Source organism: Lissotriton vulgaris, chromosome 4_1 (genome assembly GCF_964263255.1).
Source record: "Lissotriton vulgaris chromosome 4_1, aLisVul1.2, whole genome shotgun sequence".
Classification (NCBI taxonomy): Eukaryota; Metazoa; Chordata; class Amphibia; order Caudata; family Salamandridae; genus Lissotriton; species Lissotriton vulgaris.
In genome coordinates, this window is record NC_141691.1 from 699435996 (window position 1) to 699580174 (window position 144179).

Sequence of the window (144179 nt, forward strand, 5' to 3'; positions counted from 1 at the left end):
CTGTCTGCGGGCGCTTTCCGGTCAGTTCTGCTTGCTGTAGGGTCCTCTTGATCGTGGCCATGAAACGTTCAACCATTCCGTTGGCCTGGGGCCATAGCGGCGTGATCTTGCGATGTGTGAAGTTGAGGTGTTGGGCGAACTCAGCAAAGTCGTGGCTATTGAAAGGTGGTCCATTGTCCGACTTTACCACTAGGGGAATTCCCCAGGCGGCAAAAACCTCTTCCAGGATGGGTATGGCACTTGATGCTTTTGTGGAGGTGCACAGCTGGGCGAAGGGGAATCTGGAGTATTCGTCCATGATGACCAGGACATATTGGCCCGATTTGATCGGCCCGAAGAAATCAATGGCAATGTGTTGCCAGACGCCCTCCGGTAGTGGGGACATTTGTAGGGGTGCAGGGGGGGTCTGGACGACTTACGAGTTGACATTGCAGACAGTCCTTCAATGTCGCTTCCACCATCTGATCTAGTGTTGGGAACCAGACCCTTTTGCGGAGTGCTATTTTTGTAGCTACAACGCCCCGGTGTCCCTCATGCGCTAAGTTGACAACCCCTTGTCTGAGTTGTTGTGGTATTACTATTCTGGTGTCTCGTAAAATGAGTCCATTGGCGGCTATCGACAGTTCTTCGTGGACATGTTTGAATGCCGCCATGTCAGTGTTGTTTTGTCCATTGCTTGACTTGCGTCTCCAGCCGTTGGTTTGGATCATGTGTTCCACTTCTTGCAGGGTGGTATCCGTTTGTGTTGCTTCACAGATTGCATCCAGTGGTACAGCCGGAGGCCTCGCTTGATTCACTATGAAGTGAATGTATTCATCCGCTATTGATTGTTCCCGTTTGTTGTCTTTGATGGGGTGTCGTGACATGTAGTCTGCTGGGTTTGCATCCTTGCCTGGCTTGTGGATGATGGTGTATGTGTACTCTTGCAGCCTTAGGCCCCACCGCTCTATTCTTGGTGGCATTTTTGCTTTCGGGTTCCCGAAGATTGTGATTAGGGCTTCGTGGTCCGTTATGAGTGTGAAATGTTTTCCAAAAATGAAGATGTGAAAGTGTTCACATGCCCAGACAACCGCCAGGCTTTCCTTTTCTGGTTGCGAGTAGGCCCTCTCTGTGTCCGTCAGGCTTCTGCTAGCATACGCTACTATGTGCCTTTGGTCTTCGTCCCTGTCATACTGTGCCAGGATGGCACCTAATCCTACGGGACTGGCGTCCACCGTTATCTCCGTCTTCATTGCTGGGTTGAAGTATGCTAGGTTCTTTGCTGATTCAACAGTTCTCTTAATTTCCCGAAATGCTCCTTCACACTGGGTGGACCACTGGAAAGATTTCCCTTGTTTAGTGAGCTTCCTTAATGGGTAGCTTAGTGTAGCATAGTCGGGAATATATCTGGAGCAGTAGCTGGCCATACCTAGGAACGATCGTATATCGCCAACGTCCTTCGGGCTTGGTGTGTCATTCAGCGCTGCTACCTTTTCTGGGTCTGGTTTCATTCCGTTTCCAGAGAACAGGTGTCCGAAAAATTTTAGTGTTGGTTTGTGCAGTTCACATTTAAGTTCGTTAAGTGTGAGGTTTGCGTCCTGCAGCGCTTGACAGACCTCATTCAGCGCCTTGTTGTGTTCAGCCGCCGTTGCTCCGTATACGAGGATGTCGTCACTGTAGTTCAGGACCTGTGGGATGTGGTGTATTGTTCTCCTGATGGCCTCTTGAAATATCTCTGCCACTGATGACACTCCGAAACTTAGCCTCTTATATCTGAATAGTCCAAGATGTGTCGAGAGTGTTGTGATGTATCTTGACCTTTCGTGCAACTCTAGCTGATGGTATCCTTTGTTGAGGTCCAGTTTTGAAAATATCTTTGCTCCGTTGAGGGACGTGATCATGTCACTGATGTGTGGGCCAGGATGTCTCTCTCTTTCAATGGCTGTGTTGGGCGCTCTCATGTCTACACACAGACGAACTCGGCCAGTTTCTCCTTTCTTTGGGACCACTACGACCGGGGAGACCCACGGGGTCGGCCCTTCCGTTCTCTCGATGATGTCTGCCTCTAGCAGGTCTCCGAGTTCCTTCTCCACAGCTTCTTGAAGGTGAAATTGAATTTTTCGGTGGTGTTGTGCCACCGGCGTGACTTGTTCATCTATATGTAATTTTATTTGACAGTTCTTCAGTTTTCCTAGGCCTTGGAACAGCTTTGGGAATTTTTGGATGAGTGCTGGTTTGTCAGTGACTCTGAATAGGAAATCCACCAGTTTCAGCCGTTCGGCAGTTGCCAGGCTCAGGAGGCAGTCTGCTTCGGGCCCTTCAATGACGTGGATGTATGCTGGTATTGTCCGGTCTTCATAGGATAGGTCAGTTTCGAACTTCCCGAGGCACGTCAGTGGCTTTTCAGCCATCCACGTATACACTTGCACATGGGCCTCCATTAGTTCTGGTTGTGGATTCATCCGGTGGTATTCAGTGGCTGGTAAATAGTTGAGCGTTGCCCCACTGTCGAGCACAAACTGGGTAGGGTGAGAGCCAACGTTGATGTCCAGACGCGGGTATTCTTTCAGTTGGTCTAGGTCTGCTACCCGATAGAGGTATTCTTTTCGAGGAGCAGGTGGTGGAGATCGAGATTCTCTGGAGGATGATCGCCGAGACTGACATGTCCTGCAGGAGCGGTCACTTGATTGTGAAGACCCGGAGGACGAGTCACGTTTGTCTTCGACAGCCCTGACATGATGGCGACTGCTTGAGTTCGGGTATCGTCGGTGGCTTTTCTTGTGGTCACTCTTTGATATGGCCCTGCACATGCTTTCAAAGTGGTTGTCTCTCCCACATTTCCGGCATTGCTCTCCCAGCGCTGGGCATGCGTCTGCATGTGGGAAGTCGTAGCTGCATCGGTAACATTTGGTGTGCTTGTCCGAACGTCCTTTCGTGTATCTCGTGTCTTTGTGCCCCCGGTGAGATTGGTGGTGGTGTTTCTTGGACCTGGATGAATGATCACTTGGCGGAGACCGCCTAGGTTCGCGCCAAGACTGCGTCCTGAAGGCTCGCTCCGGTCGCTCACTTTTCCCGCTTTCCACGCTCTTTGCATGCTCGTCAGCTTGTTCCTCTATTCTCGTCATGTCCACGATTTCCGTTAGTGCATAGCTTTTCTTCAGTAGCTTGCGTCTCAATGGTTCGGAGAGGCATCCTTCTATGACTCTTAGTCGCATGGCGTCTTCCTTCGAAAATTTATCAAACTCGCAATGCTCTGCTAGGCGATCCAGACGAGTCACGAACGCCTCCATTCGTTCATCTCTCTCTTGCACAGCCCGGTTGAAAGTGTACCGCTCATAGTCAACATTCTTCTTGTGCAGGAATTTACCGTTCAGGGCTTCCCGTGCTTTAGTGTAGGACACTAGCGATTCTGTTGGCAGTTCTTTTATGATCCGTCCACCGTCCCTGCCAATCAGGTTCCTGAGGAAGAGTAGTTGGTCTTCCTCGGTCGTTATCTTGGACGCCTTTATGAAGTTGTCAAAGTCTTCTATCCATTCTTGCCACCGCAGGCTCATACTCCTGCCAGACTCGACAATAAGGGGCTCGGGGCGCCGCAGGAGAGATGCTCGCGACATGCTTTCCGGGGCGGGGTCGGCCATGGTTTGCTCGTAGGTCTTGACGCCTTTTGCAGTCTGTGTTCACTCTTTTGTCCGTTCTTGTTGCACTCGCCAGTGCTGATTTGTTATCTCCGTTGCACTCGCCAGTGCTTGTTTGCAAGTTTCGTTGCACACGCAAGTGCTTATTTGATACCTTTGTTGCACTCGCCAGTGCTTGTTCGTTATCTCCGTTGCACTCGCCAGTGCTTGTTTGTATACTCTGTTGCACTCGCCTGTGCTTGTTTCTCTGCACTCGCCAGTGCTTTTTTTTCTTTTTAGTACCTCAAGACTCTTGCCTGACTTCAAAATGGCCGCCGGCAATCCCTCGCAGGGGATTGGTCGAGGCTGCCTGACTCCAAGATGGCCGCTGGGAATCTCGTTTCTGGCGGGATTTCGGCCGATTTGATTCTGATTTTGACCGGGAGCCTGGCTGGGTCGGCGTTTTCACTCACCCAGACCGGGATCCGCCGCTGGAGGCACAGGGGTAAGGCAGTCTTTATTTTTCACCGCCGAGGTGGGCACTCGGTGGGTGGTTGTCTTGCTACGCCGTCGCCGCCGAGGTGGGCACTCGGTGGGCGCTCCTCAGGTCTGCGTCTCGCCACGCTGTCGCCGCCGAGGTGGGCACTCGGTGGGAGTTCTTTCTGGCTGCACGCCGCCGAGGTGAGCACTCGGTGGGCGTTGTTCTTCACTGCACGCCGCCGAGGTGGGCACTCGGTGGGCGTTCTTTCTGGCTGCACGCCGCCGAGGTGGGCACTCGGTGGGCGTTCTTTCTGGCTGCACGCCGCCGAGGTGGGCACTCGATGGGCGATCTTCTTGGCCGCACGCCGCCGAGGTAGGCACTCGGTGGGCGTTCTCCTTCCTTTCCGTTCGCAGCGCGCTCAAGCCTCCATACGTGGGGCGAGCCCGGGTCAGTCGGTCGCCAGTCGCTGCATGCGCTAGTCACACGCACAGGGTGTCTTTTAACCCTCGTCGCCAGTTGTAGTGTCCTAGCTGACCTATGAACCACGCGGACAACTTCTTACTTAGGGAGCTTCTTTATTCAGGTCTTACTGCCATGGTGGTCAGCAGTGAACTGCCCTCTCGTCCCCCAGCTCCTCCCTTTCCTCCCGCCCTCGGCCTTCCCTCTGGCTGGTCCTAGTGCCTGGTCAGTGTGGTCACTGGGCACTGTCTATTGACTACATTACACCCGGGGGGCCCCGCCCTCTCTGTTGCTGCAGCCTTGGATCGCTCCCACGCCTTATTTTGCCTGCTGGGAGCTGCGCAGAGAGTGGGCTTTCCTTCATGGTATTTTGCCTTGGTATGCCGTCCTGTGCTTGTGGTAAATGCCCACCCCCCACCCACTCCTTACCATTTGCTGCCTCATTGCCCCTGGCTTCTCCACTCGGCACGCATCTCCTCCATCTACTTATTCCATGCAATTACTTCCTCAAGCACGACGACCCACCCTTCTTGAGCCGCCCTTCTGAACTCACGGCCCCAGCAAGCCCCCGCCGACTGGCTGCTCCCGAAACCCACTCACTCGCCCTCTCCTTTATCGACCGCACTGCAAGACCACCCACGCCCCCTCATCCACCTCACCTCACACTTTGTCGCCGCAGCACCTCTTCTCATGACAAAATTCCCTGGTGTGTGTGGGTCTGTGTGTGTGGGTCTGTGTGTGTGTGGGGGGGCTGTGTGTGTGTGTGGGGGTAAGTGTGTGTGTGGGGGTAAGTGTGTGTGTTGGGGTCTGTGTGTGTGTGGGGGGGTCTGTGTCTCTGTGGGGGGTCTGTGTCTGTGTGTGGGGGTCTGTGTGTGTGTGGGCCTGTGTGGGTCTGTGGGTCTGTGTGTGTGGGTGGGGTCTCTGTGTGTTTGAAGAAATAAAATGAAGGTGCACTTTTGTGTAAAGGTTTTTCAAAAGAACAATTGAACTAGAACAGGATTACATAACTTTGGCCCCTGGGGGCAGATCCATAGCAGATTTTCAAGATAACTACTGACTGTGCGCTCCTATCTGAGAACTCTGTGTGTGTGGGTGGCTCTGTGTGTTTGTGTGGCGCTGTGTGTGTGTGGCTCTGTGTGTGTGGCTCTGTGTGTGGCTGTGTGTGTGTGTGTGTGGCTCTCTGTGGCTTTGTGTGTGTGGCTCTGTGTGTGTGTGTGTGTGTGGCTCAGTGTGTGTGTGTGTGACTCTCTGTGTGTGTGTGTGTGGCTATGTGTGTGTGGGTGCAAATGCAATAGGTCTCGTATTTGCGAGAGATTAAGCTATTGGAATTGTAAATGACAATGCCATTTATTTATCTATTTTCAAAACCAACACATAAATAAAAAGTTTGTCATTTACAATGCCAATAGCTCTAACTTTTCCGAAGGCGAGACCATTGCATTGTAAATGCTTCATAAAACATGAAAGAAGGGCTACAATTAAGAACTCCAGTGATGTCCCTCTTCTATATCGCCAGCTTTATCCTGTTCTCTTTCTATGTCTACTTACATTCCGCTCCTCTCTTCAAGTCCTTCCTCTTTGTCTATGAAGTTTGATGTCTCAGTTTGAGCAATGGCGGTGGAGGAGTTGGTGCAGCCTTCACTTCTGGAGCCTGTGCCTACACTCGCGCCCCTTCCGCTTCCAGTCGAGCCTGTGCCTACTCCCGCTCCCCTTCCGCTTCCAGTTGCTAAGCCGCCGCTGCCAGATGGCGCCGAGCGGAGGGAACAGCTACGGAAGGAACTCAGCGACTTTGCAGACTCCTGCGACCGGGAGCTGGCAGGTGTAGTGGCTGCTTTTGGATGGAGCCCGGAAGCCACCGGACGGAAGGTACTGCAGCATAGGTGGTCCAGGCCATGCTTATATCCGCACCATACTCATTCTTGATGACTTCAGCCGTCTCTGCACTGCACCAACCCCCCTTCGGCTTACCTGACGCCAACTCTCACTCCCTTTTCTGACCTTGGCGCCCTCTTGTCTCTTCGGGCCCCTGGTTCTCCCCTCCCATGTGGTGTTTTGCAGTTGGAAAGGAGAAGGGAGGCGTTGGTGGAAGACCCTCGACAGGGGGGCACGGTGGACTATCGGGAGTGGGTACTTAGAGCGCATGTGGGTGGCGACAGTGTATGAGTGTTATCTATTTCCCATAATCGCTTCACGCTCAGGCGCGCATTCACTGACTCGCTTTACTTACATAAGCGTAAATGTACGGAGGGGGGGGGTGTACTGCCGTAGGCGTGCAAGGGGACAGTACTCAGCCAGTGAGCGCCAAATGGATCCCTTCATGTGTAACTTAAGGTGCTGCTGGCTGTCTTCTATCACAGTAGCCAGGTAGAGCTGTCTATCGCCAAGACTAGTAATAGCAGGTCAGTGCTTCTCTCCTCACTAACACCCGTGCAGTTTCCGTTCCTTTTCCAGTGATCTTGCTCATTTTCCCCACCCTGCACATAACTTTTTTTATGTGACCCTTGCCCTCCCCAAATCTCCTCTGCTTACATTCAGCGACATGTGTGGCAGCACCCATGTGGTGCATGAAGATCTGATCTTGCTGGTAATCTTAATTACTAAGAGTGTAGTCTTCCTCACCACATGAGTCACTACATCATTTCTTTGGCAAGGAAGACTTACGAGGAGATAATTGTTGTAATGGAAGGACGTCCAGGTAGCCATAGGGTAGAGTGTAGAATTAGTTTTATTAATACTTGTTTACAGGATTATTAACTCCTTTTCTGCAGCGCAAATTCTGCAGCGGTGCAGGAGTTCTGTTAGGTGGGTGGGGCCGCGTCGAGGCAGTGCTTGCGACGGCCGTTGGCCGAGGCGCGCAAGCAAGGGGTTAAAATGGTAAGTAACAGCCCCACCAGGAGCAGCCTCTTTGATGCTCGGCCCACACACTCCAACTGACAATCTCTCAACCCCACCAGGCACTCCAGCATTGCATTACATAACCAAGCACTCCAGCATTTCACTACATCACATCCATACTGGCTGATCAGCAGGGAACTGAGGGAAATAATGCATAGTAACAATTAAAGTCACAACAGTAAAGCTCTGGTTACTTACCAATAATCTTCATTACTCAGTGTAGTCTTCCTCACCACAAATGACGTAAAAGCCTATGTGGCGAGGAAGTAACTACACCATGATTTTTCTGGTGTATTAGGATGCAGTTTAATAGAAGTGCGGCTGGCTTGTTCCTTACATAGGTAGTTTGGATAGGTGAGACAAAAGTGTGTTGACAAGTACATGAGAAAAACCCATCAGACTTTGGATGACATGTGGTTGGTAGATGCTCCTGCAAAGCATTTAAGAGGAGTATTGATGGAGGCAACATTAAAAAAGGAATGGGCGGTCCACTTGTTAAAGAGGGAGTTACCCTAATTTTGGTAAAAATGTTGTGCTTGATTTTGTAAGGGTTGTAGTCCAATGACTTTAGAAAAATGTCACTTACATTGACAAAGCAAACACAAGGAGATGATGGACTGAGCGATGAAACCTTTCAGACATTCACCCCTAGTCACAGATCTGGGTTTAATCCATCATCATTCTTCAGCTCACTTCGCCACTCCAGCTCATACCCAGCCATATGCAAATCAGTCTTGACTCTGTTCCGAACTGCCACGACGCATTTTCCCTGGATCGGAAACAAGCATCGTTGGGTCGGTTTCAGGGTAAAACCCCTCCTCAGCCTGGCTAGCTTGAATCCAGTAACAAAATAGCAAGGGACCGACTTCTGGGCATACCCTGTCAACGTATTGCAAACCGCAAATATCTGTCCTCTTTGTCACAGGGAAGTGAACCCCGAGCAAACAAGTAAAATGTTCCTTTTTTTTCTTTACAATCACCAAGGTTTCATCCTCTGGTAAGTATGGGCATGGGTGAATAGAGAGAACATTAAGTGTCCCTAACAAAAAACATCTCTGGATGCTTTCTTTGGGGCTGCTGACAAAAGCTGAATGTCGCGACATGACTTCCCTCAGGCCTCAAGAAGACACTGTATTCATAACAGCCATGTATGGTCCAGAATTTAAGGTGATAATACTCGTGGAGTGTTTTTCGAAACAAATTAATTTTTCTTCCCAACTAACTTCCAATAAGTCTTGTGCTTAATCAGGACTGGAAAACCTAAGTCTTTCCTTCCACAATCTTGTAGTTGAGTGGGAAACCAAAGGGAGTCCTCGCAGGCTGGAACATTTTGAGAATCGTTAGGTCAATTTTTCGTACTAGGGTTGCCAGGCTCAGAGCTGCAAATATGCATTTTTTTCTGACTTTTTCTCTTAGATCCTTTTTCGCAGGATTCTGGTAACACGCTCCCTCTATGCAGTGTTCTACTTGCTGTGACTGTGCTGGTTCCCATACCTCCCTCAGCAGAGCGGGAAGTAGGTCTATGGCCTTGATCGCTTTTTTTGTTCTGAGGTTTCAGCTTTTTATTCCATAAGGACTTTGACACTGCACAGTGTATGAATTGTTGGGCTGTCATTGTTTTCTTGCAATTGCACCTCCATCAGCTTGAGCTTGTGGTCTATACTCTCCATCTCGCACTCAGTGTCTGTTATGCAGCCCTTTATTGCATTAAGGGCTACCTCCATAGGGGCCGTTGCTGCCTCAATGAGCTTTCTAGATCTCTTCACTAGTCTCAAAATAGACAGCAATCCCTATTGCTGCAGCTCTTCCACCTCTGTTTCTTCCGATCCCCTTGACTAAATCCCCCTGTTGACCCAAAAAGCATTTTAGACATGTTACAGCCTTATTTTAGTTTTCTTAGGTTACATCCTCCGAATTTGGTAAGTACTCCTCACTGCATTTCAAGATACAATCTCGTTGCGAAGGTCAGAGGGCAGGTACCACCTTGCCGTGGCCCTTTACTGGTGCCCCGTTGCCATTACCCACCTACATCTCCTACCACATTTGGTCAAAAGATCTATTCATCTCTAGCTTCCCTTTTGCCTTCTCAATTAGTTAATGTGTTCTGGTTTGAGGGGCGTTATTATCATAAATGTGATTTATTTGAATTGGAAGCGTCCTAACTTGTGAACCTTCCTGATTTCATAGTAGTTTACAGCTTTTGATTGCTTTCTCTAGTTGCTGTAATTGGATTATCACTGAAAGTACGTTATCAAATGTGTTGCACTGGTATACTCCCATCTTGTTGGCGGAATGAATATGGTGGTGCTTTCTCCAGCCATGACCATCTATTGCACACAGTATACAAGAAAGTGCTACGGGCTGGATTGTAGAATTGCTTTGTAGTTTACCAAGAGCGAGGGATATGCAAGCATCGTGTTTCAGGAGTCATCTTTACTTCTTTTACTTGTGGATTCCCTGCCTCTTAGTTTAACTATTGGATAGTTGCTACTTGTAGAAATATCGGATGTGTTCAGAGCGCATTTTCTTTGACACAATTTTTTAACATAATTGCCTTGCTCCGTGTATGCTGGACACCGTGTTCTTAATCCTCAATTTGTAGACTTCATTTACGTTAGTTGACCAAAGCAGTTGATAACACTTGTTTTTAAAATGAGTTGTAAGGGGAAAGTGTAGAACTGGGTGGATGTTTCTGTGAAAAAAGCTTACTATTGCGATTGGGCATTCCGATGAGGGAATGCAGAGCATGTTTGTGAATACCCAAAAACATACATGTTTCTGGGTATTCACATTGTCACTCTGCGAAATCTCAGTTACTGAAGTCAGTGCAAAAATGCAGCTTTTTCCATGGCGTTATGAAAAAGGGCATCCCCCAATAAGTTATGGATGTTTTGCAGGGGTTTCTCGAGTGTAGTTCTTTCCTCGTTGCTTAAAAACAATAAAAACTATATATAATATTTGAACAGGTAGCCAGCCAGTGCATTTGCTCTTGTGCTGTGCATTTTCTCAACAAAAAATATACAGTTGTTTGATTTTGGCATGAGAAAATGGGACTCCCCTGCATTTTTTAGGAGCATACATTGAAATAATTGACTTATTTCTCATGTCATAATGGCATCAGTCTGCATTCATCCAAGGCTGCGATTCTACCGGTGCATATTTTATCACTGACCGACGAATATCTGTCCCACAGTGTTTGAGGTACTTGGAAGTACTGAATTCTAGAGGGTATTATGGCAAAGAGGCAAATGATGTATCTGATAGACATCTAGCCTCAGATTCTTTACCGGAGAATTATCCCCAGGTATCAGCCTGGATCTGGAAATGTTTTTATGAGCAGTACCCCTGTGTATCGGTAGGTAGCACCCTACGTCTCTGTGTGGCTTCGTGTGAGGCGGAAGTGACATGCACAGTGCCTATACTGTCGCCACCCCAGCACACTGATGTCAGTTCTTTTTCTGGCAGTCAGTGCAGATTCGGAGAGAGCTACACCCAGTAATTTTCTGACTGGCCTTTTTTGACTCGGTCTTTCTCATGGTGTGGCGGGGATGTCCACTAGGAAGCTGTCTTCAAGCCACTTGGTGCCTGTCACTGACAGATGTTGGCGGCCGACCCACATCTTGTTAGCTTGGTACCGTGAGCGCGACCACGAAGATAAGACCTGTGTTGACTTCTGCGCCATGCATCCCAAGGCCTTGAGAGCAGTACCCTAAGCTACTTGCTGCACGCCCTGCAATGCGGCAACAGTCTCAATCCCGTTTGAGAGAAGGTAGCGGGAACGGTCACAGAGTCCTTGATCTTAGTTGATGGATCGGCGCCGGTCATACCACATCGACCATCCCCAGGTATCAGCACCCTCTGGCTGTGCCATCCACATTCTCATATTCTTGACTGTGACACTGAGCCAGAGGCCGTAACACGAGACCGACTGGAGTCTTGCCCCCCCTCGACCGGAGTCTGAGCCCTATTTCTGCGGGCTTGGCCTTGGGAAGGCAGGACAGAAAGGAAGGCCAAGAGTAGTATGGCAGAACACGAGTCAAATTTTCAAGAATCTGGATTCACCTTTGGCCACTCATTGGAACGACAAGCGGCATACTATTTCCCAACTGGGGTTCACTAGTCTAGAGAGCATCATCTAGAAGCCAGACGGAGACCTGGCTAAATTACTGGCACAAAGAGAAATTTACTGGATCAGATACCTGGACACCCTTACTCCCAAGTTTCTAAATAAACAGTATGCAGTTTGTTAGGTAGAGCTTTAAGTTTTGATCAACCGTTTGAGTCTTTGATCCATCGAATATGTGCACACAACACAAGTCGCCACAGTACAGTCGACCCACACACTCTGGAGGGGGGTACAAGTAATCTGATTGTTTATCCAAGACTCATCTCTGGCATATGGCACTGTATATGGATTATGTTCTGTAACCTCTGGCACAAAGCACTCGTACATACCAATTTGCAACAAAAAAGATCATTATGTGCAATCGCAACGTTGACATTCCATGCAAATTGAATAGAAATGGGTCAGGAATTCTTTGACACATCATGTAATTTATTTTTATACTCCTTGAATTGTGAAACTTTATTTACAGTGATTATTTTTCATTTCTGGCATACGTTGCGGCATATAGATTAAGCTGTGTAATTTCTGGTGTTAAGCAGTTATAGATGTCAATCCGCAACAAGAACGAAGACAAGTGTACATAATTACAATGTTTGTATTTCATGCAAATCTGATAGAAACGGGCAAGTAACTATTTTAACACATTTTGTAATCTGTTTCTATTACGTGAATTTCAAAACTATATCACTTGAGCAGGCACCAAACACAACCAACATGGGGGGTGCACCCCCCACCCCCTTAGTTTTTCTTCGTTCTCTCTTTTTTTTAATGCGTGTGGATGCACAATGAGCACGTATAATTCCACGTCACTTACAGGCAGTTTCAGGTGCTAGCGGCACGGCACATGCTTATCACGGAGGACATCATTCATCAGGCACTTACTTCCAGGTAAGCTGAACAGATGCAGTTGCTAATTTCTAATCTAGTGCATTATTTTTTTTACACGAGGTTCAGCGATTTAACTACAGACTGAATGCTGATATGGTTAAGTCCGGGATATGTTGGAGAATGCCTTTGAAGAGGTCAGAGTTTACAACTTTAGCATAGACCTTGGTTGAGGGCCGCGCACGCGCATGTTTGCACAATGCCTGTAACAGTCTTCACTTCCTTTCATAGTTGCATTAGTTCGGTTATTTCCACTGTCCATTACTTTTCTAATCATTGCTACCTCCTGCAGCATGTTGGGAGATTGAGTTCTTCAGCACACTTGGCACATGGCCAATTCTCCAGAAATACCGTTTGAGTTATGTGATGTCGCGTCATTAACACATTTTTGAGCATTTTGGGAGCATGAGTTCTTTCTCATATTTGACAAACTCACTTACACTCTGGCAGTAAAGTTGATCACCACATCCTCTACAGTTTTCCATACATTGTATCTCAACCTATATAACTATTTTAACCTGTCAAATGTCACTCTCCTTATGAGGAATTTGTAATATAGGTGATTTCCTGTGTTTAGTTTAGACCTTAAATGCATTGGGTTGGATTGAATTATCATTCACAAGAGAATATTGTGACCTTCATTTTTTTGGGAAGATTTACGTCAATTCACTACTAAAAAAGAAATCCTTGGATTAAAGAATGGATTCATCCAGTTACTTTGTGTTACATTTTGTCTGTTAAATTGTATTTGGTAAGGTTTATATATGTTTGATAAGACAGGACTTGCCGTCAGCCCACACGGGCACAAGAGTGCATGCAGTATCTAGAACATAGTTTCTAAAAATTTGGAGACTATTCATATGTGCACACAAAGTTCAATCAAAACACAAGAACAAATCTCAAGCTTCAGTAAATAACCAGAATCTTGAGTGCAACACAACCCATTTCAATCATCAGACTTTATCTAGCCACAGATTCCTTACTGACCCACCAAACCTCCCTGCTCTGCAGACAGATTTCTAGGGTCAATACTGTTCCCCTTCAGGGCCCTATCTTGGTCAGTGTTCTTCCTAGGTTCGCACTCCTGGTGTGAAAAGAAACTCTCAGAGCTCTGAGGTGGCACCTATATAGGCACTGTGCATGTCACTTCTGGTGTGGACTCCGCCATGCCGAGCCGAACCATGCCACCTACTGATGCTCAGGGTACTGCTCACAAAAACATTTCCGTGTCCAATCTGATCCCTGGGGATAATTCTAAGGTAAGCAATCTATGGCTAGATAGTCTTTACCAGATAAGACATTACCAAAGGTAAGTAACTGGTTCAACAGACAGATAGCACTGCGTTGTTAATGACAAAATACCGATATGTACAGACCAATATACACAGGCTAACACATGATTATTCAAATTGTGCATTGCTAGAATTGGCTTTGATGTTGAACTATCTCAATTTAGACTATTGTCAGCTAAGGGCCTCCGCATGAAGGGGACATTAAACCTTCACCCATATTTCTGTCCTTTTTTCTTTCTGATTGATTGTCTTCGGTTTCTCTATATGTACCTTACTGTGTGCTGTCTTTTCACATCTGTATTGTGTGGAATTGTATGTGTGCCAAAATATGTTGAGTTTGTGGATCAGTTTGTGTTGATTTGCAGACTTGTGTACCTGGCCCGTAGCAGCTTTCTCGGGCATCTCTAAGGGTCTACAATTTATAACTCTACATTAAACCACTATTTTCCCAACCGGTTTTTCCAATTCTCCACCCTGTCCGTGACCCCTTGTAATTTAAACCTCCTATGCTTTCCTGCTTCTTTGTCTCACTCCCTCATTCTGTTTTTGCCTATTTGATGGCTCCCTTCTTGTTAGCTCTCTTGCTCCCTTCGTTCTCATTAGCTCTCTTTCTCCTTTCGACTTCCCTTTCTAGCTACAACTTTGAGATAGCAAGTTAAAGCAGTATATATTGTTATTCATGCAACCAACATCTTATACTTCTTGTTCTGTGTGTATAGGAGACAGCGTGTCATGTGGTCTCTGTACCTGTATGTTTGTGTGTATGATGCAGATTACTGGTCTCTGTGTGGGCAGCTGTGAATGTTGATCTGTGTGCGCATTGATCATGTGTGTTACTCAGTTTCCATATATTTACATTTGTCTTGACTGTATAAGTGGACGTTGCTTGTGCTGTCTGCATGTACATTGAATAGTGAAACCCATGGGTTATGTCAAGGCTTGCATACTGGCAAAGGTGTGTTCAGTTAAGGTGAATAGTTAACATTTTTGTTCAGTACATTCACTTACTCAGCTCATGCTTTAATTTCGATTTTTGTTATTTATACCATACTTCTGATTTTTGTTAAGATCCAGTTTGCTGGTTTCTCTTAGCTTTGAGATAAACCCTCTTGCAGTGGTTATTTGGAGGGGCATATCTTTACTCTCTAACCTCACTTGCCATATCAATAGCTTCTTGTATATATATTCATGCCTCCATTTTCCTAAACTAGGAAGGTTGTGAAGAGTTTAATAAAAAAAACATTGTGACTTGTTGCTTTCACTGATGTTTAGAGACTATTATTGAAATGTGTTTTATGTAGTCGATATCGAAGGGCAGCCTACTTTCTTATATGCAGCACTTTCCCTATAGGTGAAGAAAGTAGCATATTGAATGAGCTTGTTTGCCTATTTGTCACATCAGAACTTCACTTTTCAAAACCTATGGAATGCTTTTCATCACAAGCTGATTTTTTTTTTCTGTTTGTTGTCAGAGTGGTACATCGCTGTGTCCTTATGATGGGAATCACCGGATGCCTATGTCTTCTCTGCAGAAACATGTTGCAACTTGTAGACTGAGGAAACTGGGCTATTCCAAGGAAGAGGTATGTTTAAGTGTGTACATCATTGTTGGTTATTTCTTCATCACATTTTTTAGATTCCCAATGAGGCTCTGGCTCCTTGGGCAGATTTCACTAATGTTTATTTACTACACACGGGGGTCTGGAGGAAAAAGGATCTATCTGTCTACTTTTTTTAGGACGAGAATCCTCATTCACCCTTCAGTAATCTGCTTCATCATAGAGTTCCCTTCTCACACCTTAACTGCAGTGTGCCTGATGTAAGCTACAACACTCAAAAGAGAGGAGCAGAGGTGTTTTGTGTTTCAGGTCAACATGTTTCTGCCATAGGAGGACTGCAGCCAAGGTTCAGGAGCATTTGTCAGGACCAAAAAACTATGTCGCTCTGCAATCAATGATGTGAAACAGCCATATACCGGCCATGTCTTAGTAAGCCAGTAGAGACAGAAAAATGCCCCACAGCGTCGCAATCGCAGGGTCCACTTCTGCAAAACAAAAAAGGTTAAAAGCATTCAAACATCTGATAACGGGGTGAGAATCTGTAACAATGACTTTTTGTGTAGATCTGTTTAAGAGGAGTGAATCAAACAACCACCACCCCAATCCACACTAGGGTTTAGATCAGTGAGGGTTATTTCTTACCTGTAATCAATAATGTACTACTCGCACTCAAGCCTCAAAGGCTGTCTGTCATGCAGGCCTGTATGGTACAAATACTTTTTGATTAAGAAAAAGGCAGGTATGCAAAATGATAGAATCACGTAGTGAGTTACGCATTATGCACTTGTACCGGAGTGTCTCTCGTGCTGCACATATACAGATTTTATAGTGGCTGTCATCCGACGTTTTTCTAAAAATATGGTGCATAAATACAAGGCCTAGAAGCGTTCAGTAATTATTGCGAACGTTACTGTCTCTGGCGACATAACTGTTTGGGCCATGACCTACACCTAGTCAGAATCACGTGCCATGATTAGTGTAGAGCGCACTAGCACTCCTCCATGAGGAAAAGGGAACTGCAAACTCTAACTGAAAACCACCTCTGTGGTATTCAAAGCATAGCGTAATGGAGATCATTCTGACTGCGATTATTTAAGGAGGGAATGCGGCAGATATTCGCAACCCTGTGCGAATACCTGTTAGACCTGGCATCATTGGCGTGAGTCTCCCTTCCATTTTGATGGATTACCTCTTCTGTTTTGACATTTTTTTGCTGGTTTTATGCTGTGGGCACTGTGCCACTGCTATTCAGTGCCACAGTGCAATTGCTCCCTATGTTAAATTGATGTACTAATTGGTGATTCCATGATTGGGTTATTTGATTTACCTGTCAGCTCCTAGTACAGTGCACCATGTGTGCCCAGGGCTTGTAAATCAAATGCTGCTGGTGGGCTTGCAGCACTGGTTGTGCCACCCACAGAAGTAGCTTGCAAAGTGTGTCTCAGGTCTGCCATTGCAAGGCCTGTGTGCAGTCTAGTACTGCCATGTCGACTTGACAAGTGCACACACTTGCCAGTCCCTAAACCTTCCCTTTGCTTCATATTAGGCACCCCTATGGTAGGCCCAAGGGCAGGATGCATTGTAAGTATAAGGTAGGACATGCTCTGGTGTGTGTGTAGCATGTCCTAATAGTGAATTACAGCCATTTTCGTTTTTCGCTATTGCAAGGCTACCTGTTCTCCATAGGCTAGAATGGGCAGTTAGATGATTACATTTTTATAATCCTAACTGACTCAGGGAACAGGTTAGAAATTCGAATTTGGTATGCCTGCACTCAGAATAATAAAAAACATCTTTAGTAAAGTTAGTTGGTTTTTAATATTCTGTGTTTGAAAATACCACTTTTAGAAAGTAGGTATATTTTTGCCTAACTGTCCAGGCCTGCCTCTGCTAGTTTGTGTATTCCTTGTCTGGGTTTGTGAGTGACAGGGCTGGGGGATTCCAGGGGACAGGCTGTGGCAGCCCAGTGGTGAATAGAGATATGCATCTAGATGGGAGGGAGGAGTTGTACCTGGGACCTGAATAGGGCTGGGCCTTCCCTCTACAATGCTGGCACCACCTCCTGTGGCTGGTCTGATGTCTCTGCCCTGCACTGTGAAAGGAGAGAAGGAGTCATGTCAACAGAGTGCTCCAGGGCGGTGCCTTCCCTCCACAATGCTGGCTCCACCTCCTGTGATGCGTCTGATGTTTCTGTCCTGCACTGTGAAAGGTAAGAAGGAATCATGTAAACAGAGTGCTCCAGAACTGGTTTGGACTGGGGAAAGGCCCCTCTGCCCTCAGAGGACAAAGGATTTTGAGGTATAAATATTGGGACCCTGATCCCAAGAAATTAGGTCACTCTGGAACAAGAAACCTTTTGCCAAAGAGAAGAACCAAGGAAGCTGCAGGAGTTTTACTGCCCTTCTGCCAGTGTGCTGTTTGCTGGGTTGTCCTGCAGGGGTTGCTTCATTGCCAAGGAAAGGAGAAGGAACTTTTTAAAGACTTTCATCATCTTCAGAATATTCTCCAAGGGCTTGAACTGTGCTTGCCTCCTGCTGAAGTCTCAGGGACAAAAGACTTACAGCTAGATTCATCATAGTGCCGTTTTGCGAGTCCTTAATAGCGATTATTAAGGAATCGCTATTAAGGACTTGCAAAACGGGATTCATGTAGGAATCGCTAAATAAATTGCGATTCCTACACATTCCTTATTTGCGATTAGCAAATTGCTAATCGCAAATAAGGAATAACTCCCCATTCATTCCTATGGGCCTAAAGGCCCATAGGAATGAATGGGGAGTTATTCCTAATTTGCGATTAGCAATTAGCGAATTGCAAATAAGGATGCGATTTCAAGGGTGCCAGGGGTGTCCAAAGGACACCCTGTAGTACCCTTGAAATGTAATATACATTGGTGTTGCGCACACACATGTCCAAAGGACGTGTGTGTGTAACATGCAACTTACAAAAATGCATTTAAATGCATTTTTCTAAGTTTTCGCTATTTACCACGAGGTTTGACCTCGCGGTAAATAGCGGCCCAAAATAGCGATTTCGCAATTTTTAAATGCTTCTTGAATTGCAATTAAGGAATCTCTAACTGAGATTACTTAAATGCAATTATTCGCAAATATGCGATTTCTAAAAATGCAATTTTTGCATTTGGGATGATGAATCTCAAATGCAAAAATAGCGCTCGCAAAGGGCCAGATTCTCAGAATCTGGCCCTTTGCGAGCTGAATTCGGCTTCATGAATCTGGCCGTTAATCTCCAGCTCCCCTCTGAATTTCCTTGCTGGGAATTCTCAACTCCAGACATTTGTGTGCCGCTGGAAGTCTGACGCATCAAGAGGAAGCGTGCCGCCGCCCCAGCTGAAATCACCGGAGAAGCGAGCCTTCGCAGCATCTCCCTGGAAGGGTGTGTTCATCGAAGCTTCCTGCTGTCGCATCACCGGAGAAGCGCGACGCCATCGTGAGAGCCGCCATCGCATCACCGGAGAAGCGTGTCGCAGGGCCTGTCGCGGCTCCAAAGTACATAGTCGTCACAAGGCTGCCAGGGCGTCGACGCATTGTCATCGCATCGCCGCAAAAAGGGCGCAATCTTCTCGCATCACAACTGGATCATCGCATCGCATCAAGGTGCCATCTTGCACACCGCAACGGGCCCGCAGACCGAGAATCTACGCATCATCTCTGCATGGGTAAGGATTACGACGCATCCCCTACTCTGCGCAAGCATTGAGGCCCGACGCATCATCTCCCCTGGATCACGGAACCAACGCCTCTCCCCTTTTGCGACCCTTTTGTTTACTTTGCGTTACACATCCAGGTACTTTGTTGAGAACTTTGTCGCATTTATCATCAACTTGAACTAAGTAACTTTGATCATCTTTTAAGCAATCTTAAGTGTAGTATTGTGGAGTTTTGTCGTTTGTGGTCTTGTATTTAAGTCTATATAAAGAATACTTATTTTTATAAAACGTGTGTTGTGTCCATCTGTAGTGTTTTCACTGTATTACTGTGTATATTCACAAATGCTTAATACACTGCCTCTGAGATAAGCCTGTCTGCTCGTGCCAAGCTACTAAGGGGGTGAGCAGGGGTTATTAAGGAGTGTAATCCCCTTATCCTGACTTAGAAGTAAGGGTCCCTATTTGGACAAAGGTGAATACCATTGCCAATTGGAGACCCCCAGACCTAACAATACCCATATGTTGTCTTAAACCAAAAGTTTCTGGGCATTGTCATCTCTACTGGTGTCCCGTGACAGGTCATTGAGTGCCGCAGAGCAAATATTTATTTTAAAAGGTGAGGTGGTCTCCATGATTGGTGAACTTACTGAGCTATGCCAGATGTCCTGAAAAAGTAGTCCTCAGGGAACAGCCACACATACTACCAGACTCTGTGTGGAAGGGCGAATTCTGGAATATGTATAGCAACGGAGTATCCTGTACTCCCCGAGTTGCAGCAACATACAATAGGGCAATAACATTGCCCAGCCATACCCACGTACCTGGAAGTCCGCTGTGTGAACCCTACTGATAGCAAGTATGGCAAGAGTGTATATTATTATGAGGCCGGTTAATGGCTGTTTAGCATAATTGATTGTGGAGTGACATTTTCGTTTTTTGGTCCTGACAAATTCCCCTGACCCCGACTGGGGACTCCAAAGGGCAGAAACATGTTAACCGTGACTCTACAGGGTATGTTCTTTACAATATCCCTGTCATTCTTTCCTTTTAATCCTGTCCTCTGGGGGCACCAGAATAAAATGTAGTTTTTGCCTACCAGCAGAGAGTTTTACCCTTAATCACACCTTCCCTACTAACATAAAAAACAAGATGGCACTCTGCACCTCACCTAAAAATCTTTGCTAATCTAATCCAAAACACCTCTGTTCCTCTCTTTTTGAGAGTTGTAGCCCACACCAGGCACCTTGTGGCGCAGGAGTGAGGAGGGAATCCTATTATAAAGTATGTTACCCAAGGTTGAGTGAGGATTTTCGTCCTTGGAAAAAACATTATCCAACAGATAACGTTTTTCTGAAAAGTTTTTTCTTTTCTCTCTCTGATGTGTGTGTGTGTGTATGTGTGTATATATATATATATATATATATATATATATCCATATCCTACTGGCGATAGCCAGTAGGCAGTTATAGTTAAGATCTACTTTCCATAGGAAATCCGCAACATTCTATTGGGAATAACTTTGGCGCCGGTGGACGAATCTTCGCGGATTTCTCAAAGATGGCCCGCTCCGCTCCTTCCCTGAAAATGTGGGGGGATTCGTCAAGCGGGGGCCGAGATAAAAGGGGGGGGGGTCCCAAAACGTGTTTTCCCCATGTTAATTTCCATAGGGCGGTTGGACTCGCTTTTAGCCCGAACGGCTGAATGGATTTTCACCAAACTTGGCAAAATTGTAGGGACTGGTAGTCCGATGTGCCTTTGCTAGGTCTCAAGAAATGTGCTCCAGAGGATTTTGAGTAATTTAGGTTAAAAATAAAATATATATATATATATATATATATATATATATATGTGTGTGTGTAAGCGCGCCCGGTACGCGCACCGGGGAGCGTACCAGCGCGCAACGCGAGTTCGCGCGCGGAAAGCTGATTTGCTCTCAGGTGTCTGTAAACATTCCAAACAGTCCGGAGCGGCCGCCATCTTGTGTCTCGGTAGGATCGAGACACAAGAGGTGGCAAAAACAAAGGAGGAAATGACCAAAAGGAGGCAGGGTAGACCCCCCCCCCCCCCGACCTCCTAGGATTGATGTGGGGGCCATAAAAGGGCCCCGCGGGGCAAACATTTAAAAAAAAAAAAAAATTCGATTTGTTCGGGGGAGCGCCCGGTACGCGCACCGGGGAGCGTACCATGGGGAAAAAAGAATGACCGTTTATAAAAAATGTAGTCTTTTTTTTAAAAAATTGGAGGTAGTTCTAAACTTTTTTTTTTCTTTTTGTTTTATATTTTTGTTTTTTTGAACATTTTTTACTTTTTTTGGGTTTTCTGAACAGTTTTATATTTGTTTTGTATTTTTTATGGGGAGAAACAAAAAACAGGGAATTGTAAATGGCTCAACTGGAGCAAAAAAAAGAAGAAAATTAGGGATTTTTCGGGCACTTATGGTTATCCCCAGCACAGATGATAAGTTTTATACTTTGCAAATTAACTTTCCACAATATTTGCACATGATTTTAAAATCGTTAAATTTTGGTTGTATGATAGGCATCGTCTCTGTTGCCTCTGAACCCGATGGAGTTGGTTCTTTCGATGTTGAGGGTCTAGATATTGATGGGGGTAGCTTACTGCAGAGGTCCCTTACCTCTGCAGCAGAATAGTTGATTGGGTGCCAACGGATCATGTGCCGAATCATCGTATGATTCCCGATAGAATATTTTTTGTTAGGGTTCCCCCTGGACACTCTGCATCACAAATCAGACAAGTTACCTTCGCAGCGTTGACTTTTTTAAAACCCCTTGGGATTTTGTAGAACTGCCATACGAAGTGCTCTTTTGGTTTGTAGGGCTGATTACCTTCAGTTAGGAAATGCCTTGTCTGTCCCTCCTCTTCATCATCATCCTCCTCCTCCTCTTCTTGACCACCAATGTGATCTTCTGGTGGTCTTTTTGATGGTGGTGGTGGTGGTGGGGCAGATGCTCCAGCTGATGATATGACTGTAGCCATCTCTGTAAGGAAAAAGCAGGTCTTTCTCACTCAAATAACAAAGTGAGAATGAGGAAAAAAGGTGGGGGCTTTGATCATTTTGAAACCAAAAGTGTTGTGAACCAATAAAGTGTGATTTTCAGGTCACTTGACCCGACGCGCTTACGCTACGCGTCCCGGGGGGGGGGGGGCGCGTAGCGTAAGCGCGTCAGGACGTTTTGCGGTCGTATGCGCTCGCGTGCTTCCGGGTGCGCTTACACTGTGCGTCATATGACGCATCACGCGGCTACGCGATACGTCACGATGTTGTTTTCGTTTGCGGCTATAGCGCTAACGGGAAGCTCACCGGTACGCTCCCCGGGGCGCGCAATAGCACTGCGCTTACCGGTGAGCGCATCGGTACGCGCCCCGGAAACTCACCGGGGCAAAAAAAAAAAACAATTATTACATAATTATACAATATAAAATTTGTGATAAAAAATATTACATTTCATACCTATAGAGATTTGCTATTAAAAAACCTATGAAATTCACTGAAAAAACCATAGGTTTCACATCAGTTATAGTTAGGAATTAGCATTTAAAAAACCTATTAAATTCACTAAAAAAACCATAGGTTTCACACCAGTTATAGTTAGCTGGAAATGTTACTGACATAAAACCATTGAAATTCACGCGTTATAGTTAGTTGGACTCACTATAACTTGCAATGCACTGCTGATGACGTCACATATTACATCACTCATGACATGGTCAGTGACATCACTTATGACATCACTGATGACACCATCCTTGTGATACAGTGACAGACCTTCTTTCACTGTAATGTAACCCTTAAAACACATATTCAAAAATAGAAACTAAAATGTTCAAAAAAATGGAGATACCCATACCAGTTACAACAAACAATTCAATAATTCCACCATCTATATACACATCCACTCATTCACCAACAGTTCTATATAATCACTCATACGTATACTCACTCATCAAATATAATGATACACACATATATCCTGTTACACACCAACAGTCATCCAAAAGATACTCTCACACATGCAAATAAACTATTGAACATCCATTTATTTGCATATACAGCTATACACACACTACCACCTTACTTCTAAGGAACCTTACACATACTTACTCTCTTAAACAATCACTTATAGAAAAACATACTTATTTAAACAGGAACTCTTACAATCCCTTAGTCTCACATATACTCACTTATATACATCAATATTCACATATACTACATTAAAACATATGTAGTTACTATTAAAGACACTAGTGAGACAGTCATTCACTCACTAACATACACATATACACACTCATCCACCCATACAGTCCTGCACATATGCTGTCTTCAAAACACATACTAAGAGAGTCAGTCATTCATGCATCTATGTGCTAAGTAATACCCCCACCAAACCATATAAACACTCATACTGATACTAAGAAAAACATCTAATAACCCATATACCTACACATGTAGCTACTCACCAACCCATTCAGCCACTTGTACACAAAGTGAAACACTAACACATATATTTAAATATTTAAACATTACTCTCTAATATATGTATTCACTAAGAAACACTCAATAAACCAGTTAACCAATCACTTTTTTAAAAAAAAAAGCATCCATGTAAACACTTATTTAAACATTTATTCTTCCATCAACTTTTACGTATACATATATAACACATATTTATTTTTTTAAAAGACACATTCACTGGATGGTGTCATCAGTGAAGTCATGAGTGATGTCACTGACCATGTCATGAGTGATGTAATATGTGATGTCATCAGCAGTGCATTGCACGCGCCAGTTATAGTGAGTCCAACTAACTATAACATGTGAATTTCAATGGTTTTATGGCAGTAAAATTTCCAGCTAACTATAACTGGTGTGAAATATATATATATATATATATACTGTTTATTTGGCAGTCTGTAGGATATCTTCTCTCAGCCCAAAAGGGGTAATTGAAAGCGTTTATAGGAGAACCTTATTGTCTCCCCCTATGGTACAATCCACTACCAACAGGTAAGGTGACCCTTGCACATATGCTGTGAACACAAAACTATTTGATTTCATAATCCTACCAGAACAACCCTAATAAAGGTTTTCAGTAGTGCTCGCTCACATAGGTCTCGTGGCAAGCTTTGTCCCTGAACCTTCTCACCCAGAATGGTGATGCAACTGGTTGGGCTTAACCAGTTTTCTAGGAGTACTTTATATTGTAGGGATGAACAGTATTAAATTAATCTTTGACCATGCAGAACCATTTTAATGATGGTCACCCTGGTAGGATTACAAACAAAAAGTACTATAGTAGTACTGTTCTGGATGCAGGAAAGTTGTCATGATTTTGGTGTTACTTGTCTGGTGTATATGTAACAGCTGTTGACATACTCCTTATGTGGGTTAAGTGGTATTCATCAGGACCGAATTATCCCAAATGTGTGGTCGGATATAGCATTGAAGTCACTGCTAATGCTACCATTTTGTAAGAAAGGATATCATTTGTCATTCTTTCCCACTTTTTTGTCTGATATTGCAGTGTTGGATAGTGGGTTATTGGTAGGGGCAAATGTAGTCTGCCACTGGCAATAAGGCCACTAACACATGAAAGGACCCAGCATAGGTCTTAAAAAATTATTCCTATGCTCAACCCTTGGTAACGTGGCTGCGAGCAGACAGGCTTGACTTCAAAGACAGGTATGTAAAGCATTTAAAAAGACCATTTCAGTAAACAATTAAGACACAACACTAAATAAAATTCCCACACCAATTTATAAAAATAGGTAATATTTTTATCTTTAAAATGACACCAAAACGAAAGAAAATCCACTGTAAAGAACCAGAGAGATGAATTTTTAAAGATGAATCACTTTCTAGTGCTTAGAAACCAACAGTACCCCTTTTAGTCATTTTGTTTTCTGTCGGGGACACACCTTTTATAAATTGTTCTGAAGAATGTTCTCACCCCTGTGGTGGGCCGCCTATTTCAGCAAGCGGGGTCCAGTTAGAACACCTTCCTGGAGTTCTGCTTGCGGGTCCCAAAGTATCCAACACACAATCCAAGGTTCTGGAATCTCTAAGAGGGTCCTTGAAAGTGTGAAACTTCAGTTCCACAATCCACTGAACAGCACCCTTACAAATCCACTGGTACTTCAGGCTTTGAATTCTTTGTGAGGCTGTCCAGGTGAGCTCTGTTAACCTGTAGCTTGCAGGGAGTTACACTCTTGTCCGTTGGCAGCAAGGTAATCCACAGGGCTGCAGTTTCACTTGGTGCAGTCTTCAGAGGTCAGGCCTTAGGGTTCCCTGCACAGCAAAATCATTTCAGCAGGGTACTTCTTGCTTCAGTAAGTTTCAAGCAGCAGATCTGGAGGGCTCTGACCCTCTCAGATACTTATTCAAAATCTCTGGGTCAAGCACCAGATCAATGCTGACCCATGAGAGCAGGGCAATTCCTCATAGTTATGACCGCATCCTGTAGAGTGTGGTATTAGTTTGTCCCAGAGTGCATCATTCTTCCAAATCCATAATGACTGATTTTTCCAGCAAGGAGGTAAGAGCTGGCTAAACACACCCCCTGAGATGGCTTGCTTCCATGGACTCTCTCCCCCTACCATCCGCACATACCACACATACCTTCCTTAAGCCTATCCCTGACTCTGGGTCAAGAGTGTCAGAGTGAAACTGAAACCCAGGCTTCCCCTCTGCCTTTGAAGAGGATGGTTTACGACTCCACCCCCCTGGCCTGGCATTCCTATAGACCAGCAAACTGCCAAAGCAGCCTGGCAAATCCACTTAACTCTGACCAATCATGGCAGACCACTGACAGGCTGAATTTGGACTTACAAACAAGAAAGTCTTATAACTTCTTGTATGTACACTTTAGGAGAAATTCAACAATATCATTTTGTTGGATTTACTTACTACTACAATTTTGGGAAGTCTTTGAATGGTTCGGCTAATCCTCTCCTATCCATATTTATTAATCAATAACTTCCTACCATGTAAACCTATGGACCATGGGGTTTGCAATAGGGAAAATGACTTGGGCCACTTTTCTAGCACCAGGGCTTATAAAACTATATTTTTTAAGTATTTCCCTAATTTCTACAGGACCCCCACCCCACCCCCTATGCAACTAGGGGAGACTTCAGGGGTTCTGAATCTGCAGAAATATTGAAAATCTTGCATACCCAGCACTTCTAGCATCAAAGTCGAATTTGCGCAGCTCTTTAATACAATGTAGGGAGTGAAATGTAAAATTTCACTTTACCCAGGCATATAAAAACTCATTTTATAATGGCGTACCTTATAGATAACTGACCCCCCCCCCCCACCCCTGGGATACCTAGGGGTGACCCTGGGGGTCCCTAATGTGCAAAAACATGGTCGTTTTTTTTAAGGGCCTTTGCCCCCAAAGTTGAGTTTGGGTACAATTTTAAGGTTTAAAAGTTGTCCTGGCAACCAGTGCGGAGTTTAAACTGACCTCAGGCTTCAGTACTGCACACATGTTGGTGCAGAATATCCGCTGGCCTCTAAACTGCCATGCCCCAGGATACTGAAGACTTCTAGGTAGTTTAAATCCCCTGCCCTATTACATACTAGGGGCTTATGGGGTAGGTCATGCCAATTACAGGAGCACCCCACCATACCATAGTGTACCCTAGTGCATGTTTGGTGCCTTAACTGCATTCTAATGTGTTCTTGTAGCTTGGAACTGGCCCTGGGCCTGATTAAACAGAGCCCAGGGTCAGTCAGTCAGTTACCACCAGTTCCAGTCAGCAAAAATTTGGGTGGGGGGGGCGCCCAGGATGACTTTGCAACATGCAGGCTTTAGCATTGTTTGCACTGTTATTGATAAACAGTGGTACAGCATGCGTTTGTTCTCTGAAATCGACTTCGCATTGGTGAGACTTTATTGACTTATTTAACTGTCCAATAAGGCAGAAAAGTCACCACTTGTGTGCAAGTTAAACGTTATATGTGACCTGTAGTCTATACTCCCCACACGCACCCCAATGGCACGTGTTTGGCTCCAGAGTGCACCCTTATGCTCTGTGTGGACTTCAGATTAAAAGTGCTGGAGTGGTAGAAGGCAAAGAAAAATGCCTTTGCCATGTAGTGAAAACTACTTTACATGTTAGGTATGTCACCCTCAAAAGTGATATTATATACACATATAGCTTAATATATGAAAGTAGGGCATGCTAGAAACAGGGAGTGTATGCCCCCACATTCAATAGATTTAAAAAACCTCCCTTTCTAGCTTCATTTTCCATGAACAGGACAATTGTTTATTTCCCTGCTTCGGATAATCCTAATGCAGTCAAAAGTATTTTGCACTTAATTTCAAATTTACTGGTGAAAGTAGTGTTTCGCAAACATTAGTGGAAAAGGAACTTTAGGAAAAGATAACTTTATCTTCCTGAGAGGAAACAACCTGGTTTGGTCCAGAGACTAAACACAGGTCCCTGTCTGACTATTAACAATCCCCGTAGAAGATGAAGTCTTGACTTTTTGCTGCATGGAGGTAAAGTGGTCTTAACAGTGGACACTAAGCAAGAATTAGCTATCTAGGAGGGAGGCGGAAAGAAGTCATACATCACAGCTCTTCCTTTGAAGTTGGGATCCCAATCTGGTCTATGAGGAATTGAAACTATTGATCTTTCGAGACACCCCTAGTTCTTCTGTCTGTTTCCCCAGTAGGTGCGAAAAATAGATACAGCTGAGACTTCCACAGGGCGGGTATGCATCAGCAGGCAAGAAACACAGGTTTGCCCCACTCCAAGCTTTTTATTGGAAAGGAAACTGCTTCAGCATGACCTCACTGCAAAGTTATATGACCTCATGAGCCTATCTCGACTGCAGATTCTACCATTAGTGTATTTTGAGACCTAAAGAGTGACTTAAATCTGAATGTAACATAAGGGACCTGGAAAAGACCACAAGTCTACTCCAGAGATGAAGCAATCTAGGTGGTTGCAAAATCCTGCCTTGTTCTGCGCAGTACTTTTGACGTCAAACCTGCAGGACTCGAAGGAGCTCCATAATGACGTTATTGACTTATATGGACCCTTGCTTCAGCTTCTTGCCTTTCCCTATTGGAGGACCTGGAGGTACAAAACGTAGACTAAGTCTAGTGGCAACTGTAATGTAATTTGAGAAGTTATAATTGCTGTTATGAATGCTATGTTTTCACATGCTATATGGGATGCAGTAACGGTATAAACACTGCATGGAAAAGGCAGGAGTTGTAGTTAATGTGTGGCGACTGAGGAGACTAGATTGTGTTCGGAGGTGCATGACTTACAGTAATTTGAAGGTGGTGAGCAAATTATATTTTGAAGGTGTATCTATAACTTTATATTTTTTAATGTTTGTGTAATTTAAGTTGGGTTTGTCTATAAGGAATACCTAAGGTATTTCTAACAACAACTTATCCTTAACCTTTTGTTTTCTTCATTGTATATTAATGGTTTTTATTTTTTAATAACTTGTTTCAAATTGCAGTGTGTATTGTCATTGGAGTGTCAACTGTGTAGTAGAGTATAGTACAGTGAAAGTGTCAGTCTAGTGTCGTAGAGTGGAATATTGTCTCGTGGAATAGAGTGGAGTGACGTACCGTACAGTAGAGTAAAGTGTTAAAGTGGTGTGCTGTATTGTGAAGTGACATACTGTACAGTGTAGTGGTGTGTCGAACAGTAGAGATGAGTGTTGCACAGTGGAGTTTTGTCGACTGGAGTGCCATTTAGTGGAGTGTTGTAGAGTGTGGGAGAGTGTTGTAGAGTGTAGTGGCTTAGAGTAGAGGCCAGTGGAGTAGCCGTATGGCTCCAGTGTTATCGAGTGTAGTGTCGTGCAGTAGAGTGGTAGAGAGTCTCGTACATTGTTTTGTAATAATGTGGAGTATCATTATTTGTGAGAACACAATGCATGGTATGGTGACAAGTTATAGTTTGTGTTGTCTGGCTAGCGAGCTCAAGAGTGTAACGAGATCTGCTACCTATATTAATTTGAAGGTGGTGGATAACTTGTAAATGATAGTTATAGCTATAACTTTAGGATTTGTAAAGTTTGTATACTTTAAACTTGGTTTGTAAAGGAACAATTAGTTTTCCTAAATTTCTTTTATTGAATTTTTAATTAAAAGAAATTCATATTGTAGAGTCCAGTGTCGCAATTGGAGAGTTATGTGGAGTGCTGTATAGTACAGTGGAGGAGTGTGTGTAAAGTCTATTACCATAGACTGGAGTTTTGTAAATTGAAATCAAGTGGAGTAGTGTGAAGTAGTGTATAGCACACAGGCCTCAAAATCTACTCACCCTCTCAATATGGTGAGTCCGAATTTTTCAGGTTGAGCTATTTAAAGGACCTACTGTCTGTTCTGGCAAGTAGACGTAAACTGGAAAGCAACAGGTATTCCGTTCATTCAGAAAATGAATGAGCAATAAAGACGTTTTTAAATCTTGTTTTTATCTTGACACGTTTGCTCAAAGACGGAGGTCAAATGACAGTTTGTCTTTTCACTAATTGACTATCTTATCCTAGACAATGGGATTTACTTTTCTTTCCCTTTCTACAGTTTAAGGATTTTAAGAGAGTTGTCTGACAATCTTTGAGAAACAAAAGACTGTAAGATGTCAGTTTTTCTTCTCACACAGCATTTAAACAGCTTGAAAATGAGTAGTAAAAATATATCTGGAATTACGAAAGCACGTTTTTTTTGTAATTCAGAAGTGTGATGTTAACAAAGGTTTAAATAGGAGCAAAATAAATCGGAGCACTTGGTGATGTGCAAATGACAAATATTTGCAGAAACTCAATTTTAAAACATTGTTTGTACACTATACAATTTAATCAGTTGGTAACATGTCAGTGGGAAGTTTTGTGGGCATTTCTGTTGTAAATCTGGTGATTGCAAATACGTTTTCTACCACTTCATGCTTTAGGTATGTTTGTACTAAAAGTAATAGCTTTTAAACATTATTTGTAAACATTCCTGGCCCTGCCTGGATGACCATACTGTTAATAAACTAAGGGGTAAGACAGTGTTCATGTGTATCCTATATGTAGCTTGATTTTATTATAGATGGAGCAAGAGATCAGTCTATTAAATCAAACAAATGTGTTTGTGGACTGCAGACTTGCCCCACTTGCTTATTTGAAGGTGCTCTCATATATGATAAAGAAGAAAATGGCAGCTTAGTGAATTAAAATATTTGCCCAGGATCATATCATTTGAAACCAGTTTATGGAACAAGAACATTATAATTAGGCTGCTAGATTATTTAAGTCACTAGACCTGCAGGTCTAGCAACATTTCTAGGCCTGGCACAGTGTAGTAAAGTGTTATATAGTGTGGTGGCTTGAGGGCTCTTATAGTGGAGTCCAGTATAGTAGACCGGAGCGTAGCTCTTTCCTGGCTACGTGACGAATCTTATGACTTTCAAGGTCGAACCGACGGCTGTACCCGTAGTCTTCCTGAGATATCCTTACACAGCTGGAAGTGACTGATTTGTCCTCCCGTGCCTTTTTATTAAGTTAAAGCCATTTGCTTAGCTATACAATACCATTAGCAAAGCAAATGGCTCTAACTTAATCCAAGGCGAGACCTATTGCATTTTCAATGCTTGTTATTTTGTCTTTGGGATTAAATGTTGCTTTCAAATTTTCGTTCTACACATACCCCTACTCACATTGATAGACAGTTTAGTGAGTGGAGGAGACGGCAGTACTCACCCTGGATCCTGCTTAGATACTTTCCACTCTGTGGACCTTAATCTCATGACGAAATGCAGAGACCTGTTTATCCCCAGGAAGCCTAACACAAACTTCTAATTTTGTCATGAAGAATTTGATCTGACCTCATCCTGAGTAAGGCAATTAGATATTGCTAATGACCCACTTTGTAGACCAGTAAAATGATTAAAGTATCGTTACCAATTTTTTTTACCTGATTTGAATAACATTCAGTTGCAACGTGTGGGGCTGTAGTGTGTGGGTATTGCTAAAGTTACAAAACAGCTTCCTAAGTTGATTACTAGCACCTCCCATCACCCTTAGGACAACCACCGTTTCTTTTTTTTTTGCCACTCCGAGGTGGATTTAACTTATTTGGAAGACTTACTTGGGTTGGCCCCCCTCTTGTTATGGCTGACAATTTAGCAATCTGCAATGTTGGGCCTTAATAAATCTTTTTTGTTAGGTGTTTGACTCAGGCTAACCAGGAAATATTAACCATATTATTCAATGTCGAGTACTTTTGAAAGATTTGTGGTACCGGAGTACCAGAATTATTCGGGCCTTCTGCTAGAGCCATGACAAGGTTTCTCTTTTTTGACTATTGCCAAAGCACGTGTTGTACTAAGGCCGTTCAGTTATCTTTTATGACCAATAACTACATGTAATCCCCTAGACATGGCCTCGAGTTTTCTCACTTAAGTAGTCCGTCCCCTGTACAGATCCTATTTAACCAGGTTACGTTTAGGCTCCTTACATTTTCTTCTAATTGTTCCACCAAATAGGAGTGTGGTTTGATTAGCTCCTTACGTGCCCTTGTGATGAATCCTATCTACTGTACGGATTTTGTTGTTGTAACTATCTGCACTTCATAGCTTTAGAGAGAAATTTTTCTCAAGGTTTATTTAGTATATGACTGTTTATTCAATTATTATTTAGGTAGGCTGAGATTTTATATAGTCTACAATAATTTGAACTGTGGTTTCTCTGTATTTATTGCCATCTGTGCTGTCTGTATGACCTTTTTCTATGGTGCACTTTTATGGCACCAATGCCGAATAAAGTTTGACTGACTAAATGTAAGACTGAGAAATGTCCGGTATGGGTGTGTCTCAAACCCCCCGCCCCTCCTCCCCCCCATGGTTTTGATTTTGTGATTATAAGCTTTTAATGAGTCAATTCATTAAATATGTGAAAGTTTAGCTTTCAGAGATTGTAATTACTGGCATAGCCTTTCACGTACTTTGAAACTCCTCCCTACTACTCCATGAACATTACTTTATTAAAAGTAATGTGACCTTCAGTGAAAAGATCCTTCATCATATTATGGAGTTGAACAAAATCAATATTTATCGCTCCTTTTCTTTATTTCGAGGTTTCTTTGTGGGAGACCTATTTATAACTGAGGTGTTGCTGTTTGGTATTATTTGATTTTTAGTTCTAGTACCTTTTTATTGTTGGCTGTTCAGTATTAATTGACAAAAAATACTTTCGTTTCACTTGATATTTTAGGCTGGTGAATGTGAATCTTCATTTCTTTATGGCAAAGAGCAAGCCTCCACATTTATTATAGGTAAGTATTATGTTGTTTGTTATCAATTTTCATGTTTGGATTTTTTTTGCACTTTAAGGACTTTATACCAAGTACAAATTGTGCCACCATTTAATGGCAATATTGTTTTAGTCCTGTGTGTATTTTAGAGTAAAGCGACTTCATATAGTAAAATAAATGTAAGTTCTTGATTTCTTTTTTCAAAGTTTTTTTTAATAGAAGTGTTTCACTCATATTGGGCTCTGATATTCTGCTTAGTTTTTATTTTTCAAATTTGCTGACTGTCATGTTGACGCCCATAACAACACTAACTGTAACACCATGAGAAATTTGCTCTAGAAACTACTTTCATGAGACAGCCACAACCAAGACTGCTAGGAATGGAAGATTGTAAGACTGACTCACACGATCTGTTGTGGAGCTGGTGGTGTTTTGCAATATGATCTTATCTACAGTAATAAGGCAGTTGACATAATTTAAAAAAATTGTTACACTGGTGGTATTGTGCAACCAGAGACACATGAGTTTTGTGTCTGCTGGGCACCACTGGCTCATGGGGGGGGAGGAGGAGTCGGAGTAGGACAGTGAGGGAGAGGGGTAAGGAGACCAGCAGAACAGGAATGAGAGGCATAGATGAAGACAGACACAAAATGGACGATACAGACATACAGAGGGGAGAGCAACCTCTTCACATTGGAATAATGAGTGAGGCAGTGATGCTGACTTAGCTCAACTCTGTTTTGCTTCTACATAATCAATTTAGTAGTTGCTTTGGAAGAGTCACCAATTCCTAGACTGCTACTAAAAGATGTAGAGCTAACATCTCAAATGTATGTAGACTAGTTGTCAACAAAACCTCCACTCTTTTCCATATACTGCCATGTATGGGGCCTGAAGATTAACAAAAAATAAGCTACTACTATTAATACACAGGGTTGTAGTACACATCTAGACTATCAGACACAACCAAACAGTCCTGTTTGTGAATAATATGCAGATCCGAGAACTTCACCCAAGCTATGAAAGACCTTCAAGATAAAATAAGGGAATCTAAGAGTACACAGTAAATCCTCCAGTAGTGATTGGTGAAGTTATTTGGTAGGTGACCCTACCTGTATTCATGGATTGCAGTCATTTCCAGTACAATTGAAAATATATTCATGGTGTTTTGCAAACGAGTTCTGAGGGCTCTCAGCAATGTTTTGCAATGCCTTCCAAACAGTACTACAACGACCCACAAACTCAGTCTCATTACTGCTTGACGTCCAAATACAAGCTGAAAATTGTGATACACCGTGAGAGAAGTGAAAACATACTTCAGTTACAAACTCTTGTAAATAAATAAAGTATAATGGTGAAAGAGGAACCACCCCTCCCTCACCTCCCAAAGCAACTGAAAAACATATCGTACCGGAATCATTTATTAATAGAAAAGGAAAACAAAAAACTCGATGGGAGAAACCAAAAGACAAACTATTGAATACCAAACAGAAACTGCACCTTAAGAGAACATTTTCTCACTGTAAAAAATCCCAAATACAGACCTATGACCATTTACAGTGTCAATAATGACTTGCTGAAGATCTGAAAATGGTTAAATAATCCTGGAAAGCAAAGTAAATGTCACTCTATCAATCTGAGTCTCCTAAAAATAAGAATCTCCTAATACGTTGCCTCAAATTTGAGGAAACTAGTAATTAGTACTGTGGTTTATTCTCTTCTGAGATCATTAACTTCACAAAGTTGCTGGAAAAATAGGTTGTTTCATCCTCACTGAAGAAGCAGAAATGGCAGAACAGGTACCTATAAATATATCGGTCACAGACAAGAGAATGTGTAGCTAAAATGATAATTCAGTACCTGTCAGGGGGACATTGGAGTGGGGGGGGGGGGGAGACTGACAGAGGGCTGAGCAAGGTGTATCGTGGTGAGAGAACCATGTGCGGCTGGGGTTAATGAGCAGGGGGACAATGGGTTACGGTGAGCGAGAAGTTGATAGGGAAAGATCAATGAAATCTCATTTGGAGCCTACAAAGAAGTTAGCTCAAATGGCAGTTGGGCAAGCCAGGTTATTTCTGGAATTGTTACAATGTTTTATAATCCTGTTTTAGATCTCTGATGTGATCCATGTTGTCTCGTTCTGTGTGCTAGTCTGGTCCCATTCATATAACATAGTGCAGTTAACATAACCTTTACTATGTGGGTCTCTAATATCTTGTAATCCATTTTTCCCAATTTGCTCTTGCAGATAAGGACATCCAGTCTCTGATAATTAAACAAGCTAAAGAAAATGCTCAGATTAGTAACGATAGAGCTTACAGTCCAGGTAAGAAGTCCTTAGGTTAATTGGAAACCGTACTGTTTCTGATGTAGATCTATATCATGTTTGTGTTAAGAGGCTAAATAATAATCCCTATTGCTATTCAGAATACCTCTATATCCTATTCCAAGAGCAATTGCAAATAGTTGTACGTTACTGTCAGACTTTGAGCTGCCACGCTTGAATCTGTACTGTAGCACATTTTCCCGGTGGAGTGTGCACAAAAACCTTCTCAGTTTATACAGTGGCCAGAACCTTTCATGACTACCAGACTCATAACGATTTATAAGTGGAGCTTGCGGCTCGGCAAATCCTGCGTCCTAGGCCTTGCTAATATTTATCACCTTAGCCTTTCTACCTCCTACAGGTATAACCTAAATGTGGGTAGTGTTTTGTTGTATGTTATCAAAATTGGTATGACAGGTGCACATGCTGTGGCCTTGATAGAAATGTAGAATACGTATCTGGGGATTTTTCACCTCTTCAAGAAGAGCGAGATTTGGGTTTCTATTTGTTCTTTAATTTTTGTTTTTACAAAACTCTGTTCCTCATTAGCACGGTCTCTTGGTTTTAAGGCAAATGCTAATAATCGGAAGTCTAAAAGTAAATAAAGGGATGATTACCTATACATTTAAATGAAGTGAATTCACACACACAAAAATGGTTAAAGGGGTTAGAACGAAATTGGGTAATATAGGTGATTTGAGGGGGAAAGTTATTACCCCCTACATTAGGTAATTATATTGACTGTGCACTAACCGATCATGCACAAAAAGAAAAACATTTAGCACAGTACAAGCTAATAGATGTAACACTACCATCTACAGCTTAAAAAGAAATTTCCAAGATTTCAGCTGGAATTTCCAAACATGCTGCTCAGAGAAATGAACCATAACACAAACGTCTGCAATTAATTACACAAAAACTAATAACCAAAAATGAATCATTGGGTGATTAATGCATGTTATTACATGCAACCCCTGGGGTTACCCATAATACATAACTATCTGTGAATTCCTCTTCAGCAAGAAATGTGGTCGGGATCCTGTGAACATTGGGCCCTTCGGCATGACAATACCCCCTGTTCTCTGTTGCCATGTTCAATCTGAAAACTACTGGTTATTAATTCTGAATGTACCCAATTGTCTTGTTCAGATTTGTGAATTATGTTTCTGGTAATTTCTGTAGTGGTCCCTTTGCTCACTTCCCTAGAGAATGTATCTATGACCATCACCTTTCCCCTGCAGTTGCAGTTTGGAGGAACCCATGTATTTCTTGCTATTTCTGAACTTATAAGGCATGTGCTCGACCCTAACCATGTCATGTCTTCTATTACAGCTTTGAGGGTGGGACTGTATTGTTCATTTGGTCAATTTCTCTCCTTGGACCCTTGAACCATGAGTCAGTTTATAGCTCTGCTGACAGAGTATAAGGAAACTGAACTACAAGTAGAACCACGGGCCATTTTCACTTCTTTCTTAATCTGCATGATGTGACTTTACCTCAGGTTATCCACTATCATAAGAGTTCTGCTTAACTTTGCGTAGTTCCCCTTCTCTTTTAGTGACACATTTAATGACAACCCTTTTATTTATTCAATTGTATTTTAATTGTTTATCTTTTTGTAATTGAGCAAAGGCACATTATGTCAAATGCATTAGCCATACCATGCCTCTGAGATTCTGCAGGTATTGTGGGCTTACCAAGCACTTGCAGTAGGCTTTGAGCCCACCCATTGCTTACCTTTGGTTGGCCTTATTACCACTCATTTGCTTGCTTCTTATTTATTGGCTTGCTTTATCTTATTGTGTTTATCCTTCCCCTTAAGCAAAGCCTCTACTCCAGCCTTTTGATGAGCAGTCTTTTAGACTTCCACTGCTCACTTTTAGGGAACTGCTTCTTTTATATGTGTAAGCACTCAATGAGAGTGAATGGTGTTTTCCAGCTAGCTGGCTCCTGTGCTTTGCCTCCCTGTTGCTTTCTTCTTCGTTGGCTCATCACTGTTGCGTATGCTCCTCCCTCACCCCAGCTATCCTTGTGTGCTTCTACTCTATTCTCTGAGCCCTTTTCCACGTGTGGTTTGACCACTCTTTGTGAAACAATGTTGTGCTGCTTTCCCTTGTTCCTCAACAGTCTTTATTTTTGCTTTATTTTCTGCAAATAGCTGTGGCCCCTCTGCACAAAATGATGCAGCTGCATCTTTGTGCCTTTGTATAGGTCTGCTGTTAGCCAAGACGTTTTGTGATTTTACGAATGTGTTTAGTATACTTACAAAAATGGTCTTTCAGTTTCCTCTCTTCATCCATTGGCCTTTTTTTGTGGCATTCACATTTTGCTTCCATGCACTACAGCGTATAGCATGGGGCAGTGGGTCAGCCTACTTATGTAACTTCACACATGTGACTCGTTAGTTCCCATCAGTGTCACTGTTTTAGTTGTTTTTTAGTTACTTTAGTATGGTCTTAGTTTTTAGAGCCTGATGTGATAGCAAGACGGTTCTGATGTAAACACAGGACTCATTCCATCTTTACAAGATCTCATCTCCTGCCAATGCTGTTACTTCCTTTTCAAGTGTTTTGCTTTTCTGACTGATGCTATTTCACAACCTAAATGTGTACATTTGAAAGTGTTCTATATTAAGCTATCCTCTGTAATTTATTTCTCTCCTTCCTCCTTGCTCTCCTTTCTGGTCTACTTTACTTTCTTGCCTTCTTTCTTTTTTTTTCATCTATCTTTGTCTTTACCTTTCCTCTTTCTCTCGCAGGGAAGAGGTTTGCAGCCAATGCCATAATGGTTGACTTTTTGTAGGTCTGTTTTAGTGAAGACCATTTGATATTACTAAATCTGAATAAAATAGTTATTTATAAGGGTTTTCATCTTCTCACTTCATCCATATGTCTGTGGTTTGTGTCATTCACACTTTTTCCGCCCACTCCAGCATGAATTAAGTGGTAGTGTAGCAACCTACTTCAGCCATTGGCTGACCTTATGAGTTGTGGCATGCCTCACTTCTACAAGGAACACATTCTCACACAGTGTAGTTCCATTCAATCCCATGGAGTACTATGGTAATGTTTTTTTTTTTTTGTCTGTAGGACTTTTTGTAGATAGAGGTCCAGGCATATTCCCAAACTAAAATTTACAAAACCATACCACTGCCAGAAGGATGTTTGCCAATGCTAGGCCTATTGGCTATGCGAGTACTTGTTATTTCTTTTGGCCATGCTCCACAGCATCAGCAAGAACTCTTTTTTTTTTTTTTTTTTTTTTTTTTTTAATGCTGTGTAGCTTTCCCAAAAGGCAGTGGCAAAGCCAATAGGTCTAAAGTCGAGACTAATTGGCTTTGCCCATATGTGCTTAAGAAATTAAAAATAAAAGTGCCTAAAGGATGTAACATTCTCAGGTTTTTTAACATATAATAGAATTGCCCAAACCAATCCCAATAAAATGTATTTGACTGAAAGCGGGCATTTCCTAACTCCCCTCCACTGTATGTTTCTGATGCATAGCAATAAGGAATAAGCATTGAAAATGCAATAGGTCTCGCCTTTAATTAAGTTAAAGTCATTTGCTTTGCTAATGGTATTGTATAGCCAGGGCTCGACAAATCCACTCGCCCGCTCGCATTTGCGAGGGAGCATGGATGAGGACGAGCTATTTTTAGGTCCTACTCTCCCTTTCTGGCGAGTAGGAAGTCAAACTAACTTTTGTCCTCTGTCTTTGAAAACAGAGCAAAAGTGACAAGATAACATGATTTAAAGGCATTTTTATTGCTCATAAAGGGAATGAGCAATAAAGATGCATTTAAATCTTATCTTGTCACTTTTGCTCCGTTTTCAGAGACGGAGGTCAAGTGGGTTGCAGTCAGGTCGAGGGGATTTTCCATGGTACTAGACCAGCAGGACTAGTACCATTTTTCGGATTTGTCGAGCCCTGATAGCAAAGCAAATGGCTTTAACTTAATTAAAGGCGAGACCTATTGCACCTTTAATGCTTGTTATTTATGTAGTGTGAGAGTACCTCTAAAAGTTAAGTCTCCTGTGATCATACCGAGGAATGATTATTAGCATATTGTGTTTAGCTGTAAGAGGCCAGGGGTAGGTACAGATGTTTAATGCAAATCAGAGTCCAACACCGGGACAAACACTCAGGACGGTTACCCGAACCCATGGGTCCTTTACCTGCTCTGGACACGGCGCTTTGGGTGACTGCTCTGCTCCTTGATGGAAGTGGCTTCAGAGAACAGCTGCGTCCAAGCCTTCTGCTTCTGCTTTTGGGTGACTGCTGTGCCCTTTGATGGCGAGGGCCGAGGAGAGCAGAAAAGTCTACGTCAGGCCAAGCTCTTTTCCCAATGGCTGGCCACCGCTTAGCATAAACGGTGACGCCGGCCAATGGGAAAGCGGGGCGGTGCTTGAAGCCCGTGAATGAAAGCCCTCTAAATCATTAAATCTCGCCAGCGAGACTGCACATGTGCACAGGCCACGCCAGCCGAGACCTAAACTGTTTATTGGGCCTGTACTTAAATTGTACCATAGGAAAAACTGGACCTGCCTCTCTAAAAACCTCTGGATAGCTGGGTAACCACTCTGATCCTGCTTCTACAGAGTGCTTTTCATCAGAAGGGGCGACTGGACCTCTGCCCACCTCTATCCTGAAAATGATCAGGTGAAACCCTAGCAAACGGGTAAACCCACAAACCTTGGCATCATTGCTTCTGTCAAGCCATTCACCATCTAAGATTTCTCACCCATTGAAGTGGATCACCCTTGTGTGACGTCTGTTCACCTTTCAGTGCAGAGAACCTGCTCGATATTCAGGACTTTGCTGGTAATGAGAGTATTTCTTGATGTTTCGCTTTTATTTTTTGTGCTCACTTAACATATTTCGGTAATAAAACAATTCATCTTTTTCACTGAAGCTTTTCTGAGTTTCTCAAGAGGGTATTCTTCATCCATTCATTGTCCCTGTTCTCTGACTGGTATCCTTCCCATGCTGCGGAAGTGTCCAAGAAGGACATCTGTGACGTGTGAGCTGGGCTGCCTTCAAATTCTTACACAATTAAGAACTGTGACATGTCAAGAGATGTCTCAAAGAAAACTGAAGGAGTGAGTGGACTTTTGTCTTCGAGCCAAGCAGATGGATATGGTTCAGTGCTCTTATCCTTCAGTGTCCTTTGCATAAAGTGGCACCTAGGCCCAAAGGTTTAATTTAAGACTTTAAGACCGATAATCAAAGTATGTCACATTAAACTCCTGGCTTTTACTATGTCCATCAGCTCACAAGCTACAATTTCTACCTAAATAACTGGGTCCATTTGATTTGCTCTCCATGCCGTACTGTGTTTTATTTCCGTAAAATGTTGATTTTAATGTAGTCTACAGCCATAACAATCTCTCAAAACAATTTAGTAACTTAATGTCTTAAAAAATACATTCAATGAGTTTGTTTCCTGATGCTAACTTTCCATTCCTTGGTCGAGACCACTCAAACAGACCACACAACAACTGTATCACGCCCCTCACCTAAAGATTAGTTCCAACAACTTTGTATGATACCAAATTAATTGCCATGGCGACAGCCAAAAACCATTTAGACTAAATAATGCATGTCTAGTGCTCAAGCTCTACCCCTGAACGGCAGAGACACCCGCATTATAGAATTGAATATAAATTGACCTCTTTTTTTGAAGTCTGTGTCAACCCTGTTGCCTATAGTAATTGTTGCCCTTTCAGTTCGTACTGCAGAGTTGCGACTCTAGCTATCTAGAGTATTACCTAATCCTTAAAGGAAGTCATATTTTGCTGTATAAAGGGCCATTGTTTTCACTTCCAGATGAGGTTAGTGGTCGTCACTGCTGACCAAGCAGAGCATTCCCTTGACACCATGCTCCATCTGTTCCGTCCACCTCCAAACTCCCTCCTTGTTGCCTGCCCCACACAAACAAAGATAAACACATTTGTACATTATTAAGTGAGTCATTCCGGAAGCAGGTCTTGAACTCATGATTCCGGAGGCCGCCCCTGTACTTTAACCTTTGCAGCACACTTCCTTTCGCGATGCCCTAATGTCCTCGCAGAAAGAATGAGGTCCAGGTCAACAAAAGGAAGCTTATAGAGTGATTGTCCCATTAGGAGAATGAATTAAACCTTTTAACAGTGCCATAAAATGAGCATAATGTAACTCAGTCAACGGCTTAACTATTAGCAGCTGCTAGCACGGGTAACCAAGCAGGTTCGAGAAGCGTACATTTCACTTCCGCTTGCAGACTGAGCTGGGAGGTCGTTTTTTAAGATCTCAAGTCTGCCATCGGGGTAGTTTCACTGAGGGTAGTGACAATTCAATGGTCCCACATCACATTCTATAGTAGCCATCATTTTTGTATTCTGCATTACATAGGGTTTCCATGTAATATTTGTTAAAATGCTGGACACTTGGTGTAAGTACCATTGATATGTTAAGAGAAATCTGGGGACATGGCCTTGTGGAAGAGTATTCCGTGAATAAACTCGATGGGATATTGTGTGGTTTGCAATATGCATTGATACACGGGTGTATGCTGGGATGTACAGTGAAAATTCTACGCGTTTTCATGACACTGATGTCAATCTAGGCGCGTGCTTATGACTAATGTCTTGGACTCTGGCACGGCTAAGGGCAGGGATATAAACTTGAAGGAAAGTTTTGCCCATGCGTTTTTTTCTCAGCTTCTTAGGGTTTTGTGTAAAAAGTGCTGGCTTGTGTTTGGAACTCACTGCTACATCAATGTAATATGCAGAAATCTGATAATAACGTGTACAAAACGAATGGCCACATTTTTTCCCATTATAAGTGCCATGGGTTGGATTGGGATCAATAACAGGCCCGGGCACCCAAAAAAAGTGGCCCACATCTGCAGATTTCACCTTTTCCCAAAACACTGTTTTAGTGTTTTAAGTATTATGAAAAGAAGAGGGGGAGTTTCTATAAAAGAGGCAGGTTTTCTGAACTTCACTGAGACTTTTTTTTAAAGCAAATGTTGCCAGGAATCTTTGTGCTCGAATTAGTTCACAATGGTGAACTAATTCTGCCTAGGCCCTGACCCTGCTCAGTCTGCACACATTAATCGGCCGGCCTAGCCAGAGAGTTGACGACACCTGCGCCTCCTTGCTAAAAGGGAGGCAGAGTCCCATCTGCCTCCAGAAAGGCCACTCAGCCAATAGCTGGGCAGTTCTCTGCATGTGAACAGCACAGACACCGCTCAAATCTGACACCACACTGGCTAAAAAAGTGGCCCACAGCTGCAAATCAGATACCAGCCCATTGGCCACGTGCCCGCTGCACCGATCCGAACCTGTAAGTACCCATCTTTAATTTGGGAGCATAATCCTCAAACGTCGCCTGGGAAAGTAGGTATCTGTCGGCGTGTTTTTTCATTCCAGTTTAGTGTGAATCTTTAAAGGAAGCTTTGCACAACTGGAATTTGACTGTTATTGCGGCCAGCGATTTAAACGCATATCTGTACAAAATTCACAGAGAAATACATAGCATTTGGAGCATAATTGTAAATATTCATTTAAGTTCACCTGCCACTCATTCAAACACTGAGGAACACCATATATGCTATAAGAGCTAATTGGTGACATCACAGAAAGTGAGCTGATGGAACATTAGACCTTGATGCTGTCGCGGGAAATACCAATTTGTGACTATTGTGACATCATTCACTGAGGACTTCTTAAACCCCCTCATAATCAGTGTACTATAATAGTTCAAATACTGTCCGATTGCTAGTGAGATTTTTTTAGAGAAGCCCTTTCCCAAATCAGCTGACAAGCGGGGTAGTTATGAATAAATGAAGGTGGTTTGTCTCTGGTTATTGCATCTGTGTTAGAGGAATGACAAATTGGTTCTCTGTTTAGCGATGGTGGCAGGGGTAACATACAAATTAAATAGATTGTGATAGTGTTAGATTATCAATTTGTGAATTGTTGAGTAATTGTATCCCCCTTAACACGCATTTGCATAGCCATTAGGTCTCGCCTTTGAGATCTTATAAGTATTTAATTATGCAGCACAATATCCTTGGTGCAACATCAACGGTTGCATGGCTAAACACTTATAAGGTCCCAAAGGCGAGACCTATTGGCTATGCCAATGCTTGTTCTTATGTAGGTATATGAAATGAAGTAAGGTCCTCCAACGAATTTGATTCAAATGTATAGCTTTATTTAAGATAAGCTTACAAGGTGTCTATACAATAAAGCCTGGGTATAACTGTCTCAACTGGAATCTGGGACATCCCGTGTTCCAGATTCCAGCTGTGACATCACCAAGGTACCACACATTCCCCTTCGTAGCAATTCAACAATGTTAACAAAAATAAAAGAACAGTATAATCAAAAATACATTAACAGAGAACATGAAACTCATAGGAAAAGAAATTACACAACATTTGGTATAAACAGACGGTGATCAATAATCCACATAATAATCCTTGAACCATGCAGGATGTTGACGATATCTTTGCACAATTTGATCGGAAAAAGAATCATCACAAGTATTGGTGAACTACCTCCAATTCTTACTGTTATTGACAGATCTGGAGAACCTGTGAGAAACAGAATCATCAGACTTTACATCAGGCCATAGCCATTGTGGAATTTTGACAATTTTGGACATGTTCCACACATTACCATCAGATAATTCCACAACCTGACGCCCAACTCGAAGAACTTTCAAAGGATTAGAAAATTTAGATTCACCGGATTTAACAAACCTACCTTTTTTAACTCTAACCCAGTCATTGACATTGATAAGAGGGTTTTTCACATTACCAGAGTTTTTCACATTTCCACTCAGAACAACTCTATCCCTCTTATCCTTCTCCTCAAGAAACAGGTCTTTCATCCAAGATTGATACATGTTGGAAATGCATTTCCTACTTCTCATTTTTTCAAAAGGAGTTAGATCATACATACTTCTAGGAGTATTTCTGTAGCACCACAATATTTCGCTCAGTCTGTTTACAATCCTTCCCATGAGACATTGGCAATTGTAAACCTTCTTTAAAAACCCTAATCCACCTTTCAACAATACCATTACTTTGTGGGTAATAAACAGAAGCACGTTTGTGAATAATCCCATGACGTTGAAAAAACTCTTTCATTTCCAAAGAAACAAATTGTACCCCATTGTCACTAGTGATAGATTCAGGAAAACCTTCTTTCTCAAAAATTTCGTTTAAAAATTGTATAACTACCTTAGAAGTCACGTTAGGTACAATTTTTACTTCACGCCACTGAGACATCTGATCAACAAGAATGATGGCATAGACCGAATTCTTGTTTAAACACAAAGGACCTGCAATATCAAAAGAAATGGATTGCCATGCACGATAAGGCCTTGACACTGGAAGATGCTCATGAGTTATAGTTTTCTGGGATTTATCACTCAGGCAACACTCCATGCAATCTCTAACTTTACGTTCTATTGATTTATCCATGGCTGGCCACCAAAATTCGCTCCCGATTTTCTTTTTCATACTTGACATTCCTGGATGCCCTTCATGAGCCATTTCTAAAATGACTTGTTTCAAATTGCATGGTACTATTAATTGCAACCCCCTAACTAAAAGTTCATTCTTCAGAGACAACTCATGTGCAACCCGAAAGAAAGCATATCTTCAGTTAAATCAGCCTTCCTAGGCCAAGATGATTTTACATATTCAGTCACCTTCTTCAAGATTAAATCATTATCACAAGACCATCTCCACTCATTTTCCTGAATGCAACCTTTAGACACCTCACATATTGAAATTACATTATCCAAATCATTATCCTCTTCAACCACATTGTCATCAGGGACAGGTAATCTTGATAAACAGTCTGCTAAAACATTTCTAATCCCCGGAAGATATTCAATATTAAAATGAAAATCTTGCAACTTATATTGCCATCGTGCAATCCTAGATGTAGCTTTACCACACCCCTTTGTTGTGAATAAATCAACCAGGAGGCGATGATCTGATCTTACCTTGAAGATGGTACCATAAACATATTTTCGGAAATATTAAATTCCCCACCAGCATGCAAGTGTTTCCTTTTCTAATGTCGAGTATTTAAATTCTGCTCCCTTAATGGTCTGGATGCAAAACCAATGTTAACCAAATGACCTTTTTGATCTTGCATTAACACCGCCCCTATGCCTACATTACTAGCATCTGCTACAATTATAGAACTATACGCAGTGTTAAATGTAGCTAACGCAGGAGCAGCAGAAATACACTTTTTGAGTTCAACAAATTCTTTTATACAATTATCATCCCACAAAAATGATGTTTTTTTTTCATGAGATTTCTCATATGTACAGTCTTGTCAGAAAACAAAGGCATAAATTTTGCATAATATTCTGCAAGTCCTAAGAAGGATCTAAGCTGATCCTTATTCTCAGGAGCAGATTCAATAGCCCTAATCAAATTTTGCTTTGGAGAAATGCCATTTTTGTTAATTGAATGCCCCAAATAATCAACAGATGAAACCCCAAATTTACATTTCTCCTTGGTAAGTGTTAAACAATTGTCATGTAAAATACAAAGAACCTTGTGTAAAATATTTGTGTGCTCAGATGAATCAGCAGCAAAAACTAAGATATCATCCTGAAAGTATAGCACATTTTTAACATCTTTAAATAAATTGTGCATGACTCTTTGGAAAACAGATGATGCAGATATTAAGCCGAAGGGCATTCTTTTATATCTAAAAGCACCTTAGACGTAATAAAGAAAGTGAGATGTTTGCTTTCTTCATGCAACGCAATCTGATGGTAGGCATTAGATAAGACAAGGGTCGAAAAAAAAGGATGCACCTTTTAATTTAGTAAACATCTCATTAATGTTGGGTAATGGATGTCTATCAACCCACACACAGTTGTTCAGATCCCTTAAGTCGACACATAACCTAACTTTGCCATTGGGCTTGTGAGCTACTACAACTGGAGATAGCCATTCGGGCTATCTCCTCTATGATATCTAAGTCACATAGTCTTTGAAGTTCAGATTTAACAGCTTCTCTAAGATGTAAAGGAACATTCCTTACTTTATGAACTTTGGGAATTACTTTTTGCTTGAGTGATTTTATGTACAAATTTTTTTAGTAAACCTAGTTTAGACGACGAAAATACACTAGGAAACCTTCTTTCCCATTCCGCAGCTGGATCGCTCTCTATATGTAAAATTAGATCAGAATACCCTAACACTTGGTCAGGATGATTAGGATCCAACTTAATCATTAACTCTCTTTGTTGAGGCCAACCTAAAAGACATGAACCATCCCATCCTTGTCGCCAGTGAAATGAAGTAAGGTCCTCCAATGAATTTGATTCAAATGTATAGCTTTATTTAAGATAAGCTTACAAGTTGTCTATACATAAAAGCCTGGGTCGAACTGTCTCAACTGGAATCTGGGACATCCCGTGTTCCAGATTCCAGCTGTGACATCACCAAGATACCACAGTATACTGTGTTTTCATCTCATTTTGTACGCTCAAGGACCGCCCCTAGCAAATTTTTAGCATGCTTGTTAATTATTAGGAAAGACTTAACATCACACAAGCAAGGGGAAGACAATAGCGGCGTAGTTGAAGTGTTCAATGAATGCAATGGAAATTCAGCAACACTAAGCTAGATCGGCCCTCGGGCATACAGTCGCAGATGAAAGAAGCACTGGAGACATCTGCACTGAAAGTCACATCAGCCGGGGTCGGTGCTACGACCGGGGCGCTTCAGTCACAAGCCCGAGGTACAGCAGCTGATACTCCTAACTTCATACAACGTACTTGAAGCGAAACGTACTCCTAAATCGACTACAGTTGGGCTCAAAATACACAATGGCCAGAAAACCCAGCACATATGCATCGGTGTGATGGAGTTCACCCTTGTGGCTCCTCTAATCCAGGTGGAGATTGAAGCTGTGACCGCACAGCTGCCGCCAGTCCTTCATTTGCGTGCTAACGGAGAGGAACCTCTTCCAGCTTGCAGGGGTTTGCTTAAGCCTCTCAAAGCACTGCGATCAGCTCGGCGCTCCCGCCCTTTCACCGCCAGCTGATTCCAATGAAGGAAGAGGAGCGATTATTGATAGATCAGGGCTCTAAGTTAGTGCTGGCAGGATGACATCAAGCTAAATACAAGAATCGGTGAAAGAAACAAGACTTCTTGTCATGACGCCAATGATGTCATCGCGCATTATGAGCGGCCGCCATCTTAAATAAGGGAAGCATTCAGTAAAAATACACATATGATAGCCACGCTATATCAGTGTGATGGCCAAACAAAATGTTCCCTTAGTGGAATCGCAAGGGAGGGAGCTAAGCACACAGGGGAGGGTAATTTAAACAGATGCACCAATAACAAGCCAGCATTTCTAAATGACAAAGACAACAACCAATGGCAATCAGTGTGTGTTTCAAAAGCCATAGTAGAGATACAACTGGGTTTGCAGACAGTGCAAGTTCTGTCAAAGCACGACCTAAAAAGTAAATGCAGAGGCAATTCCATTTGGCCAGCACGAAACAAGACCATGCCGTTCTGTGCTTCAGTCTCAGTGAAAGAGCAGTTTTCTTAGTAATCAACTGAGCGCTGGCGCTCCTTCAGTGAAGATCTGAATTTGCCTCAATGCCGGTCTTGGGACAACATATTAATCACCCTATACAGACTCCCTGCCAAAACATCTGTGTTTGTTCAGAGAATGGGGCTTTGGTGAGAGGCATTTTTGTTTGTTGCCAACAGGGTGGTGTTACAGGTTCTAGACACTTGAGGAGTATCACACACTGGTGTGGCCTTCACCTCCATGGACTCTTCCAGAGTGTCTCTGAAGGTCAATAACATTCTCTGGGTCATCAAATTCTGGGGTTCGACCTTGTACAGTAACGATCAGCAGAGCTGGGTCCAATAGTCTAAATGTAGTTCTTTCTGTAGGTGGAGACATGCAGCCAGATGTTTTTTCCTCTTGATCGTAGTGTTATGCTAAAAATCTTCGGTTATGTGTATTGGTCTCCTCATAGTGAAATGGGCCCCCTTTTTACTTTGCTGCCTGAAGAATGGATGTTCTTGGTATGCTGATGTGGCAAGAGACATGCTATAATTGCCCTGGGATCATCAAATTGGCGGGAAGGAATTGTCCTCAGTCTCTGCTTTCCAAATCCAAGGGCTCAGTGAGGGTCAGCCAAATTAGTAGAAGAGTGGGCACGATGGAACGAAGGAATCGAAGCAGGACTTCCTCTTTCAGGCCCTCCGGAATGCCAAAGAGGCATATGTTATCCCTTTGAAAGCAGACCTCCAAGTCTGAGACTTTCCACTGCAGTCTTGGTAACTTAGTACCCCAGTTTAGCTGCAGGGTATAGAATCTGCCTAGTTAGTCCATCCGTTTACCAGTCAAGGCATGTGTGAGAGGTTTTACTGTAGGGATTTGATTTCTGCCTTCACGTCTGAGATTGTGGTATCAAAGGCAGTCAGTATAGAACTCATATTAATGACTTGTTTGAGGATAGCTGAAAGAGTACTCTACACCATGGTATCTGACTTGGCGATCATGCGTGCTTGGAATGGACATAGGATGATGCTAATGTGAGGGATTATATATCTTATTAGAATCCACCTTAACTATTTGACACTATGCAAACCCTTTTCTAAAGAATTGTGATGTCATTGATTTCAAAGCAGACGTTAAGCTTGCAGCTCTTGAGGAGCGTGTCCAAGTTGGTAAACTAATGGTAAATGTTAGTAACATTTGCAAATTAATAATGGTTTTCTTGAGTTTGGTTTACATTACAAAAACTATTTGAAAATGCTCTATGTTGAACTAAAAAGTAGTGCCTCGTTCATACACTTGGATATCCAGGTTTATGCCTACTCTGACCTTTGCCTAGTACAAGTGACAGACGTCTTACTACTATTCTTCTACTCTCTCATCTATTAAGCACCCTATTCCCCTGTAGAAATGGTTTACCCTTTTGCCTGCTTGCTGAAACTGTACAGTTTGAAATCTGTAAAGAAGCTGCCTAACGCACAGGAAGTGGTTTCGTTGTAAGCCATTGAGATAATTGTGATGGCTTTCTAACACCATATTTGTGCATCTGGCTTGTTCTTCTCTATTTCACATCTTAATATGAGCTCCTTAACTGTATGAGAGTCCACATATAAGTATTTTGTGATGTTACTAAAAGGGAGAGCCACACACTTGTGTCGTCGGGCCCTTGTTCTTGTGCTACAATATGACAAGTCTTGCCTTCTACCTTGTAACTGCCTGTGTTTGGTTGGTTTTTGGTGAAAGGTCCTACAGTATGTCTGCTAATGTGTTACTCATTAAATATTTGAGTTGTACTGCTGGTTGTTCATCCCGAAAAATAAAAAATGTCCACATTCTTCTCTTTCAGAGACAAGGGTGAGTATTAGGAGGAATTAAGAATACGAATGTTCTCCTCAGTTAACCGATTTGCCTCACAGTAAACATGCAGTATCCTTTTTGCAAGCAATATCCTTTTGAGTTATGGTGTACTTTCAACAAACTGATTTGATAATGCACACTAGATTGCTGGAATTCCAAAGTTTTTTTTTAACCTAATAGAAACAGATTTTCTGGCGTTGGTCTGTTAATATTTTCTAATGTTTTTGTTCACATTATGTAAGGGGACATGACCAAGGGGCCGTGCTCTCCTGGGGAACTTCACACTTGGAGATTTGTGTTTTGATGAAAGCACATTGCGTATAGGCCCAAATTAAGTCACAATTGTCATTTGCGGCTGTTTATTACCACGACTTAAGAGATGGGCAATGCAAGAGATTTGTTGCCCTACACTTTACTGTTCCACATGTAATTGTAATACACAGACCTGTTTCACTAGCAATTAAACCACACCCACAGTTATTTAACATCGTACTGCTCAGTTGCCATTGGAAAGTTTTTACAGTGAGTTGACAATGTTCATTGTATTTCTGTTCAGTTTTCTGTGGGGTTTTATAATGAATCACTTTTAAAATCCCTTATGGCAGCAAGTACTTGTTAGGCTACACAGTGAAATGCAATTCAATCACCATCTCTCACTGGCCAAAGTTGGGAAAAGGGTACAATTTTCCTACCTAATTTAAATATGGTCTGTGAAGATGACCACTTTAAAATCCCTTAATACATAATATTAATTGTTTAAGGTAAATTGATGTGGGTGGACTGTGCTCTTGTGAAAGGCTTTTACCCTGTACCACATTTCTGACGTGGCTTTTTCAGTCCCAGGCGCAGTTCGGGTGGAGGTGCCTGGGGACTAGGAACATCAGTCTGAACTTACAATGGGAAACAAAACACACTTTCTATTCAGGCATTATTTTTCAGTCAGTTGTGCATTTCTCTTGAATACCGATCATGGAAATGCCCACGGATCTCTGGTCATGCATGCTTTGGAGAGAGACTGGTTCTTGCACTAGCCCTGTTAAGGTGGCAGTTGATGCCCGTACCAAGATTTGACTTTTCAACAGCCAGTATAGTCCAGGATGACCTCTATCTGACAATAGAATTTATCTTTTTTGCAGCATATGTTTTTGGATGGCCAAAAAGTCTTTAAGACTGGAGAGATGCCTTTTAATCTGTTTTCGAAATCTCTGACCACGTGCTTCATAAAGCCTCCTTGAGAACTCATGCTTACAATGTTGGTGATTAATCTTGATCAACCAAATTATTCAAATAGTGTAGGATTATAGCAGTAGCTTGGGAAAGCCCCATTGTTTGTATAAAGCTTGGTGTAACAACGCGTTTGCCAAATTCCAGCACATTCCCAGTCTACCCTCCACTCTTTCACTTACCTCTTTTAGAGGCAGAGAACTAGTTAGTCTCCTAAAGAAAAGGCTGCGCATTTGGTAAAAAATAAAATATAGTTTGGGTTGAACCTCCTAATTGCTAAAGGAGGCTCTTTTAGTGAAAACATTTGCCTCTAGAACTTTTATGTCAACTAATGATTCTCAAGTAAGCTGAGTGGAATGCTTTTCCAGCTAGTTTAATTTTATTTAATGTTTTTGCTCCAACGTTATTTTGTCAATTCACCTTTGCTAAAGGACCAGTGTGCTTGAAAAATACATCTGTTTTTAGCAAATGGCTCGTTGTTGCGCTGTTGTCCATTATATTTACTCTGGCTGTTATTTTGCCCCCTCAAAACATTTCACCTTGTTTGAAGATTCTGAAGATCTGATGCATATTTGTATTTCTTTTTTCACCAGAGTTATTCGCTTGATTCTGTTAGATTGGGTTAATAAACACAGTGTACTCTATAATGCAAACGCAATTTTGGAATTTTCGTTCTAGTGGTATTTGTTTGAGACATTCATCTGCTTATGTTTTTTAGGAATTTTATTTGTACAGATTGAATTCCAAATTCATTTTTCTGCAATTGTTAATAATGACGGTTGTGACCTGCAGGCTGTAGATAATAAACATGGAAAATATAAAAGCAAATGCTCTGCAAAACAAAAGTTTGGGTATACACAGTAAAGAAAGTTAGAAAGCAAACCTTGTTTACTTTGTGTTACTTGGATTTATGTTGAGATTGACTTGGGGCTCGGGATTAATTACAAGATGATTGAAGTTTTAATCCTTTAATTGTCCTTTTGGGTTTGAAAGCGTTTCTTTCCTTTTGCACTTTCATGTTCAGTTAAATCCGTTTTTCGTTCTTTAAGATTGTGGAAATTGTGCTTTAGTTTGTACAGAAATATATTCCTACAGTAGCCCATTAGACTAGTGGGTAGTTTGCCAGAGACTGACATTAGTAATGTGTGTTTCCTGATGTAGGTGCTTATTCTGTGCTACCTGCTGAAGTCCCCCAAAATCACAAGCATGCCATTTGTGACCTAACCCAAGCAGACCGCCTTGCCATTTACGATTATGTGCTGGAAGAGACAAAGAAACAAAGATCCAGGGCTAAAGCATCTGCAAATGACTCTGACCTCTTTGAAGATTTAACTGCGAAAGTTAATCAAGGTAAGGCTATTGCAAGCACATTTTACCGTGTTGAACAAATTGTGTAAAAAGTGCATTTCAGTTTCATTTAACCTAATCCCATGTGAATCTGTCTTGGTGCTAGTATACAGATTAAATATTTTTGAACCTTTTTTCTTAATTAAAAAAAAATGACTGCTTCTGAACAGTATCCCCCGTTGTGATAGAAGCCACATTTTTTCAAAATTCTAGGTCCGTGTTCCTTTAGTTATCTTCTAATACTGTAATTGCATTTATAAATCACTTCATGTCTCTTGCAGGGCGCCAGAGTACATGATTAGTGAGGTAGCAAGATATAAAATCTAGGAGGCCAGAGTAGGAAGCGTTTTGATGAGAGGCCAGAGTGGTACTCTCATTCCTCTTGGATCACACCACTTAACGTTGTGTTGGAGGAAGACAAGTGCAGCATATAGAGCAAGTAAGGTTTAGACTTGTTGGCTGCCATTTGTTACACTGCAGGTGCCTAAAGGGGTGGTTTTTGTGACCACTAAGCCTTCAACACACATGATACAGCAGTCACAACAGGCATTCTGTAAGTCCTAATGGGCCTTGCGAGAATAGCACCAGACGGTTGCTGAAAGGGTGCATCCAGAGCACTGTGCTCTTTGGTCGGGTCAAAGAAATTTCTATCTTTATGCTGAATGGCTTCCTTCATTACTAGCCCTTAATTTTTATGTCCCGTTCAGGCCAAATTTTTTTAAACCGTTTTTTATTGAGGTTCAGTTCGTAGATGTTCATGCATATTCAGTCAATTATTTAGCACATGGCATAGCAACATCCTAATGCAGCGGTACATAAAAGTATATCTGGCACTTTGCGCACAGAGCCATCAGAGCAATGAGTGACTCAGGTTTTCTTTGTAAGTGAACCATATCTCAAAAAGCATTAACAAAAAGAAGAAAAAAACTATGCAACAAGTCCCCCCTCCCTTCCCTGGCCCATAGGTTCACACAATACAGTTGGGTTTAGGAAAAAAAGTTACGTACACCATCTCATTTGTAAACAAGCATTTGCAATGCAATCGGTCTCGCATTTGTGAAGGTTTGAGCTCTTGGCTTTGAAAACGACACTGTGTTTTACTTTTGTTCTTAAGTGTGCAGTGGAGTGATGATATTTGCATAGCGCTATTGTCATTCGTATCATGGCGCTGCGCTGGACAACCAGAAAATGAAAAATAGGTTATGAGACTTTTTTGTGAGAAATGCTTCCTTGTGTCCAAAAGGACGTGAGGATGCATTTTGTACTTAAATATTGCTACAAATGTCAGCTTTTTATTGCCCATAGTTTTGCATAATTCTTCCTAAATTTTGCATTATTTCTTTAAACGGAAATTACAAATTTCACACTCCTAGAATGGAATCAACTTGCTGAGAAACTAGTCAGTTATGTGGGCCAGAAACCTGTCCAAGATTAGTGCTGCCATCTGTGCTCTGGCACTCCTGTGCAGGTCTGTATACCTTCGGATATTGTACTGAAAGTACATCACTCCTACCCCTATCAGAAAGCCCATCTCACTATACACTAATTTAGATTGGTGAACAATAAATCCTACACAGATAGACTTCTCCTGAAATGTTGAAGAGCCCTGGAAAGGTGCTTCAGGAAATCGGACCTCCTCATAGACCTCATAACATGCTCAATTTAGAATTAGAACAGAATCCCATTCCAAACGGTCCTTAATAGTTAGACTTATTCCCGCAAGGACTATTCAAGAGACTACTAACAGCACCCGTCACCCCAGACTCATCCACTGTGGCCATTTCTAGTGATTGTGCACCGACTGCATGCTTTCTCTGAGACAAAAGACAGGCTTGGGCCTCAGAACTCACACCTGTGAGAGGTTGAGCCACCTTCATAAAAGGCATTGAAGTCGCTTCAAATTGAAACCTGCAATCGCAAAGTTAGGAAACTGCCAAACCTGCAGCTTTACTGCCAAGTACCATAGTTTAACAATAACTTAAAGCCCAAAAATGCTCCCCAGCATTTACTGACAAACGCCTTTACAGCCTCTCTAATGAAGCACCCCAGTGCTGATCTTGAAGACGAGGTCATGTACATTTCACCGTGTAACATTTAGGGTGTAGATATAATCAAGCCAGTACTGTCTGCGCTGCTTCAATTCGCATACACACTATGATACTATGCCACCGACTTGCAGTCCTTCCTTCCGTAATGCGATCAGAGAATGCGGTTACAGACAGTCTCTGTGGAGTAAATGGTTAGTGCTTTCAACTGTAACGGGAAAATTGGCTATTCGAGCCCGCACAGGTACCTTGGGTTTAGATAGAAACTTATTTCAAAGTTACATTTAAGACAACTCCTCCCTCCTCTTACAGCAGAGAGTAATACGCAAGAAAACATTATTGCAATGGGCAGAATTATCGTATTTTAGTGTGATTATGCACAAAATATTGATGTGGGGGTGACAGCTCCTGGTTGCATTTTAAGGCATATTGAGACCGCCTGAGCAGTAACCCCCAAACGGCTAATTCTATGTAAAATCTCCAATTGTGTGTTTTACAGCTGGTCTACTGTGTGTAGTTAAAGTGCGTAATGACAAAGTACGAGAAAAATAAAATTGACCAGTTTAAAATTCGTTTTTTAAAAAACTAGGGGGAAATAAAGTTAGTCTTCGGTACGACAATGAATGGAGCAGGGAGAGGAAATGAGGTGGCTGGATTGATATGCCACAGTATGGGCAAGCAGGCTCGAGTAGCGGCGTAAACTAGCATACTGTGAGGCTGGGAAAAGCACTTAATCTCTCTGTGACTAAAAAGAAATGAATGTGACCTTGTGTAATGGCAAGTGGCCCCTCGTGTCACCACTGCTCACCAAAGCAGGACTGGCTGGCATGGAAGGCCATGGCAGGCCATGGCTCTGAGGTGGCGCCGGAGGAGACGACCAGCTCAGCAACTTTCTTAAACAAGGATGAAAGAAAACAGCGCGACGTCACGGCAGGCAGCAAGCCTTTTGATGTAAACTGTAACAAATACAATTAGGCAATGGTTGAACCTGCACAGTTACAGGATCGGGTGAACAAATGTTGCTGATCAAAAGAAAACAGACCTGGTCTTTACATGCACATCAAATGGGGCAAGATAAGAGCAAGATTTAAATCCCTGTTTACAACAGAGCTCGGTAAACCACGAGCCTCCAGTGGTGTAGCGTAAATTTGAAGTTTGTTTCAGTTAATTAAAACATTTAGTTTTTTCCGAAACAAAATATAGAAAACCATGGGAACTTAGAGACGTTTTCTCGGACATAAAGATGTGCTGTGCAAAAATTGTACCCCATTATTTAAAAAGAATTAATAAACTATAAAATACAGCATTCTAACAGCAGGGGCGGAGTAGCGTTGGTTTGTCATTTAAGTCCTCTCAAGAGGAAAGCTAAAATTGTACAAGACCTCGTTCCAATACCTAAAAATACTTGCAGCCAGACTCTGAATAATAATTATAAGGCAACTCCTTAAAGCTAAAATAAATGCTATGGCTTACTGATCTCGGTGTCAGTTCCTATTGCAGAAAATGTAAGAGCAAGATTTATACAAGGCCCTCCTCTACTGTTACTTAATATTAAACCGTGTAGCTGTTTCCCTTGAATGGGCCGATTGTAACACTTTAAGCCAAGAGATGCTCACTATAGCATTTTTTTCAGCAATATCCTACAGGGGACATGTGATTGAACGACCGTTCGCGTTGAGAACCATTTATATGTCTGAGCCCTTGTACGAGATGAGCGTCTAGGTGCTTGCAGCACTTCACGACGGCTAGCAAACTGAAAACCGAGATCAAAATAATAATGAAAGGGGCGGGGCTTGCCACCGGGGTGGCTATGATGTGCCCCTTGAATACTTACTTTCATTTGTTGATGGTGTGTAGCTTTGTGGGAACAGCGACACAGACTGACAGCTACCACTGCAGGAGTCAGGTGGTGGTGGTGGATATTCTACGTTGAGGAAGAAGACTGTACTTGGCCGGTGCTCTCGGGGAGGGACATTAGTAAAAGAGGCAACTCAAATGCATGCCTTAAACAAAGAAAAAATGACATTGCTGCAAGCAAATAGCAAGAAAGGAGGTAAATAAAAAAATAACTTCCACCCCACAGATCAAAGAGACAGCTTGCGAAGTCTAGCTGGACCTAAAAACAAAACAGTAAGTACCAGTGAAGTTTGTAAAGAAAAGCAGTAACTAAGTAGCCTTATGAAACAAACAATCTTAATTTTTAATAAGGCCACACAGATCTATCTCAAATGGACTACTGGAATAATGAATGATTAGTGCTTCAACCTTTCTTGGTGTCGTAGTTACCGCACTATGCTAATGGCCAGTGGAAAGAAAGCAAAACTCAACTCCACATTAGTTGATATGTTCGATCGAGGAATTCCTCCAACATCACACGATCATAGTTTACAAACTACTGCATAGATGGGGCGGAGAGCTGCAAGGATAAGGTGAATAACACAGAACAAGTATTGGCAGTGCCATAGCTGCCAAGGTTTCAGATTGCTATGTGTGACATTTTCATAACTTCAGTGAGGGGAAGGGGGTAGTGGGGGAGAGTATGTCTGCTGTAGTAATAACACTTCAATGCAACTTGTCTTCAACGAATGGGCAGAATGAGGGTGCTGCCACAGGCAGGTCCTATTTAGAAGAATTGTGTTTGCGTATTAATTACACCTCATGACCCCATTGGAGTGTAGAAAACCACTAACACCACCTCACACACCAAGGGATTTCACGTATTCAACCGCACTAAAAGGAACCAAAAGTATTCTCCCATCAGTAACTAAAACCACCCTGGAGCCTTACTCACTTCCCATCACTGACATAAGACACAACCAATGAACTATTGTTTATGGTCAAAGAGCGCGTTATTTCCCTCCAATGCTTCAAAGGAATCTCGTTTATATCCTACAATCCCAGTACCGAGCTCAGCACACTAATTCCATGTCGCCCACAAGCACAAACCAAGGCATCCAGCTTATTTGCCCATCCTCCCACCATCTAGAAACCAAGCTTTCTGGGTTTACCTTGACCTCCTACTGTCTTCTGAACGGCAGCCTAAGCGTAGCGGATGCCCACCTAGCACGGTTTTAGAAAGCCTGCAGTGAATCATGCATTCTCTGCAGGGGCCATGCTAGTCTGGAACAAACATCCCACCAGAATCAAAAGATGCTGTAAGAAAGCATTATAAATCTGCGTTTTCTTAAACCACACTCATCTCCTGCAGTCCCACCTACTCTACTTCCACCGTGTCTAGAGGCCTCACTTTAGCAGATGTACAAGACACCATAAACATAGAACTCTCACCTCCCATAGTCCCAGAGTGCCCGCATGTGAAGTACATCCTAGGCACTGGTGAAAATCCATATTCATAGCCTATTACTATTCGGATATAAAAATACAACATAAATACAAAAATGTCCACTCATTTTCTGTCAATAGCCATCGCCTCAAATATTCTCTTTCACCTCACGCCTCACTGCTTGGCCCACGCCCTGCGGGTCCCTTTAAAGGCACTCTGAGCCCTCTACCAAGTCTGCTTCTTTGGGGCCTCACTCGTCCCGCACACTGCCCCTTCCAGGCTCTTGCATACAGACTGGGCGGGTCACTCACTGCTGAAACAAAAATGTGGGGATCTGAAGGTTGAAAGCCATCCATCAATCAGACACAAGGAAGTTCAACAATATTCAATTAGGAAATAGAAGCATCTTCGCTTTACAGAGCTCACAGACAGTAGGAGTGTGCCGTGACAAGCTACATTACATCGAAGCATCAATCATTAACAAGCAAACGCTGATCACTCGAGCTTTGAAATGGATTGATTTCTCCTGAGTGCAGACCAACATGTGATCCCAAAGAGACTTGACTCGGAGTTTAGGTAGATTCACTCACTGCATTGAAAACTCGAACTAATTAAGAGGCAGCACGCAGATCAATCCTGGAAGTGTCGTATCCTGCGCTCGTCACTCAAATCTCCTCTTTCCAGCTCCCAATGCCGTGAAAATGTGTAATTCCGACTGCCTCCCTAAACAAGCACGGATTCGAAACTTGTGGTCCGCGCGCACCACAGAGGAGCCGAACGTTGGAATCGAACCCAGTGTTGCACGCGCACTACTGAGGAGCTAGGGGGCGAGGGAGCCGGTCTGTGCCGCGCGTTGATGCGTGTCCTAGACACTGGCAGGAATGGGCAGAGCAAAGGCGGGACATGCGCCGCCTTTGCCCAATTGCCTGCTGCATTTTTTTTTAAAGCACACGAAAGCCAAAGGCAGAGGGGGAAAGCGAAACCACAAGCGTGTGGTTCTTTCAGAACCCTGTACAAGAGGTCTCGCGCTGCGCGAGCAATGCTGTGCACTGCAACGCTAGGCGCAAGACCTAAAAAAGGTAAATGGAAGAAAGGAGAAAAAAAAGGAGAATCTCGTTCAGGCCATAGAATTACTCTGAATGATCGTTTAAGATGACAAGTAAGATGTTCCCGTCCGCTTTTGTGCTTCATTATTTGCTTGTTCATTGTTTTATAATTGATGGGGCTAGGCTAAAATTATTTAAGTGAAAAGAACTGTTCTTGGCTTTGACCATACAAGACCCCAGAACTGAACTTTCTCTTTATGTACGCCTTCAAACATTGTTTGACTTTCTGAGAAGAGAGAGGCACACAACACTAAAATGTAGTAGGTATGCTGGATAAAAATCTCATCTCACACACTACTCCTCCCTCTATGGCTGAGTCTGCCCCTCACCCTCGTCCTTTGTTTCTGGGCATTTTAAACGTTGAGCTGCCTTGTACGTGAAATTAAAGAGCGTATGATCTTTTGTCATTTCATACCAGACGGAGAAGAAAAGACCCCAAAATCTCATCTAGAATTGCTGGCGGAAATGAGGGATTATAAGAGGCGGCGCCAGTCCTACAGAGCAAAGAATGTACACATAACAAAGAAATCTTACACTGAGGTGAGTCTTGCTTGAATTAAGAGATATACCCCAATAGTTTTGTGTTATGTTTGCAATTTACCTTTGAAGGATAGAATAGTAATTGTCAATGCCAGAATACCCTTGCGCATAATAGTACACTTTATAAATTCACATAACATTACATAACCTGAGCACAACGGTGGTGTGCCTGATTGAGCGAAAGGTCCATGCACGTATTAAGGGTTCCATCTTTAGGCATTCTTCAAAAACAGGTGAACTGGCTCTGCATGTAGTCCTTTAGACAAACCATCTCCACGCCAAGCACCCTAAATTAAAAGTGTGTGTTATCCAATTTTCGGATTTCAGAATTTGGTTCTTTTATGCTAAGGAGCAGGCCTGGGGCGTATAGTTCACTCCCCTGATATTGTGCCCTGTCCATAAAAAGCTCAATTAACCATTCAAAATACCTTGAATTCTACTTTTCTCTCAATGGGTAACCAAAGTAATTTGTTTATTTCTAGCATGTTGACCTGGCAGTTGGCCATCTAAAAAGTCTGAGTCGCTTATAGAAGTCTTGATGGCGACAAGACAACAATAGCAATGGCCATTCAGTCCCATGTAGAAAGTCCTGATCTAGAAGGTCTTTGGCCATGCCTTCTTTGGCCATGCCTGTAGGAAGATGTATTGTTTGAACAACCAAGTTAGTGATTGCTATGCTTTCTGATCGTTCTGATTTGCTTCCAGAATAAATCCTTATTATTGAAACAAATGCACACACGCCCACACCCCAAAGTTCTTAATTCTGGGCATACAAGTGGGGATCTGTCCCAATTGTCCCATAAAGTGAAGGCTTAGGTTTTTGGGGCAAATGCTTCTACACTCTAGCTCTTTGTCTTAGCTTTGTTCAGAATCAGATTGCTCTCATAAATGACTGATGGCTTTCAACGAGGGAGTAACCCTCTTGGTCCTGTTTCGCTAGTCTTATACCACACTGTGTGTTTATATATGACCCATAATGTGGTTTATTTGTTTATACAACCTTGCATTCTGTGAACTACTGTTTGTATGGCTCTTTAATTGACCAATTAAAATAAATTAAAAACCTGGGGTTTTCAAGTTGGTTCTTCAGAGTCTATCTTTAGTTATGTCTGCTAAACATCGCCGAAGCAGCCTCCAGAAGGACACTGTTCAGAGGAAGATCAGTTTCGAATCCAGCTCGTTTCCTCGTTTTATTACGTTTTTCATTTGGCGAGAAACGTTTAAATGGGCTAGCATCCACATGGTATCATGGTACCTTCCATGGTATCAAACTCCAGGGAGCACTATTTCAAAATGGGGTGTTCATTGTCAAAATTTTAGTTGAGGCACCCAGTGAGCCCAAATCCTTGATACGTCCAAATATAAACTGGAGATTGAGGATAGGGCAACCACACATTTGAATAGAATATGCATCTAGCATTGTAAAGGCTATTAAGATTTTTCAAACCGTCCTGGAATTAATCTGTGAAAATACAGTCCGGATGCAACCCTAAAGCCTTGGGTGAAGATAAAAATCATCTCTGGCCCTTTGGTGCTGCATGGGCCAGATACAGGTGTAGTGGGAAATCAGGACGTTCTGAATAGTGCATGCTTGCCTATTTTCTTGTGAATGGGGCTTCAGCTCTTCGACATCTGTTGATGCTTTCAAGAAAATTATTGACCGTTATTGTCAGCTGGACTGCAATTTCTTGTGACTACAGAACAAGTCATTATCTAAAGGTGCACCAAAACATTTGTCAGTTGATCTTTATGCAGCTTGAGGCTTGTCCTTTTATTCTTCTTGCATACCTGCTGTATTTTCTGCTGCAAGAGCCCAATATTGCAAGTTCATGGACCAGTGGGCTACATGATTGACGTGTTGCTCAACAGTGGAGTGCTAGACTCTGCTGGGGCCCTCATCACGAGTTGCGTTTTCCTGTCATAATCCGTATCCTTTTGACAGTAGTCCTAGTTTTACTGGGTCTTGATCACCACCTGGTGAAGCTACAGCAGGGATGGGGCAGCAGCTGTGGGCAAAAACACAGCCTGGCCCACTGCCAGAAGACTACAGCAGCATTCTGAGATGGGAAGAAAGGCTTTCCATAGCCTACCCTAGCATTCTTGGACGCTGTACCCCCTCCCAACCCCGACCCCCACGGGCCCCTCTTTGTGAATGTTTAACCTGCTCTAAGCAAGTAGAGTAGACCAATTTTCCATTCCCTTAATCGAGTAAGGGTTGAACAGGACTTTGCTCCTTAAGGTTTGGGAGGAAGCACAGACGTTTTAGCGATCCCATTGGGAAGATGCAAAAACAATTGATGGACAGAATGCAGAAGAATGTCATACCTTCACCCCAGACAGAGATATGGGCCTACGTCCATTGTTTTTTTGCTCACCTTGCCATTCCAGGTTGAACCCAGCCATATGCAAATCAGTCTTGACCCTGTGTCCATTGGGAACAGTCCAGCCCGAACTGCCAGGCCACGTCCTTCCTGGACTGGAAACAAGCATCCTAGGACCGGTTCGGGGTTTCACCCCTCTTCAGCCAGGATAGCTGGACTCCACTGGACCCATGTCTGGGCATGCCACTAGATTCAAGCTAGGGTCAAGACTGATTTGCATATGGCTAGGTCCAAACTGGGGTGGTGTAGTGTGTGCCACTGGTTTCAAGCTAGCCTGGCTGAAGAAGGGTGACCTACCCTGAAACAGTCACAGGATGCTTGTTTCTGGTCCAGGAAGGACGTGGCCTGGCAATTCGGTCTGGACTGTTCCTATGGGGCACAGGGTCAAGACTGATTTGCATATGGCTGGGTCCAAACTGGGGTGGCGTTGTGGGCAAAAGAACGATGGATTTAACCCATATCTTTTAACTGGGGGAAAATGTTTGCATTGTCAGCAACATGTTGGCTGTCTTTTTAAGAGAGAATGACGAAATCTGTATAACTTTGAAAAATATCTGTGCTTCTGAGCCATGCTGAGGACTAGGTAAGTTCCTGCCTTGCGCTGTCAGCGCCCAAGATCCATACTGTCTTGAGGTAGTTGCACTGCTAAATTGAACTAAAACTGAAGGTATTGCTTCATTGCTCAACCGCACCCTGTAAGTGGCCAACAATGTGTTGCCCCAGCTCCACTGTGAACCCCTGCAAACTCTCTTAATTGCATCTTTATGTCTGAACCTAGATAAGGCAGCTGTGACCTGCAGAGAAGACTAAGGGATACCCACAATCTCCATCAAGGTTTGCGTGGACTCTGCAAACTACTGAAGGCCCACTCCAAACAGAATGCTGTCAGAGTTTGCACCATTTGACTGCCACCCTGACATCTGAGGCACTCATATGCTCGCTACTTGTTCTCCAAGAATGGAAGCAGATTCTCTCCCAGACACACACCCACACCCACACCCACACCCACACCCCCCCCCCCCCCCCAACCTCAGCTCCAGTATAAGGTGGTGTCATTAAGAAAATGACAGGTTGGATGACAAGGCTGGGACCTGCTGTATTTTCTGGGAAAACATCCTCTTAAGTGCAAGAAATGTTTCGAACTGTCCATATGTCAAACATGCTCTACTCCTCAAGCACCTATTAATGAAAGGCCACACCTCATGTATTTTGGGATTAGCCAAACTTTACAGGTCATGGTCATTGGGTATCCTACATACAAGAGGTGCAAGTAAAGTGTCTAACACGTGTACATATTCTACTGCCATAATTTGCCTCATAGCCTTTAGAGCCTCAGTAACGACCATCTAGGCTCTGCTGCCCAGATTGTCTTGAACAAGTGTGGGGTGGGCCCTATCGGGGGGGCTTCCAGATTATAGTTTACTAGCGAAAAGGACCTTAAGCAGTTTAGTAAAACCGGCAGTGCTGCACAGTTTTACTAAGCATGCTGAGCACTCCCTCCCCCCCCCCCCCAAGACCAGGCAATATCTTTCTTGACAGATAAAGGAAAATTTCGGTTGCAGAGTGATGCATGGAAGTAAAGCGGAATTAAAGAGCAAGTACAGGGATATGATGAATAAGAGAAGCCAAATTGTGTGAAGTACGCAGGCTGGGATATATGATAGTCTACACTTAATACCTGTGTCCTCTAACAAAAAGTGGTTCTTGCTCCAAAAGTGTCAAAATTCAAGCAAATACATAATAGTATCGGCACTTTTGTTCATGTTCTGCGTACGTCATTATTGTTTTTTTGAGAAGCGATAATTTAGGGCCTGATTTCGACTTTTGCGGAGAGAATACTCTGTTGCGATAAAGTACCCTATCCGTCAGTTCTGCCCGCCTCATTTAGAGTTGGCTGGAACCTCCGTATGTAGAAGGTGGTGGTACACGCACACCTCCAATGGAGTAAAGGCAATTAGAGGTTTGGCCACTTGTTTACCCACTCTAAATAGATGGGCGAACACGTGGCCAGTTTGCACTGTAAGACCTGGCAGTAACGGGCAGTAAAGACTGCAAAATTACGACCCCTCCTGTATGTGCAAGAGCTGGATGGGCTGCCATCTCGGACTTTAGTGGGCAGAGTACTCATTGTGTGAGTAAATCACTCTGCCATGGCACCGGTATTTAATACGTCTGACAAAATCAAAACAGGCCCTTAGTCTTGACAGAATATTATAACATGAAATTTTTGTTGTAATATTTTTATCTGATAGAAGAAATGTCATTTTTTTAAATGTATTTTTCTGTGTTCAATTGTTTTTACGTTTAAATTGTATGACTGCTCCAAACGTATTGAAAAGCAAAATAAATTACTTTACATTCACCTCATATGTGGGGTTACAATTTATAAATGAGCCTGTACATTCCAAAAGGACAACGTTCTTAATATCAACCTTGTTTCAGGTTTTTTATGATTTAATTTGCTTTGGAAATGACACGAGACAAATATCACTTTGTTCACATTTTCAGAATTATATTTGGCATTTAGAAGACATTGCTCTTTTTTTGTACTCCAATTTTTATATCAATGTGCGACGAGCTGAACAAAATGTTAATGGTCCTGGCTTTTGTTTACAGGTGATTAGAGATGTTATCAATACTCACATGGAAGAACTCGTCCACCACTTGCAAGGAAAAGATGACCCTGAGGATACAGAGAGCCAGGAACCAGCAAGCTCCTCGCATTCTATGAAATCTGTAGTAGGGTACAGTGATTTGTTAATATATTTCCCTTCTCTGAGCATAAGTGCGACCGTCCTACCATGACCTTGTTAATCTGCCACTCCATGTTTTTGTTACCACAGACCTATTAGAATTAAGAGCACTTATTGTATATGTAATTGGGCACTCTGAAGATATCTTAGATGAGGTGGCGCTGGTGACTTTCTGTTAGTTCCGAGGCAAGCGTTTGGCTCTTCAAATGCTGATATCACAGCGATAATTTTGGGAGGAATGTAAAAGCCATATTTTTACGTATTTTTATTATTATTTATTAAATACCAAATCAAAGCGCTTTATGGGAACGTTAACCATGCTGCACAGCATCCACACTTCTGTACAACATAGCTTCAAAACCATTAACAAATATAGCTGTGTGGCTTTGTAATCATTTTTTTGCGATGTTTGAAAGTACATTTTTTTAAAACACTGACGCAGTTGTGCTGACTGCTTTCTTGCCCATTTTTGTTTGTATTTTAAACAATGCTGCACATATGTAATATGGCTAAAGACATTGACAAAGCCAGTAGGCGAGAGCTATTGGATTTGCCAATGGTTGTTTTATCTGCGACAAAATTGATGTGCTCCTGTTAATGCTTTCCTTTATTCCCTCCTGTCCGTTTCTCCCGAGTGCCCCCCAGTCCCAAGTGGCCCATCCATAATTGGGGGTCTTGTGGCTTAACCTAGCTATATAATTCTTCATACTTGCTCTCCTAGTGTACGAATTGTCCTCCGGGAGTGGCTCTGCAGATGCGATACAGTCACGTTGAGCTGAAAAATGTAATTCACGATTAAGGCTGCTTTTTCCCTTTTGGAATGCTCAAAGCTGATGCTTGAAAATACAAAATTCACCTCTGTGATTGAACAGATTGTGGTATTCTGTTAATGCGGTCTCATGCTGAGCATGGAGTTTAAACTTATTCGAAATGTATGTCGTTCTTCTTCACGACACAGAAATAGAAACTAAGGGAGTTCTACAGTGAGAGCACCAGTGCTGGGATTAATGAGCTGAAGCTCTTGAAGTTTTACTTTCCAAACAAGATATCGCCCGACCCCAATAAGCAGATGTGGAGGCTTTGCCAGAGGGTAACCAACGCAGATGTCTTCTGGCGCCTTTGTCACCAGTGGCTGCAGTGCACCTTGGAAACGTATAACCTAAGTTCATTCTTAAATTGAGAGGAACTGCAAACTCATGTCATTCAAATATTTAATATGGCGTGCAGCTTGCCATTTTCCCTTGACCCCCGCCACTAATGACAATTTTTACACTTTTACAATCCAAGAACCAATACATTCAGAATAAATTCACCCCACAGCATGAGGTACTGTTGCTTTCCATAGTTTTCCTGCTTGAAACAAGACTAGACTCTCGTGTCGCCAACCTCCCTTCTGAAGAGTATTTCCAAATATTCTTTATGCCGTGTTCGCAAACAATACTAGAGAACACCGGAATACACTCTGAAGGTGTCGCGTGTTGTATGTAGGGCATTATGAGCTTCGGCTGCATACCGACTCCACCTAAGGTAGATTGAAAATGAATACATTGATAAAACCTGCCTTTCCTAATCCAGCCTCTAGATGGCAGTAGGATACAACGCATCTTAATTTAAAACTGCCTTGATCTGTAAAAATGTAGTTGCTGGTTAGTGACCTTGTCCTTCCAAATTGTATGAAATTAGCTGAACTCCTACCCTTCGGACTTCATGCTCATTCTATTCAGCAAGAGCCAGGTCAGTCATCTCAAGAACTTCTGTCAATCACACCCCTCTATAATGTGGCAACATGGATAGCACACATTTTTGTGAAAAGTCCTGTAATGCATGATGCAGAATCGGTGTTGCTTTTGGCCAGGGAGTCCTGTGTAACCTATTTTGAATTCTGATCGGGCATATGCTGCTTTACCCTTCCTGTGTCTTTGACAGTTTCCCTAGTTGGCAAGGAAGGAGAGCAAGGCACCAGTAGAGAAAGTAATCCCTGACCCTAATCCAAAACACTCTCCCACCCATCCCGTCGGAGTGTGTCGTGTTTCATCTATGCATATTCGACAAACGCCTAGGAAACTACGACTGGGTCGTTGCTCAATTAAGGACTTAATCACCTTGCGCCCCCTTCTCTACTGGGCTCGGCTATGGCGTACCCTCGAGCTATCTAGATATGCCGACGGCCTAAGAGAAGTGATGAACCTCCAGGGATCCCATAATATTGGCTGGCTAGTAAACGTAAAAAACTTCCTCTTGGTTACTGGCCTCAAAACTGCATGGGAGTCAGGGGTTTCGTTGTCCAAGGCAGAAACAAAGATCATTCTGGGCATGGATTGATAACCAGGTACCTAGAGATCCCAATCTAGGCAGGCTGACTGACGAGTTTCGCCAGCACAAGCAAGTGCCTCGTCTGGAGCCCTATCTAGATTTCATTCAGAAACCGAGAGATAGGGCTCTTTTTCAGTTTAGAATGGGCACCCTTCCTCTTCATGAACGCACAAGCAAATGGAAGCCTCCTCACCAAACGTCTCCCGATTGCCCACACTGTGTAGGTGTTATTGAAAATATTCCACACCTTTTCTTTGTATGTCCGGCTTATACCAAACTTAGACTGAAGTGGCTAAAACCAGTATGCCTACAGCTTGAGACTAGGAATCATTCTGTTGCTCTCAGAATCCTCCAAGCAGATGCAAATGCAACCTTAGCCTGTTGGGTGGCAAAATTCCTAAGCTGGGCTTGGCTGATAAGATCGAAAACTATATGATGAATTAGTATGATTATTAATTTCAAAATGTTATCAAAGCTGTTAGTTTAATACATTTTTACTATTTTATTGCAAAAATGATTATTAATGTAATTCTTTCTTTTAACCCCTTCCACGTTGATGACGAGCTGGGCTCGTCATGGCGTAGCCTCCTCGCACGCTGATGACGAGCCCAGCTCGTCACGTAACATGTGCTTTTAAAAATATCAGCGTACGAGTGGAATTCCGCTAGCGCGCATGAGGTTAACCTTATTTATTATGAAATGTGTTTTAATTGTAAAAATGCTTTTAAGATATCTCATATCGAAATACAGCTTTGTTGACTTGACGTGACTTGACTGGGGAAGCATGGCAGATATGAGAACGCCAGGCGGGAAGGTACACTTTAACAGCCACCTAATAGATCTTGGAATTGCAAGCTTATTTTGTTGATTCCTTTGTGGTGCTGCCTGTAGACCACTCCAGGCGGGAAGGAAGGAAAACGAGGACTAAGGAAATTGAAATTGCTAATCTACACTGTAAAGATTCTATTTTATTTTGCCAATGCAATACAGAAGGCCTTGATGCATCTAACAGCCTGACAGATACTGTTACTGTCATTCCATTGTCCAGTGTCACTGTTAGATGTAAATAAATAGACACAGAGCATAGATATTTGGGATCTGCAGTTGTGAATTACATTAAAGTCCTCTGATTAACCAGCAGTGTGACAGATGTCTTTAGTTAGTCCATGCTTCATTTTTTTATTGGCTTCGCAGTACTGATGTACTACCCATGTTGCAGATACGTCTTTATGTGAATGTAAGAGATGTAGGTTACAGCTGGTTGCTGAGTGTTATGGTGCTTGTATTAGTGTGGGCCAGAAATGCTACATATAAAATTACACAACTATATAATGCCCTGGAGAACCATTGGTGGGCCCTTCTTGCCTTGCATACATATCAGAAAAAGTAGTTTGCTCATTGGTTTGTTTCCAATCTGTGGATTGTACTCTGAAGTTTGGGATGCAGTGGAGTAATCACAAGACTGGCTGGAGTCATTTGTCCTTTTGGGTGAATGCGGAGAAGAAGGTTTGCATCTACGTTTTTTTAGAGTTATATTTTATATATGAGGAATGCCTGTGCACCAAAGTATAGTCTGTTGATTTGGTCAAGCTTGGATATGAGTGTGGTTAGTTTGTTACTTTTGTTGGCATCCACAGTATGGTAGATGCAATATAGTGTTTTTATTGTGTAGAAGGTGGTCTTTGTGACGTTCGCATGTGATATCAAATTGAAGTCTTAAACCATGGTTTCCCCTAGTTTTCTGACTTTTCTTGATAGTGTTGGAGGGGCCTCATGTTCCTTAGACCATTTGGAGGTAGGCTGGTATTTTTGCCATCTTCCGAATGTCTCTTGATATTGTGGGAGTTATTATTGGTGGAGTTGGAGGATGTGGCGTAACTGCCTGCGTTGCCGACTACGGCGTCTGTGGTAACCAGGTTCGAGTCACGCTGTCAAAATCATGTGATTCTGGGCAAATCACTTAATCTACCCATGCCTACAATTCAGCACCTTCAGACCATCATGGGTCATTTGCTTCGCTTTACCCAATCCTGAATTATAAATCACTATCTTTGTGGTATTTGACTTTAGCTAGTTAGTCATCATCCATGTGTTCATATCCTGGAGGCAGTTTTAAATTCTAGCAGTCTTCTAGGCCATTCACTTTTAAAACGATTTGTGTGTCATCTGTTTAGTCGTAACAGGTGAGGTTGAATGATGTAATAAGGTTTGATAAGGGGGTTCGGTAGATTGTGAATAATGGAGGGGATATGATGAATCCCTGAGTGTCGCCACAATGTTGTGTGAGGAGCTGATGTGAAAGGTGGTGCCAACTAGTTCACAGTCATAGCTGAGAGGCATATAATTGAATGGGCATTAGCTGAACTCCCTTCTCACCTTTCACACATGGTATGTCAAACAAGAATTTGCAGTTTGAAAAGAGTGTAACTATGGAGTACCTTGAGTCATGTTAAGTCAGCAATGTTCATGACCTTTCTTGTTCCTGATACAGAAGTGGTTGTCACTACCTGAGCCCCGAAGCTTTTCAGAAGCAATGTCATATTACGAAATCTCCAGATTCCAATGTAGGATAGTGGTTTGATTAGCCTATTGGCTTGGACAGAGTCCTCACAAGTCGGATAGGACTTACTTTTGATTGAGATTGCTCAAGCCTACAGCCTGTTTTGGAGGCACTGGCCTCATATAACTTCTACCCTGGTGAGATAATATATCTGCTTTGAAAATCTTTATTTTGTTTGCAGGAGCCAGATAGTTTATTAGGTTAATGTGCCTGCTGCAGAGGGCTTCAAATAACCTAAATAGCAGCAATGGGAATCTCTAGTGACCAAGTCTAACTTGCCATGTCACACAGGGCTGCCACAAAGGACTAATATTTTTCAAAAATCTTTTAATATCTAGCTAACCCTGAAAGAGTCAACATGCTGAGGATATATCTCCTTGACCCAAATATTTTGACGATGTTGAAGGGGTTTGCATTATAATTGACCTCGCCACACAACACGGACTAATGTTTTTAGGTCGAGCTGGTAAGCATCCGTAGGATGCAGTCCAGATCGACAACTATAGTTATCGACTTCGGGGGAATGACGGACAAGAGGGTGCCGCGCGCTTTTCCGCTGGATTTGACCTCGTGCACGCGCACGTCGGCTCCGTCTACATTTGCAGCAATTCAGCCGTGCATGCACACAGACACACACGTGCGCGCACACAGACAGTCACACACACATACACACAGACTCCAAGACACATGCACGCACACCTACTCAGCCCCCCGCCGCACGCGCGCACACACACATGCCCCCCGCCCTCGCAGCTCAGCAACAAGGTGAAGCCCCACTCACCGGCTTCCTTGGAGCAGCGGCTCTCCTCTCATCGGCAGCTGCAGGGCCCGGCAGCAGGACTCTTCCTCCCTCCTTCGGCACCGGGGCGCAGGGTAGGCTCCTGCCTGCTCCGGTGCTCAAAACAGCCGCGGCTCTTCCGTGGGAGGCGGGGTAGGCTCCCGCCCTCCTACTTTCGGTTTCCGGTTGTCTCGCCCGGCCTGCCTGACTTCCTGGTCGCAGGCCGGCGGCGATGTTCGGTTTTTTTAAAGATAGTTTGGGGCCATCACAAACCTCCCTTGCGTTTGTTTATTTGAATCTGTCACATTTGACCGGAGCCTTCCAGCATACCCTATGCCACCTTACACTTCCTGGGCGGCCTGGCAACCTCACTGGTGGCTACTGCTACATGTACATGTGCAAGGCAACGCGATCAAACCCTGTGCGCAGCGCCGGTGTGAAGTAAAACGGTTCACCTCAATGTCTCCGGTCCAGAAAACACCACTAACTTATGACATTTTGTGCAAGCAGGATGCGTTTTGTCTTTTTTGTGTTTTGTGGCAGTTTTGTACTTCACGTGTTCGTTTGTTGTGTGACCGTTGAGCACAGGCTGCCTTTTATTTACCATGCCATAAATAGCGTATGCTGATTGTTACTGGGCACACAATATTAGTATCCACTTCACTGCACTTAAGCCTTTCCTTGCCATTTTCCCCATCCATCCTGGCTGTGCCCCTCGCGCTCAAAGCACCCTCATCCAGGTGAGGTGAGCAGGGAGCACCGTCATCTCTGCCTCCTGTCCTCCACGCACCCTGCCCGTGCCTCATCGTCATACTCTGCATGACTGCGCTTCAGGTCATGTTGCCTCTTTTGCAGGTCATGTGACTGACGCGGGCCACAGCATTCACCTCAGCTGAGGGCAGCTCCTACGTCAGCTCTGAAAGTATTGCTTGTCTGGAGGGCCAGGGCCTCAAATAACCTTGTCTCCGCCTTTATGACTACTTCACCCGTCGAGATATTCAACTCTGCATGGCAGAACTTTCTCTTTCTGCAGCCCGGGCTGTGATGACACCTTGTTGACCTTGAACTCTCTTCCTGCTCTTCTGTATTTCTGTATACTCGCTTTCTGCTTTTCTTTCTGTATGGTGCACGTAGCGCCTGCCTGCGGTTGACTGTGTTTATGCGCTATTTTATAAACTTATGGATTCATGGAAGAGTTTGTTTGGGTGACATTCTCGCCCATTACACTGTTTAATTCTCGTATGCCAGTTACTTCCAATAATGCCACTATTTTGAACATGAAGTTCGTGTACTTGATTATTTTTTTTCGAGCACTGTCCGAATCCGATACGTTTATTAAGAACATACCTAAAATTGGAATGCAAAATGTAAGGTGCTAGTCTGAGAGCTGAGAGCAAGTCTTTTTCACCTAGACATACACGATCTGTAATGGTGTGTAGGATTGTTTGAAAACGTTGATTTATCAATGTCATTTAAGTAGGTGCAGGATTTCGGGTTGGGGTTGTTAACATGCACGTAGGTTACATTTAATTTGAGGTCATGATCATTTTACTTGCCTCCATGCACGTGATTCACCAAAATGCTAGGGGTAGCAGAAGGGACATCATACGCCGTTTGACCTTAATAACATCATAGGTGTGACATCACATGACCGATGCCCCGGAATTTTGCAAGAAGGTCCTATCACACAACAAGCCTGATGACATCACAGTAAGTGAGTTCAGCTTGCTGCATTTATCAATGAAGGCTGAAACTGTACGTTGTTGGATTAATTAATTCATATATTTCGATTTAGGTTAGACCTAGTGCTTCAGATAGGATGAAAAAGGGGCATGGCAAAAGAAGTGTAACTAGCAATTTCTTCAAAGAGGCATGGGCTATGTATTTGAGAGCGTGGCTTAAACATGTACACTGAAATCTTGTGCTTTACGCAGCATGCCACCTGACCGGCATTGGGGGCCTCTGTGAGTTTATTTGCAATGCAATAGGTCTCACTTTTGCGAGAGTTTAAGCTATTAGCATTGTAAATGACAATGCCTTTTATTTATGTTTTTAAAAACAAAAACATAAATAAAAGGCATTGGCATTTACAATGCCAATAGCTCTAACTTTAATAATGCGAGACCTATTGCATTGCAAATGCTTGTTTGATTTAGTAATCTGTGTGTAGTATAACTGCTTTTTGAAAATTGTCTCCTTTGTAATTCTTATCTAATTGACGGTCATAGCAAATTGCTGTTATGAAGTCCTATGTAATAATATAAGTGAATAATACTTGGTTAACATTTGGGGTACTGTGTTCATTGGGAGAAGTGTGGGAACACAGGGTGATAGAAAATGTACATATCCTCGCAGATTCTAGAATTTCCTATCCTATAAATATGAAGAAAATCTATAATTTAGTCCAGGTTTGGTGTTTGCATGGCATTTTGGGTGAGAAACGGTAGTAGGATCCATGCAAGCCACACCACCCCGGACTACCCTAGATGCCTTACTTTCAGACATTGTTGGGCCTCGCAGTAATCCCAGGGTGCCCATCGGTCCCTGGCCTAAATTCTACAGCTACCCGCATAGCCGGAACGGATCAATTTGTAAGGCAAAAACTTGATGTTTCCTTGCTGCATTTAACACCTTTCCTTCCGCTGGAGTGATATCCTTGCCTGACATGTGAGGTACTGTTATTGGGAGAAGTATAGGAACCCTCTGTGATGGGGCATTTATAGATCGATGCGGTTTCATTAGCAGGATAGTCTTTCATGTTTGTTTTACTGTGATACCAGCACCCACCGTGTGCTACACAAAGCAGCAAAACACAAAAAAAATCTAACTCTGGAGTCGCGAAAAGCATTTTTATTGCTTCCCCATTATGATTTTGGAAAAGAAAGTGTCTGGTGTTTTTACCAGAAACCTTTTCTTTTCACTACTGCAGACAACCTGTTGAAGTCCACGGCACCATGAAGGTGGTGCAGTGGACTTCAACAGGTTATCCTCTGTTGTAAAGTAGTTTAAAAAAACAAAACACCAAACCCATGCATGATGTTCCGTCCAACAAGAACAGACAACAGGCTGCAGGTATATGATGACCACATTGCACTAACCTTTTTGTTCCAAGGTCGTAGGGGAATTCTCCACTTCCAGAAGGCGCCCAGATCAGTAGGCTTCTGAAAATGAGGAGTCGTGAAAAGCACAGTGGCCAAAGAAAGGCAACAGTGGCTGCTCATTGCCATGCACAGCCAAGAGAAAGTTAAGTTGCCATACATGATCAATGGACTAGAGGGCTAAGGAGAGAATAAGAAATATTTCAGAGTACATAGAAGATAGGTGAAAGAGAAACTAAGGAGAGTAAATGGAAACAGCAAGAGAGCAGGAGAGACAAATGGGAAGATAAACTGATGCAGTGGTAAACAAAAAGGGGTATTTAGGAAAGGGTGAGAGAAGCAGTGGGGCTAGAGATCAGCAGAGAAGCGCGAAAGTAAAAGACCTTCTAGGAGCAAAATTAGTTCGATACACATTGAGAAAAGTTGATCGGAGATTTTAAGTGGAATTTAGAACTTATGTTTTTGCCAATACAGCTGGCCCAATGTGGTTTAAATGCTCAATTTTGCACTTGGCGTCTAAAAGTGTATGCAAAATTGTTTTATAGTAGTTTTTGAAGTCCTATTGAAGTCTATATATTGTTACTTGATCCACATCGATTTTTACAAAATCTTAATTGCATCCCCTTGTTTGTACTGCATATTCTTGGTGAGAAGTGCTAATGCTTTTCCTTTTAATGCATATCAGCCATGTCTACATTTATGGTATGGATCTACTTGCTGAGATGTCTAGTTTTATTATGGAGGCGATTTGGCTTTATAGTGTACATTTAAATATCACAGTTTTGTAACACGACATGAAGCTTGACCTTTATCTGCACCTCTAGTAATGCGGAACAATCTCTACAAATACATATATTTCATTCCTAGTTCATGTGGCAGGCTCCCATGCTTTCTACGTTTACTGCTCCTAAATGTGCATGCTTATCCAAGCAATGTTAGGTACATAGAGGATGCCACCTAAAATGTTATATGGTAGGAGCCTGCTGCATGTGAAAAAGAGGAAAATGCGCATGATTCTGAAAGTGGAGACATCTGTATCATCCAAATGGGAGGTACTATGAGGTTATTTCAGAGCAGGTGCCTAGATGCAATCTGTGAAACCACCACCTATAGCCTTAGAAGCCATGCTGCTGTCTTCTCACCTACAACTCCTCTAACTGGAGATGCTACTAGTGTTCTCAGCCAAGCCACAGGCCGCAAATAGACCCATCCGAGCCTCCCACAATCACCGCTCATTTACCATGCCTACTCACCTAACTTGCTGGATGGTGTATGACCAAACTGTATTTTTGTACAGTACTTTTTGCACAATCTTCCTGTACCGGAGTGCTGCTAGGTGCTGGCTTTAAGGGGTTTAGGTTTCAAGTCTATGTAGTGTCAAATGGCGCTTTGAATAAAGTGTCATTAAAGTATCCATCTTTTGTCATAACCTTATAGTGAAATTCACTGTGGGACCATCACAACTTCCCCTGGAAAATGACACTTACATTCTGTTCAGTCTTCAACATTGTTGCTGCCCTAAAATATAGAAATCACACTAATCGCCACTGATTTCCCAAAATGTCCTTGATGGCTATGCTTCATGCTCTCTGTAAAGTTATTTTAAATTAGTGGTGAATTAAATTAAAACTTCACTTACGGTGTTGGGCTGAATTAGGAAACTCCATTTTACAAAACTCAATACGTTTGCTAAATCTACTTGAGGTAAGGTTATCCCATTGGCCTTTCAGGTGTGGTGATTTTCTTATGCAGAATGTCCTAGGTAGAACATCCCAAACAAATAATTTCATAAGTATTGCAGTTCCCAAAGCTTGAACATTTTAGAAAATATACAAAGCTGTCAGTCAGCTACCCTTAAAACTTTACACCCCTCTACTTTAAATACCATCTAAATTATATAATTTAAAGTAGAATTGTGGAAAGTTGATTGAGTGTGCTTTAATATGCACCTTAAAAAAATCAATATATTCCTCACAGCAATGCGCACAGTGTGCACCCTGAGTTTTGACGCCTAAAATATTGATGGCACAGAAAGTTGAGGACAGAATATGGTATCCAAAATACAGACCGGTAAGTAAGTATAGATTTTCTAAATTTTACTCTGTCTGTCTGTATATGTTTTCCTATGCAATACATGCATCTTCAAGGTACGTAGATGTAAAGTTGGAATAGTAGATCTATACTTTACTGTATGACCTTAACTTTCGATAGTCTGTCCTTTATATTTTGGTTCCACGAAATTCTGGGGGTTGATATTTCGTAGTACAACCAATCCTACTGATATTTTAAAAATAACCAAAAAAGGGACTAAAAGGAATGTTGTGCACCAAAACCTTGCATATTGTCTTTCCCCTGCAAATATTTGGTAAAGAATGCACCTTAAGTGCACAGCTTTAATGTTTGGTCATAGAGGAGGGCCACGTCCCTGTAAAAAATATACTTCTGGCTACGGGCCTTGCCTACATAACTCAGTATTTCGGATAAACCCTTCATGCATGGTTTTCTTTGAAGTACCGAAAGTGGGGCGCACAAGAAGTAGATCTCTGGGCAGTTACTGAAAACTTAGTACACTTCCCATCAAAACTACAAAGGGACTAATCACTGGAGAAATCTAAATGGATAAATTGGTCCAAAACGTGAATTGTTTTCCCCACCACATCCAATAGTCCATTACTCAATAAAGCGACTGAATTTGAGAGTATCTAAGATATATTGTACTTTCATGGGCCAGACCGATCTAGTTTTGAGATCAGCAGCATCTTTTTTTGTGCCATGTTTGAAGATATTGTGCACATCTTCGAATGAAGGCTGAAGGTGTGGATATACATCAATTCGAGCAACTGAGAGGTCGGGTAGGTGCAAGAGACTTTGCCTGGCAATAAAACTATTGTGACAACCTGCACGATCTCAGGTGACTAGTGCTGCATACTGCCTATGTACGATAGATTGGACCGAATTTCAGGTCGACTTAGTGGCACTACTTCAATTGACGAGGCCACTTTCCACTCACTCACCTTTACCGCCCCTTTTGGTCCTGAAGAAGCGCTAGGGATCTCCTCCTGAGACCATGCAAAGCTCGAAACATGTCGACCTACTGCATTACACTTTCATAAATAGCACACCATGATTGCAGCTACTAAGCTACCTGAGCAGCACTTAACTTATTGGTCTTTTAACCGTGACAGAGCTGTCCTCTTTATTAAATCTACTCACTCTGGCACCACTTTTTCACCCACCACTCGCCGCCTACTTCTCACAGAATAATACTGACCCGCACACACCTTGCGGCTCAAACAAAAGATCCCCGCCAAAGCGACTCTTCGGGTGACCCATAGTGCATTGCAGCGCCGGCCCAACTAAGAGCAGCGCCATATGGTGAAGCATGACTTCCTTCGGGGCATGTGAGGGCATCAAGTAAAAGTCTCCCTGACTGCCTCTATCATCCAAAACGATATTTCCCACACTTCTCCCCTAGGAACAGCAACTCTGTTTAGTGAATTGCGGATATACATCAAACATTGACTTCCTTAAACTTAACAACTTGACTCCTGTGCTTTTCCAGAATGGGAATCTAAATGAGTCACAGAATTGCAGTTGTGCTTGTATCAATCCTGATGGGGAAAATACTAGTGAAACCTGTTTTGACAGCATCTTTTGATTTTTAATTAGGTTTTTATCCATCTCATATTGTGAATGGCATACACCAGGCTGACAACCCCAACCTGGTGAAAGCTCTTTTGGTGAAAAATATTTGTTTGCAGATTTGATTTTCCTGCCCATAAGACCCCCCCTGCACTCACTACTCAAACCACATTATTTTTCTTTGTTTTTGTTGATTATTTTGTCATTTCGCGGAGGTCACCTCAGTATTCTTTGTTTGAGCCAGTGTGGCTCCCTTTCCCCAAATCCATGTTCTCTTTTTATCCTTTTGTCCTGTGCTTTATTATATTTATCTTGCCTTTTGAAGCACGTTGTCTCTGTTCGGCCTCTGATTCTCCAAGACATCTTGGTTACAGGAATTTTAGAAAACAGACTACGGTGACTCGTGTTACAGTTACCCCTAATTTGTATCCAATTATTTTTACAATCCTACTTCAGGATTTTCCCTTCTTTTTAATGGGCCAGAACTGGCATCTTGGACGGACCTGAAAATAATCCGGACCGGTATATTTATTTTTTGTCATCAAAAGACTTGCTTTTCTTCGCTTTGGATTATGGTATGCCATTTCAACCTTCTTGCAATAAGTATTTTTAGAGGGGTGTAGAATTTTAGAATTATGCTTATTCAAGTGATGACTCCTGCTCCTACCTGATGAATTTCCTACTTTCTAATATAATGGACAAAATTCGGGTAGTGTCAGCTGACAGACTTTTTATGTTTTCTAATGGGACAATATAGTGCGTTAACCCTCCCTTAGATAATGCACACAATTGTTTCTAATTTATCTCAACCACTGGATTAATGCAGTAACATTCTCGTTGAACCATTCCACACCAGCAGAACAATAGTTATAAATCTTGCACTTAGTGGAACACGCATGTTTTATTTGTTCTGATCTTACTTTTGTAGATTGCTGTGACTGCTACTGCACCCTACTGAATGTAATCGAAGGTCTCCCCTATTTGAATATACGATACATATATAATTTAATCTTGCTATCAGATAATGAAAATGCCACTTCCAGATTGCCTTTGCGATCACTTAACCAGTAGGTACCATAACTAAGATCTTTTGCAAAGTATTTTAGATTGGTAAATGTCGAGGTGACTACAGAAAAGTTAGTTTGTGCTTTCAGCAGTGTTTACTGTCTGTACCGTGGTGCTATACCGTGGTGCTAGAACTATCTTCTCACACCCTCAACCATCATTGCGTAACTGCCTTAGTCTGTTGATGAAGTTATGAATCTAAGTGAGTGCTCCTTGCTAAAGAAAAATTTATCTTTGGCGAAATAGTTTCCAGGAAGGAAATCCTTTTTCCACTTGCACACATTTTTTTTACAAAAATACAGATGCTAAAATATCGGTTCCCCTGGCTGTTTTATATATGGAAACGGACAAATCGACAGTATTGAGAACTCATTGAAGAGGACTGGTTCCATCCGACTCATGGAGCCCAACACCTGGGTGGGGACACAGTGCAGGAAGTTTTGACTGTTGATAAACGTCCCCTTGTCTATGTGCAGCTAAAATGTAGCAAGTAGAGCGCGTCAGTTGTGTATGCTGAATGCCGTTAAAACAGATTCTACTCTTCGGTTGTGCCCACTACATCTGAGACGCATCTTGGTGGCCAACGTCCCTGGGCCTCACTCCAAAACTCGGTGTCAAAGAACCTTCGCTTCCTAATGGACGAACCGCTCTCTAGATTCAGAAATAGGTCACCTTGACAAATGCTTTGGTCTACTTAGTCTCCAGCGGGAACTTTTCCACTGCATATTTGTGGACTGGTGAAGGACAGTATTCCACATTGATTATGAGTAGAATGGACTATGGCAAATCCCTTTATTTGGGTATGGCAGACTGTCTTCACAAGATAGCAGGCTGTCTAAAACATGGCTGCCATACTTATCTGTAATAGTGACATTTACAGTTTGACATCGGCCTGTCTAAACACCCTCCACTAGTTGCCAATCCGTAAGGAAACCAAATTTAAACTTTTATGACATCTCCACAAGGCACTCTACCACACTGGCCTAGCCATTGTGCCTGTTAAGTGGAATTCTACAAATCTGCACAACACCTGCCTTTGTCCAGTCTCCCAGTGACTAAAGCCAAACGCATCAAAAAAGCTAGGATGGGTAGTTGTTCATTCACCTACCTGGCAGCCGCTCATTGGAACTTAATGCCCACTGATCTGTCTGACCTCGGACCATGCCATGTTTAGGAAAACACTAAAAACTGGACTATTCTCTGCCTAAGGCAAGTGCTGTAATGTCTGGTCTTGAAGCAATCTAGCGCCTCTGTATCCCTCTTGGGACGAGTGTCTGCCCTCTAGAAATAATAAATAAATGTCTTCCGTTGGTCAGTAGCCTGCTGGTCAGGATCGCAGGAAATCGTTAGAGGATGTCGTTCCCATGTGCATGTCTTACAGTGCCTATGCAAGTATTTTATAGGTTTGTGCTTATGTGTCTAAATGGTGAAGCAACTGAGTGCAAGTGAATGTATAAAAGAAATTGAAATATACATACTGCTGCCTCTTTCACCCACAAAACAACAAATCAGTGTGTTTTTCTGTCTGTCTGTCTCAAAGAATAAATAGACTGGCCCTACTGTCTGCAAGCAACTCACTTCTATCCCACATTGGAGGATACTGTGCAAGCTGAACAAATAACTACAATGTTTTCTGAGGCACAGTGTGTTCTGCCACTAAAGCAGAAACTTAAAGGAAGCAGAGGTTCTATCTGAAACCTTTTCCTATTGTTTAAGAGGACTGCAACAAGAAATTTCTTTTAAGAATAAGGGTTGTATTGCTTCCATTGGAGAAGTAAAGTTTTTATCCCCTCCATCCAGGTCATGAATACCACTAGGGGTCTACAGAAGTGAATGAATGTCTAAATTGGGTGTATTCTGAAGCTCATAATGCTACTTTTTTAAGCATTTAGTTTACATGTCATCAGAAACGTACTAGTGGCTTTCTTATTTTAGGGGAGCCGTAAATTGGAAATCTGCGTATAAATATAAACTTTTTTGTTTTTTTTAGATCGCGAGGAAGGCGATCTGACTCTAAGGATTCTCTGCGTTCAGAATCTGCAGACTCAAGGCAGGCATCAGTACCACGTAGAGGTGTGGAACAGTCCCGTCACAGAAGGGATCACAGCAGCAGTCCACACAAACAGAGGAGTAGAGACAAGAAAAAAGATTCAAAAAAGAGAAAGGAAAGGTACGTAAGATTGGTGTTTTTTCTAGTGTCATGTCTGCAACACAATCTCAGCACTTTTTTGTACGGCTTGCAGAGGAAGTTTATGTTTAATGTATATATTTGTTGTTTTTGTTAATCATTACTCTTTTAGGGTTGGGTTTTTGTGTTTTATTGCAACCTCTGTTTCTGCACCCTTTGCCTTTAGATGTACTAGCAATTTCTTTAAACATGTCTGACCATGGAACATCACGCTTCGTCTGTTAGATTTGGGTTATTTCTATTTGCTGAATTAGCAAGATTGCACAATTACAAGGAGAGTCTCAGAATCGCCTTGGTAGTTTGTTGGGGCTATGTTAAAAGACTAGAAGATATTTAGAAACCAGGGACCTTGAAGTATTATTTCTTTAAGGGTTTATCCCCAAATTTTTACTACAGGAGTATGTTGGTCAAACAAGTCATACGTATGGAGACCATCTATGATAATGATCTTTGTGAATCGAACTATATTGCTTTATTTCTTCATCCCCGTTTGATATCTTTGATCAGTGCTGCGTTCCTAGCCCAACTTCACTGTGCAGATGCATTGTACACTAGGTAACTTGTAGTAAGAACTGGGAAACTGGCTGACCTAGAATAGATTTCCATGATAATTCTCAACTAGAAGCTGGAACGACATCTGGTGGCCCCCTACCCTCAGAAGCCCACCCACCCCCACAGACCAGGCATGCAACCTTGGACTCATCCTGAACGCCGAGCTCAAAATGGACCGCCAGATCAACTGTTGCATCCTCCTGCTATCACACCCTCCGCCTCCCACGTGAGTCCTTCAAATGGATCCCCCTCGAGCACAGAAAGACTGTCACTCATGCCCTCGTCACTAGCAGACTAGACTCCTGCAACGCACTGTACACCGGAATAAACAAAAACCTCACCCGCAAGCTACAAAACATACAGAACGCCGCTGCAAGATTGGTCCTCAACCTGCCAAGACACTGCGAAATCTCCCAGCATCTGCGCACACTCCACTGGCTCCCCATCGAGGCGAGAATCCCCTTCAAGATCCACACACACACACACACTGGACCAGCATATCTGAACAGCGGAATCCAATTCCAAGCAGCCTGAATAACCCTACGATCAGCCCAGCTCTCCTACGTCGTGGTCTCCCACGCCAGAAAGACCAGATCAGGAGAGGTCTTCTTCCTCGCGGCCAGAGCCTGAAATGCTTAACCGCTCCACCTCAGACATCACTCCCCATCTTCATGAGCAACCTCAAAACATGGCTCTTCAACAGACTCCCTGCTTGATGGACTGGAACATGCATCTCCCCTCCTCCCCTCCTCCCCAGCGTCTTGAGACCCTTATGGGTAAGTAGTTGCCCTTAACAAACACATGATTGATTGATATATTTTTTCTGTCTTTTGGCAAAATATTATCCCCTGTTGACAACCCCAATCCACTGCACCCCCCTTCCCATTAAGGATATTGGCTTAACCTTACCCGTGAAAGTAAATGTACTGCCGTATCAGGATAGGATTGTGCTTGCCTAAATTTTGTGAGTTTGTGAGTTAGATTTTTCTCCTACTTTGGCGGGTATCCACACACTGGAACTCGCAGTACACCCGTGAACCTTCTGTGCTATCAAAGAAAATGTTCCTATGCTAATAAGTACAATTCCACTTTTTGTGAGTCATTGGAATATTTTCTTGAATATTGTCCTATGTTGGAACCACTAGCAAATACAGAACTGTGTCCAGGCTTTCAGTTTGAGTACCTATTTTTATCTCATCCTCAAAGCCTTTCATTAAGTTCCTGGTGACTCTATAGTTACTCTTCTACAAGTATGTAACCCCGCTTGTAAAATAAACCCTGCTGATAAAATAAACCCAGGCTTACGAAAAACATGTGTTCGAGGCATATGAGCTGCAAATACTACACTATGCATTAGATCGCCACCTGGTGTTGGACTTGGATGATTGCATGTTGTTGTCGTCTTGGAAGAAGTCTTTTGTAGTCCCGAGATAGGTGACTCCTCCCTTGGACGATAGTGCGCATGGGCATCAGCTCCATCCTTAGATTGTTTTTTGCGCCACTGGGTTCGGATGAAATTTTTCCGCTCTGGCTAGAAATAGACTTTTCAAGCACTTGGAAGCGCTAAAAAGTCTCAAAACTCTTCAAACTAACTTCGATACCGACTAACATGGTTTGATTCTATTAGCTCGATTCCGGTCGTCGACGCGGGCTGTTGGGCCTATCCACGCCGTGAGGCCTACACCTCATAGAAAGGACGCCATTCAAGAAATGCCCCGGGTGTAGATCAAAGTTTCCACGCAGTCACCACCAGGAGCTCTGCAACCTGTGCTTGTCGCCAGAACACGACTAATCCAGCTGTACAGCCTGCGCGTCCTTTCGATCCAAGAAAACCATCAGAGATCGGAGGGCCCATCGACACAACATGCAGAGATCAGCTCTGGAACCGGTGGATATCTTCGACGAGGTTCCGCTAGTTCCCGAAGAAGATTCAGATGATCTCCAGATCGTATCAGAGGCAGATGACTCCATACCATCGGGTCAGTGCATGAGTACTACTGCCCCTGCACCACATACAGCACCCAGATCGAAGGCAAAGGTCAACACTCCGCCTCCGGGGCCCAGTCGCGACCGAAAAACCACTTCGATAGCCCCGCCATCGATCTCAGCTCCGAAGAAACTAACTAAGCCTTCCGGTAGCTCGGTACCAAGCAAGCCACACGTGCCGATCCCACCAGCTCCCTCGGCACCGAAAGAAGTCTCGACTCCGAAACCGTCGGCTTCTAAAGAAAAGGGTACGAAGCCAGCGTCCGACGCCTCGAAGTAGACGAGACCAGCTTCCACTCCAAAGACAGTCTTTAATGCCAAAACCGTCAAGGCCTGATTCAGACGCGTCCAAAGCCTCGAAACAGCCTACGACACCGAAAAGAACACCTTTGGAGCCGCAAACTACGCCAAAGGACACTAACAACTCCTAAGGCTAAAGACCAGCAGCAACCTCGCCCGGTACCGAAGAAATCGGCGCCGACAAAGGTTTCTCAAGCAGAAGAACTTTTACAGCCAGATCCTCTGCAAAAGAAGATCTACTTCGACTCCATGACAGGTCAGGTGTCCACCACACCACACCACATAAAGAGGAAGGCAGATGAAACATCCACTCCTGTGGTTCCTGCCAAGAAGAAGGGCTCTGCCACGTCCCCTATGCATTCTTCTTCACCTATACTTCCTTCTCATTCATCTCCTATTCCTCTTAACAATTCACCACAGATTTCTCCTTCACATTCTCCTCATCTCCTGTTCCTCTTAACAATTCACCACAGATTTCTCCTTCACATTCTCCTCTTTTGTCACCACACTCACCTCAAAATGATGGTGAGTAAAGTTTAGGAGGAGGGATGGACACAGATGAGCCTTTCCCGTACCGTACAGGTGACAGTCTGGGAGTACCCAAACCCAAAGGATATACCAGACATTCCTGACCCACATTCATACCCATCAAAACCTTCTCCCCCAGAAGATAACATTGGATTTGGGTAACTATTAAACAGAGCTGCCATTTACCACGGGGTCACTATGCTTTCTAACGAGGCAGAGGAAGATTTCCTATTAGATACATTTGAACAATAACACAGATCTGTTAAAATTCTTCCTATGATTAAAGGGGTCATCAAACATGCTCCAGAAATTTTTAAAGACCCTGCGAGTACTAGGATTTTGAACCCGAGGATTGAGAAAAAATATAGGCCTGCACCTGCAGATCCAGCCTACATTAAAGGGCAACTACCATTAGATTCCCTAGTCGTCTCCAATGCTAGAAAGAGAGCAAACTCACAAACTTCAGGTGAGGCACCTCCACCAGACAAAAAATCAAAGGTCATAGATGTCTCAGGCAAAAGAATAGCCGCTCATGCTACCAACATATGGAGTATAGCTAATACTCAAGCACTCCTTTCCCGATAGGATAGGGCTCATTATGATCAGTTAGAGAAACTGCTAGACCATCTACCTGACCAATATAAAGCACAAGCAAATGATCTTATACAGGAAGGCAAACTCATTTCTAATGCCTCCATTAAGTGTGCACTACACGTTGCCGACACTGCATCTAGAGCTGTAAATACTAGTGTAGTACTTAGAAGACATGCGTGGCTACGCATTTCAGGATTTAAACAATAGGTCCACACTACCATTTTAAATCAGCCATTTAATCAGAACCAATTGTTCGGACCAGAGGTTGACACAGCACTGGAAAAAATTAAAAGGGACACACACTGCCAAATCTATGGGAGCTTTAAAGTCCATACAACTTAGAAGTTCCTTTTGTCGCTCCTTCTATAGAGGGGGCTCAAAACAAACCGGTGCAGACAACATAACATCCTTCAAATCCAACACTCAAACATCCTCTAACGAGGGATATTTTAGAGGAGATTTTAGAGGAAATAACAACAAGGGAAGAGGTGGTGGTAACGACAGTAATCGAACCTCTTCCGTCACAAAACAGTGACTTCCCTCTGCTCCCCTAACAGCATTCCACTGCTGTGGGGGGCAGACTAAACCAATTCCTGCCTGTCTGGAACTCCATTACAACAGACAAGTGGGTAAGACAGATTATCCAGTATGGCCACTGCCTGGAACTTGCAGCAACCCCTCCCCACATACCACCCAGGCAGTGTCCAATGTCTACAGAACACCTTACTCTGCTTAAACAAGAAGTTCTGTCACTTCTACAAAAGGACGCAATACAATTTAGTTCCTTTACAAGAACAAGGAACAGGGGTTTACTCGCTGTATTTTCTAATTCCCAAGAAGGACAGGACACTGACCTATTCTTGACCTCAGGCCCCTCAATCATTACATACAATCAGATCATTTTCATATGATCACCTTACAAGTGCTCCCACTGCTGCAACAAGGCGACTTCCTTACAACACTAGACCTAAAGGACGCCTATTTCCACATTCCTATACATCCTGCTCACAGGAAGTATCTTGAGGTTTGTACTGGAAGGACAACATTATCAGTTCAAAGTCCTTCCATTCGGAGTGACAACGGCACCACGAGTATTCGCAAAGTGCCTAGCAGTAGTAGCAGCACACCTCAGAAGACAACAAATACATGTCTTCCCTTACCTAGACGACTGGCTCATAAAAGCCAAGTCATTCAATCAGTGTGTCCAACACACACATCAGACAATTCAAACATTACACGACTTAGGGTTCACAATAAACTACACCAAGTCGCACCTCAGCCCTCTCACATACATCAGTATCTAGGGGCTTCAATAAATACATCCACAGCTCTAGCGTATCCCAGTCCAGCAAGGATACAGAGCATTCAAGCCTTAGTCACAATCTTTCAACAGCAACAATCTCTGCAAGCCAGAATGTTCATGAGACTAATAGGCATGATGGCATCTTGCATCTTCATAGTACCATATGCAATACTGCAGATGCGCCCATTACAAGAATGTCTAGCAGAGCAACGGAACCAGGCACAAGGGCAACCAACAGACCTGGTGTTGGTAGACAGTCGCACACATCACTCTCTGCAGTGGTGGAACACCAAAAACTTGACTAAGGGGCGGCCGTTCCTCAAGCCTGTTCCACAGCTAGTGCTCACAGCAGAGGCATCCCTCACAGGATGGGGAGCTAATCTCCTACACCTTACAACTCAAGGACAATAGAACAGTCAACAACGATTGTTCCATATCAATCATCTAGAGCTGCTAGCAATATTCTTAGCACTCATTCCAAGTACAAGTACAGGACAAAGCTGTCTTGATCGGGACGGACAACATTACAGCCATTTATTACATACAAAAACAGGGGGGGACACACTCTCTACAACTGTCCCTACTCGCACAGAGCATTTGGAGATGGGCCATTCCACAAAACATATATCTGTTAGCAGAGCACCTTCCAGGAGTTCACAATCAGATAGCAGATATGTTGAGTCGGCAGACACAACAAATTTACGAATAGTAAGTACATCTGCAGGTTCTTCAATCATTCTTTCACCAGTGGGGTCATCCAGACCTAGATCTGTACGCCACACACAAACGCAAAATGCCCAACCTTTGCCGCCAGGTGTCCACACCCACTGTCTAAGGGCAATGCGATATGGATGAACTGGTCAGGCAAATTTGCGTACGCTTTTCCGCCCATACCACTAATACCATTGGTAGTACACAAGCTCAGACCAGTCTCTAAAACTGATCCTGGTAGCTCCCACATGGGCACGCCAACCATGGTTCACCACACTGCTAGAACTATCTCTAGTTCCACACCAAAAGCTACGACTGACTCCATCCCTGCTCACGCAAAACCATGGAGACAACAGACATCCAGACCCAAATCAATTAAATCTGGCGATCTGGCTCCTGAAGTCTTAGAGTTTGGTTATCTTAATCTACCACCAGACTGTATGATTATCATTAAAGAGGCCAGGAGACCTACTACTAGAGCTTGTTCTGCTGCTAAATGGAAAAGATTTGCCATTTACTGCAATAATAATCAAATTGATCCCCTGGATGCTACTATCCAAAATATAATTTGCTACCTTTTACATTTACAAAGGTGTGACTTGGCATATTCATCCATACGCCTGCACCTGGCAGCAATTGCTGCATACTTACAGAACAGACAACATCTGTCTCTTTTTAGAGTACCTGCAATTAAAGCATTTATGGAAGGATTAAAAATAATCATTCCACCCAGGTTACCACCTTCTCCAGTGTGGAACCTCAACGTGGTTCTTAAAAGGCTCATGGGACCCCTTTTTGAACCTCTACACAAATGTGAACTGCAATTCCTCACATGGAGAACAGCTTTCCTTATTGCTATCACCTCTTAGAAGACTAAGTGAGATGCAAGCTTTCACTATACAAGAACCTTTTTTACAACTACATCGTAACAAAGTTGTTCTAAGAACTAATCCTAAATTCCTTCCAAAAGTAATTACTCCTTTTCATTTAAACCAATCTGTAGAGTTACCAGTGTTTTTCCAAAACCTGGACTCTGTAGCAGAAAGAGCTCTACACACTCTAGACGTTAAAAGAGCTCTTCTCTACTATATAGATAGGACTTAATCTTTTCAGAAGACAAAACAATTATTTTCATCTTTCTCTCCACCTCATAAAGGCAACCCCATCACTAAGGGTGGAATTGCAAGGTGGATTGTAAAATGTATTCAAGTCTGCTATCAAAAGGCAAAACGTACATTAACAGTTCCTCCTAGAGCGCACTCCACATGCAAGCTAGTAGTCTCCATGGCTTTCTTAGGGAACATCCCCTTAGGAGATATATGCAAGGCAGCAACATGGTCTACCACACACCTTCACTAAACACTACTGTGTTGATGTGCAAGCCAAGCAGCAAGCTGCAGTAGGCCATGCTGTTCTTAAAACTTGCTTTCAAACAACTGCAACAGATACAGGTGACCACCGCTAGGGGAGACACTGCTGCACAATCGATGCATAGTGTAGTATCTGCAGCTCATATTCCTCAAACGGAAAATGCTACTTACCAGTATGCATCTGTTCTTGGCATGTAGAGCTGCAGATCACTACACGCCCTCCCGCCTCCCCAGGGCTTGTATCTGTTCCAGTTTCTATCTTACTTAGATGCACACGCATGGACATCTTTTTCTTTACTTCTACTAACTCTATAATTTCCCACCATGGCGAAAAACAATCTAAGGGTGGAACCGATGCCCATGCGCTCTATCGTCTAAGGGTGGAGTCATCTATCTCATGACTACAAAAGACTTCTTCCAAGATGACAACATGCAATCATCCGAGCCCAACACCAGGTGGCGCTCTAATGCATAGTGTAGTGATCTGCAGCTCTACATGCCAAGAACAGATGCATACTGGTAAGTAGCATTTTCCTTTTGATGCCAAGCTTTGATGCAACCAACAAGCCTTAAGAAGTATGCCATGTAAAAATCTTAAAATAAACAATTTATGTTAAGCACTGTATAGTGATCATAAGATAGTGCTTCAAGCTGCCAAAATCAGTAGCATTGTTTTGCAGTGAAAGCGGAACTAGATTTTTGGTAATTAAACCTAATGTGTGTTTATGGAGCCAATTTGACGTTTGCTGTCCACGGCTTTGTGTGCAGAAAGATGACTGAGCATCAGTTAATTACAGTAAGGTATGTTAAAGTGCTTCGGTTTTATGTAGCACCTGGTTTTAGGATACAGGATGACTGACCTATTTCGCTCCAAGCGTTCCCTCTTTTCTCATTTTAGCGTTGTGTTGCTTTAGTCACACAAAGGTGTTATTGTTAATAGTACATGGATTGGTATGGTTCTGTTCGCCCATCACACATTTTTGGAAATCAGTGTTGGATGAACTCAATGAGGTCCTGGGATGGGAGGTGCCCTTTAACCCCGCCAACATACTCCTAGGCATTGGAGGGACTAGACGGCACTCGCGCAGATAAGCTTTTCCTAAACACTGCTCTAGTGGTGGCACAGAGAGACATTGCACAATGCTGGCTGGATCCGGTGGCCCCTGTCCTGTCACTGTGGCGCGGAGGAGTGGACTGGTGCGCTGCACAGGAGAGATCTGTATATGGGGCCAGGGGTTGTCTTAAGAAATATCGCAAGGTGTGCGGTAAATGGGTGGGGGCGATAGAAAACTAACACTCTGCTCTGGCCATTGTGGATTGTGGTGGGTGCCTAGCTCATCCCTTTCCCGCAATTGATATTGATACGCAGTGTTATGGAGTATAATGTTTTCAGGTTCTCCACTTATTGAACTGACTGTGTACACTTGTTGTGTGCTATCTTTGGAAAATCAATAAAATTGGTTTTCAAAAAAATAGTACATGGACTGAGATTTGGGGAATGAGTTACTGGATGCATCACAGGTTGTCCCTGTGTTCAAGGAATGTATCATTCCACTTTGCCCGTGTCCGCACGTAAGGCACATTAGTCATGTTGAATGGGGGGTGGTGGGGGGGGGGGGGGGGGGTCAATTGGCGAACGTCCCTATGAAGTTCTGTTGCAATGATGGTACTGTATTTGCATTGAACTACCAACACATACCTCCGACTGGCATTACTAATGCCCATGTCTGCTCATCTCAGACTGCTGTAGTTGCCATGTTTCCGTTAGTCACTGAATCATTCAGTCATCTGCTGCTTTTGGAGATCACCTAGAGGGCTAGTCTCAGTGCTGCAGGTTATGCTTAGCTATAACCATGTTCTGATGCATGTTACGCTCCGGTGCTGCACGTTTCTCTTTTGCTTGTAAGTAATTTTGAGGGACTTTACAGCAGGAGTATCAAGAGTACACACGCTGTTGTAGCCATATTCTAACAATCGTCCCCAGCCTTTTCTTACTGGATTATCTCACTAGGTCATCCCTCAGTTGACACAACTTCTGATCTTTTTCCAACAGCAGCTTGGTGGTCGTGTGAGGTCCATGGAATATTCTGGATTTATCACCAATACTCTGTTCATTAATCCCTCTATATTAAATTATGGCCAGGGGTGCAGCCACACATGGAGGAAAATCTGTCTTCACCCACCTAGATTAATGGCCCTCTGCCTTCATTGTGCAGCTCTCTTGCCTGTCCTCAGTTGAGCTGCATCTACCCAGAGATTGTGTTGAAATAGGATCTGCCGCTCTTCCACTTGATCACCTCCCACAACACTTTGGGCCTGATTACGATGTGGTTGGAGTATTCTGGCCCCTGTGTAAACCCCTGTTTATGCACGGGTTGGAATTACGAGTTTGGCTTTATTTAACGCATCCAACAATTATCAGATGTCTTAAATATCTCAACTGTTAAATTGTGGCCGGTCAAATCTGACAAAATTTAACAAAGATAATCTTACGGTATTTACCTTCCCATGTGAAGTTTGGTGCATTAAACACCAAAATCTGCCTGTTATTCCCTAAACCCTGAATAGGTGTTATTTATTGCACCTGATAAATAACGTGCCCCATTGTATCGTTATTTATCGGGTGGAATATCACCTAATTGGGCCCTTTGTGTGTTGGGGAGAGCAATGTATTTTGTGTATGGTTGAATTAATGATTCCCAGTTCATCACAGGGCATGGTTTGTAGTGAGACACAGAGATTTAAAATAATTTTCCTACACCTGCTTCACGAAGTCTGTATGCAGGAGGTGAACCAGAGGATTTGGAATTCAGCTGTGCAACCAACAGATGTGTTCATTGTTCCTCTTTTAAAACTAAGGCTTCACAAGCATTTACAATGCAATGGTCTCTGCATCATTAAAGGTAGAGCTATTGGCATTGCTCATGACATTTTTTTTTTTTTTTTTTTTAAATCATCAATAAATGGCATGGTCATTTACAATGCCAATAGCTACACCCTACACAGAGCCACCCTCACACAGACAGAGCCACCCACACATAGAGCCACCTACAAAAAAAATAAATGGCATTGTCATTTACATTGCCAATAGCACAATCAGGGGGCAGAAGGCAAGAAAAAACACGAGTGCAATCAGGGGGCAGAAGGCAAGAAAAAACACGAGTGCAATCAGGGGGCAGAAGGCAAGAAAAAACACACGTGCAATCAGGGGGCAGAAGGCAAGAAAATCGAGCACAATCGGGGCAGAGGCAAGAAAAATGGCACGATCAGGGGAGCAGAGGCAAGAAAAACTAGTGCAATCAGGGGGCAGAATGCAAGAAAAACGAGTGCAATCAGGGGGCAGAAGGCAAGAAAAACGGCACAAACAGGGTGGCAGAGGCAAGCAAAACGGCACAAACAGGGTGGCAGAGACAAGAAAAACAGCACAAACAGGGTGGCAGAGGCAAGAAAAACGGCACAATCAGGGGGCAGAAGACGATAAAAAACGAGTGCAATCAGGGTAACATCTCAGGGTAATTAGACCTTGGATCAGTGAGAGGCAATTCGCATTCAAGCATGCGTACTCCCTAAGATGATCATTATACCAAAGAGCAGTCCCTGCAGCATTCAGCCACTCATCCTCCTTAGTGTCTCAGGGTTATTGCACCAAACGGTAGTAAGAGCAATAATAAACTATTTATCCTACCCGACACAGTATCTTGTTTCACCACAGAGCTGCGACAGCCGCCGTACACCAGGAACCACAGCTGTGAAACACAATCCTCGTCATTGATAAGCGAGCAGCCTGCTCCATCCATGCTGCCCATCCCAGGCATGGTTCAGACCTCACAACCACGCGGGCATGCACATAACTATAGGCTGCGCCGCGCAACCCCGTACATCTCTCAAAACGTATGAAAAACCTACCAACCTAAAGAGCTGTATACATGTCAAGATGATATCCAGGGGCGGGGATTCATTAACAGAGAAGCACGGGTTATGTAAAGCCCCACTGATTAACTTGGTAAAGGCATTTTGAATCCTATGCCCACTGATTACCATAACAGGCCACTCAAACCATACCCAAGGTTAAAAAAGGGCTGCGGGGTGCGAGGGTTAGGGGCTCTACTTGGAGGGAGGGAGGGCTCTGCTTGGAGGGAGGGAGGGAGGGCTCGGGAAGGGACAAAGGGGGTTGGGTGCAGGACGGGCGGCTATACAAAAGGAACGGAATCAAGAGGGGATATTACATGCAGAGCACAGGGGACAGAAGGCGCGAAAAACTGCACAATTCATCCACTCTGGAAGCCGCAGGCAGGCTCCTACCTGGGGGGACTCCGCTCTCCGATATGTGGTGCAGTTTCTTCTGCTGCGCTTCCAGGTACTCGCCACTCATCCTCCTTAGTATCTCAAGGTTATTGCACCACACGGTAGTAAGAGCAATATTTATCCTACCCGACACAGTATCTTGTTTCACCACAGAGCTGCGACAGCCGCTGTTCACTCTACCAAAGATCACCTGGGGCTTTTCGAGGTGCTGCTCGCGGCCCCTCAGTTTCGTGGTGGGAGTGCCCGGAAGGCCCCGCCAACGAGGACACGGACAGCGGGAGGGGGGAGGGATCAAAAACACGGTTGCAAGTACTTTGTGTAAGTGACAAAGCTCCTAGACACACACTCACCATATAAAGGGGCGTAATAAACCCTACTATTAAGCGCCCCCTTAGGAGCCGTTCTTTAGGTCCGGCCCAGTTTGGCGTACAGGAGGTCAGCCAAAGGGCATTAAGGGGGCCCTCCACTAAATATTGCAGAGGATCACACATTCTGCTTTAAACCACTCACTGTATATTTCACGGTTTCTATTTAGTCCTGTCGAATGTCGGCACACATAGAACTGGTATATACAAATGTGTTCCTGTAAGCTAAGCGAGCTGTTCACATCAGAGTTTCGCTATTAATTTAAGACGCAATTCAAAAAGTCTACTGGTCCCACCAAAACTTATCGGAATGCCAAAAAGGCGAAACAATGTACCGAAGGACACATAAAAAACGTGCAGACCTGCAAAAATGTAAAGGGCGCAACGTTGTCAGCAGGTTCGAGACTTCATAGTGTGAGAAGAGAATCACTCCACATGTTAAGTCGCCCAAAGCTCTGCTGAAAAAAACTCTTCAGCACCCTGCAACAAATGGAAGGGTGGCCGCCTTACACCAGGAACCACAGCTGTGAAACACAATCCTAGTCATTGATAAGCGAGCAGCCTGCTCCATCCTTGCTGCCCATCCCAGGCATGCTTCAGACCTCACAACCACGCGGGCATGCACATAACTATAGGCTGCGCCGCCCAACCCCATACATCTCTCAAAACGTATGAAAAACCTGCCAACCTAAAGAGCTGTATACATGTCAAGATGATATCCAGGGGCGGGGATTCATTAACATCGAAGCACGGGTTATGTAAAGCCCCACTGATTAACTTGGTAAACGCATTTTGAATCCTATGCCCACTGATTACCATAACAGGCCACTCAAACCATACCCAAGGTTAAAACCGGGCGGAGGGTGCGAGGGTTAGGGGCTCTGCTTGGAGGGAGGGGGTGGCTCCGCTTGGAGGGAGGGCTCGGGAAGGGACAAAGGGGGTTGGGTGCAGGACGGGCAGCTATACAAAAGGAACGGAATCAGGAGGGGATATCACATGCAGAACACAGGGGACAGAAGGCTCTGGAAGACTCAGGCAGGCTCATACCTGGGAGGCTCCGCTCTCCGACGTGTGGTGTAGTTTCTTCCGCTGCGCTTCCAGGTACTCGCTGAACGGATTCTGCAACGAAGGACTGATGCCCGGCACAGCTCTGCGGAGGGAGGCCCGTCCAGAGCAGACACACAAAATGTCAACAAGGAAAAGGAGGGAGGGAAGTCATCCGCGCAGCACATGAGAGCCGCGGACATTCAAATGTCAGCCCGGGCCCTGTTTGAAGAGGCAAACGATTCGCTGTCTGACGCGTCAGGCGGTCGGGCAGAAATGGCGGCGCAAAGCTCCGAAAAGTTTTGGATTCGGGGGCGTGTTTTTGGCTTCTGAGTGACAGATGACAGGTGGAAAGAACGGCAAAAACACGCCCCCGAATCCGAAAGAGACTGGGCTTGATTGGAGTGACGCCCCTCTCCTCCAATGGCTGGCCTCCATTTAGGAAGCCAGCCAATGGAGGAGAGGTGGAGGAGAGGGGCAGGTTCAAGCTCCGTCTAAAAAAAACATTAAATCTCCGACCAAAGACTGCACAAGCGCAGCCTTTAGGTCTTCGACCTAAAAAATGTAAGATGGCAAGCAAGCTGTGCTTTAAAATCACTGTGTGCAGCGAAAAAGCAGTGTTCCGTTCTTCATTCTGATAGATACCAAACATAGAAAACGTGCATGTATTGTCCGGAATGGATTGCTGGTAACAAATGCGCATCTTGGACTGGTGCGCAAAATAGCAATCATACCATTAGCCTTAAAATTCAATGACTCTAACCATGACTAGAGGAAATGATCCGGGTTTTGGTTTTTGTGTCCTCTGCAAACAGGAGATTATAGTTCCAACAAAATCCTCTAACTTTTATGAATTACCCATATTTTTATACAGGTTTTTAGGGCTGTATGCTTTTTGTCCTACAGTTTCTTTCAAATAAATTGATTCTCTTGGTTCAGGTGGGACAAAACTAAATAGGATGAGCAAGTGGTGAACGCCTTTTTGATATTCATTCTTTATTTTTTATTTATTTCATTGAGTTCAGAAAACGGCACATATATACATAGTATAACATACTATTGCTACAAACAAGTCAAGAGATAAAAGGAAAAGACAAAAATAGCAAACAAGAACATGGCTCTACAGACACAAGAAAAGAGTATACATTATACCAAGGTACGAACACTCTATGCCTCCATATAAGTCATAACAGGCTCCCAAATCTGGCACCCCAGATTCCTTTAAGGTCTACCCTTCAGAGCATACAGACTATGTTCCAAATTGGAAATTGATAGGAATCTTTCTCTCCAGACTTCAAACGTAGGGGGGTCCTTTTGCAACCACATTGATGCTATACATATCCTTGCAATGGCAAGAAAAATCAGATATTGCTTGTACAGATAGGTTATCCACTGCTGAACCCTTTTCGACCCCTAGCAAGAACTGAATGGCAGATAGATGAATAGATGTATCCAATATTTCAGTTAGAAATTTCTCTATATGACTGATGAGTGTACTTAGATGCCTACATGAATAAAATATATATGTACAAAATCAGCAGCTGCAGTCTCACATCGAAAACAGTTTCCCCCACTAACACTCCCCCATTTCAAATTTTTAGCTGGTGTGTAATATAAATTAAAAATTGTCCTAAAGTGTTGAGTATATAGATTTGCAGACATAAATAAGAACCTGCCAGCTCTATAGAGGTCTCCAATCGTACGACCTGGCAACCCAATCGATTATCCCATTTATGATTTTGAGTTTCGAAATCATTATCTAATGTATCCAATAATAAGGTGTAGAGTGCTCCTATCCGAACTGTTTTTTTACTAATTGCCACGACAAGAGGATTGACTTGGATTTTCCATCGGGCTTTTAAAAAATAATCACGCCATTGTAGGTATTTGAAAAAATCAGCCCGAGACAGATTATATTGATCTCTTAACTGATCAAAAGACTTCATAGCATCTAAAAATAAATCGCCCACTATGCTTACCCCTTTGTCCCTCTATCTACTCATCACCCGATCCCGAAATACAAGTGGAAAAATAATTCTTGCCGTTAACGGGGTATGCCAGGATACTTTATCTTTGCCATCTTTTTTTAACGACAGCCCATACTTCGTACGCAGCTATTAGAACCTTAAATCGGGTGCTCTTGTAATGGCTCCACTCCCTGCCCAAGAGCATTTGATAGATAGCAGGGGATTCAGCCCTGGTGGTGGGCTTGGTGCCTATCAAAAGTATATTAATGTGCTGTATCATACATGCTAAATAATATAGCGTAAAATCTGGAAGAGCCCAACCCCCTTGTGACCTAGGTAACACCATATATCTCATTGCTCTTCGCGCTTTACCCTGAGACAATATAAATCTGGCACAGATTGATTTCAGTAGAGCAAGGTTGGTACGTGAAACCTCTAGGGGAACAGCTCTAAAAAAAAAATACAGTAGCTTCCGTAAAATTAACTTTTTAGGAACATTACATCTTTCCACCATAGTCAGATGCAAACGCTCCAATTGTTTACGAGTCTCCGACATCAACCGGGCCAAATTAGACTCGACCATAGCCCTCAAGCAAACTCGTATCCTAATCCCCAGATAGGCCACCTCCTGTACTGCCCTTTGATCATCAAATGTATGTATATTGGCACACAAAATTTGAGTCTTCACAGTATTCAACTTATAACCAGGTGCTACCCCATATTGTGTTGCCAACAGTTCTATTTCACAAACAGCCACTGCTGGGTTAGGTGTCACAACTGCGACGTCATCGGCATATGCCAAAACACGGAACTGATCTTGCTGGAGTTTCACTGAGACTATTCTAGGACTGTCTTCTAACATTCTTAAAAATGGATCAATATATAAAGAAAACAATAAATGGGAGCAGGGGCATCCCTGCCTTGTACCACGTGTAATTGAGTGGTGCAGACTCAAGCCCCATTATACACACTTTAGCAACTGGCTTACGATATAATAATTGTAGCGCTGTTAAAAATTAATGTTTAAACCCTCGTCGTCGCATCACCGCCCACAGGAATTCCCATGAGGCGCAATCAAAAGCCTTCTCGGCGTCTAATAAAATGAGTCTAAATGGTTCACCTTTGCAGTTGGCGTAATCTAGAAGTGTTATCGCTCTATTGATGTGATTTGTGGGCCCTCTTTTGGGTATAAAGCCATGCTGTCGAATTGATACCAGGGGCGTTATAACCTCTGCCAGCTGTGTAGCCAAAATCTTAGAAAAAATTTGCTGTCTACATTTAGCAGAGAAATGGGACGATATGAAGCCGGAAATTCCGAAAGGCTTGTCTTTCTTCCCAAATACAATAATGATGGCCTCATCCCAAGCTGCTGGGGATGCCCCTACCTGAGCCAGTCTAAATGTTGCCAGCATATCGTCCTGCAGGACACCCAAAAAAGTTTTATAAACTTTTAGCTGTAATTTTTCTGGCCCCGCTGCTTTTTCATTAGCTAACTCATTTATTTCCCTTTCTAGTTCCCCTCTAGTTATAGGGGTCTCCAATTGCTCTGCCTCTGCTTCCTCCAAGCTCTGATCACAAACGCTGTAGCAAAGACTCAGAGTTTTGCTGATTATATTCTTCGCCCGTATATAGCGCTTCATAGTATTCTTTAAATACTGTTAATATCCCGGCCTCGGTTTCCACCTGATTCCCCCTTGAATCACAGATTGAGTTGATTCTCTGTGCCGCTTCCTTAGCTCTCACCTTTTGTGCCAGACAGTGACCACTTGACTCACCATATTCATAATTCAATTGTCAATTTACTAGAAATTTCTTTGCTGCTTCTTGACTCCAATGGAGGTTTATTTTGACCTTACACCTAGAGACCTCAGCTGTGGCTTCTCCTACACTTAATCCGCTACATATATCTTTCATGAGTTTTTCTTCTGCACATCTCAGTGCATCGTACAAAACCTGTAAGGTGTTCTTAAGTTGTTTCTGCCTGTATAAACCATAACTAAGAACTCCCCCCCCCCCCCCCCCCTCCCCTAAATGCAGCTTTAAAAGCGTCCCACACACAACCAACACTTGTACTATTACGATTAATCCGGAAAAAAACTGTCCATATGAATGAATGGATTACAATGAATTTCTCATCTATTAACAGTTTCCTGTCAAAAGAAAAAACCTGTGGCCTGATTGTTGTTCGAATACCAGCTAGCGTCAAAACTAATGGGCCATGGTCTGATGTAGCTCTTCGATATACTTGAATTTGGGCATCCTTCAGCAGAATAGCGGGACAAAAAAAATAATCCAACCTAACCAATTTTTGGTGTGGATACGAATAAAAAGTGTAACCAGGCTCCTTCCCCCCCTCCCCCCCTCCGAGTAGCCCATACATCAACCAAACCATGTGCCTCAACAAAGGATTGGAGAGCCCTATATACTTTTGGTTTTCTACCCAAATATCGATAATTCAAATTTCCTATTGAGTTAGGCATAAGGTGAATATTTAGGTCTCCACAGACTGTAAGCGGGGTTGGCCATCGTGCCAGTTCAACATTAAGTAATTCTAGGACTGATCTCATCGAAGTTCGAACCATATATAGAACACAATGTAAAATTTGAGGCCCCGCTGACACACTCGGCTATGGCCCATCTTCCATATTTATCGTTCAGTGTTCTACCTGTAGTGACAATATGCTTTTTTGCCATAATTGCAACCGCCTTGATGTAATTGACTGCTCCGTGCATGTTAGAACATTGTACCCCAACTCGCCTAACACTTTTCGCTTTGTCCATGCTATACGAGTCTCTTGGAGCCTGATTATATCACACTGCAGCATCTGCAACTCACTCGACGCACGCTGCCTTTTATGAAGATGGTTCAGACCCCTAACATTCAGAGAGCCCAGTCTGATACTTTTATCCACCATCTGTACTCCATACATTGTACCACTGTGCCATAAGACTTTGTTGGTCAAATATCACAAAAAAAGTGTACTCCTAAATCATTTTTCTTTTTTACCCCACCCAACCCACCCCCCCAAACTGCTACGCCTACCCACTCCCACACCCCATCCCCACCCACGAGGCGTAAGGATCATGTCCTCAGCTATGGGGAGTATCTGTGGCCTGCCCACCCTCACCAGTGGTCTACCCGTCACAAAGCTTAACATCACAAAAAACAAACACCCTTTTAATTATCTAGCTGGCTGTGCATATTGATTTCTACTCAATTTTAGCTGTCTATCAAACAACACCAACTAACGTGCCACCCATTGTATAACCATATAATACACATAATATATATCCTAATACATTTGCCACATTACCCATACATATAAGCAGAAACATTGAACAGACTAATGTATCTGCAAACACTAACTAGCTCCCAATGGACTTCAAAAATTCTTGCACAGCAAATTCAGATGTAAAAAGTTGAGTTTTTCCCATGTAGATCACTTTAAGTTTCCCAGGATTTAACAAAAAGGCCTGCCCTCCTTTTAGTCTGAATAGCTGATATTAATTGCCTTAAGCGCCACCTTAACTGCACCGTAGCTGGGCAAAAATCGGGGCGGACAAAAAAATTCACACCCTTTACCCGACCAGCGTCTATCTGGCCGAGCAAGATCATACAAAGGTTCGCGCAGCAAATTATTCAGACAGATTAAAATTGCACTGGGCTATGCCTTAAATTCCTGCCAGACCCTCCCACTCTTGTACACATGACAAAAGGGAATCTATGGGTCCTGATAACCTCAGTCTCCCAGATCCAATCCTTCAAATCCGGGAAGGCTTCCTTGAACATTTCCACAACGAACTGTCTAACATCCTGACCTTACCGCTTCTCAGGAACCCCCAAAATGCGAAGATTATTCCGTCCTGATCTATTTTCCATGTCTGTAAGTTTCCAGTCGATATCCTCTCTAGTCTTTCGGAGTTCTGTAATAGATGACTGTTGCTTGACCAAAGAGTCCTCAACTCCAGAGATGCGTTCTTCCACCTCCGCGACCCTTGTAGTTGTTTCAGCACATGCCTTTGCAATGTGGTGAACTGTATTTTGCAATTTACGTACAGCCCCCTGTGTACGTAAACCCTCTGCCCTGGTCTTCTCCCTGTGGGCCATTATGATATTATAGATGGTATTTAGTGTTCTCTCCGCATTATCCTCATCAGGGTTACCACCATCCATTTCATCAGGTTGACAATTGGGTGTATCGTCCCATACAGGCTGACCCAAAGGCATCTACATTGCATTCAACATGTTACCACCGCATTCTTGCACTTTCTTAACAGTTTCTTCATTAACCGATTGCTCCCGACTAGACCGTACTTCCCCTAGATGTGAATCTATTTCATCCCCCCAGTCACCACCTATGCTTAGATTTCCATTACCATTGTCAGTCGTTCTCTGAAACATTTGAGAGATCTGACATGGAATAAAATTTCCAGTCCGAGCCAACAGATTCGGCATCCTTTATCTTCTCCGACACATTAGCCATATTTGGTTGATCCACTAAGGCAGCGCCCATAGCTAAAGAGCCAATATTAATTTCCGCGCTGCTAACTGCTAGGCCCCCCATAGCACCACAGCTTAGATCAGTCTCTGCAACAGGAATATTATCACCAAGGGCATTGTCTTCAGTTGAATCACTCCCAGTCATCAATGATGAATTAACTTGCTTTCCCTGGGTTGCTGGATCCCCTGTCCCCTTACCATTAAGTGCAGGTTTCTTTTGAAATATTGCAGGAACTATACGATCTTTCTTTGGAAAGCTTTGCTGCGCATTTTTACCTGCATGCTTGAGCTCGTTTTCTGGTGCCGGATTATCCAGGTCAGTGTTCCCATCTGCCCCCCTCAAGTCCGCCACCAATCCTGCAGACCCCCGCCTATTTTCAACATTATTCTGGACAGGTGTCCCTCTGTTTGCGATTAAATTTGAAACAGGGACAGTATTTGGGTTTCTACTCCCGTTGGTTCCTGAGATTTCAGAGGATGAATTCACTCCTGCAGCTGCCGTCGCCGCTCCCCGTGTTTTTGCCCCTCTGCACTTTGGAGCCATTACAGGTTCAACTGCTAGCTGCAGATCAAACGCCCGTAACAATCCGTTTCACAAAACCATGAGTAAAACTATCTTGAGCTGCCTTACGCTGCCGGCTCATACTCAAACGCAGTTTAACTCCGGCGCTCCACTCCACACTCACCCGCTCACTCCGCAGCTCCTCCTCCAGTTTGCAGTGCATATCTGCCGGCTACCAATAACGCTGCAGCTGTGTCGGAATCGCGACCGAGAACGCCGGTGTACGGTGAGCAAAGACTGCAAATCCAAACGAATTCACACGAGTCCGGCTGGTGCAAGAATACCCACCCTCGCACAGCCACAAAGCACTCCCTGGACGGGCACACAGCGACCAGACGTGAGGGGTAGCGGAGAGCAGTCCACAGGTTACTCAACAGCTACAACAGCAGCCGCCATCTTGCCTCCCGACGCCTTTGTGATATTCAGCTGCAATTTTATTTGATGTGAAATCTTACGTTACAGAACTTATCTAACATTTTTCTGATTTTTACAATAGTACTATATTTGAAATTGCCACAAATGTGTACAGATCTAGCAGTCTTCCTCGAGTTGTTTTTTTTTTTTTTGTTTCTTTTGGTCTTAATCGGTATAAGTAAGTACATATACTAATCTATAACTATTTTCTTTCTCCTCAGGGATGAAGAAAGACCCCACCATCACAAAAGAAGAAAACAGGACTGAAGAGGCCAAATTGTGCTATATTTGTATGATGTACCCCCGATGAGCCACAAAGCACATGGTGTCATACTCTGCATCATATTGAAAAGTCCAGAACTAGACAAAAGTTGCCACATTGCTCATCTTGAAGAGGAAACTTATGGAAGATTTAAGCTTGGAGTGCTGCTTTGGAGAGCGGCCTATGCTTGAGCTTCTTCTTGTAACTGTTAAAGTCTTGTTATCTAAAATGTGCAGGCCTTCGTGTCCTGCTGGCCTCTTGGTTCAGGTTAGAATCTGGGTACAGTGCTGATGAATGGAGGACGTTCGGCTTGGGCAAGAAGGTCACACATGAAAGACTGTCTCTTTCCCACTTCAAGCATACAAAAAAGATGAAAGAACAAAAGTTTTCCACATGTTTCTACAAATATGAGCATAAAAATATTCGGATCTACTTTGAGTGCTTGGGTGATGATAGTGGTATCCGATATTATTGTACATGCGATTGTAAACTGAGTTGTGAAATTCATTTCAATACTAATGTGGTTTATTTTAAGAAAACTATAAATAGTGTACATAAGTTGCAAGCTGTATGACGTGCTTTCTAATTGTGCTGTTCTTGCCTCCTGTAAGGTACCCAACTTATTGAGTAGACTTGATGTTCGGAAGACAGGAGCAGAAACCCTGCTTATCACACCATGTACTCCTTTACACACCCCTTGTTATATTTTGTCTACATTCAGGCTCTCGACGGTATAACTTTCTTTTATTTTACCAAAGCTCCTCAGCCTTGACTTGTCTGTGTGTAGGTTCCCCTAGTTTAATGGTGTTCTCTTACCTGGGAACTTTTTATCCTACTAGGTGGTTTTTTTCCGTGCTCCATTGTTTGTGGTTTCCTAAGTGCAAGAGTATTCTAGAACTCCATGTGCTCCCAGTACCGTCTGTTTTTTTTTTTTTTTTTTTTGTGGTTGTAAGTAGACTTTCAAGCTGAAAGTCTGTTGGTGTTAGGAGACACTTTTTTTTCTCTTTCCCCATCACTTGCCTGTATGCGGAGATTATGGTTGTTTGTTTTTTGAGCATGGTCAGTGAAATCTCTTTTTTGGTGCCTTTTGGTTTCCTTAGTGGCCTGAGTGACGATTACTTGTTGTGAGTCATTTCTGGCATGCCAGATAAGATGGTGCTATTTTTGTTGTGTTGTGGCCTTTATCCCATGGCCTTTAGGCCACGGATGTTACCACGAAGATAAATTCTGTGCAGACCCCTTTTTGGGGCTTTACCGTGCTGTACTTTACCACTCGGGTATTTTTTTTGTGTGACTTCAATAGTATGTCCTTTAAAAAAAGGAATTTAAGGGTTAGGTAATGGGTCAGGGTTAAGTGATGGATAAGGGTCATGGGGGGTAGAGTAAATAAAAGTAAGGTGTTCAGGTTTAGGGGCTGGTAGAGGTAAAGGGATTTTTAGGGTGCATTAGAATGTTGACTTAATGTTTTTTTCCAGGGTTTGGGGTGGGTAGAGGCAAGGGAGTTGCGGTTTTCTTAGGGCTCAAGGGCGAGTAGAGGTAACATTGGGTAGGGGTTATTTAGCTTCATGTGCAGCTAGGGGAGGTAAGCAGGTTTTAGGGGTAAGTTGAGAGTGAAGAAGGTAGGGGGCTCTTAAAGTTCAAGGGGAATTAGGGTAATGGGTTAAAAAAGCGGGATTTTGGAGTAGTTAACCGTAAATAAAAATCGAGCATTTGCAATGCAATTGGTCTCGCCTTTGGGACCTTGTATGTATTTAGCTATGCAGCACATAAACCTTGGTGCTGGTGGAAAAAATAAAGCAACACAGCAAAGGGGCTGAGCAACTGACAAATAGTGAGCTATTACAAATCTATAAGACATAACATTAATTGTGAAGTGAGAGTTACATATGATCCGAGCTATAAACACTTAACAAAGCGATCCAACATCTTTCACTCTGTGATTACACTGTCGCAGCTCAGGAGGAAGAGTTCTATTAGCACCAATGTTCATTATTAAGTGCCGGTGCTGAGCACCGGAAACCACTGGCTTAAATTAAGCACTGGCTATAGTCATAAGGAACACCATACAGGGACCTGAAAAGCCATTTCCTTGCTGAAAACCATAAAACTGATCGTCTGCCACTCACACTTCTTCATCCAACACACTGTTATGCACTGCCTCCCATAACATGACAACCTCAACTCCGTGGTAATCAGACACAAGACAGAAACACTTCCCACTTAGGGTCACATAACAAAGACAACACCCTTCCCCCACCTACATGGTGCTGTGTGCTGCCCATGTATGTAAGTGCTTCGGTGCCCCGCATAGATGTAGTACGCATTGTATAAATGTCGCAATACAATTATAAAATAACATAGCTTTACTTACTAGAACATAACATACTATAGCATGGTTTGCTGTAACATAGCATCATAATCTAGAATAGGAGAAAGCATAAAACCGGTCACCAATTGACCAAATATGATATAACATAACTAATAAAAATTGAACTTATAACAAGACATACCATAAACTAACATAAATAATGCAACATAAGAAGTAACGTGACAAAATGTAACATCGCACTATATCACTCTTGACACTGAGCTGGCTAATAGGCTCTTTAGGACTGCAAATCTTGAAGTTTGCCTCGAAACGCCTGTGATGCTTTGTCACGCCAATGTAAAGACGTATACCTCAGCCCCTCTTAGCTGAGAAAAACCCTTCTTTTGAAAATTGTTGCTACATGAAGCACCAACACAGACTTTCTCTTCATGAATATAATTGAAGCTAATAAATCCCACCCTGTATATGTGAGTCGTGGCCCCTCCCCCCCAAGCACTCCTGCTTCCCTGCGGTTGCCATGACCACAGTCTTAGATATGCCTAAGGGAGATTTTTTATGAGTGTAAACTCTGCCTTTTTTAGGTCTGTCCTAGCGTTGCAGCGCATGTGATGCTCGCTTTGTAAGGCATGCTGTAATAGAGTATTTTTAGGGCTCGCCTTTCCCATTCCGCAAGGAATGGATAGGGGAGAATTTTAGTGGGCAAAATCTTTCTCAAACCATCGGGCGAATTTCCGAAAGTTCACGTGAACACAAGCATTCGCTTTTCCCTCGGACAGCTTCACTTCAAAGGGCTCCCCCGCCCACTGCTTCACACTTCACGGCTTCCAGGCCGTGTCTCGCATTTCTCCTCCCCCCCCCCCCCCCCCCCCCCCCCCCCCACAGTAATGCCAAGACCTTGTTTTCCTAGCCATCTAGCGCTTCTCGCCCCTGCTGAGGTGCTTATCCAGAGCAATTCCAAAACCAGCTCTAATTGTAATCCACGAGCTCCAAGCTAGTAGATCCTCAGAATTGGAACTTGTCAGTGTGTGAGAGTAAATGTGTAAACAATATATCACTACTACTTCTTGTCTGTGAGCATGCATCCATCGATATCTTATTTCTTGTTTAATTTAATTACTATAGCGATGAGCGCCTGCTTCACGTACATCGTGTGTTTACGCAATGCTTGTTTTATGAGCACCGCGCAACTGGAAGAAATGTCTTTTCTTCTTTCAACGCATTCAGAAAGTATCTACTGGAGCAATGTAGCTAAAAACACATCTGAAGGAGGGCCTGTCCTGCTATCTAACAGTACCCCGGGAAAGATTCCTCTACAAAAGGTTTAGTCGAGCCGGTTACGCCTAAAAATTGTGCTAACGACACTGTGTGGGCTATAAATTTCCGAGTAACTGAGGTCAGTGGGCTAAAGCAAAAATATATCTCCTACTACCACGCTGCATATTGTGATATGTAAAGTTCGTACTTGAAGTGTTATGCTGGCTACGCCACCTCAGAAATATAAAAAAAGTTTTTGGCCAACCACGAGCCATTTGAGGTCCGTGGGCCACTTGCATCACAGAGCATTGCACCTATTACCAATAGTGGGACATGGAGAAGGTTTCAGACGTGCAGGAGGTTGCAGCATGTTTTCGTATTGTTGGCCTTTGTTCGGTTTTAACAGGACCCCTGTGCGCATGTTAGGCTTTGTTTAATGTATGTGCATTTTATACCATTTAATCTGCAACATGTTCTCCTACCCCCATGACGTAAGCTGCTAAATGCCTTGAACAGTATGCCAGAATAGTTTGTGGTGACATCAGGCAGACAGGCTGTGCGGTGCACGGGTGGCTCACGTATTTTTCTTGTTCTTGCAGTAATCGCTCTGGTTAGGCTGGACTTTATTTGAGCTGGCGGCTGCTGGAGGGGCCTGGTGGTTAATTTGAGCCGGTGGCTGCTAGGGTCCATCAGCTCTCGTTTTTTGCAGACTGGCTCTTATTTTCATTTATCTGGAAGAGACACGTTAGTGATAGATTCCTTACCTTAGAATATCCCCAGGCGTCAGACTGGATCCGGAAACTTTTGCGTAGCAGTACCCTTGCGCGTTGGTAGGAGTCGTCTGCGGCTCCGTGTCCGTCGTGGGCGCCGGGATGACTTCGTCGGAGTACTTGGACGCCGCCTCCGCGTGCTGACGTCAGTTCTTCTTTTTTCCGCGCCAGCAAGCGCAGATCTGGAAAAAGCAGTAACCCTTAGTCAATTTTTGACTAACCTTTTTGATCCTTTTGATCGTTTTTCGAAGTCTTAAGATTCCGATCGGTGCCTAGGGATGCCTGGCTTCAAGCCCTGTGAGGATTGCGACCGCACGATGTCGGTCACGGATCCGCACCACCTGTGCCTAACTTGTCTAGGCGTCGACCTTGACGACAAGGCCTGCTCCGACTGCCGGGCCCTCTCTTCGAAAGCCAGGCGGGAGTGGTCCCGCAGGCGACTCGAACTCCGGCAGTCGGCCCCGCGCCGTGCGAGGTCCCGGTCCCACGGGAGCTCGTGGGACAGGTCACGGGCTCGGAGCCACCACAGCTCCGAGAGTCGGCACCACTCCTCCGGGTCGAAGAAGTCGTCTGGTAAGAAGCACAAGAAGTCGAAGAGGCTTCATCGCTCTTCTGACTTCCCCCGACGCTCGCACGATGCGGCCGGTGGTTCGGGTGACACCGCCCACGCGGCTCCTTCGGGGTCACGGTCGTCGCGTCCCGCTCCATACCCTCCGGTCCCTGGGCAAGACGTGACGCCATGAGGTCCCTCTCTCCCCCGACGGGCTCCGCGGCGCCTTCGGGCCCAGCGGAGCCTTCGGGCCCAGCGGACCCATCTGGGGCCCCTGGCGGGTAGGGGGCTTTGGCCTCGATGCAGTCGGGTGCTTCGGCTCCGCCGCCGCCTTTGGGCCCGGCGCCTCGGGTCCCCACTATCCCGACACCGCTGGTGCCTTCGGACCCGGCGCCGCAGGACCCTTCTCCTCCCTCGGGATCTGGATCGTCGCCGGTGGACCTTACGACCCCCCCCCCAGCGTCGGACCGTCAGGTGTCGCCTCCGGCAGCGACGTCCCCGATGCCTCCTTCATTCCTGTTCTGACATTGGAACGGCGCCGCTGGGTGCCGCTTTCGACAACGTTTGGAGATTTTCACTTCTATGAACAGGCCCCATTAATTGAGAACCCAGAGTATCAGGAGATGGGTGATGAGGAGGATTGGGAGGGGTCTGAGCCGTGAGTGTCAGTCACTAGAGGACTGGACAGGGGAACTTGGGGAGGCCAGTGGCCTGGACACCTCTCCAGACACTGGTTTTGTCTCCCCTCCTACCGTGGCTTCGGAGGAGGGGGCAACCTATAGTGTGGTGGTGTTGAGGGCTGCCAAGGCCTTGGGCCTTGAGCTCCCCGTCGCGGCCGTGAGGACTAACCTCCTCACTGAGGTCCTTAAACCGCAGTCATGCTCGGCCGATCCTCTGCTGCCCTTTAATGAGGCCTTGACCGACGTTCTTTTGGGCACTTGGTCCAGGCCCGCTACGGGTTCGCCCGTAGATAGGAACGTGGCCAGATGCCACTGCCCGGCCCCGGGCAACCCATGTTTCCTGTCCACCCACCCCACCCCGAGAGTCTGGTCATCCAGGCCTCCAATTCCCAGACCGCTTTCCCGTCGGCTCCGCCGGACAGGGAATCCAAGAGGTATGAGAATTATGGAAAGAAAATATTCTCCTCCCTTAGTTTGGGACTGCGGTCTTCCAACACCGCATGCCTCTTGGGCCGCTACACCCACTCTGTGGGAGACAGTTGCGGAAGTGCTGCCAGAGTGTCCGTTGGAGGTACGGGCCAAACTCTGCCAAGTCCTTGTGGAGGGCCGAGATGCAGCCAAATATTCTATCCGGTGTGGGCTTGATACCACCGACTCCTTAGACAGAGCGATGGCAACGACTGTGGCGGTGAGACGTCACGCCTGGTTGAGGTCCGCCAACTTTTCGGCAGATGTCCAAAACACTCTGATGGACATGCCGTTCGATGGCCGTCGCCTTTTTGGCGACAAGGCAGACCATGCGCTTGAGCGCTTTAAGGACTCCAGGGCTACGGCCAAGTCCTTGGGCCTCTCGGCCCGAGCCAGCAAACGGGTGCCTTTCGCTCCTTTCGTGGCCAAGGAAGGGGCGCCCCCACACGTGCTGCCAGCCACACGCCGCAGACTAACATCCAGCGCGGTGGTGGCCTTGGAAATCGACGTGCAGGCAGTCGGGGACAACGGCAGGCCAGTCCACACCTTCCCCCGCAGCATCCGCCTCTAAACCCTCCTAGTCCGTGCTTCTCGGCCCATGTGATGCCAGTGGGGGGCAGGGTTCGCCATCACCACTCATACTGGCGCTCTGTCACTTCGGACAAGTGGGTGCTGCAGATCGTCCAGAGTGGCTACTCCCTCCCCTTCGAGACGACCCCTCAAGCCATGCCACCGCAATACCACCGCGTATCGGGGGATCACTTGCGGCTTCTGCAGGAGAAAGTTTCGGCCCTCTTGGCCAAGGGGGCCATCGAGCGCGTTCCTGGGCCAGAAGTAGGACGTGGTTGCTACTCCCACTACTTTCTGGTACCCAAGAAGGGCAAAGGGGGCCTACGCCCTATCTTGGACCTACGGAACGTCAACGGCTTCCTACGGGAGAAGTTCAAGATGCTGACTGGCTCCGGTCTTAGCTGCCCTGGACCCAGGAGACTGGATGGTAGCGTTGGACTTGCAGGACGCCTATTTCCACATCCCTGTCCTGCCGGCCCACTGGCGTTACCTGCGGTTCACGGTAGACCACGAGCACTTTCAGTTTACCGTGCTCCCCTTCGGCCTTACCAGCACCCCACTGGTGTTCACGAAGGTGATGGCGGTGGTCGGAGCTCATCTGCGCAGGTTAGGGGTTTCAGTCTTCCCTTACCTCGACGACTGGTTGTTGAAGGCGGGCTCGCCCCAGACAGTCGTCAGCCACCTCCAGACGACGACAGACCTCTTGCACCAGCTGGGGTTCTCCATCAATGTGCCGAAGTCACACCTCTACCCCTCTCAGAAGCTCCTTTTCATCGGAGCGGTTCTCGACTCGGCGCAGTTTCGGGTTTACCCACCTGAACAGCGGGTTCGGGATATACAGGCCCTGATTCCAATCTTCCAGCCTCTATCCCGGGTTTCGGTCAGGTTGACGCTGCGGGTTTTGGGGCTGGTGGCTTCCTGCCTCCTTCTGGTGCATCACGCCCGTTGGCGGATGCGGGCTCTGCAGTGGGACCTGAAGTTTCAGTAGGCCCAGCATCAAGGCAACCTGTCCGACCATGTCCTGATCTCGGAGGGCACAGCGAGACAGCTGCAGTGGAGGCTCACAGACCGCAATTGGGTCAGCGGCAGATCCCGCTCCCTTCCCCAACCGGAGCTCGTAGTTGTGACGGACGCGTCCCTCCAGGGCTGGGAAGGCCACATGGGAGAGGCGGAGATCAGAGGCCTTTGGTCTCCGGCGGAGTCCCGGCTCCATATCAACCTTTTGGAGCTGCGGGCGATTCGTCTAGCACTGAAGGCATTCTTCCCCTCTGTCCGAGGGAGTGTAGTGCAGGTGTTCACGGACAACACCACCGCCATGTGGTACTGCAACAAACAAGGCAGAGTGGGGTTGTGGACCCTCTGCCAGGAGGCTGTGCGCCTCTGGCAATGGCTGGAACATCAGGGCGTGACTCTGGTGGTTCAACACCTGGCAAGTTCTCTGAACGCCAGGGCGTCTGAACTCAGCCGCCGGTGCATGATGGATCACGAATGGCGTCTGAACTCGGACGTGGCGCAAGGTCTCTTTCTGCAGTGGGGAGAACCTTGGTTAGATCTATTCGCCACCGAAGAGAACGCGCAATGTCATCAGTTCTGCGCGTTGGAATTTCCAAGGCGGCACTCGCTCGGAAACGCTTTTCGTCGCGAGTGGAGTTGTGGTCTGTTGTACGCCTTTCCGCCTATACCACTTCTGTAGTAGGGGATCTCTGTGTATAGTCATAATCTAGTGAATAGTCCCGCCCATGTGCGTGGACCCCGGAGCAATCAAAAATAATCTCTTTAAGTGTCGAAAAAATGCAGAACTGCACAGATACTTAAGAGAGAATTTAAAGACCTATAATGCAGCCTATAAACAGGCTACACTGTCCAGTACTTCAACTAGAAATTCCACCAAAAATCCACAAAACAGCAAAGCCTGTCCAGATTTCCCTTGGCTTCAGCAAAACCCCTCTAGAATGATAGAGGAAGACATGGACAGACAAGCCCCATAGGCTGCCATTATGTGGCTCAGAACAGGATACTGTGCCTTTAAGAGAACTTTCCAGAACTTCACAGTATCTCAGAATGCCCTGCAGGTCCTCTTACTTTCAGTTCTTTTTTCCGGCTTTCCCTTTTTGGGACTTGGTGTTTTTTCACTATTTTTTGCAGATTTAGTACTTTATTGTACTGTGGGGCTTTTCTTCTTGGTTTTCTCACTCTGTTTTTTGTCGAATATGCCTGCCTTATTCGACAAATGCCCGGAGTGCTCCAGGAAAAAGGCCAGGTCGGACCACCATGAGGTGTGTATCCTCTGCCTTCCAGCTTCTCATGTTCCAGAGGAGTGTGTTATCTGCCAAGGCTTCTCTGGAAGGACCCTGAAGGAAAGGAAGAAGATCAGACTTCAGGGTCTCGAGGAAAGAAGACTGAAGGCACAAGGTGGGTCTGAAGGGGCTTCTTCTGCCCATGCTGAGGCCCCTGGGGGGCTCCCCAGGGGCAGGAAGACCAGCAAACGTCTCCATTCTCCGCCTGGGTCCATTGCGCCCACTACGGCGTCGAGAGGAATGACTGCGGTCTGTTCCCCATCGTCTGAGACGAGACGACGTCGAAGCTCGGCGTCGAGGGATATCACAAGACCTTCGTAGTCCCCGGTGACTGTTTCATCGTCGACGTCGAGCGATTGGCGTCGATGGGCCAGGCGTCGGCGCTCGCCGTCGAGGCGATAACGCTGTTCGCCGTCGGCGAAGAGGAGGCGGGCGTCGTCGGTGAGTTCTTCGCCGTCAAGGTAGCCGTTGAGGCGCACAAGGTAGCCGTCGAGGCGCACGAGGTAGCCGTCGAGGCGCAAAAGGTTCGCCGTCGAGGCGCAAAAGGTTCGCTGTCGAGGCCCCTAAGGCGTTCGACGCCGAGGAAGAGACGCTCGACGTCCAGGGGCCGACGCTCGCCGTATGGTCGCCGTTCTTCGACGCTGAAAAGAGGTGGAAGGAGACCTGACGCCGTGGGAGGTTCGCCTACGTCCCAGGCTGGAAGAGAAGGGGGTTCGCCGCACTCGGTGTATTCCGAGGTGTATACCCCGTCAGGGAAAGTGACTCCCCCTCCGAGGACGCCTACTCCGCCTCCGTTGCCTCCACCGCAACCTGGATCATGGTTGCCTGAGAAGCCACCTCCAGTTCGACCGAGGTCACCTTCGTTACCTGAACTTCCAACGCCTCCAAAGGGTACGCCTAGACCGAAGGCTCCGTCCAAACCCGTCACCCGTTCCGGTGGTCCCGGTTGATCGTCCTCGGCCGAGGAGGTCCCGTTCACGCTCTGGACGGAGAGGAAGATCAAGGAGTCGTCATAGATCCTCCACCAGATCAAGGCGTCGCCATAGGAGGCGGGGGTCTAGGTCCCGCACGGACTATTACAGGACCCATTTCTACTCGCCGACCTTATCGGACTTTTCTGAGACCAGGATCTCTCCAGTGGACGACATTGCCACATTCCAGGAAGTTCTCCTGAGGGCAGCTGCGAAGTTAGGTATCACGGTGACGGCTCCAACACCTACGACATCCGTGATATTAGAGACGCTTCACAAGTAGCACTTGTCTCGCCCTCTTCTGCCTCTGGTGCCTGGATTGAAGGAACCTGCGGAGGAGCTGTTCCTCACACCAGCAGTGATGCAGGCCGCTCCGTCCCGGCTTCTGAAGAAGTACAGGGCCCCGGATTCGGACCCTGCCTTTCTGAGAATGGATCCGGTACCGGATTCAGTGATTGTGACGGCGGCCAGGAAATTGCATTCTACCTCCCTGTCATCCACCGTGCCACCAGATAAAGAGAGTCGATTGATCGACTCAGCAGGAAGGAAGGCGTGTGGGACCGCTTCCGCAGCCATGAAAGCTGCCAGCGATACAGCTCTGCTGGGCCGTTACGACCGGGCGCTGTGGGACTCCCTTCAACAGTTCGTGGAACTGCTACTTAGAGGGAGGACTTCCAGGAAGGGATGCTGGTATCAAACCAGGTGATCAGTGCAGCGGCGGACACCTCCCTGTTGGCCACACATGGGTACTGCCATGGAATCAATCAGCGGCGGCATGCCTGGCTACGGCTCTATTTGGAAAACACGCAGATGATGAGATGGCCCGCATGAAGGCGGAGGCTGAGACCTTGACGGCTGTGGGCTTGGAGAAGCCCAAAGAGAAGAAATCCTTCAGGCCTTTCCAGAGGCGCTACGGCGCACAGGGAAGAGGATGGGGGCAGTCTTTGGGACAGCAGCAGCAACAACAACAGCAGCAGTTCCGGAGACCCTTCCAGAAACGTCAGAAGGGTAGAGGGGGACAACAGTCCTCTACCGCGAACAAGGGCCCGGCCGGGTCTCGACCCTGAGCGGTTACTTCCCCTTCATCCGTTACCCGCTCCGGTGGGGGGAAGCGTTCAATTTTTTCTGGCAGAGTGGAGAAAAATTACTCCGGACAAGTGGGTGCTAAATATTGTTTGCAATGGATACAGTCTTCGGTTCATCAGCCCTCCTCCAGCGATTCCCTCCGGTCAGCTCGCAGTATCAACTGTGCGAGCTCCAGGTGGAGGCCGATATCCTATTAAGGAAAAGGGCGATAGAAGACGTACCTCTGTCTCAAAGAGGAAGAGGTCTGTACTCCCGGTTCTTTCTGGTTCGCAAGAAGGACTAGAACAAGTTCAGACCCATTCTGGACTTGCGGCAGGCAAACAAGTGGATTCGCAGTGAAAAGTTTTGCATGCTGTCGTTGCATCAGATTTATCCTCCGTTGCAACAGGGGGACTGGCTTTGTGCCATAGACCTACAGGATGCGTACTTCCACGTGCCCATCGGGTACAAACACAGGAAGTTTCTGCGATTTCAAGTCGGCACCAACCATTATCAATACACTGTGCTGCCATTTGGGCTGAAATCTGCGCCCAGGACATTCTCGAAGTGCATGGCTGTGGTAGCGGCACACCTCAGGAAGAACAAGGTGTTTGTCTACCCGTATCTGGACGATCGGTTGATCAAGGCCTCCTCCTTCTCGGAAGCTCAAGCAGACTTCCAGAAGACGTGCGTTCTCTTGAACAAGTTGGGGTTGCACATCAACATGTCCAAGTCTGTCCCGATCCCGGTCCAGTGCATTCAATACTTGGGAGCCACCATCAATACGCTGTCAGCAAGATTGTGTCTCCTTCAGAGGAGCGACGGCGATCGATCCTTCGGAAGGCTCAGGCTCTTATGACCGCTCCATCTACAACAGTGAGGACGGTGTCTTCTCTACTGGGGTCGATGGCCTCTTGTATCTTCCTCACTCCTCATGCACGACAAATGAGACCTCTGCAGGAGTGCTTGGAGGACCAATGAGACCAGAGGAAAGTATCTTGGGGCGACAAGATAAGACTGTCTCTGCATGCTCTTCAGTCTCTGAAGTGGTGGTGTTCAGCGGAGAATCTCCTCAGAGGGGTTCCCTTCCACAAGGACATTCCTACTCAGACTATCGTGACGGATGCTTCTCTCCAAGGCTGGGGAGTGCATTCGGGAGGCTTACAGATTCAAGGAACGTGGTCTCAGATGGAGTCCACATATCGCATCAATTTCCTGGAACTCAGAGCTGTTCACTTGGCACTGAAGGCCTTTCATCCGTCCTTCCAGACCAACTCTCTGCTTGTACAGACGGACAATACGACCACAATGGATTACCTCAACAAGCGGGGGGGGAGGGGGGGGAGGGATCGCGCACCCTGTCTCGGGAGGCGCAGACGATCTGGCGCTGGCTTCTGGCCAGAGGATTGACGATAACGGCTACCCATGTACCAGGTGTGCAGAATGTTCAGGCAGACGCACGAAGCAGACTGATTCAGGAAAACCACGAATGGGTCATAAACGACGACGTACTAGGAGAAGTCTTCGAAAGGTGGGGTACTCCAGACGTAGATCTGTTCGCCACCGCCGAAAACAGCAAATGCCGAGACTTCGCCTTCAGGTACTACCAGCAAGGGACGCTGGGGAATGCACTCTGGATTAACTGGTCGAACAGCTTTGTTTGCGCTTTTCGGCCCATTCCCCTGATTCCAGCGGTGCTCATCAAGCTGTCCCAGTCCAGGGCACGGATGATCCTGATTGCCCTGGAATGGCCCAGACAAGTTCAAGTTCAGTAATTTGTATAGCGCACTACTCACCCAGAGGGTCTCAAGGCGCTTGTGGGAGGTTGGGTGCATTACTTATCGAAAAGCCAGGTTTTAAGCTGCTTTCTGAAGGAGAGGTGGTTCTGCGTAAGACAAAGGTGAGTGGGGAGAGAATTCCAAGTCTTGGCTGCTAAGTAGGAAAAGGATCTTCCTCCCATGGTGGATCTATGGACGCGCGGAATTGCAGCGAGGGCTTGATTGGATGAACGTAGTTGGCGGGTGGGTGTGTAGAAGGATAGTCGTGAGTTGAGGCATTCCGGTCCTAGGTCGTAGAGAGCCTTGTGTGCGTGGGTGAGGAGGCGGAATGTGATTCTCTTGTGTACTGGGAGCCAGTGGAGGTCTTTCAGGTGGCCGGAAATGTGAGCATGACTGGGGATGTCCAGTATGAGTCTGGCTGAGGCATTTTGGATGCGTTGGAGTTTTTTCTGTAGTTTGGCTGTGGTACCGGCGTGAAGGGTATTTCCATAATCCAGTCGACTAGTGACCAGTGCGTGGGTGACTGTCTTTCTTGTTTCGGTGGGGATCCAACGGAATATTTTTTGAGCATGCGTAGGATGTTGAAGCATGAGGATGAAACGGCGTTGACTTGTCTGGTCATCGATAGGGAGGAGTCTAGGATGAAGCCCAGGTTACGTGCGTGATCTGTGGGAATGGGTGCTGTACCCAGGGCCGGTGGCCACCATGAGTCGTCCCAGGCAGAGGGGGGGGTGATCCTAAGATGAGGACTTCTGTTTTGTCCGAGTTTAGTTTTAAACTCCTGCTATTCATCCAATCGGCTACTTCTTTCATTCCTTCGTGTAGATTGGTTTTGGCGGTGTTTGGGTCTTTGGTGAGGGAGAGGATCAGCTGGGTGTCGTCTGCGTAGGAGATGATGTTGAGGTTGTGTTGTCGTGCGAGGGGGCTCATGTAAACGTTGAAGAGGGTGGGACTGAGCGATGATCCTTGTGGTACGCCGCAGATGACTTCGGTGGCCTCTGATTTGAATGGGGGGAGGCGGACTCTCTAGGTTCTTCCTGCCAGGAACGAGATGATCCAGTCCAGAGCTTTTCCTTGTATTCCGACGTTGCTGAGGCGTTGTATGAGGGTGTTATGACAGACTGTGTCGAAGGCTGCGGAGAGGTCAAGTAAGATGAGCGCAACTTTCTCTGTTGTCTAGTAGTGTTCGGATGTCGTCTGTAGCTGCGATGAGGGCGGTTTCGGTGCTGTGTTTGGCTCGGAATCTGGATTGCGAAGGGTCGAGGGATTTGTTGGATTCAAGGAAGGCGGCGAGATAATTGACGGCTTTCTCAATGACTTTGGCCGGGAAAGGGAGGAGTGAGATGGGGCGGTAATTCTTAAGTTCAGAGGGGTCTGCTGTGGGTTTCTTTAGGAGGGCGCTGAGTTCGGCATGTTTCCAGCTTTCCGGGAAGGTAGCGAAGTTAAAGGAGCAGTTGATGACATCGCGGAGATGGGGTGCGATGATGGAGTCTGCTTTGTTGAAAATGTGGTGGGGACATGGGTCGGTTGGAGAGCCTGAGTGGATGGAGTTCATCAGGCGGATGGTGTAGTGATTGGGTTCCAGGCGCAAAGGTTGTGAGATTGCAGTTTTGTTCCGAGGTGGGTGGAGTGGTCTGATCTTCGGGCTGGTTATCAAAGCTGTTATGTATGTCGACGATTTTGTTGTGGAAGAAGGATAGAGAGTCGCAGAGGTCTTGGGATGGAGTGATGTCGTTGGTGCAGGCGATGGGGTTGGTAAATTCTTTGACGATGTTGAATAGTTCCTTGCTATTGTGGGCGTTGTTGTCGAGTCGGTCCTTGAATGCTGATTTCTTGGTGGACCGGATCAAATAGTGGTGTTTGCGGATGGCGTCCTTGAAGGTGGTCAAGTTGTGAGTGGTTGGGTTTTTTCTCCAAGATTTCTCGAGGGTACGGCATAACTTCTTGGATTTCTTGAGGTCATCGTTGAACCAGGGGGCCTGTTTGCTACCTTGTTTGATGAAGTCAGTGATGTGTTCGTTGAACTGCGTGCGGGTTCCTGGTGGTCTGTAGATGAGGGTGCCTCTAAGTGTGGTCCTGGGGTCGGTGTGGATCTGGAAGTGAAGGTGTTCGGCGGTCGTGAGGTTGTCGTCAGAGCTGGTCGTGATGCAGATGGTGTTCTTATGGACGATGGCGATGCCTCCTCCTGTTTGGATGGTGTGGTCTTTTCGGATGATCTTATAATTGTCCGGGATGGCTATGGCGATGTCGGGTGCTGATGAGGCGTTCATCCATGTTTCAGTAAGGAAGGCGACGTCCGGCGATGTAGAGTAGATGCCAGAGTTCAGTGGCGTTCACGGACCTTCTACACCGGTCTCTCCTTCCACACATACGGTTGCCATGCAGGCCGGAACTTCTCACGAAGTTCGGGGGGCAGATGTTGCACCCCAACCTCTCGTCCTTGAGTTTGGCGGCATGGCTCCTGAGAGTGCAATATGGCCATTTGAATCTGCCCGAAGATTGCATCGACATACTGAAGGAGTCTAAGAGACCTTCCACTCGGACTTCCTATGCTTACGAGTGGAAGAGGTTTTGTATCTGGTGTGTGTCCAGGAACCTTGACCCAACGACGTGCAAGGAAGATGTCATCCTTCCTTACCTTCTGCATTTGGCGCGGTCTGGCCTTAATATTCATTCCATTAAGGTTCATCTCGCTGCATTGACTGCCTACAGGAAAAGCCCTTCACAGACTTCCTTCTTCCAGATCCCTGTGATCAAAGACTTTTTGGAAGGCTTGAAGCAAGTGTTCCCTCCTGTCAGGCTTCCTTCGCCTTCATGGGAATTGAATGTGGTGCTGTCCAGTTTGAGGAAGGAGCCTTTGGAACCCATTCATAAGGCTTCGTTGCAGCACTTGTCCTGGAAGGCGGCGTTCCTCGTGGCCATTACATCGGCCCGCAGGGTTAGTGAAATTCAGGCGTTGTGTTGTAATGAACCTTATACTGTATTTCATGCTGCTAAGGTTGTTATGCGTACTCGCCCTAAATTTCTTCCCAAGGTTATTTCTGACTTTCATGTCAACCAGACTATAACTTTGCCTACGTTTTTTCAGAACCCTTCATCTCCAGTGGAAAGGTCTCTACATTCCCTGGATGTTAGGAGGGTGTTGAAATTTTATCTGGAGAAGACCAAAGGTATTCGTAGGTCAGACCAATTGTTTATCAATTACGGATCGGTCAGGACGGGTCTTGCGACCTCTAAGCAGTCCATCTCTAGGTGGATTGTGTCCTGCATACAACTGTGTTACCAGAAAGCTAATAAGACCTTAGGGGGTAAGCCTAAGGCTCATTCCACCAGGGGCAAAGCTGCCACGACAGCCTTGCTCCGTAATGTGCCGATTGCAGAAATTTGCAAGGCCGCCACTTGGAAGTCGGTTCATACCTTTGCTAAGCATTACTGCCTGGACACTGATGCCAGGGCGGATGCTCAGGTGGGACAGGCTTCGCTGCTGAATTTGTTCGCACAATAGTGGTGTTGGTTTCTTTCTCCACTGCCGCTTTGGTGTGGGGATGGGCTTGCCATTCTATTCACTAGATTATGACTATACACAGAGATCCCCTACTACAGAAGGAGTAGTTTCTTTTCTGTAACTCCAGTTCTGTAGTATGGGTATCTCTTTTATAGTCATAAGCGCCCGCCCTCCTCCCCGGTGGAGACAGATATTCATGTAAGGAATGCTACAGGTCTGGAGTGTTACGCCTTCAAAAAGAACTGAAAGTAAGAGGGGCCTGCAGGGCATTCTGGGATACTGTGAAGTTCTGGAAAGTTCTCTTAAAGGCACAGTATCCTGTTCTGAGCCACATAATGGCAGCTTATGGGGCTTGTCTGTCCATGTCTTCCTCTCTATCATTCCAGAGGGGTTTTGCTGAAGGCAAGGGAAATCTGGACAGGCTTTGCTGTTTTGTTGATTTTTGGTGGAATTTCTAGTTGAAGTACTGGACGGTGTAGCCTGTTTATAGGCTGCATTATAGGTCTTTAAATTCTCTCGTGTCTGTGCAGTTCTGCATTTTTTCGACACTTTAAGAGATTATTTTTCATTGCTCCGGGGTCCACGCACATGGGCGGGACTATTCACTAGATTATGACTATAACAGAGATACCCCTACTACAGAACTGGAGTTACAGAAAAGAAACTACTCCTTCTGCCCAGAGTGCTGAAGAAGATCAGGCGCGACCGGGCACAAGTCATACTTGTGTCTCCGCACTGGGCACGAAGGTACTGGTATCCCAAGCTACTCAGTATGTCAGTCGATCCCCCGGTTTGTCTGCCTCTTCAGGAGGACCTTCTGTCGCAGCAACAGGGGACGGTCCTCCACCCGACCCTGTCCAGTCTCCACCTCCATGCTTGGAGATTGAGCGGCGACAGTTGAGGCCATTTGACTTGCCTCCTGAAGTCTGTACAATCATTCTGGCAGCCAGGCGTCCCTCCACAAAGTCGGTATATACCTGCAGGTGGAACAGATTTGTGGCATGGTGCACAGCAAAGGCTGTGGATCCTCTCTCTGCCCCTCTTTCCGAGGTTCTTCTCTTCCTTCTTTCTCTTGCCCTGCAGGGCTCTGCTCTGGGCACTATCAAGGGCTATCTTTCTGCCCTTTCAGCCTTCCTAAGGCTGCCTGATCAACCATCTTTGTTCAAGTCCCCAATTGTAAATAGATTTCTGAAAGGCATCACACACACACACACACACACACACACACACACACATTTCCACCTGTTCCCTTTGTGATGCCTCAGTGGGACTTGAACTTGGTCCTTACATTTCTGATGATCGCTCCCTTCGAGCCATTTCACAACTGTACTCTTCGCCTTCTCACTTTGAAGACTGCCTTCCTGGTAGCCATCACCTCTGCCAGGAGAGTGAGTGAGCTCCAGGCTCTATCCTGTAAACCTCCTTTCCTTTCAGTCCATCCGGACAAGGTTGTGTTAAAGACAAGACCTTCTTTCCTACCCAAGGTGGTCACGGCCTTCCACATTGGGCAATCCATTACCTTGCCCAACTTCTTTCCGCCTCCCTCGAGAGAGAGGAAGAGAGGCTCCACCGTCTGGACCCAAAACATGCGCTCTCGTTCTATCTGGATCGCACACGCCAGTTCCGGGTGGATGACCAACTCTTTGTTGGTTACGTGGGCGCTAAGAAGGGGAAAGCAGTACACAAGCGGACCATCTCACAGTGAATCATCTTGTGTATCCAGGCGTGTTACTCCTTGGCAAAGAAGGAACCCCCTGTTGGCCTGAGGGCTCATTCCACTCGAGCCACAGCGACTACAACTGCCTTGGGCCGAGGTGTGCCCTTGCAGGACATCTGTCAGGCAGCTACGTGGGCCTTGCTGCACACGTTCGCAAGACACTACTGCCTCGACAGCCAATTCCAGAGGGATGGCTTCTTTGGCCATTCCTTCCTCAAGGACTTTCCGGTGTGATTATTGGTTCGCAGACCCACCACCGGGGTTGGTATTGCTGGGGTATCTATTCCAAGGTAAGGAATCTATCACTAACGTGTCTCTTTCAGATGCACAAGTTACTACTTGTAAGAGACATTAGTTAGTGATAGATTCCTTACCGACCCACCCATCCTCCCCGTTCTGCGAACCGATATTTAGGGTTAAGGTCATCCCCTTTCAGGGCCCTAGTTTCAAGGCACCAGTGTTGGTTTTTGGCATAGCTCTGCGTTTCTGGCGTGGAACAGCTGTGTCTAAGAACTGACGTCAGCACGCGGAGGCGGTGTCTAAGTACTCCGACGTCATCACGGCGCCGACGACGGACGCGGAGCCGCCGACGACGCCTACCGACGCGCAAGGGTACTGCTACGCAAAAGTTTCCGGATCCAGTCTGACGCCTGGGGATATTCTAAGGTAAGGAATCTATCACTAACTAATGTCTCTTACAGATATATCGTTACACAAGTAGTAACTTGTGCAACAGTTGCAGGAGAGGGAAAACAGCGGAAAGAGGGAGTTTGAGAGACGAAAAAGGCTGGTGCTGACCCCTCATCCCCTTCCAACTACCGCCCCATCTCCCTCCTGCCTTACCTGGGTAAGGTCTTAGAAACCCATGTAACCAGCACCCTGAGCACCTACGTGGAAACCAATCACTGCCTCTCTCCTCGGCAGGCGGGCTTCCGCCCCCTCCACTCCACGGAGAAGGTGGTGATCTCAGTGATGGACAGCCTACGCGAGGGCATTGACATCAACCTCCCGCAGGCCCTCATTCTTTTAGACCTGTCCGCCGCTTTTGACACGGTGGACCACTCCATCCTTCTCACCCGTGTCAGGGCGGCAGGCATAGAGGGCCTAGCCCTCGCTTGGCTCGAGTCCTTCCTGAGTGATAGGGCTCAGGCGGTCCACCTAGCTGGTTTCACTGCTGCCTCCCGTAAGGTTGTATGCGGGGTCCCCCAAGGCTCTTCACTTTCCCCTCTTCTGTTTAATTTATACATCTACCCCCTCATTTTTATGTTACAGCAGCTCGAGGTCACGATGTTCAATTACCCCGATGACCTCCAGCTAATTTTCAAACTTTCTCACTCCCCCTCATCTTCCCAGAACGTTCAATCAGTCATGTTGTTCATCCAGGATTGGATGAACTGCAACCACCTCAAACTCAATCCGGACAAGACGGAGCTAGTCTTGACCGGAGGTGGTTGCAGTCCCTGGTCCCCTTCTCACTGGCCTCTTTCACTTGGTGTTCCCCCGCTCCCTGTTCCCAAGGTCAAAACCCTCGGTATCCTCCTTAATCCTTCACTCTCTGTTCACTCACAGGTTAATTTGGTTGTTTCCTCCTGCTTTTTCTCCCTCAGAACTATTAGGAAGATCTCTCGCTTTTTCTCCCTACCTGCCCTAAAGATCATAGTGATGGCTATGGTGCTCTCGCGCCTTGATTACGGCAACATCATTTACAACGGCGCTCTGGCCTAAGCCATTCACCGTCTGCAGCTAGTGCAGAACCAGGCTGCCCGCCTGATCCACGGCCTGCCTAAATTCCATTGTGCCACTCCTCTACTGCAGGCACTGCACTGGCTGCCGGTGAAAGAGCGAGCCTTGTTCAAGCTTGGCTGCCTCACTTTTCAGGCCAAAATGGGCACCGCCCCGGAGTTTATTTGCTCCGTCATTAAGCCCTACACACCGGGCAAAGAGCTTCGCTCCACCCATCAGGCACTCCTAACCACCCACCGATTCAGAAAGAAAAAGGCGGGCGGAACAAAATTAGCAGTTCTCGCTCCTATGTTTTGGAACTCCCTTCCTGCGGAACTCCGCATGACACCCTCTTACACCGAGTTCCGGAAAGGTCTTAAAACCCTGCTCTTCTCCCGAGCTCACGCTGTCTGAACTCCCTCCGCTCCTGTTGTCTCCTCGCAATCCAAAAGCGCCAAGAAACCACGTGGTAGAAGCGCACTATACAAATGTTTTTAAATTCAAATTCAAAAACCGTCACAAAAAAAGAATGCAGGAGAGAGGCAGAAGGTCCCTGGTAGTTAAAGATGCCTAAGATAGTTTCAAGACTACGTAACCTTGCCATTTAGTGCACTGACATCTAGTAGCACTATCCTTTTCTTTAAAAAATTTAGCACTGTCTTTATCTACGTACTGGTTATTATTTTACCTTTTCCACTTAACTCGGAGGTGGCCAGGGGATTTTGATAACGTCTTCCCTTGTACATATTTTGCCCATTCAGCTTTTGGTGTTAAGTCATTGGCGAGGTGAGGTGTTGGAATGCAGATTAACGTTTCTTTATAAGGCTCTCTTCTACTTCCTCAGAAGTGTGGGTTGTAAACATCAGTCTGAATCACCGGCCTGGCCCAGCTTGAGGCAGCATAACGGAGCGCTTGATCCCAGCGTGTCCTGTTCACAGGTAAAGGCTGAGCGTGTCTGAGTTGTTTTATTTTTATTACATGTAAGATCCGTCCACTGTTTGATGAAAATAATCAGTAAACTACTTGTACAAACAACGCCAGAAGTGTGGGAGGGGTGGAGGGGGTGGGGGCGTCCCTGATGCAAGGATGTGTGTACGGAAATTGTCCACAGGCCTTCAGAATGGACCCTTGTAGAGCAGGCTGTAACTTTTAATGTTCATCCGTTGTTAAAAACGAACTGCATGCAGTGGGCGTGGTCTATTGGGAACAGATTTTGTAATTTTATTAAAATAGTTCCCATACCTCCTTGTCAAAGAATAACCATTTTTTTGCATGGTCGATGACTACCTATTTGCCTCCATTTGAAAGGAAAGTATGGGGTCTCCAGCACTGTGAAGATTGCTTAATTTGGAGATTTGTTTTTCTTTTAGGATATGCTTTTTTTTTTTTAAAGATGCTGATACCTCTAGAGCACAGGTCTTCAAACTTTTTGATGCCAAGACCCCCTTGTAAAACCTTTGTAAGGGTAAGGACCCCCTTCGACAAAAGTTTCTAGCAACTGGTACTCCTCATCATCTTTTGACAACCATAAATGCGCCTGTTAGACCTCATCACATTCATTCATCCACCCACACTTTCACACATCCATCTATCTATCCATCCATCCTTCATCCATCCACCCTTTCATCTTTCCATCCATACATCCATCACCCATCGATCCATCCACCCTTTCATCCATCCACCCACCCTTTCATCCATCCACCCACCCTTTCATCCATCCACCCACCCTTTCATCCATCCACCCACCCTTTCATCCATCCACCCACCCTTTCATCCATCCACCCACCCTTTCATCCATCCACCCACCCTTTCATCCATCCACCCACCCTTTCATCCATCCACCCACCCTTTCATCCATCCACCCACCCTTTCATCCATCCACCCACCCTTTCATCCATCCACCCACCCTTTCATCCATCCACCCACCCTTTCATCCATCCACCCACCCTTTCATCCATCCACCCACCCTTTCATCCATCCACCCACCCTTTCATCCATCCACCCACCCTTTCATCCATCCACCCACCCTTTCATCCATCCACCCACCCTTTCATCCATCCACCCACCCTTTCATCCATCCACCCACCCTTTCATCCATCCACCCACCCTTTCATCCATCCACCCACCCTTTCATCCATCCACCCACCCTTTCATCCATCCACCCACCCTTTCATCCATCCACCCACCCTTTCATCCATCCACCCACCCTTTCATCCATCCACCCACCCTTTCATCCATCCACCCTTTCATCCATCCACCCACCCTTTCATCCATCCACCCACCCTTTCATCCATCCACCCACCCTTTCATCCATCCACCCACCCTTTCATCCATCCACCCACCCTTTCATCCATCCACCCACCCTTTCATCCATCCATCCACCCACCCTTTCATCCATCCCACCCTTTCATCCATCCCACCCTTTCATCCATCCCACCCTTTCATCCATCCCACCCTTTCATCCATCCCACCCTTTCATCCATCCCACCCTTTCATCCATCCCACCCTTTCATCCATCCCACCCTTTCATCCATCCCACCCTTTCATCCATCCCACCCTTTCATCCATCCCACCCTTTCATCCATCCACCCTTTCATCCATACATACATCCACCCTTTCAACCATCCACCCATCATTCATCCCCCACCTTTTCACACATCCATCATTCATCCATGCAACCTTTTAACCGCATCGCTGCTGCGGTGATTTTTGCGCTGTGCTGCAAATTACCATTTTGCTGTTGTCATGACGAGCTCAGCTCGTCAGCAGCACACGACACACGTGGGTGATGATGAGCTGAGCTCGTCATCAGCATCGAAAGGGTTAATACATCCATCCATCCTCCATCCACCCTTTCATCCATACATCCTTTACCCATCCACCCTTCCATCCACCATTCATCCACCCACCTTTTCACACATCCATCATTCATCCATGCAACCTTTTATCCATCCATACATCCACCTTTTCATCCTCCCATCCATACATATATCCACCCTTTCATCATCCACTCTTTCGTCGGTCCGCCCCACACTCCATCCCTCCCCCATTTGCCCTGCCTCTATCTCCCTCACTATCCATTGCATCACCACAGCATCACTCGTCGCCGCCACAACATCAATCTGTGCAACCATTCAACAACAACTGATTCAAATATGTTCTCTCAATGTTTCAAACTTTATTACAAATGTCACAATAAAATGTTAATATTTCACTTCTGTTCTTGTATTTTCATCACAATAAAATACACTAAACATAATATTCCAAAAAGTTATTTGCAAAAGATTAAGCTATTGCCATTATAAATTACAATAACTTTTATTTAAGTATTAAATATTGAAAGAAATACAACCCATTCTTATTTTTAATATTAATACATCTAAGTCATGTAAATACAACACATTGCATTGCAAATGCTATAGGTGTCACGTTTTCAAAAGTTAACACTATTGGCATTGTAAATGACAAAGTTGTTAATTTCGCTATTTTCAAAACAAAAACATAAATAAATTTTTTTATTTACAATACTAATACCTCTAACTTTACTAATGCGAGCCCTATTGCATTGCAAATGCTTGTTTAGAAGTGGATTGGAAACCCCGCCCATATTTTTAATTGGCTGGCGTCATAGTCCATGGTAAACGCTGGCTTCTGATGATGATGAGGCTTCTTAGTCCCTCTTCGTTACTGTCTCCTTTTGGAACCGCCCATCAGGACTGGATCTTTTACTTGCGGTGTTCTACTGTCTCCTTCATTTAGTCAGTAAGCACAATTTTTTTTACGCTATGCTGTAGGAACTGGTCCATGGAGCTGGCCAACTTCTACACCGAGAGCAGGTCGGACAAGGATGGCAGCTGAGGGCAGCTGTGCGAGCCGCAGCATACAAAGCCGGGGGAGGAGGACGCGGAGCACTGTGGGGGTACTCTGGCCGAGATGAACGCAGCCACTGCCATCTACTTCAGCTTGTACATATATGTAACAGCCAGCCGCATGCCAAGGCTGAGCCCGAGGCACCAGACTTTGAGTACTGGGACGGCGGCAGGCCAAAGCTCAAGGACCTGAGCACGCGCTCCACTCTGCTGACCAGGATGCTCGTTTCCGGTCCAGGGAGGACCTAGCCTGGTAGTTCGGTCTGGACTGTTCCCATGGGGCACAGGGTCAAGACTGATTTTCATATGGCTGGGTCCAATCTGGGGTGGCGTAGTGGGCAAAAGAACAATGGATTTAACCCAGAACTTTTGACGGGGGAGAATATTTGCATTGTCAGAATTCCATCCATAATTTGTTTGCTGTAACATGACGAGCTCGGGGCGGCACCACTGAAGGGTCCACCCCCACCCTTCCAGACACACCCACACTGCCCTCTGACTCCTCTGCGGCGCTTGTGCCGGAGTCTCCCCTGCTCTGTAGCCCTAAGCCCGGTAATACACTGCAGCCAGTTTTGGCTATGGGCTGTGTGTCTGGGGGTGTCGCAGGCTCCGCTTTGGACTGGGCGGGTGAACGTTGGTAATATCTGGGCCTCTGAGGGGCGCCCGATTGCCCACCCACCCCATGTTCGTGTCTGCGCCGCTGTGCCTCAGTGGGAGATCAAAGACGCATCTGGTAATGGATGGGAGGGACGCTGGAGGGGCCCTTTAAAGTTAGCTAGAGAGTGAAACATTCCCGGAAGCTCAGCCTGCCACATTAAATACTTGGTTATTTGATTTATTTTCTTTTGGTGGGGGTGTTCTGTACAACAATTAAGTCTGTGTCACCCACAGGGAAGATGCTGTTGATGGAGGTCCGTGTCCCGGACGTGTGTTGACAGTAGCAGCTGCGCTCCCAGCAAAGTCCAAACCACACGTCTGAAGGTTGCGGGGTGTCTGTACTCTGAGGTCATGACACTTGAAGGCACCGGAGTTATTGGGGAGAAGGGGGTTAGGGTGTCCAGCTCCCATCTAACTTGACTCTAAAACGTACCCCCTGTCCTCTTGCAATACCGCCGTAACCTGCTGGTTTCATATAGATGCACATAGCGCATGCTGCCCGGGGCTTTTCTGGTGTAGCGAAGCGCTATGTGCTGTTTTTCTCAAGGTGCGCATGGTTCATTCTGATCAATCAGTATTACTGTGTGTAGGGGGAGAGGTGTAACTTTGTAGATATAGAAGTTACTATCTGTCGCAGTAAAACTGGTAGTGCTATAAAATGCTGATGATTTATTGAGCGTAAGTGGCTGGAGGGAAGCCTTCAGCGAGTCATCGGCGCAAGCTGCCTGTGCTCGGCTCCTCTTCCTCCATCCCTTCCTACCTCTGGGTGACTTTAGACATCCGGTGCTTCCCTCGCTCGCCTGTGCAGCCTCCTGCTTCCTGTGTACAGCAGGCGCAGCTCTGTGCCTCGGAGCAGGATGCCGCCCACTTCTTGTTTGCCAATACTGTTTTGTTTACAGAATAGCTCCCTGCGTGATTAGCCACAAACTTGGGGTGTGGGGAGGGGGGGGGGGGCGAGGGGGGGTTGTGACTGAAACCGCCACCAGCCAAAGCCCGAACTACTTTGATCTTGAAGAAACATTGGCCCATTCTGTGCCCACTTCTTGGGTTGCCACCTGGTCAGTTATCTGCCCTTAGGAGAGAAATCCCATAAAGCCTGTGTTTACCCTTACCAGTGCACGCTTTAAACATTTAAGAAGAGAACACTTTCAAGTGTTTTCTACAGCTGCCCTGTACCCATTGATGGATAAAGTAAAAAGAACAGATGGTGGAGGGGGTGCTGAACAATTCAAATATCCCCCCGTCACAGATCTGCGTTTAAGTCATTGTCTTTTTTTTCTTTTCTTTGCTCACCATGCCACCCTAGTTTGGGCCCAGCCATATGCAAATCGGTCTTGACTGCTTCCCATGGGCACAGTTCAGCCCATACTGCCAGGCCAGGTCCTTCAAGTGAAAGTAAGCAAAGGCAGGCCGTGTTTATAATATATATATATTTTTTAACTATTTGATTTCATGTAAAATTCTACTTCAGAATACAAAATTTTCTAGCTATCGCGACAAGAATTTTAGATTCTATTAAGGACACGGAGGCGAGGATTATGCTTTCTCATTTCTTTACTGCAACAACAGCAGCCAATGAAAATGAAAGTACACGTAAAAATAACATTTCTCATGAGGCTTTGAACCACGCCTCTCTTACAACAACCAATCACAATAGTATCATGTCTATAAATCCTGGAGACACTACTCCGGCCTCCTCTTTCTTTGCGCGAACAGTCAGTAACAGTCTTATCACACTGAAAAGTTTATTTCTGCAACGGAAAACAGATCCACCAGAATCCCAACGGAGAAACCCTGAACATCCAAGAAAAACCTCCATCCTGAATGAGCGGCATCCAAAACCACAGGCGGTCTTCAACTCTTGTTGGAGTCGTTCCCTAGAACAGAAAAGGAAGTTTGAGAAAAACCTTTTTTACCACAACCTAGATCGTTGTAAGGGTGGGCAAAACTGTTAGGTAAAATCACGTAAACATCAACAGTTGCATAACAGTCCCAACGGGTGGGATAATCCTCGCCTCCGTGTCCTTAATGGAATCTAAAATTCTTGTCGCGATAGCTAGAAAATTTTGTATTCTATGGCAGGACCGGAGGCTTCTGATTATGCTGGTTCAAAGCGCACATTAAAGCTCGTCAATCACAGCATCAGAAACGTGAGGAATCGGTTTGTAATAAAACATTTTAAACATCGAATCTGAGTACCAGTCAGCTGCCTTCAGAATGTCCTCCAAGCGGGAACCAAGTAAGTAAGCCTTAGAAGCCATCGCACCCCTCGCAGAGTGCGCCCCATAAGCAGAAATATCAATGCCGGTTTCCGACCTGATCCACCTAACCCATCTGGCTAAAGTAGCAGCAGCGACTGGCTTGAACGGTTTTTGAATAGATATCAATAACTGCCCCAGAGGATCTGTCCTGTGTACACTAGTACGCTCCTCATAACATTTAAGACATTGAAGAACACTCAGCTTGCCGTTATGAGGGAAGGCTGGATAATCAACTGAACGGGACATGGTCTTAGTACGTCTAGTAATGACAAAGGACACACCTTGGGGTGAAAACATCCTCCCAGCCAAATCCAAAGCTCTGACATCTGAAACCCTCCGACATGAAATGAGGCACAGCAACATAGTAAGCTTGGCAGAAAGCTGTTTCAGCGACAAATCACCATTATCGGGCCAGGATTCCAACAAATTCAGAACCTTATTAACATCCCACATGGTGGAATACCTGGGCAGAGGAGGGTTGGCCACACACTCACACACACACACACACACACACACCCTTAAGCAACTTGCATACTAAGGGATGCATCCCCACAGGTTTCCCATCTATGTGGTCGTGACCAGCAGAAATAGCAGACCTGAAGTTATTAACCGACCTGTAGGCCAGGCCAGAAGTCGCGCACTCTGACAAAGTTCAGTACCTCTGTTATATTTGATCCCATGGGATCCACCTGTTTTGAAAGGAATCCAACCCACCCACTTCTTCCAAGAAGCAGAGTATTGTTTTCGGGTGGAAGGAGCCCACGCCTGCTGCATAAAACTGGAAGCCTCTCGTGAAAAGCCTGCAAGGCGTTCATGTCTCCGGAGAGCGTCCATACCATCAATGACAGTTGATTCTGCAGGACCAGGGGTGGTACGTTCCCACTGGGTCCTGCAGAAGCGCTGGGAAGATTGGGAGCCGGAAGGAGAGGTCTATTGACAATTCCAACAGAGTGGGAAACCACGACTGAGTCGACCAATAAGGCGTTACCAACACCACCGTCGCCTCCTGTCAGCGCAGCAAAGCCGCTACTCTCGGGATCAGTGCAAATGGTGGAAACGCATAATTCCTCTGACGACCCCAATGGTGAAGGAACGCGTCCGGCCTCCAACTGTAAAACAGGGGAAGGTGAGCATTGAGGCGTGAGGCAAACAGGTCTATCCGACATGGGCCCCGTAGTGACATGATCCGGGAAAACAGCGATGGATGGAGTCTCCAATCGCTGGAGTCCCGGAGAAATCGGGAATGCCAATCCGCCACCTGATTGAGTTTCCCGGGAAGGTATTCCGCCACCACGGAGATCTTGCGATCCAGGCAGAAGTGCCAGAATTCCTTCGCAATGTGCACCAACATTCGGGACTTCGTCCCGCCCAACCGATTGATGTATCGCACCGCGGAGACATTGTCCATCCGAAGGAGAATACAACAATTGCTCTTCAGCGGTGAGATAGATCTGATGGCAAAGGACCCTGCCAGAAGCTCCAGACAATTGATGTGAAGTGATAGTTCGTCTGCAGACCAACGTCCTCCTGTGGCAAACTCGCCGCAGCGAGCTTCCCAGCCCCACTGGCTGGCGTCGGACTCCACCACCACATCCGGGGCCGTGACGAAAATAGCTCGGCCGTTCCAGGCTGACATGTGGTCCAGCCACCACTGAAAGTTCCTCCCTGGACTCGGGGGAGAGAGGGATCAAATGATCGTAATGAAAGTTTCTCTGCAGGTAGAAGATCTTGAGCCTCTGCAGAGCTCTGTAATGCAAAGGGCCGGGAAAAATGGCCTGAATCAATGAGGCCAGAAGGCCCACAATTCGTGCCAAAACCCTCAAAGAAATCTTCTCTTTGGCCAGGGTAGCTGTAATCTCTCTCTTGATCGACCTGATCTTTGACATGGGAAGGAGAAGCTGGGCCGAGATCGAGTCTATCAGGAATCCCAGGAATTCCATCTGACGATTCGGTATCAGCACTGATTTCTTGGTATTGATCACGAATCCCAGATTCTGCAATAAGGACGTCGTCCACTCCAAGTGTTTGAGAAGGAGGTACCGGTCCTGGGCCAGGATCAGCATATCGTCTAGGTAGACGATCAGCCGAACTCCCATCTCCCGGAGGCGGGAGACCACCGGCTTGAGCAGTTTGGTGAACACCCAAGGGGCCGAGGACAGTCCGAAAGGAAGTACCTCGTAACGAAACCAACGCCCTTTCCAGGGGAACTGCAAAAACTTTTGATGTGATGGGCAGACTGGGACTGTCAAGTAAGCGTCTTTCAAGTCCAGTCTGACCATCCAGTCGTTTTCTAAGAGAAGGTCCCGTAAAAGATGGATGCCCTCCATCTTGAAATGGCAATACGTGACAAAGGGGTTGAAATCCCTCAAATTTAACACGAGGCGCTGACCGCCACCTTTCTTTTGAACAAGAAAGACGTTGCTGCAGAAGCCTCCCGGAAGGAAGGGTCCCACAGCAATGGCCTGTTTTGCCAAAAGCTCGTCCAGTTCTGAGTCTATAAAACTCTGTTCGAGATGGGAAAAAAGGAGAGGACTAGGAGGGGAGGGTTGAAGGGGGCAAGACACCATCTCTATCTCGTAACCCTGGACGGTCCGAAGGACCCACACATCTGAAGTGAGAATTGCCCAATTCTTGACAAAATGGCGCAATCTTCCCCCCCAACGGAAGTAAAGGAAGAGCGAGACTCACAGGAAGACTGGTTATCGAAGTTCTTGTAGCCTCGATTGATTCCTTTGTTATAGCGGCCTCTGAAGCCGCGTGATCGGGACGGGTAAAATCCTGCTTGATCCGGCTCCTGAGTGTACCCTCTTCCCCGTCTAGGGGCGTAGCCTCTTTGAGGACTGGGATTTGAGTAGCCGCCGGTCGAGCGTCCTCTGCCACGCCCGGCCCTACCAGAGACCTGCAGAACACGTTTCAGTGTGGCCTGAGACTTGTCCAAGGAAGCAAAGTGTTCACAAACTTGGCAATATCCTTAACAAAATTGTCCCCAAACAATTGACCTTCCGCTAAAGGACCCGGTTCCGAGGAAGCCAATTCCACCAGTTGGCGGTCGATTCGGAGAAGGACTGATTTTCGTCGTTCAGAGGCAAGGGCGCAATTCGCATTTCCCAGCATACAAATGGCCCTCTGAGCCCAACCCGCCAGAACTTCAGGATGTATGGCGGCACCAGTCTCTAGCGCCTGCAGGGCCAACTCCAGGATCTTAGCCAACGGGCCCGAAAGGTCGAGGACCTTATCTTGGCACGCTCTGAGCGCGCGATCAATCCCTTTCTTCGGGTCTTTCTTATACTTCTTAAGAAACGTGGTCATGGAGGGGTCTATATCTGGCGTGATAGCTACTTTGTGTGGTAAATCTGGGCGTGGGCATTCAGATTTCAGGCGGGAACGAACCTCCTTATCGAATCCCTTGTGGAGGTGAGTCTCCAGATAGGCCGCCACAGGAGGAGGAACCCAGTCAGATGATCTGGGATGGACAATGTCCGTAGGGTCAAAGGAAAAGGGAGTGGGAATGACCGGTGAAGTGTGCTTGCGCTTCTTAGTGCGTTTGCGGGGAGCGGCATCCGAGGAATCGGTATCGGTGCCAGTGTCTGTAGTGGTGATGACCAAGTTGGAATTGGGGGGAGGGGTAACAGGCTTATCCTGGGACCGGGCTTCTTGAGACTTATAAAGCTTGTCGTAAGACTGGGCGTGAGGCCAGGATAGATCAAGGGCCTCCTTCTTAGGGGGAGGGGGAAGAAGGGGGTCTTTGCCCGGAGCGGAACTCGGCTTACCCAGGACTAGCCAAAGGGGAGAGGGCCGAGAAAAGGGCTTTATCCAATTTGGCATCGAGTTTTTTGTCAATGATCTCCTCCATGGAGTCCCCTTCATAGAATCCTTGTTGGCCTTGGTAACCATACGCAGCATCCTCCTCTTCGCAGTACTCAGCGTCTGCCATCATAACCAGGAATCCGAAATTCCAAATCTAATCCCCAGCGGGAAGCAAAAAACCCCAGCCCAAGCAGGGGCGTCGACGGTGGGGGGTGCCAGGCGCAGGAGCCGGAAATACTAGGAAGACAAGAGCAAGGTATAGTCCCACTCTAGGACTATCAGAGGAAATTATGCCAAGATCTCCAAATTCACTGGAAGAACAAGGTCAAGCTGGTAGGCACCGTCGCCTGAACCACTGAAAGCTGCCAAAAGCACGGAAATCGCCCACGGCTCCTGGCCCAAGCTGCGTCGATCCCCACTTCAGCCGGGGGCAGAGCGTCGTTCTGGCACCTTTGAGAGCTGCGCGTGCCAACACGGCATGCGTGGGCTCCCCGAGACGTACGTAAGGCCTCAACGGCTCCGACGTACGCTCGTCCCCGAGGGGGGGCTAGACCCCTCACTAGCGCGGCTAGCCGAAGCGTGCGCCGCGGGCAGCGATGAATGGAACTTGGGGAAAGGGTAGGCCTAAGTGCGCAACACGTGCCACCGAGGGGAACGGGGAACGGAGCGAAGCTCCGGCCCCAATCTAAGAGCAAGTCGGACAAAGCACGTAAAAAACAGTGTAAACAAAGAGCGCAAAGCGAACAATCAAATCATGCCATATACACGAGTAATGAAGAAACCATAATCAATGGCACTAAACAATGCAAAGGCATAGGTCACAAGCAATAGAGCAAACATGAAAGGAAAGAGCACTTATCTGGGCTGCGGAGCAGCAAAGAAAGAGGAGGCCGGAGTAGTGTCTCCAGGATTTATAGACATGATACTATTGTGATTGGTTGTTGTAAGAGAGGCGTGGTTCAAAGCCTCATGAGAAATGTTATTTTTTACATGTGCACTTTCATTTTCATTGGCTGCTGTTGTTGCAGTAAAGAAATGAGAAAGCATAATCAGAAGCCTCCGGTCCTGCCATAGAATCATGCCCGGACCTTTGCAGAATGTAAAAACATGAACAAATGACCTGTATTGTTTCTCCCGGAAAGGTGGCAACTGTTTACAATGAGTATCCTTTTTACCCAAATACTGCTAACAATAGCAAATCTAATTAAGGTCATGGTGTAGGTGACTGACAGCTACTGGGGTTACGTCCACCTATGCTAGCCTCTTGCATCCTGCATCGCTGGAGCTATGTCTTAATAGTGTGCAAAGGGCACTCCCAGAGGATGCCTTTCTGGGCAGGAAACACTGGCATCTTTCCTGTATGGTACAAGAATATAATCGACATAATGTAGTCTGATATAAATAATGAGTCCTAAATGTCTTTTAAAAATAATGGCAGCCATTTGAATTAATAGAAAATCTATGCCTGTTGGATGGGTATTCTTCGAAACACTTTTTAGGACAAAATATTTATGTCGGACAATCTTTCTGTAGACGATAGTCTAACACACAACTATTTTCTGGCCAAACAGGAAAAGTAGCCAATATGCACACAAACAAATGGGCACAGTACAAGCCTTCCACTCCTGTATTCCAGATGTTGCTTTCATTGAATATTCCTCTGCATTCTCCCATTTTCTAATCTAGGATTTCATTTGTCTTAACTCTTTACCAATGCATTTAATGGGGATTGAAAATAAGTCATTGAAACATACAGGATGTAAAATTGCCATCCCACTTTATTTATGCATCCATATATTTGCTTATGGTCTTGCATGAGTGAGATGTCTGTGTCACAGGTCCCTCTTCTCTTATCTAAGGACACAGTGCAATTCAGTCATTTCCCTCTTTAGTGAAGTAGGTTTACCATTAACCACCACCATTTCTTTTAATAAAGAGACAACATTTGGTAGTCCTTTGAATCGAGAGGCTGACCCTAACTCAAGGTGTAACTGTTTTTAAGGAGTGTGAAAGTACTGCTGGTAGTGTCTGTCTGCTACTCTGATGGGCGTAATAGTACTGGGACTGCTGAGCGGTATGGGAGTGCTGTCAGTACTATGAAACTGCTATTTTGTGGGGAGGTGTCGGAGTGTTTTTGGTAATATGCAACTGCTAGTCTCTGAGGAGTGCGAAAAACCTGGTTTGAGGCATATGAGTTGCAGATTGTACACTTAGCATTAGATCGCCACCTGGTGTTGGGCTCGGATGATTGCATGTTGTTGTCGTCTTGGATGAAGTCTTTGTAGTCATGAGATAGGTGACTCCTCCCTTGCACGATAGTGGGCGTGGGGATGGGCTTCATCCTTAGATTGTTTTTTTCCGCCACTGGGTTCGGATGAAAGTTTTTCCGCTCCGGCTAGAAATAGACTTTTCAAGCACTTCAAAGCGCAAAAAACTTCCCAAAACTCTCCAAACTAATTTTGATACCTACTAACATCGTTTTGACTCAATCAGCTAGATTCCGGTCATAGACGCGGGCCGTTGGGCCTATCCACGCCGTGAGGCATACACCTCGTGGAAAGGACGCCATTCAAGAGATGCCCCGGGTGTGAAACAAAGTTTCCACGCAGTGACCACCACGAGCCCTGCAACCTGTGCTTATCACCAGAACATGGCTAATCCAGCTGTACAGCCTGCGCGTCCTTTCGATCCAAGAAAACCATCAGAGGTCGGAGGGCCTGTCGACACAACATGCAGAGATCAGCTCTGGAACCGGTGGATATCTTCGACGAGGAGGTTCCGCTCGTTCCCGAAGAAGATTCCGATGATCTCCAAATCGTATCAGAGGCAGACGACTCGGATGACTACAAACCATCGGGTCAGCGAGCGAGTACTACTGCCCCTGCACCACACACAGCACCTAGATTGAAGGCAAAGGTCAACACTCCGCCTCCGGGGCTCAGTCGCAACCGAAAAACCACTTCGACAGCCCTGCCATCGAGCCCGGCTCCGAAGAAAGTAACTAAGCCTTCTGGTAGCTCGGTACCGAGCAAGCCGCACGTGCCGATCCCACAAGCTCCCTCAGCACCGAAACCGAAAGAAGTCTCAGCTCTGAAACCGTCGACTTCTAAAGACAAGTGCATGAAGCCAGCGTCCGACGCCTCGAAGCCGACGAGACCAGCTTCCACTACAAGAGAAGTAGTGTGGCTCACTGGTTAGAGGCGGCAGACCCGAGAGCAGAGGACGGCCCGGGACCAGGGTTCGATTCCCGGCGCGGCAGGTTTCTGGACCAGGGTCAGCGGACTCGATAATTCTCTCGCCTCGGTGCCCACTCTGATCAGCGGTCACACTCGGCAACTCTGGGCATTAGCTTGCCTCATCTTCACTAACGGCCCCCCAGACCGCTGGGGATGCCTGGTCGCACCCTGGAGATACCCATTAAGGGACCATCTCTCAGGGAAGCCAGGAAGGGTTTCGCAGCGGTCGAAGCGCCAGGACGCCTACGGGTAGCAGTGCGCTATATAAATGCCAACACATTTACATTTACATTTACATCGTCTTCGGTGCCGAAACTGACGAGGCCTGATTCTGACGCGTCCAAGCCCTGGAAACAGCCTACGACAATGGAAACAATACCTTCGGTGCCAAAAACTACGCCAAAGGACTCTAACAACTCCTAAGGCTAAAGACCAGCAGCAACCTTGTCCGGTACTGAAAAAATCAGCGCCGACAAAGGTTCCACAAGGAGAAGAACTTTTCCAGCCAGATCCTCTGCAAAAGAAGATCTACATTGGCCCAAAGACAGGTCAGGTATCCACTACACCACACAAGAAGAGGAAGGCAGATGAAACATCCACACCTGTGGTTCCTGGCAAGAAGGACTCTGCCACATCCCCTTCACCTATACTTCCTTCTCCTTCATATCCTGTTCCTCTTAACAATTCACCACGGATGTCTCCTTCACATTCTCCTCTTATCTTCACACTCACCTCAAAATGATGATGAGTATAATTTAGGAAGAGGGATAGACACAGATGAGCCTTTCCCATACCCTACAGATAATACAGACTGGGAGAACCCAAACCCACAGGATATACCAGATATTCCTGACCCACAGTCGTACCCATCAAAACCTTCTCCCCCAGAAGATAACATTGGCTTTGGGCACTTGTTGAACAGAGCTGCCATTTACCATGGGGTCACTATGCATTCTGATGAGGCAGAGACAGATTTTCTATTAGACCCATTTGAATAATCTCAAAGATCTGTTCAAATTCTTCCTATGAGTAAAGGGGTCATCAAACATGTTCCAGAGATTTTTAAAGACCCTGTACGTACTAGGATCTTAAACCCTAGAATTGAGAAAAAATATAGGCCTGCACCTGCAGATCCGACCTACATCAAAGGACAACTACCATAAGATTCACTAGTTGTGTCAAATGCTAGGAAAAGAGCAAACTCACAAACTTCAGGTGAGGCACCCCCACCTGACAAAGAATCCAAGGTCATAGATGCCTCAGGCAAAAGAATAGCTGTGCAAGCTACAAACATATGGCGTATAGCTAATAGACAAGCCCACCTTTCCCAATATGATAGGGCTTATGATCAGTTAGAGAAACTGCTAGAACATCTACCTGACCAATATATGGCACAGGCAAATGATCTTATACAAGAAGGCAAGCTTATTTCTAATGCCTCAATCAAGTGCGCACTAGGTGTAGCAGATACTGCATCGAGAGCTGTAAATACTAGTGTCGTACTTAGAAGACATGTGTGGCTACGCATTTCAGGGTTTAAACAGGAAGTGCAAACTACCATTTTAAAACAACCATTTAATCAAAACCAATTGTTTGGATCAGAAGTAGACACAGCACTTGAGAAAATGAAGAAGGATACAGACACTGCCAAATCTATGGGAGCTTTACAGTCCACACAAACTAGAGGTTCCTTTTGTCGCTCCTTCTATAGCGGGGGCTCCAAACAAACTGGTGCAGACAATGCAATATCCTTCAAATCTAACACACAAAATCCTCTAACAAGGGATATTTTAGAGGAGGATATAGAGGGAATAACAACAAAGGAAGAGGTCGGGGTAACAACAATAATCAAATCTCTTCCACCACAAAACAGTGACTTCCCTCTGCTCCCCGAACAGCATTCCACTCCTGTGGGGGGCAGATTAACGCAATTCCTGCCTGTCTGGAACTCCATCACAACAGACAAGTGGGTAAGACAGATTATCCAGTATGGCTAATGCCTAGAACTTGCAGCAACCCCTCCACACATACCACCCAGGCAGCGTCCAATTGTAGGAGAGTAGGGTCTGCAATCCTATGATCACCCCAGATTTTTGCTTTTTGCTTCACTGGTTTACGACTTTCCCTGGCTGTGGGCCTGCCAATCAGACCCACAGCCTAGCTGTTCTCTCTCTAAATTGACACACATGTACCTTAGGTGCATTTACCAATTGGTACTGGGCCACCTTATCAGTCCCTGTACAGTATACCTTAGGTATCCAGGGCATAGGTGTACCCAGGGCCTACCAGGGGCTGCAGCATGTATTATGCCACCCCTGGCTGGCCATCCAAATCTGACACAACTGGCTGCACGACAGCTGGGGCAAGGTGGTGTAATCACCCTTTGCTTTAGATATGGTATACCTATATCTAACCCTAAAATGGACACATGTATTCCTATCAGTCACTCCTTTGGCAGGCCTTAACAATCCTGAAGGCAAAGTGCTTGGAATTATGTGAGATGGTGCTCTGGCATGAGCTGAGCCCGTTTGCAGCTTGCGGAACCAAGTGCTAATAGCTGTTCCATGACAACGCGTACCATATACTCTTAAGTGCATTATAATCCTCGCGGTTATTTGCCAACTTTGGTATCGCTTTATCAAAACATGTCGAGTAAGGTGTCATACGAATTGGAATACTAACCCCTCGCCAATTCTGGCGAAGGGGTTAGCATTTCACCCTTCTAGAGGGACACGACATGTATGTAACTGTGAACCCCGGTTAAAGCTAACTCGAGCCTCAGCATCACAAAATGGATGCTGCCACCACAGACACAAGTCTGACCTCCTGCTGCAGGGAGTCCTTCCAGGAGAGCTTGGACAAAGGGTTTCCTGTCAGGGGCGGTGGTAGCACCATCCCAGACAGGGTTTTGTGTATCCCAGGTAGGCAGGGCTGAGAGGAAGGTGACTGCAAGTGGCACCCCTGTGCTCACTGTGCATATGCCGGCTCAAACCAGTTCCAGGGGCACACCAGCCCCTGAGCTGGGGAAAGTCCGGACAAGGGAGAGGGGTGTAACCACCCCCCTCCTGGTCCCACCCATGGGCAGGACCTAGTCACGTGCCAGCCCCTTAGGTAAGGTAGGAGCGGGCCCCCTTCCCAAATTAGATAATTCTGAATCTTGACTACTTTCCACGAAAGGACTCTTGACTATTTCTGAAGACTCTCCCTTGTGGCTAAGGAGTAGCCACCCTGCACCAGCGGGCACCATCTAAGCGCTTGCGGTTTGCTGCACGTCCATCCTCCGGATCAAGAATGCCCAGCTCGGCGAGACCCGGATTCCCTGGCATCTCTGACCTCTACCTGCATCATCAGCCCAGCTGAGATTCGTGGGTGTGACGAGACCTGAAGGGACCGGCCATCTTCAAAACTGCACGACGCTTATCCAGCACGACCGCCGAGGGATCCTTGAGTGAGTGCTTTGGGGTTTGAGAAGCCCTAACCCTGAGCAGCTCCAGCACTGAAGTTCAGCCCCCCAGCATCCACGAGATCTGCGTGGGACCCCTCTGCTCTTTGCTGCTCACCGTGTTGTCCGGCCACTTGCCTGCTGGCTAGTGGCCCTCCTGACGACGAACTACGACGATTACATCGCTGGTCTGGTTGCTCCAGACTGGCCCTTGCTCCCTTCCAAAAGAGGAGCACCCCGGACCCTCCTGGTCCACTCCAGATGCCATCTTGACTCCACCGCGTGGGCTTGACTTTGCCAAGGTTTGTTGCCCCAATCCAGGGTCCAGCATCGCCGACAGCAGACACCTCCTTGGGACAGCTCGCACCTCCAGCCTGGTTGCCGACAACGCCTCCTGGTCCGAGGGACAGCAGAGTCCAGCGTCGCCCACTCACCTGGTCAAGGTGACTTCATCCGATGCCATCCTGGTGCCCACCTAATCACTGGCTAGTGATTAAGAACTGAGTCCCCTCTGCTTTCAGGTCGTCTCCATCATCGATCCAAGCTTGGATCACTCCGAACATCATCACTGGTCGCCTGCCAGCAACTTCTTCTTTCAGGCTCCATAGACTTCAACGAGGATTCCTGACGTCTTTTGAACCCTATGCCGCCGCAGCCCCTGGGCTAGGTAACCTGAGCATTTCGGTGCTCCAACGTAGGTTGACTATCTAAGTGTCCAGATCCTTTGTCGTTTTCAGTCTATCTAGTCGGATTCGTCCGATAACACTAACTTAGACTTTGTCCCGCATCCCGCGTGAGAGTGCACACTCTGCACCCGATCTCCCTAGGCCTCCTGCTCCTAACCTTAGGGTTCAGTAGTGTAGTCCTAGCGATCCTGAAGCCTCTGGATCTTGTTACTTACCTGCTAGTATTTCAAATTCCACTTTTAGAGTATATGGTTTTTCGTGCCCCTCGGGCATTTGCGTAAATTGTGCAACTTAAAGTATTTTCTTAAGAGTTTTGTTGTGTGCTTAGCTCCCTGACTCATAAAGAGATCAGGGTAGACTTGTTATAAATAAATATCCTTTTATTTTCATAACAACTTGTGTGGTGTCCTTTCACTTGGTGTTCAAGGGGTAAATGTGATGGTATAACAGCTGGCTTAACACGCCCTCTAGAGTTTAGCCTAAAGACTGCTCTTGTCCATGCTACTAGGATAGCTGGTCTATAAGGTTGACTCACAACCAATCATCAATAAGGGTCGTTTGGTATGATACACAGTGATCACTAGAATAGTGAGCACTATATATCAGGCCAACTTCTCACACCAATGTATACAGAACACCTTACTCTACACAAACAAGAAGTTCTGTCACTCCTACAAAAGGACGCAATAAAAGTAGTTCCTTTACAAGAACAAGGAACAGGGGTTTACTCGCTGTATTTTCAAATTCCCAAGAAGGACGGGACACTAAGACCTATTCTCGACCTCAGGCCCCTAAATCATTACATAGAATCAGATCATTTTCATATGATCACCTTACAACAGGTGCTCCCACTGCTGCAACAAGGTGACTTCCTTATGACACTAGACCTAAAGGACGCCTATTTCCACATTCCTATACATCCTGCTCACAGAAAGTATCTAAGGTTTGTACTGGAAGGACAAAATTATCCGTTCAAAGTCCTTCCATTCGGGAGTGACAACGGCACCACGAGTATTCACAAAGTGCCTAGCAGTAGTAGCAGCACATCTCGGGAGACAACAAATACATGTTTTACCTTATCTAGACGATTGGCTCATAAAAGCCAAGTCATTCAATCTCTGTGTCCAACACACACATCAGACAATTCCAACATTGCACAACTTAGGGTTCACAATCAACTACACCAAGTAACCCTCTCATATACATTAGTATCTAGGGGCTACAATAAACATGTCTACAGCTCTAGCGTAGCCCAGTCCAGCAAGGCTACAGAGCATTCAAGCCTTAGTCACGGCCTTTCAACACCAACATTCTCTGCAAGCCAGAGTGTTCATGAGACTAATAGGCATGATGGCCTCTTGCATCTTCATAGTACCATATGCAAGACTGCAAATGCGTCCGTTACAAGAATGTCTAGCACAACAGTGGAACCAGGCTCAAGGTCAACTAACAGACCTGGTGTTGGTAGACAGCCGCACACATCGCTCTCTGCAGTGGTGGAACACCAAAAATTTGACAAAAGGGCGGCCGTTCCTCGAACCTGTTCCACAATTAGCGCTCACAGCAGACTCATCCCTCACAGGATGGGGAGCCCATCTCCTACATCATACAACTCTAGGACAATGGGACAGTCAACAAAAATTGTTCCATATCAACCATCTAGAGCTGCTAGCAATATTCTTAGCACTCAAAACATTCCTAGTACAAGTACAGAACAAAGCTGTGTTAACCCGGACGGACAACATGACAGCCAGGTATTATAAACAAAAACGGGGGGGGGGGGGGCACACTTCCTAATTCCTACAACTGTCCCAGCTCGCACAGAACATTTGGAGATGGGCCAATCCACAGAACATATATCTGTTGCTAGAGCACCTTCCGAGAGTTCACAATCAGATAGCAGATCTGTTGAGTCGGCAGACACAACAAATTCACGAATGGGAACTACATCCGCAGGGTCTTTAACCATTCTTTCACAAGTGGGGTCATCCAGACATAGATCTGTTCGCCACACACAAAAAAACGCAAAATGCTCAACCTTCGCCACCAGGTTTTCACACCCGCTGTCCAAGGGCAATGCGATATGGATGAACTGGTCAGGCAGATTTGCGTACTCTTTTCCGCCACTACCGCTAATACCATTAGTAGTACGCAAGCTCAGACAGCCGTCTCTCAAACTAATCCTAGTAGCTCCCACATGGGCACGCCAACCGTGGTTCACCACACTGCTAGAACTATCTCTAGTTCCACACCAAAAGCTACGACTGACTCCATCCCTGCTAAGGCAGAACCATGGAGACATCCGACATCCAGACCCAAATCAACTAAATCTGGCGATATGGCTCCTGAAGTCTTAGAGTTTGGTTATCTTAACCTGCCACCAGACTGTATGAACATTATTAAAGAGGCCAGGAGACCTACTACCAGAACTTGTTATGCTGCTAAATGAAAGAGATTTGCCATTTATTGCAACAATAACCAAATTGATCCCCTGGATGCTTCCATCCAGAATATCATTTGTTACCTTTTACATTTACAAAGATGTAACTTGGCATATTCATCCATACGCCAGCACCTTGCAGCAATTGAAGCATATTTACAAAACAGACAACATCTGTCTCCTTTCAGAGTGCCTGCAATTAAAGCTTTTATAGAAGGATTAAAAAGAATCATCCCACCCAGGTTGCCACCTTCTCCAGTATGGAACCTAAACATTGTTCTTACAAGACTCATGGAACCCCCCTTTTGAGCCTTTACATTAATGTGAACTGCAATTCCTCACGTGGAAAACAGCTTTCCTTATTGCTATTACCTCTCTTAGAAGAGTAAGTGAGATACAAGCATTGACAATACAAGAACCATTTTTACAACTACATCGTAACAAAGTGGTTTTAAGAACTAATTCAAAAGTCATAACTCCTTTTCATTTAAACCAATCTGTAGTTACCTGTGTTTTTCCAAAACCCTGACTCTGGCAGAAAGGGCTCTACACACATTAGATGTTAAAATAGCTCTTCTCTACTATATAGATAGAACTAAGTCTTTTCGAAAACCAAAACAACTGTTTGTGTCTTTCTCTCCACCTCATAAAGGCAACCCCATCTCTAAATGTGGGATTGCAAGGTGGATTGTAAAATGTATACACATATGCATAGTAAGTAAGTAAATTCTTTATTGCTCGGTTAATTAAAACCATTACAATGTGTAACATTCTGCAACATTTAAAACAACTTTAGAAAATGCGGAAGGAATAATAAATAGGTAAAGGGGTGGGGAAGAGTTTAAAAGACGAGTATGAGAACTATGTTACAAAAAGGCTGCCGCTGGTTTCAGTGAACTTTGCTGAAGCACAAATTTGTCTTTCAAACAGCGTTCTTAGGTCTCGACGAGGATTGGGCCTATGGCTGTGGGCCTCGTTTTTTCACAAAACTGTCCAGAAATTTTACTGATCGGCAGATCAGTTGAGGGTCCGCTGAACATAGAATCTGGACTATCGCGGATCGACCGGTGCGGACCCCTTGCTCGTTAAATTCGTCTTTAAGCCACTGCTGCCGACCTTGATACATAGCAGGACAGATGCAAACTATGTGTATAATGTCTTGTTTACCTGCACCACAAAGATCGCATTCCGTTGTTTCTTGCGGTCTCCATTTAGGTTGATCTAGTTTTGTGGGCAGAATGCCCAGCCGTAAGTGGAGGAATTTACGTTTGAGTGTCAACGAGAATGCGGTGTCTAGGTAAGGTGCTGGGGCGGGTCTTGTGAACGATTTAATAGTCATCCAGGCGTGGGTTCGGGTGCTAAAAGTTATTTTGTCAGTGAGGAACAAGTGTTTCTTAGCAATCCTTTTAACCACCTGGTTAAATGAAGGAACTGGCAGTTTTGTTTCCCACAAGGTTCCCAGCTCGGTTGCCTCGAGTGAAAGTTTTAGGTACTTAGAGTAGTCCGACTTCGGGCTAGTCTGGATTGCTTCCCAGAGCGCGCCGTTCATTGTTTTCTCCTTGTTCCTCCAGACATTGTACCAGAATTTGATGGCTTCGTATTTTTTCAGTAAGACTTGAGATTGTAGTCCGAATTCAAGTCGAACTTGCGCTGGAGAAGAACTATTTGGTAGCACAAAAACCCGTTTGTAGACTTTAGTTTGTATTTTGTCCAGGAGGGTGGCACTTTTCCCGTGGTGCAAGACGCTGCCGTATGCTATTGTGGGCAGTAATTTTGCTTTCATTGCGATTAGCCAAGGGGATACGAGAGGACCCTTTAGCTCGGTTGCCAGTCTAGTGAAGGCATGCAGTAGGGTTGCCCCCTTGTTTTCTACGACTTTAAAGTGCTCTTGGAAATCTAGGCGCTTATCTAGGTGTACCCCCAGGTATTTGTAGCTGTTTACGGCTTCCAGATGATCATTATTTATTTGGAAGGTTGGCTGATTTTTGCAACGTCGTGTTATGAGCAATGTCTTTGTTTTCCTGATGTTTGTTAGCAGGTTCCTTTTTGTGTAGCTAGACAGGTCATGTAGCAGGCGTTTAAGGCCGATTCTTGTCTGGCTCAACAGTACCACGTCATCCGCATATGATAAGTGAGTTAGACGAAGGGTACCTAGCCTGGGAGGATGCGCATTGACCTTGTCTAAGCTTTCTGTCAGATCACTCATAAATAAGTTAAGTAGGTGTGGAGCCAAGACGCAGCCTTGCTTTAGGCCGTGCTTTTAAGACGGCTGGAATGCCAGAAACCAGTCCTCGGAAGCCTGTTTCCGGTCCAGGGAAGACATGGCTTGGCAGTTCGGGCTGGAGTGTTCCCTTGAGGCACAGGGTCAGACTGATTTGCATATAGCCATGTCTGAACTGGGGTGGCAGAGTGAGCTAAAGAATGGTGATGGATTAAACCCAGATCTTTTGACTGGGTGTGAGTGTTTGATTGATTCAGATGCTCCGTCCATCACCACCACCTTTTGTACCGCTTTTGGCCGCCATAAGTGTGGCAGGGTATGCTCAGACGTGAGTCCCTTGCTCACTTTGCCACTGGATTCAAGCAAGCCGGGCTGAAGACGGCTGGAATGCCAGAAACCAGTCCTCGGAAGCCTGTTTCCGGTCCAGGGAAGACATGGCTTGGCAGTTCGGGCTGGACTGTTCCCATGAGGCACAGGGTCAGACTGATTTGCATTTAGCCATGTGTGAACTGGGGTGGCAGAGTGGGCTAAAGAACGGTGATGGATTAAACCCAGATCTTTTGACTGGGTGTGAGTGTTTGATTGATTCAGATGCTCCGTCCATCACCACCCCCTTTTGTACCGCTTTTGACCGCCATAAGTGTGGCAGGGTATGCTTAGACGTGAGTCCCTTGCTCACTTTGCCACTGGATTCAAGCAAGCCGGGCTGAAGACGGCTGGAATGCCAGAAACAGGTCCTCGGAAGCTTGTTTCCGGTCCAGGGAAGACATGGCTTGGCAGTTCGGGCTGGACTGTTCCCATGAGGCACAGGGTCAGTCTGATTTGCATATAGCCATGTCTGAACTGGGGTGGCAGAGTGGGCTAAAGAACGGTGATGGATTAAACCCAGATCTTTTGACTGGGTGTGAGTGTTTGATTGATTCAGATGCTCCGTCCATCACCACCCCCTTTTGTATTGCTTTAGGCCATCAGCGATATAGATCTTCCTGGTCAAGTGATGCTCGTTATCGATTTTTACCTGCATCCACGTTCCGGTATGTAGGTTGATGATGGGCAAGAGAATGGAGTCCGGTAGGCCCTGATGTTTTAGTTTTGCCCATAGCGTTTGCCTGTTGACATGGTCAAAAGCCGCCTTGAAGTCCACGAAACACGTGTAAAGCTCCTGGGAATTCTGAAGACTTTTCTCGGCGATCAGGCATAGGGCCATGGCATTCGTCATTGTTCCCATGCCGTGGCGAAATCCGGTCTGGTTCAGTGGTATTTTACTGTTCGTTTCAGACCATTCAATCAGATCTGCTAGTATCAATGACGCGTAGTATTTTGATTCTGCGTCAAGGAGGGCGATCAGACGGTAGTTGTTGGGATCCTTGCGATCTCCTCCTTTGTAGATGGGAGTTATGATCGCCCCCCTTCAGCTCTCGGGGATGCCGCCTGTGTTGGTTACCGATCGAAACAGTAAGTTAAATTTGCTAGCCCAGTACTGTGGATCCTCCTTGTAGATGGCTTGCGGAATGCCGTTTGGGCCTGGGGCGCTGTCTTGTCGACTCTTTCCGATTATTTTTAAAATACTTTGTACGTCAACTTGCCTGAGGCATAGTGCAGTTGTTCCGGAAGCCTTTGCGCAGTTCCCTTGGTGAGCTTGCTGGGTGTCTTCCCGCACGTGGTTTTCTGTTGTTTCCATATTCAGGGCTGTGGCTGTGCTCGAGTTGTTGATTGAGAATGTGTCTGTTATGTTTTTGGACCATTCCGACTCGGTTATGCAGGGCATGCTTGTTGGTTGGGCTGTCCGATTTACGGAATTAACTTGTAGC

The 144179-nt window shown here is 45.2% G+C and overlaps 1 protein-coding gene across 1 annotated transcript; it reads left to right on the top strand.

Annotated features, from left to right (window-relative positions):
* The first annotated feature begins 6116 nt into the window (after window positions 1-6116).
* On the top strand, window positions 6117-100634 carry SNRNP48 (small nuclear ribonucleoprotein U11/U12 subunit 48). The gene is made up of 9 exons (XM_086964996.1): window positions 6117-6399; window positions 15204-15314; window positions 32210-32270; window positions 34498-34575; window positions 51372-51560; window positions 58410-58531; window positions 63529-63656; window positions 79112-79291; window positions 100033-100634. Exons 1-9 carry the CDS (start codon window positions 6145-6147, stop codon window positions 100076-100078), a joined length of 1170 nt encoding a protein of 389 aa, XP_086821122.1. The 5' UTR covers window positions 6117-6144; the 3' UTR covers window positions 100079-100634.
* The last annotated feature ends 43545 nt before the right edge of the window (window positions 100635-144179 follow it).

Bases quoted from the DNA above. Each gene is read 5' to 3' on its own strand.
- SNRNP48 (XM_086964996.1), top strand. From the start codon at position 6,145: ATGGCGGTGGAGGAGTTGGTGCAGCCTTCACTTCTGGAGCCTGTGCCT. The intron at 6,400-15,203 runs GTACTGCAGCAT...GTTTGTTGTCAG, and splicing joins CGGAAGCCACCGGACGGAAG to AGTGGTACATCGCTGTGTCC. The intron at 51,561-58,409 runs GTAAGGCTATTG...ATTTCATACCAG, and splicing joins AACTGCGAAAGTTAATCAAG to ACGGAGAAGAAAAGACCCCA.